Genomic DNA, 144179 nt, shown 5'->3' on the forward strand with positions numbered 1-144179 from the left:
AGTAAATGTTCCCCATTGCGTATCAATAGTTTTGCCTAGTAACAAATCCATGCCAATAATGTATTCTGGTACTTCAGTTATTAATACCTCTGCTGAGATCGGGGGACCTTTACCAATTGACAATTTGAGTTTAACGGGTTTAGCCTCTGTCTCAGCACCCCTGTAACCATCAATGATCACATCCTTTCCTGGCAGCCTCCTAGGGTTCCCATGTATTATAGTTACTTACGCACCTGTATCGAGCAGTGCCATAACATGTTGTGTTCCTTTTTGCCAAAAAATGATAAGAGGTACATATGGCCACCTGGCTTACCTCTTGCACTGCTCTGACTCCCGGGGTTTGGCCTGACCTTCATAATAAGGGGTCTGGGACTTCCCAGCTATCACTGGACAAGTCGTGATATAGAGTTGAGACAGGCACCTTCCTACTTTTCCCTGACTCTGTTTCTTCTTTCTCAGACTCTTCCATTGGTGGTGCTGAGGGCTGCTTTTCATCGAATGCCTGCTTTTCTTTTTGTCTACGCTACAATGCTTTCCATCTATTAAGCAGATAAGGGGTAGGCTTCCCGTCTATCTCCTCTTTCTTCACCCCAGCATTCAATAAATCTATCCACATCTGTCGTCTGGTCACTTTTATTGTAGACTCTCCTCCCTTGTACTTATTGTCTTTCCCCACGGCTCTTGCAGATTTTTGCCTGTCAAGCCCTTCCAATTGTGCCATTAATAATACCACATCCCCCACTGGTCTTCCCTGAGCAGGTCCTAGAAGAGCCAACAAGGCACCTTTCATATGCAGAGGGGCATTCCTGATCAGTCGTGCCCTGATCCCTGCTGTCACAGGTTCAACGTCAGGCCCTAAAAATTGCTGCGCTCTGCATCCCCATTTCACGTACTTGTTCATTTGCCTCTGAAATTGTATGCCAAGGGCCCCAACTCACTTCCACATCTATAGCAGTTGGATACAATTGCTTCAGTCCTTCCATCAACCAACCCATTAGAGAGAAAGCTTGTTGCCCCTGTGCACCTTGTAACCGTTGCCCTAACATGTCATGTGTAGTTACTCATCCCATTTTCAAAATTTCAGTTGGTGATAAATATGTACCATCTGCTCCAGTGTCCCACAATCTCACCAACCATTTAAACAAAGGCTCTGTAGGCATTTGCCTAAACATATGGGTTATATCCAACAACTCACTCTGGGCCTCATTATGACCCTGGCGGGCGGCGGAGGCCGCCCGCCAGGATGCCGCCCTCCAAAATACTGCGCCGCGGTCAAAAGACCGCGGCGGGTATTACAAGTTTTCCCCTGGGCTGGTGGGCGGTTGCTGAAAAACCGCCCGCCAGCCCAGGGGAAAACGACCTTCCCACGAGGATGCCGGCTCGTAATCGAGCCGGCGGAGTGGGAAGGTGCGACGGGTGCAGTGGCACCCGTCGCGTATTTCAGTGTCTGCAAGGCAGACACTGAAATACTTTGCGGGGCCCTCTTATGGGGGCCCCTGCCGTGCCCATGCCATTGGCATGGGCATGGCAGGGGCCCCCAGGGGCCCCACGACCCCCCCTACCGCCATCCTGTTCATGGCGGCTTTCCCGCCATGAACAGGATGGCGGTAGGGGGGGTCAGAATCCTCATGGCTGCGGAGCGCGCTCTGCAGCCATGGAGGATTCACACGAGCAGCGGAAAGTCAGCGGGAGACCGCTGACTTTCCGCTTCTGACCACGGCTGAACCGCCGCGGTCAGAATGCTCGTTGGAGCACCGCCAGCCTGTTGGCGGTGCTCCCGTGGTCGGTGGCCCTGGCGGCCACCGGCCGCCAGGGTCAGAATGACCCTCTCTGTGTATAATCTCTTACTAAACGAGAATTCTGTATTTGCCCACCATTCACTCCCTTTGATTTGTTTTGCACGAGTGGGCGAACCTCCATTACACTTCCCCTTCCACCTTCAACTTCACCTACACTTCCCTCTCCACTTTCAACTCCACCTAGTTCTGATACATGTACTTCCACCTCATCCTCCCAATTCCAGACATCATCATTATCTGAGACTGTTGCATCCCAAGTATAAGGATCCCAGTTTTCTTTGCGTACCAATACCCTCACTTGCACAGCTGAGGGTATTTTAGGTTTCTGCCTACTCTTCTCTTTTGCTACTCGTACTGCTAATGCGGTACACCTTGCCTCCATTTGATCACCCCAGGTCACTGCACTTTCTATAGTCTCTTTCATAAGTAACCGCTTTTTCTGCAAGGCTGCAACCTCATCCCGCAGCTTTCTTTTTTCTGCATCTTGGGTAATGTTTTCCTGTATACCGTACGGAGCGCAGACAGGAAAAGCCATCCCACTTGCCCTGCTGCTTTCAGCTCCAGCTTCACCCCTCTTTGTTTCACACTCTCGACCGCATCTTCCACTAAGAGAGGAGTCACTTTCTCATCTAGTGCTTCCTATAAAACCGGCGCTGCCCACCGGTTCAGGAGTCCTGCCACACCAGAGAATGGGTCAGTTGCTAAACACCCGGGAATGGACCTGGCTTCTGCCCCAAACTGCCTTCCGCTCTCTGCTCCACTTTTCTCATGTCCCCAAAGAGGCATTATTGACTTATACCCCACTCCTGGTACCAAATTGTCTTATCCAGGTGACTGATTGACACCTGATCTGTACGATATAAGTCAATAAGGAAGCTCAATGAAGGACCAATGAACACAATTTACTTTACTAGAATTTCAGAAACATTTATGCATTTGGCACATCAACGAAGTCGAATGAAAACCCGCAATAAAGAGCATCTATTTATATATGAGCAAAGAGTTCATTGACAGAATAAGCCTTGGTTAACTGTATACGAAACGCATATCTCAATTACTGCAGCATGCTCACATTAAGACGTTCAGGAAACAAAATATAAATGAGCAGAATACTTCATATTATAAACATAGTGCAAGCATAATAATAATCAATCATAATAGAGCAGAGAAACAAAGGCCTTTCATCCCTGGGTGGAACTTAACTTTATCCACAAATGATGGGAAGCCCTCTACCGCCTGCCTGGACCTCTCTCCCCCTAGAGCGTCACGGTCTCTGAACAGCAAAACCAAGGAGGCAGCTAGGTGGGCTGGGCGATGGCAGCTTACATAACCCCATCTGTGAGCTTCAATCCCCTCACCTGCGCTTCAGTGCTTAAATAACCTGAAGCTTGGATTCTATCCCTTTCTTGCATCTTCTAGCTATGTTATCAGCACATGTCCCTTGGCTGCTCTGCCATTCCCTAGCCATTGTTTTTTCCGTCCTTTTCCTGTACTCCCTTTCTCAGGGTTAGAACGACCTTCGTGTCTCTCTCCTACACATCCTGCTTCTTACACATGCATCTGTGGATAATTTTATCTATGGAATGTTGGAAAACAAGCTTGAAAAAGACATCATGGACTTTTCCACGTTGTTTCAGGTTTCGGAAGGCATCACGCTCATCTACACTGTTCAGACTAATTAACCCTTCGCGTCACAATGTCTTCTGCACCTTTCCCTATACTGATCACAAGGCAAGTCAATTCGGGCCTAATTTATCTACTCAACTACTTAGCAGGAAGAAGGAAGTAGAAACAAAGCATGGGAGTGGCAGTCCACAAGACCCCCCCCTTATTCTTTGAAAAAGGGAAAACGGATTATAAAAGAAGAACTGTCTAATGGAAGCCCTGGCCCAAATGGCTTTCCACAGGCCATTTTCAAAATAGACCCTCAGTGTTGGGCAAGTGTCCTGTCGCCTTTATTAAGAGAAGCCGCAGGGTCCATTCCAATGAGCTGGAGAGGATCAATAATACATCCAATCTATAAAGGTTGTGAATGATTATCTCCATCTAACTGTAACCTTATTGCACTAATAGATGTGGGAGCCAAACATTATGCCTCATTGATTTTACAATAAATAATGTAGTGGTTGAATACTAATAATTTGGTATCAGTCAATCAAACTGGATTTAGAAAGGGTTTGTGCACGATTGCAAATATCCTTGCACTTACAATGTTGGCTTACAAGTGCAAGCGACAGATGAAGAAGTTGTATCTGTGTTTTGTCGATTTTAAAGCAACATTTGACTGAGTTGATCAAGGGATCTTGTGGTGTAAGCTAAAAGAAATGAGTATTCCTGCCACTCTCCTGTGAGCCATTGAAGATCTCTGTCCCAACACATGGATCCAGGTCAAACTAGTTGATGGTTCTAGGTTACCAAGGAAAATCCCTACTGAAAAGGGGCTGAAAAAAGTGTGTGTTCTGGCTTCTCTTCTCTTTAGTATGTTTATGGCTGATCTATTCATCAGGCTAGATAGTTTAAACTCACACTCACCACGCTTGGGGCCGTTGACTTGTTCCCGCCTTGCCTATGGAGATGATGTATTGCTGAGTCACACCAAAATAGGCTTGCAGAGATCAATTATCAGGTTAAAAAATGATGTGGAAGTTAACAACTTAGAAATAAATCCCTCAAAAACTAAATCAATGTTAATTTTTAAAGATCCAGCTCAGTCATTAAAGTTATATCTGGATGCTGAACTCCTTAAAGACGTTAACTATTACAAATACCTGGGGCCTTATCTGGATAACAAGTTAAACTTTTTAGAGAACAACTGGTATGCAGCCAGAAAGGCACATGTGCTAATCTATGCATTCTGTACCTTCCACAAAAGACTGGATGGGCCCTCATTCAAGCCTTTATTGTCCATAATAGCTGCCAGATTTCTTCCGAGAGAGGCATATTCAAGTACTGCTTTGCACTGGTTGAATGCATCACTCTTGGATACCCTGCAAACTGAAATGTGAAAGGCAGTATTTGGTCTCCCAAAAAATGCTTCCCGGCACAAATTTGCCTGGAATTTAGTCTCATCGCTCAATCACTGGGAAGAAAGTATGCAGCAATAAAGGCTTAGTACAAAATTAGAGTAACACAGGGCAGTTTACCAAACAGTGCCTTATGGCCAGACTTATTAAACGATCCTACCTCCAGTCATCATAAATACCTTTTTTCTGCATTAAAACAGACAAACATGCGTGAGCTTGGGAAAAGAACATACCCTTACCATCCTTCAAGAAAGCACTTACCAGAGCAGCAAAATTGCATTTGGTCTTGCATGACAAGAATTTTTTCAACAAACATTCCCATGCATGGATAGTCATCACCAATTATGATACGATGAAACCTGCTCAATATTTATCTCTGACATTCTCCCCTTTTATCAGGCGAACACTGATAGCGCTACAGTTTGCCAAAATTCCAGCCCTAAAAAACTTGCCACATTGGAAGCATAACCCCTTCTGTGCTCAGGATTTAATGGTTACGTCCTGAGGCACAGTGCTTGTGTGCCCAGGAAGTAACCATTACGTCCTGGGCACAGAGCCCAGAGGGAGCGCTAGCGCTCCCTCTGTGGGGTTAAAAGGCAGGGATGGAAGGGGAAGCCCGAGCTTCCAGCGCGATTGGAAGAGAAATGCAAAAGCATTTCTCTTCTGATCACGTGGAGGAGGCCGAGAGACTTCAAAGGGAAGGAAAGTTATTTCCTTCCCTTTGAAGTCTCTCTCAGCATTTTAGTAGCCGGATTGCAAGCAATCCGGCTGCTAAAACGCCAACTAGACACCAGGGACTTTTTTTTTTTAAATGAAATTGGCATGAGGGAGCGGTCGCTTGGGCAAGGGTCGCTCACAGGGGGAGGGGGAATTTTTTTTAAAGGCCTTTTCTGCCCCACCTGGGGGCAGATCGGCCTATAATTATAATTATATTTATATTTTTAATTATATATTTTTTTTGTATTTTTAAAAAATATATTTTTTTGAGGTGGGGAGCGACCCCTTAGGCAAGGGTCGCTCCCCTAGGGGGCAAATTATATTTAGCCATTTCTGCCCCCCTTGGGGGCAGATTGGCCTATTTTTATGAGGCCAATATGCCTCCAAGGGGGACAGAAACCACTGGACACCAGGGAGTTTTTTGTTTTTGTTCGTGAATTTCACGCAAAGGGAGCGACCCCTTAGGCAAGGGTCGTTCCCCTGGGGGGCAAATTTATTTTAGGCCATTTCTGTCCCCCTGGAGGGCAGATCAGCCTATTTTAATTAGGTCGATCTGCCCCCAAAGGGGGCAGAAACCACTAGGCACAGGGTATTTTTTTTTGTTTTTTTTGTTTTACAGATGGGGAGCGACCCCTTAGGCAAAGGTCGCTCCCCTGGAGGGGCAAATTGTATTTAGGCCATTTCTGCCCCCTTTGGGGGCAGATCGCCCGATTCTAGGTCAATCTGCCCCCAAGGGGGGCAGAAACCACTAGGCACCAGGGATCTTTTTTTTGCGCCAACGTCACGTAAGGGTAGCGACCCCGTAGGCAAGGGTCGCTCCCCGGGGGAGTGGGGGACACATTTTTTTTTAGGCCATTTCTGCCCCCCCTGGAGGCAGATCGGCCTATTGTTATTAGGCCGATCTGCCCCCAGGGGGGGAAGAAACCACTAGGCGCCAGGGCAAAAAGAAATTTGAGTTTTTTTAGAGATGGGGAGCGACCCATTAGGCAAGGGTCGCTCCCCTGGGGGGTAAATTGTATTTAGACCATTTCTGACCCCCTTGGGGGCAAATCGGCAGATTTTAGGTCAATCTGCTCCCAAGAGAGGCAGAAACAACTAGGCACCGGGGATCTTTTTTTTTGCGTCAATGTCACGCAGGGGGAGTGACCCCGTAGGCAAGGGTCGCTCACCGGAGGTATTGGGGGGAAAATTTATTTTAGACCATTTCTGCCCCCCCTGGGGCCAGCTGAGCTAGAGGCCAAAATCCACAGGTAAACACTTCTGTTTTCTGTGAAAAAATGTGATGTGTCCACGTTGTGTTTTGGGCCATTTCCTTTCGTGGGCGCTAGGCCTACCCACACAAGTGAGGTACCATTTTTATCGGGAGACTTGGGGAAACACTGGGTGGAAGGAAATTTGTGGCTCCTCTCAGATTCCAGAACTTTCTGTCATCGAAATGAGAGGAAAAAGTGTTTTTTGGCCAAATTTTGAGGTTTGCAAAGGATTCTGGGTAGCAGAACCTGGTCAGAGCCCCACAAGTCACCCCATCTTGGATTCCCCCAGGTGTCTAGTTTTCAGAAATGCGCTGGTTTGCTAGGTTTCCCCAGGTGCCGGCTGAGCTAGAGGCCAAAATCCACAGGTAGGCACTTTGCAAAAAACACCTCTGTTTTCTGTGAAAAAATGTGATGAGTCCACGTTGTGTTTTGGGCCATTTCCTTTTGTGGGCGCTAGGCCTACCCCCACCAGTGAGGTACCATTTTTATCGGGACACTTGGGGGAACGCTGGGTGGAAGGAAATTTGTGGATCCTCTTAGATTCCAGAACTTTCTGTCACCGAAATGCGAGGAAAAGGTGTTTTCTTGGTCACATTTTGAGGTTTGCAAAGGATTCTGGGTAACAGAACCTGGTCAGAGCCCCACAAGTCACCCCATCTTGGATTCCCCTAGGTGTCTAGTTTTTAAAAATGCGCTGGTTTGCTAGGTTTCCCCAGGGGCCGGCTGAGCTAGAGGCCAAAATCCACAGGTAGGCACTTTGCAAAAAACACCTCTGTTTTCTGTGAAAAAATGTGATGTGTCCATGTTGTGTTTTGGGCCATTTCCTTTCATGGGCGCTAGGCTTACCTATACAAGCGAGGTACCATTTTTATCGGGAGACTTGGGGGAACACAGAATAGCAAAACAAGTGTTATTGCCCCTTGTCTTTCTCTACATTTTTTCCTTCCAAATATAAGGCAGTGTATAAAAAAGACGTCTATTTGTAATTCACATGCTAGTATGGGCACCCCGGAATTCAGAGATGTGCAAATAACCACTGCTTCTCAACACCTTATCTTGTGGCCATTTTGGAAATACAAGGTTTTCTCGATACCTATTTTTCACTTTTTATATTTCAGCAAATGAATTGCTGTATACCCAGTATAGAATAGAAACCAATTACAAGGTGCAGCTCATTTATTGGCTCTGGGTACCTAGAGTTCCTGATGAACCTACAAGCCCTATATATCCCCGCAACCGGAAGAGTCCAGCTGATGTAACGGTATATTGCTTTAAAAAATCTGACATCGCAGGAAAAAGTACACAGAGTAAAACGTGGAGAAAAATGGCTGTGTTTTTCACCTCAATTTCAATATTTTTTTATTTCAGCTGTTATTTTCTGGAGGAAACACTTGTAGGATGTACACAAATGACCCCTTGCTTAATTCAGGATTTTGTCTACTTTCTTTTCAGAAATGTTTAGCTTTCTGGGATCCAGCATTGGTTTCTAACCCATTTTTGTCAACTAACTGGAAGGAGGCTGAAAGCACAAAAAATAGTTAAAATGGGGTATTTCCCAGTAAAATGTCAAAATTGTATTGAAAAATTGGGTTTTCCAATTCAAGTCTGCCTGTTCCTGAAAGCTGGGAAGATGGTGATATTGCCACCACAAACCCTTTGTTGATGCCATTTTCAGGGAAAAAAACACGAGCTGCCTTCTGCAGCCCTTTTTTCCCATTTTTTTGAAAATAACTAAATTTTCACTGTATTTTGGCTAATTTCTTGGTCTCCTTCAGGGGAACCCACAAAGTCTGGGTATCTCTAGAATCCCTAGAATGTTGGAAAAAAAGGACGCAAATTTGGCGTGGGTAGCTTATGTGAACAAAAAGGTATGAGGGCCTAAGCGTGAACTGTCCCAAATAGCCTAAAAAAGGCTCGGCACAGGAGGGGGAAAGGCCTGGCAGCGAAGGGGTTAAGGGCCCAACAAATTGCAAACTATGCAGATCTGGAAAAGAGGATCTTAATACGCATGTGTCCCATGTTAATGCAAGATAAGGTCACTTTATTGAAAATAATGTTCTTGGATAGAGGTGTTAGTTTGTGCAGGTCAGCAATTATTTGCAGTCTTAATCCAGAACACACTAGACTGAATTGCAAACTGATGTAATTCCTCCTGCGGCACGCAATTACAGTGACCATGAAAATGAACCTGGATCAGCCAGCACCCTCAGCAGTGCAGAGCTAGTGGTCTTGCAACCCCAGGATGCCCAGCTAAGGATGATAACGTAGTAGCTAGGTATTATCATCCATCTGGGGAAAGGTCCAAGGTTTGGCAACTCCTCAAGATACCTAATACTATATGTGATCTTCACTTTAGAACCTGCTATTAGGGGGTAAATGAAGCATCAAGCATGACCCACTTGCAAGACTACGGGTATTCATATGACACTTGCATTTTATCCTTAAATTGAGCTATGTAAGGTACAAGATGGGCCTCTCAAATTGTGCAAACTGAAGCAGTAAGGATGGGCTTCTTGGTACAATAGTGGCTAATAAGCTGTGGTTAGGAATGAAACAAAGTGGTATGGACCAGTGACTTGTATGCACTTGCACTTTACCTGCAAACGGAGTGAGGTCAGGAGCTATATTGGGCCATGAAAGATCTAGGTCTAGCCACTTGTACTTGATTTTAGACAGCATCAACCGATTTACAGGACGAATTACATAATAATGAGGTTTATGGTGCTATAGTGGATTATTTGTAAGCTGAGGAAAAAGTAAAGTTTTTAGAACTGTATTCCTTTAGCAATTTAAACAAATGCATTAAATTTGATTTAATATTTATTAAAATTGTGTGCAACGGTTTTAATTAACTATGCAAATAAGATTTGACACTCACACACATACAAACACACATTCCTGCATACAACCATACATGCTCACACGTACGCACGCTATCACACCCAAACTCTTTCTCTCACCCATGAGCATGTACACTACATACATTTGAAAGCATTTTATTTTACTTAGCTACAATGCCAGTGAAGGTCCCATTCCAAATCCTGCTGCTCCACCTTTTGTTACAGTAATAATAAGGAATAGGCTGTTCTTAACTATTATTGGAACAAAAAAAACAAGGGTACTGGAGACTGATGCTGATAATGTGAGCTGCCCCTCTGGTCTTGGCAGTAATTTTGCTACCTCTGAGGCCTGGGGTTACAAAGGCAGTGCCAGGGGGTTTAAGGGACAAGCCAGGAATTGCAGGTGTGACCCCTGGCAACCCCTAAATGACATCCAGGATGAATTGTGTTTTGCAGTATCACGCAGCGATTTACATTAAAATTAAAAGTGCCTTTCTAAATTTGATAGTAAAAATTCCCTTTTCGGATTTTTAATTGGTTGTTGGTATTTGACAGGATCATGTTTGTTTTTTTGTTTTCCAAATTCACTCTTGCACTAAAGTTTTTGGGAACATGGAGGTGGATCTGACTAACATGGAGTATTGGCATGGCAGATCTGAGAAGCATGTGGAAGCAGCAAGGGCTGAAGCTGGACAAACAGTCTAAGAAGGAGAATTATCACATTCAGCCTGGGAGGAGGTCCATGACCTACAGTTCACCTCAGATGAGAATGTGGATCAACTTGAAGAACAAAATGAGGGTGACATTGAGGTGGCCCCAGTGCCAGGAGTTTCTTCTTCACATCATCTGCATTGTTCAGAGGTGTCTTCTATAGGTTTGCCTCAATTAGAGCTGCAGCGCAGGCAGGTAGACATGGCCTTGAAATAGATGGCTATCCTTGCCATTGAGGAGGGAATGTTGGCCTTGGCTCCTGGGTAGAAGGCAGCAGTAGACCTGGCAGATAAGGAGAAGAAGACAGCTTCAGCCCTTGCCACTAATGAGAGAAAGGCAGTACCAACCCTTGCACTGAAAGAGAAAAAGATAACAGTGACCTTAAAAGAGAAAAAAGGCCCTGCTAGCCTATGAGAAGAGTCAGTACAAGATGGACCTGAGGTCCCAAAGACTTTATTAGTCCTTTGATGATTGTGGCAGTGCCTTGGAGAGATAAACCAGGAGTCCACATCCTTATGTGGTGGCTCCAGAGTCCCATAGGTGGACTGTGGTTTAGCCTGTGGAAGGAGCACATCTTTAATTACTTTAATGAGTTATGACCATGCCTGATAGATTCTTAGCTCACTGTGCCCAGAGAGGTAGAGAAAGCAGCACATCTCTGGTTTAGCACCAGAGTGTATTCCAAATGGAACCTGAAGATTAACTTAAGAAAGGTCGTTCAGATCCCTAACCACAGAAGGGGGGGGGGGTGTGCAAGGATAACAAAGAGGCAAGGATAACACAAAGAAGTTCTCTAAGGGGCTCCAAATGAGTTTTAAGTTTCCAGTTCTGACCAAATGAAGTGGAATTCTACTGGTGGGAAGAATCCCAGGGTGCCATATCACCAGTTCCAGTGTGATATCTGTTTCAAGTGTGGGTATGATAGTATGTAGCAGTATATTCCAAGAAGCGTACCACAGGTGGGCAGACCTCATGGTAGTGCTGGGGAAGGAGGTTGCACAAGACAACATAGAGAAGTGAACAGAAGTTACCCTAGTGTCTCTGGGTGAAACACAGAAGCAACCCATGGCCTACATGCCTGACAATTTTAAGAAGAACAGGCAGTGACCTTCCATATATGGGAGGAGGGTAAAGGTTATGCAAAACACAGGAGCCTGCATGACTACTGTCAAGTATCATCTGGCCTGCAGAGCAGATCATTCCAAATGTACTTTACCAATGGTGAATGCTGACAACCAGGCCAGTCACCATCCCCTGGCAATTGTTTCCCTTGAGTGGGGTTGAGTCCCTGGTTCTGCTACAAACTGGGTTTCTGGTTGGCAAGAGTATGCACACTGACCAAGAAGGAACCACAATCTTAGTCAAGTTAAGTCAGCACAACCCCTAAACTAGCTTGTGCTCACCCTCTGGTTGCATGGCACACAGCAGTCTGGTTTAATTTAATAGGTATTGTGTAAAGTATTTGTGCAACACTTCAAACAGTAAAACAGTGAAAACGCCACCCCATAGAAAAAATACCACACTTGTTTAGAAAAATAGAAATTTAATTAATTAACAAAATAAGACCAAAATGATAAAAATCCAATAAGCAGAACTTGAGATATGACATCATAAAAAATAAACAGAAAAGTAGTGCTTAAAGCAGAAAGGGACTACCTGGTTGTGCTAGACTTGGTCAAATCTGAAAGTACAGGCTGACTGCGATGGAGCACGGGTTGGATGCAGCGACCGGTTTTGGCCCCCTGCAAAAGTAGCGTGTGTGCATTAATGGAGATTGCAAAGAGTAAGGGAGGCGATGCATTTTCATCTGTAAGACATAGGCAATGTGTGGGTTCCAAGCTGCACGAAGTTGGAGATGTGCCAGAATATGCCATGGATGTCAGCAATGTGATGTTCTCCACCCTTACAGAGATGTCTTAGCATCAACGGAAATGTGCTGGTTCTGAGTTGGAACAGTGTTGATGTGTTGATTTTTATCTGGAGGAGCACTTTATACCCACTTCCAGGGACCCAGGATTGGATTGACAAAACTTTACAGGGAGACTCACAGTTGGCAGAGTCCAAGTGCTGCAGTAAGTGAGTCGAACATCTTTTGTGTGCCTGAGACTTCAGAAAACAGAGGGCAAGCTTTAGTCCAATTGTGAAATGTTGGAGTGGATGCTAGTGACCGCAAAGTCCATTATGGGAGTTAAAAGGACCCTGGTGCTTGAAACAATAGCCCAGGTATCCACCAGGAAGAGGGTCGGCAGGAGGGCTGATAAAACAGCCCTAAAAAAAATCTCAAGATCTGGGAGATTTCAAACCCTGCGGCAAAGAACCCTGTACATCCTGGGGAGGTGAGATATTTCCTCTGGGAATCCTGCCTGAGTCAGGTTTGTGGAAAGCTGCAGGACAACCATCTGCATCAGTATAATTTTGCAAGGTGCAGAGAGAGCGTTCTACTCTCAAGGACTTTGTGGAACAGGCTGAAGCCCAGAAAAAAGGAGGCACCTCTAACAATCATCATATGTATGAAGAGGATGACCCCTTGTATAGTGAACCTAATATCCCCAAGCCTTAGTTAACCAGATTGTTGGTGGTCCTGTAGTGGTATCAGGCCTTCCTACTGAAGCTGTCTCATGACATCTTCTAGGCAGGACATGTTTGATCACCTGAGGATTAAGGTAGAGTCATTCTACCAGTCATGTGTCATTTGTTGGCCGATTGCAAGTCTGGAGGGAAACACAAGGCTCCCCGACAAGAATGTTCCTGTAGTAGCACCCCCCTTGAGAGGGTAGGGGTGGATATTGGTGGCACTAAGACAGTCTTAGGGAACAGATTTTTCCTGGTGTTGGTAGACAGTGCCACCCGGTACCCTGAGTTCCTAAGCCTCACATTATGGCCAAGGCACTGATGGAAATATCTACCTGAGTAGGGATTGTCAAGAAAGTATTGTTGAACCGGAGGACAGACTTTATGTCAGCATACATGAAGTCCCAGTGGGATGAGAGTGAGGTTACCTACGAGTTATCTACACTGTACTACCCCTAGAACAATGGGCCTGTTAAGAGAGCCAACAAAACTCTTGAAGGTATGATAATGTGCCTTTTCAAGCACTTGAGGCACAAGTGGGACATCTTACTGTCATGCCTCTTATTTGTCTACATGTCAAATAAACACATAATGGAGCTTCTCTGTTTCTGAAACCTCTTTAATCATTAGTAACACCTTGTTGTAATTAAAAATTCCTTCTTGGCAAGTAAGGGTCAGGTAGCCAGTTCATGAAGAGTAAAGGTGGTAGATGTATTTAAAAGGTTACAGGATAAGTTACAAGTTACTTAAAGAAATCCCACCGAGAGCAACATATTCTCTGCTCAGTCCAATCTCTCTAACTGGCACACTCCTCCAGTCACTCTCCAACATTCTATGACATTACACACAGGCTGAGCAGGACAGAGAGCAATGGAGGTGTGCACAGAATACATTATAAGCATAGCAGAATATAATACATCTCCTTCTTTTAGAAAATAATAAAATGCAAACAGGAAAATAAAGATAGGAAATAATAAGATACAAGCAGAAAACACAGAAGACTCTAGCTTTGATAATTCCTAAAAATGATTCAACCCTATAAGACTATTCACACTGTGGTCGCTTCTGACTCCATCCATACAAAACCAAAAGCACATCCATATAAAGGTCCCACTGGAACAATAACACGCCACCTATCACTCAACCAGGAAGAAACAATCAAAAGAAACATGAGTATCATTAAACCCTCACTCAGCCCAGGATGGGGTAAATTGTGCATAACACAATGGGTGTCTTAAAACCTTTACAATAGCAGTAGATAAAGGTGTCTTTTAACCCTCACTCTACAAGTTTTCAGTGAGTATCTTTCAACCCTCATCCAGTCCATGGCAACAGAGAACCTTGTGAATTTAGCAACTGGGTCTCTTTCAAGCCACATTAACAGTGGGTATCTCGTGAATTAGCAATGGGTCTCTTTCAACCCACACTCATCCAAAAAACAGGGCATCTTATTGATTTGGCAATGTGTCTCTTTCAACTCACACTTATCCTAAACAACAGGGAATATTGTGAATTTAACAACAGGTCTCTTTCACCCCCTACTCATCCCAAAACAACAGGACATCTTATACTGGACACTGTAGGGCCAAGGTCACATTATAAACACTCTCCCTCTACGGCATAACCATCCAAAGAGCCAGGAGCACAAAACACGAACTCAGCCATAGCCACTTCACTCACCAAAACTCCTGCACATTCTCAAAGGAGCACAAGCACAAAACAAAAATATTGTTTTTGCAACTGACATCATCAATAAAACGTCAGCATATCCTTGCACAAAGTTGTCACATTACGACTAGACATAATAATTAACCATTCAGCAGTACACTGCATGCAACACATATTTACAACAATCTCCTGACAACTTCACTGAAAGTGACACAAATGAAAACATACTGTGGCAGCAAAATCAGCATGACATTTGTTTTAGAAAAAAAAGGAAAAAAAATCCAAAGTCCTTAAAAAAAGGTGAGTGCTATATCACCAGAATTTGCCACACAGAACACATAAAAATATATCTGGCAGCAAAATCAGCATGACATTAAAAAAAACAGGGCCGATAACACAAAGTTCTCCATTCCAGTGAGTGACTTCTCACCCAAACTACACACAATACCCTGGGCATAGATCCAATACTTAAAGATACATTTTAGTTCCGAGTGCTCAGTTGAATGTCACAAATGTATACATCATCTAGCCCTATAAAACCAGTGAGGGTCTGCAAAATTGTTTGTTTCTTACATAGATCCTGCAGTGCGGGTCGGCTTCAAATAATGACGCTGCACGTCACTTTGATGTGTTTCCCAAAAATATGATGCTGACATCAATGACCTGCGTGTGCTTTCTTCTTCTTTGTCCTTCTTCTGTGTTCTTCATCTGTACTCTTCTTCTTTGTACTTCACCTGTGTTTCTTCCTTCTCTTCTGCACCGCGACCTGCGTGTGCTTTCTTCTTCTTTGTCCTTCTTCTGTGTTCTTCATCTGTACTCTTCTTCTTTGTACTTCATCTGTATTTCTTTCTTCTCTTCTGCACCGTGACCTGCGTGTGCTTTCTTCTTCTTTGTCCTTCTTCTGTGTTCTTCATCTGTACTCTTCTTCTGTGTACTTCATCTGTGTTCTTCTTCTGTGTACTTTGTATCCTCTGCTTCTCAGGGCTCTCCTCTTCTGCCGGACTCCTCTTCCTTGACTCTTCTCTCCTCCTCTTCTTTACCCTTCCTCTTGGATCTTCTCTCCTCTGTTCTTCTGCTCTGGACTCCTCATTCCTCTTCTTCTTTACCTTCTCCCTGGCTCTTCTCTCTTCTCTCTTCTGCTCCTCTTCTTCTTTACCTTCTTCTGGGCTCTTCTCTCTTCTGTTCTTTTGCTCCTCTTCTTCTTTACCTTCTTCTTGGCTCTTCTCTCTTCTGTTCTTCTGCTCCTCGCTCCTCTTCTTTTTTACCCTCTTCTGGGATCTTCTCTCTTCTGCTCTTCTGCTCCTGACTCTTCTCTCTGACCTTCCTCACTCCCGTCCACCTCTGTAACCCCCCCTCACCTATCTTCCTATCTTTTCTTCCTAACTCCCTGCCACCTTTAACCCCCCCTCCACTATCTTTTCTCCCCTCTACCTGACCCCCCCACCCTCCGCTTTCCCGCCGCCACCTCCTGCTCGCCCCGCCCCCCGCTCCCATTCGTCGCCCCACTCCCGCCCCCAGCTGACCCCCCCTCCTCCCCTCCTCCCTCTTATGGCGGCCACTGAGCGACAGAGTTAGCGACCCTTGACCCGAGGGTAGGTCGCTCCCCCTGCCGCTGCAGCTCCACCAGCCCAGGCTCCTGAAACCTCCAAGCAAGTCCTGCAAAAATACAGTAAGTACCCCCCCCGCCCAGCCCCTCGCCCTGCCCCGCGCTACTCACCTCCTCTCCTGCTTCTTTCTTCATCTTTGATCTTCTTCTGTTCTCTTCATCTGTATTCTTCATCCGTGTTCTTCTTTTCTTCCCTGCACCCCGTCCTGCGTGTTCTTTCTTCTGTCTTCATCTGTGTTCTTCTTCTGTATACTTCCTCTGTGTTTCTTCCTTCTCTTCTGCACCGCGACCTGCGTGTGCTTTCTTCTTCTTTGTCCTTCTTCTGTGTTCTTCATCTGTACTCTTCTTCTTTGTACTTCACCTGTGTTTCTTCCTTCTCTTCTGCACCACGACCTGCGTGTGCTTTCTTCTTCTTTGTCCTTCTTCTGTGTTCTTCATCTGTACTCTTCTTCTTTGTACTTCATCTGTGTTTCTTCCTTCTCTTCTGCACCGCGACCTGCATGTGCTTTCTTCTTCTTTGTCCTTCTTCTGTGTTCTTCATCTGTACTCTTCTTCTGTGTACTTCATCTGTGTTCTTCTTCTGTGTACTTTGTATCCTCTGCTTCTCAGGGCTCTCCTCTTCTGCCGGACTCCTCTTCCTTGACTCTTTTCTCCTCCTCTTCTTTACCCTTCCTCTTGGATCTTCTCTCCTCTGTTCTTCTGCTCTGGACTCCTCGCTCCTCCTCTTCTTTACCTTCTCCCTGGCTCTTCTCTCTTCTCTCTTATGCTCCTCTTCTTCTTTACCTTCTTCTGGGCTCTTCTCTCTTCTGTTCTTCTGCTCCTCTTCTTCTTTACCTTCTTCTTGGCTCTTCTCTCTTCTGTTCTTCTGCTCCTCGCTCCTCTTCTTCTTTACCCTCTTCTGGGCTCTTCTCTCTTCTGCTCTTCTGCTCCTGACTCTTCTCTCTGACCTTCCTCACTCCCCTCCTCCTCTGTAACCCCCCCTCCCCTATCTTCCTATCTTTTCTTCCTAACTCCTCGCCACCTTTAACCCCCCCTCCCCTATCTTTTCTCCCCTCTACCTGACCCCCCCACCCTCCGCTTTCCCGCTGCCACCTCCTGCTCGCCCCGCCCCCCCTGCTCCCATTCGTCGCCCCACTCCCGCCCCCAGCTGACCCCTCCTCCCTCTTATGGCGGCCGCTGCGCGACAGAGTTAGCGACCCTTGACCCGAGGGTAGGTTGGTCCCCCTGCCGCTGCAGCTCCACCAGCCCAGGCTCCTTAAACCTCCAAGCAAGTCCTGCGAAAATACAGTAAGTACCCCCCCCCGCCCAGCCCCTCGCCCTGCCCGCGCTACTCACCTCCTCTCCTGCTTCTTTCTTCATCTTTGATCTTCTTCTGTGCTCTTGATCTGTATTCTTCATCTGTGTTCTTCATTTCTTCTCTGCACCCCGTCCTGCGTGTTCTTTCTTCTGTCTTCAGCTGTGTTCTTCTTCTGTATACTTCATCTGTGTTTCTTCCTTCTCTTCTGCACCGCGACCTGCATGTGCTTTCTTCTTCTTTGTCCTTCTTCTGTGTTCTTCATCTGTACTCTTCTTCTGTATACTTCATCTGTGTTTCTTCCTTCTCTTTTGCACCGCGACCTGCGTGTGCTTTCTTCTTCTTTGTCCTTCTTCTGTGTTCTTCATCTGTACTCTTCTTCTTTGTACTTCACCTGTGTTTCTTCCTTCTCTTCTGCACTGCGACCTGCGTGTGCTTTCTTCTTCTTTGTCCTTCTTCTGTGTTCTTCATCTGTACTCTTCTTCTGTGTACTTTATCTGTGTTCTTCTTCTGTGTACTTTGTATCCTCTGCTTCTCAAGGCTCTCCTCTTCTGCCGGACTCCTCTTCCTTGACTCTTCTCTCCTCCTCTTCTTTACCCTTCCTCTTGGATCTTCTCTCCTATGTTCTTATGCTCTGGACTCCTCGCTCCTCTTTTTCTTTACCTTCTCCCTGGCTCTTCTCTCTTCTCTCTTCTGCTCCTCTTCTTCTTTACCTTCTTCTGGGCTCTTCTCTCTTCTGTTCTTCTGCTCCTCTTCTTCTTTACCTTCTTCTTGGCTCTTCTCTCTTCTGTTCTTCTGCTCCTTGCTCCTCTTCTTCTTTACCCTCTTCTAGGCTCTTCTCTCTTCTCTCTTCTGCTCTTCTGCTCTTGACTCTTCTCTCTGACCTTCCTCACTTCCCTCCACCTCTGTAACCCCCCTCCCCTATCTTCCTATCTTTTCTTCCTAACTCCTGCCACCCTTAACCCCCCTCCCCTATCTTTTCTCCCCTCTACCTGACCCCCCACCCTCTGCTTTCCCGCCGCCACCTCCTGCTCGCCCCGCCCCCCGCTCCCATTCGTCGCCCCACTCCCGCCCCCTGCCCCCAGCTGACCCCTCCCCCCCTCCTCCCTCTTATGGCGGCCACTGCGCGACAGAGTTAGCGACCCTTGACCCGAGGGTAGGTCGCTCCCCCTGCCGCTGCAGCTCCACCAGCCCAGGCTCCTGAAACCTCCAAGCAAGTCCTGCGAAAATACAGTAAGTACCCCCCCCGCCCAGCCCCTCGCCCTGCCCCGCGCTACTCACCTCCTCTCCCGCTTCTTTCTTCATCTTTGATCTTCTTCTGTGCTCTTCATCTGTATTCTTCATCTGTGTTCTTCTTTTCTTCCGTGCACCCCGTCCTGCGTGTTCTTTCTTCTGTCTTCATCTGTGTTCTTCTTCTGTATACTTCATCTGTGTTTCTTCCTTCTCTTCTGCACCGCGACCTGCATGTGCTTTCTTCTTCTTTGTCCTTCTTCTGTGTTCTTCATCTGTACTCTTCTTCTGTATACTTCATCTGTTTTTCTTCCTTCTCTTCTGCACCGCGACCTGCGTGTGCTTTCTTCTTCTTTGTCCTTCTTCTGTGTTCTTCATCTGTACTCTTCTTCTTTGTACTCCAACTGTGTTTCTTCCTTCTCTTCTGCACTGCGACCTGCGTGTGCTTTCTTCTTCTTTGTCCTTCTTCTGTGTTCTTCATCTGTACTCTTCTTTTGTGTACTTCATCTGTGTTCTTCTTCTGTGTACTTTGTATCCTCTGCTTCTCAGGGCTCTCCTCTTCTGCCGGACTCCTCATCCTTGACTCTTCTCTCCTCCTCTTCTTTACCCTTCCTCTTGGATCTTCTCTCCTCTGTTCTTCTGCTCTGGACTCCTCGCTCCTCTTCTTCTTTACCTTCTCCCTGGCTCTTCTCTCTTCTGCTCCTCTTCTTCTTTACCTTCTTCTGGGCTCTTCTCTCTTCTGTTCTACTGATCCTCTTCTTCTTTACCTTCTTCTTGGCTCTTCTCTCTTCTGTTCTTCTGCTCCTCCCTCCTCTTCTTCTTTACCCTCTTCTGGGCTCTTCTCTCTTCTCTCTTCAGCTCCTGACTCTTCTCTCTGACTTTCCTCACTCCCCTCCACCTCTGTAACCCCCCCTCCCCTATCTTCCTATCTTTTCTTCCTAACTCCCCGCCACCTTTAACCCCCTCTCCCCTATCTTTTCTCCCCTCTACCTGACCCCCCCACCCTCCGCTTTCCCGCCACCGCCTCCTGCTTGCCCCCACCACCCCTGCTCCTCAACCCGGGGCGCTCCAGTACCTGCTTCCAAGCCAACCCAAAACTTACCCACGGACCCTTCGTATGTCACACCTGCAAACTCACCTTCCACCGCGAAAACACCACGCCCGCCAGCCCATGCGCTAACAACCACCTCAAATGCATCCTCATCAACGCACGCTCGGTCCACAAGCACGCCGTTGAACTTTGGGACCTCCTGGACTCCACCGCACCGGACGTCGCCTTCATCACTGAGACCTGGATGAACGCCTCCTCGGCCCCCGACATCGCCATAGCCATCCCCGAAGGCTACAAGATTTCCAGGAAAGACTGCACCAACCAAGTAGGAGGAGGAATCGCCGTCGTCTTCAAGGACTCCATCAACGTCATCACCTCCACCGAAGACACCCCCCTCGCCGCCGAACACCTGCACTTCCAGATCCACACAGACCCCAGGACCACCCTCAGAAGAACTCTCATCTACCGACCCCCTGGACCCCGCGCCCTCTTCAGCGACTCTATCTCCGACTTCATCTCCCCGCACGCCCTTGCCTCGCCGAACTACATCCTCCTCGGGGACCTCAACTTCCACCTGGAACAGAACAACGACCCCAAAACCACCGCCCTGCTCGACAACCTCGCCAACCTCGGCCTCAAGCAACTGGTGAACACCCCCACCCACATCGCCGGACACACGCTCGACCCCATCTTCTCCGCCAGCAACCACGTATCCTTCAGCCACTCCTCCGCTATACACTGGACCGACCATAGATGTGTCCACTTGACCTTCCGACGTGAGACTCGCAACCTCCGCACACAACCCATCCCACGTCGACAGTGGAACAAAATCCCTGAGGAACAGCTTCTCTCCACTCTCAACGACAACCAACCCACCTTCCCCTCCGACTCCAACGACGCAGCCCTCAGCCTCACGAATTGGATCACCAACTGCGCAGACAACCTCGCTCCCCTCAGACGCCTCCCAAGACAGACCAACACCAAAAAACCTCTCTGGTTCACCGACACCCTTAAGGAATCAAAGAAAACCTGCTGCACCCTCGAGAAAGCCTGGCGCAAGGACCACACCGCAGAGAACATGACTGCCCTCAAGAACGTTACCCGCGAACACCACCAACTGATCCGCGCCGCCAAAAGAAATTTCTTCACAGACAGACTGGACAAAAACAGCCACAACAGCAGAGAACTCTTCAACGTCGTAAAAGAGCTCTCCAACCCTAACGCCAACGCCAACGCCATCACGCCCTCACAAGACCTCTGCAACTCCCTTGGCACCTTCTTCCATCGTAAGATCACCGACCTACACGACAGCTTCGGACACCAGACCCAGCCAACCACCACAGAACCTACAACCCCAGCCATCACCCTCAACGCCTGGAATCACATCAACACGGAAGAGACCAAAGCCACCATGAACTCCATCCACTCCGGTGCCCCCTCGGACCCCTGCCCACACTTCATCTTCAACAAGGCCGACGACATCATCGCCCCGCACCTCCAGACCATCATCAACAGCTCGTTTTTGTCTGCTACCTTCCCAGAGAGCTGGAAACACGCTGAAGTCAACGCCCTACTGAAAAAACCTACGGCGGACCCAAGCGACCTGAAGAACTTCCGCCCCATCTCGCTCCTCCCCTTCCCTGCCAAAGTCATAGAGAAGACCGTCAACAAGCAACTTACCAACTTCCTTGAAGACAACAGCCTACTTGACCCCTCTCAGTCCAGATTCCGAGCCAATCACAGCACAGAAACCGCCCTCATCTCAGTCAGAGACGACATCAGAACCCTGATGGACAACGGAGAAACAGTCGCCCTCATCCTCCTCGACCTCTCGGCTGCCTTCGACACCGTCTGTCACCGCACCCTAATAACCCGCCTCCGCTCCACCGGGATCCAAGGACAGGCCCTGGACTGGATCACCTCCTTCCTCTCCAACCGCTCCCAAAGAGTCTACCTCCCACCTTTCCGCTCAGACCCCCCCGAGATCATCTGCGGCATCCCACAAGGCTCCTCGCTCAGCCCGACTCTCTTCAATGTCTACATGAGCCCCCTCGCCGACATCGTACGCAAACACAACATCCTCATCACCTCCTACGCCGACGACACTCATCTGATACTTTCCCTCACCAAGGACCCCACCAGCGCCAAGACCAACCTGCAAGATGGAATGAAAGACGTCGCAGATTGGATGAACTCAGCCGTCTGAAGCTGAACTCAGACAAAACGGAAGTCCTCATCCTCGGAAACACCCCGACCGCCTGGGACGTCTCCTGGTGGCCCTTGGCACCGCACCGACCCCCTCAGACCACGCACGCAGCCTCGGTTTCATCCTGGACCCACTTCTCACCATGACCAAACATGTCAACGCCGTATCATCCTCCTGCTTCCTCACCCTCCGCATGCTCCGAAAGATCTTCCGTTGGATTCCTGCCGACACCAGAAAGACCGTGACCCACGCCCTCGTCACGAGCCGCCTGGACTACGGCAACACCCTATACGCAGGAACCACCACTAAACTCCAGAAACGTCTGCAACGAATTCAAAACGCCTCCGCCCGCCTCATCCTCAACATAGCCCGCAACAGCCACATCTCCGCCCACCTGAGACACCTGCACTGGCTTCCCGTCAACAAAAGGATCACCTTCCGACTCCTCACCCATGCACACAAAGCCCTCCACAACAAGGGACCCGAATACCTCAACCGCCGCCTCAGCTTCTACACACCCACCCGTCCTCGGCCCACGGCGGGTGGGAGGTCCTTCTCCTACCTGGCGGCCAAGACATGGAACTCCCTCCCCACCATCCTCAGGACCACCCAGGACCACTCCGCTTTCCGGAGACTACTCAAGACCTGGCTCTTCGAGCAGCAGTAACCTCCTCCCCCTAGTGCCTTGAGACCCGCACGGGTGAGTAGCGCCCTTTATAAATGTTTATGATTTTTGATTTTGATTTTTTCATGATTCTCACATCGTGTTGACTCACAGTTGAAATGTGGTCTAGTCTTTAGCTGCTATGTTGCACGTTGCTCTGATGTGTTTGAGACATGGCTTCAGCTTCAATAAATCACATGTTATGAGGAAGGAGGTTCCAGGACTTTCTGTCTCTAGATTTTACACAAAAAGGGCAAGGAAGCAAAACATTCTCAGAGGCTGACTTTATAACCCACTGGGGAACATATTGGGTAAACCGAACACTGTGGTATTTGGGGCCAATTTTTGTTAAGCTCTTTAAGGGAGCAAAATTATTTTAAACAAGATCCTCTTGTGAACTGAGAGCCAATGAAGGGAATATAGCGGACCTGAAGCAAAACTCAGGCTAGGACGAGAAAGCACCAGTCTTGCAGCTGCATTCTCTACCATCTGCAATTTATGGATAATATGTTTAGCACTGCCAGCACAGAGACTGTTACAATTATCTAGTCTTGAGGAAATCAAAGCAAAAGCCACCGTTGTCCTGGGCACTAGAGGGGAGAAATGAAATAATTTTCTCAAAGATTTTATAAGGCTGAAGCATCTCCCTACCACAGCTGCAGCTTGTGGGAGGAAGAAAAGATCAGAGTCAAATTTAACCCCTAAATATTTTAAAATGCTAGCCATGGCAGGAGGAGAAGGGGCAGTAGTTGGCCACCACTGTGATTGGGAAGAACTATTAGACTTCCCAAACAAGAGAATTTCTATTTTTCCAGAGTTACATTTGAGATGATTTTCTTGCATCCTTTGAAAGATATTGGCTAGACAGTTGCACAAGTTGGTTTCTGATTTTGATGAATTTTTGTCTAAGGACAAGATCAACTGAGTGTCAATGGCATAAGACTTACGCCCTGGCGGTGAATGATAAAGTGGCGGTAATACCACCAACAGGCTGGCGGTAAGTACCACCAAATTATGACCATGGACAGCCAATGTACCACACCAACCGCCAGGGCGGAAACAACTCCCACTACGGCAGTAACCGTCAACAGCCAGGTGGAAGACAAAGTACCGGCCACCATATTAAGACACACAAAACCTCCATCTTTTCTGGGGCGGTACCAATGCCATCAAAAGCCTGTTGGAAACAGAGCTCAGAAGTGAAAGATGTCACCATTGAACTGCAAGTCTTTCCAAGGATCTTCTATGTTATGCTCTACCTGGAACACCAACACCAACGAAGACGACGACGATGAGTACAGCTGCCTAGCACACAAGGGAGGGAGGGTTGAAAACGAGAGTGACTGTTGGAAAATGGGTTATTGGTAAGGGCAGGTAAGTACCCACTCTTAGCAATGGGCCACCAACCTCCACTTAGGTCCAGTTAGGTCTCAGTAAATTAAACCTAGCTCAACCCTTGGTAGCTTGGCAACGAGCGACAAGGCTTAACTTAGGAGACAAAGCATAAAGCATTAAAATATCACAAATCAGTAATTAAATAAAACACAGGAAACTGTTTAAAAATCCAAAATCAATTTATAAAAATAGATTATTTATTTATCTTTAAAATGACACCAAAACAAATAAAATCGGATAAGGGGAACCGGAGATATGAATTGTTAAATAATTAATGCTTTGTAGCGCATTGAAGCAACTAGCGCTCAAAGGGTTACAAAAAAGGTCACACTGGAAAGGAACAAAGTCCAGAGTTCAGGCTAACCATGAGGTAACACTGTCACACTCACTTTCAGAAGTGTTTGATTCAGGAAAGTGGTCCACAGCACCAGCCAAGGGTTCAGAGGCTCTGGTGTGCCTCTTGGGGTCTGGGACTACAACTCCCACAATGTACCTCTTCAACTTATGGAGTTGCTCCAAACGTTTCCAAACTTCTGGATCTTCTTCCAGAGGTCCTTTTTGTGTCCTTGAAGTGTCCACAACTTGATCCAAGGTTCCAGAAGCTCTGAGTTGCTCCTTGGGAGTTGGGACGACAATTCCCAGAATGCACCTGGTCAGAATCCTCAAATGGCCACTGGACGCTGGTCAGCTGGGCTCTGCTTGCAGGACTTGATGCAGGGGACTCTGGGCAGCTCCTTTGTACCTGTAGCAAACAGGGAGTCCCTTCTTGAAGCAGTAGAAGACAGGTAAAGTCATTTTAGTGGTGACGCCCAAGTGTGCAGCTGGTGCAGTCTTCCAGAGTGCAGTGTCCAGGTGCAGGTCAGGGGTCCAGCAGGGCAGTCCTTCTTCTCCTGTAGTTCTTCCTTGTTGGAATCTGATAGGGATCTGAGGTATGGGTGCAGGTCTGCCAGTTTTATCCTTGCTCCTGGGTGAACAACAGGGGGGTCCTGGTTCTCCAATCAGGGGCAGGGTCCTTCCCCCTGTGATGACCACTTCCTGGGAAGTGTGGCAAAAGTAATTCCCAGGGAGCAACATTCCTCAAAAATCCATCATGGCTGAAAGTGATTTTTGGAGGTTACATCTGGCTGAGCCCAGCCACTGCTGTGGCTAAAAATCCTAAACACACCCCTCTCCTGCCCTCTCCTAATCTAATCAAGGGGGCACCTAATTGTCTGGGTTTGCAGGATGTGGGGGTTTTGCTGGGTTACTCCAAATGTCCTTCTCTGCCTTTAAAGACCAGTTTGTCAGCCCTCCCTCTTCCTGCCTCACCATCTGCTGAGGGGAGATCTCCTCCCACAAGCACACCTCTTTGTGTGAAGCCAGGCCACTTCACACCTCATCAAGGCAGCCTGGCCAGGCTGCCAGAGGCTGGCCAATCTGAACACAGCAGCAAAACCACTGCAGGGCTGAAGTTGGCAACTTTTCAGGTAAAGTTTAAAACTCTTTACCTGAACAAGTTATATTAAATCCAACAACTGGAACTTGTGGGATTTATTATAACAATTAAGCTGATACCAAACTTCTGGTATCTGTTACTTAAGGGGACTTTTAAAATTAAGATAAAGTCTTCCCATTCTAGCCTATGGAGGCCATTCACTACAATGAGGGAAAAATGAATATGGCTGTTTTACCTCACCAGGGCTTATAAAACTATTTTATAAGGTCCCTGCTTATAGTTACATGGCACCCAGCCCTAGGGGCACATAGGGCACACCTTAGGGGTGACTTATATGTAAAAATAAGGTAGTATAAGACTTGAAACTACTTTTAATTCCAAAGTCGAATTTGCATATGACTTTAATTTAAAAGCAGCCAGCATGGCAGGCCTGCCTTTAAAATGACACTGAGCACCTCAGCATTGCACCTATGGGGGCACTACCTATGCTGGGGTCCCTAAACCTCCATGCCCTACCATATACTAGGGACTTATAGGTAGGCTAACTTAGCCAATTATAATTAGCTTAATCTGCATACTGATTTTACACAGAGCACAGGCCCTGGGACTGGTTAGCAGTACCCAGGGCACCATCAGAGTCAGGACAACACCAGCAAACAGTGGAAAATGGGGGCAAAAAGTTAGGGGGCCTCTGCAATCAGCCGTGTTCGATCACAGTGACATACACACACGCACAACACACACCAGACACACACACACCATACACACAACCAGTTGCAGAGGAAAAACAATGGCACAATACACACAGCATAATAAAACAAGGACCAGATTTCGGAAGTACTGACAATGTATTAGCATGGCAAAACCCACCACACAAATGTTCATAAAGGGCCAATGCCCATTCCAAAGTCATAAGGGCACACAAGGCCACAGTCCAAGGCCCAACTTGTATCCTGATATCATCCGGAGAGAACACTGCAGGGGCATCAGTTTGCAAGTGGGCAGGCACCTCAGGGGGATGGGGAAGGCACCTCTGCCGAATGTAGGAACTTCCCCACTGGTTCTGGAGGGGTCTCCATGTCCATTATCCTTTGCTGGGGAGTGCAAGGCCACAGTCTCTCAGGTGGGGAACATGTCCACTGGTTCTGGAGGGGGCTCCATGCCCATTTCTTAGTGTTGGGGAGTGCAAGGTCACAGTCTCTGAGGTGCGGAACATGCCCACTGGTTCTGGAGTGGATCCATGCCCATTTCTCTTTGCTGGGGAGTGCAAGGTCACAGTCTCTGAGCTAGGGAACATGCCCACTGGTTCTGGAGGGGGCCACTTTTGCAGCAGTCCCAGGCAGGTGGCCTACATGTCCTCTGCTGCAAGTGGTAGCTGCACTGCCTCAGCTGGAAGGAATTGCTGCTCTGTGGCAACAGGTGATGGTGCCTCCTGGCCTGCCTCTGCTGATGGTGATAGCTGCACTGCCTCAGCTGGTGGGGAGTGCTGCTCTGTGGCAAAAGGTGATGATGAAGTGTACTCCCCTGTTGGTCTGGAGGCCCATACAGCTATCCGTACTGGGGTAGGATCCCATCCACCAGTCCTACCAACCCCTCCCAGCCTCTGATGGAGTTGAGGCCTTCATTCCCTCCATGACAGGAGGTGTGGGCACCTTCCCCTTCCTGACTGTAGGTGTTGTGGGCTCCTTCCCCTTGCTGGCTGTAGTTGTTGTGGGCTCCTTCCCATCCTGGCTGTAGGCGTTGTGGGCTCCTTTCCTTCCTGGCTGTAGGTGTTGTGGGCTCCTTCCCCTTTCTGGGTGTTGGAGTGGAATCCCTCACAATCTTGCCTCCATGACTATGAGGTGCCTCCATGGTCACCATGGACTGATTGGCTGAGGTGCTGGGCTGGCTGGTTGGCACCCTGGTCCTATGGGCAGGACGAGGGGGGAAGGGGAGGGAAGAGGTCAAGTTGGGCAAGTAAAAGCTTCTTAGGGACGGTGAGCCAGAACAAGGGAGGAGGGATGGGAGTGGAGGTTGAGGGAGTGGTTGTTGGAGGTGTGCAACTGCTGGTGCATGCAGGTGTGAGCATGGATGTGACTGGGAGAGAGGTGGAGGAGGGGGAGGAGGAAGGGGAGACAGTGGAGGTAGTGGATGTGGTTGTGTCTGAAACTGCATGGTGTTTGTGTTAGTGCTTGTGGTATGAAGTGTGGTGCTTGTGTCTGCCTGTGCCACTCTTGGGTGTTGTCTTGTGTGCATGCTCATCTGTATGTGTGCCTGGGTTGGGGTTGAAGAGAATGGGACTCAGAAATGGTAATTGGAGGGGGGATGCTAAAAAAAGGGACAATGGCTGCCATCAGAGAGGAGGCCAGAGCCTGAATGGATCTCTGTTGGGCCGCCAATCCACCATGAATGCCCTGCAGGAATGCATTGTATTGCTACATCTGGGATGCCAGCCCATGGATGGCATTCACAATGGTTGATTGCCGTACAGAGATGGATCTCAGGAGGTTAATAGCCTCCTCACTCAGGCAGCAGGGCTCACTTGAACAGGGCCAGCGGTGCCTGGGCCGAAGGAGATGCCCACCCTCCTAGGTGAGCCGGCATGGGCAACTCGCTGAGGGGCTACTGAGAGGGCAGTGCAAGTACGGGGTGTGGTGGCTGTACCTGCAGCTGGGGTGGTCACAGAGGTGTCCGCCACCACCAGGGTGCTCGCACCGGAGGAGGTATCTGAGTCTGTGTTGTTTCCTCCAGTCTCTCCAGTCTCCATCATGGTGCTCCCCTCGCTCTCCATACCACTGGTTCCCTCGGTGTCAGTGGACTCTGCCTCGTGGCTCCTGTGGGATACAGCTACCTCTATCGCCGGTGCCCTTGCTCCTCTGCCAGATGATGCTAATGCACACAAGAACAGGATGACAAAACAGCAAAGGAGGGGGAGACAAAGGATACACTTGGTCAATGACTGCACCAACAGCACTATTGGCATACACATCACCGTCACACACAAGGAGCAGGCTTAAGCACTATGCATAGCACTACCAGTAATATGGCTAGTCACTAAGGCAAGATGAGGCCCACACACCGCCAACTGTAGCACTCTTGGGACCCATGATGCCCTGGCTGAAATGGACTGCTAACAAGCTAGGTTACCTGTATTTGCCATGCACACATTGACCTTCAGTTGACCCACACTGCAATGTCTGGCCTGACCTTAGGAACACCCACTAATACATATCCACCACCTGGATACCACCCCACCAGCCAAAATATGTATTGATACCCACTTTACTCACCCCCCTATACTGCTGTGATGCCCTCAAGGCCCATCCAACCACCAGTATGCAGGTCATCAGAGGGCTCAGGGTCCGACGGGCACCCCTTCCTCGTTGGGAGGCCATCCCCAGCTGGGCCTCCTGGGACTTCCGTGCCCAGCGTCACAGGTCCTCCCACCGTTTCCGACAGTGGGTGCTCCACCTGCCATAGACCCCCAGGGTCTGCACGTCCTTGGCGATGTCATGCCCTATTCCCTTCTTTTGATGGGAGCTGACCTGCAGAGGCAATACAGACAGGAGAACACCATTAGACAAACTGTCCAGCCTGTCATGCAAATGACCCACCACACCCGTTTCCATAATCATTGGCACACATATAGCCCAGCGCATGTATCCCGCCACTAGACATTCCCCCCACCCATCCTTCCCCTTACATGATGCTTGCACACACATCTCCATGCATACTTCCAACATGCATCATGCCTGAAGTGTACTCCCCTGTTGGTCTGGAGGCCCATACAGCTATCCGTACTGGGGTAGGATCCCATCCACCAGTCCTACCAACCCCTCGGAAGTGAAGGCTGGGGCCCTTTCCCCGGTCACACCGTCCATGGTAGGTTCCAGGCACAGGTCACAGCAGTACACGCAGTGTAGGTGTTCTCCTGTTGAAGGTCAGGAAACAAGTGAGGAATCAGTTAGAAAATGGTGGTCACGTCCGTGGCGGTGTACACCGTCACTACCAGCGTAGATCCCCATTGGCCACTGTACTCCATAGAGGCCCATATTCTCCAATGAGGAATAGCACAGCAGTGCAAGACCGCCTTCCGCCATGATGCCCAACGTCGATGGAATTACCGCACTTCCATTTGTCCCTCCAGACAGGCGGTCGCCATTTCGGGGGGGAACAGGTCTATTGACAATTACTGCATCACAGATTAGATTGCCACATACTTCGCCATGTACACTGTCCCAATACATCAGTGCACCATGTGTGCTGCAGTTGTGGTTTCGTTGTTCCAATTGTGACACCCTACTCACCCTTGTGTCCCTTAGATGCCTATGGCTGCGGATGAATGGGAGGTGGCGATATACCCCCGTATACAGACCTCTGGTGGACTTGGCTACACTGGAGGACATGCACATAAAACTGACCTATAGACTGGATAGGGCCACAATCACAGAGCTGTGTGCCCAGTTGGAGCCTGACTTGATGTCAGCTATCTGTCATCCCGCTGGGATCCCCCCTCTTGTGCAAGTTCTATCGGTGCTCCATTTCCTGGAAACTGGTTCTTTCCAAGTGACAGTGGGCTTGGCAACCGGAATTTTTTCTATCGTGCTGGCAAGAGTTTTGTTTGCCCTGGTGAAACTCATGTGCAGCCATAGCTTTCCCTCAGGTGGAAGATTTGGGCACTGTGAAGGCTGGATTCTATGCGATGGGATATATCCCCAATATTATTGGTGCGATTGAAAAGACACATATTGGGTTTGTCCCCCCCCACCAGAATGAACTGGTGTTGAGGAATCGTAAGAGTTTCCACTCAATGAATGTGCAAATGGTGTGCCTAGCAGAACAGTATATCTCCCACGTCAATACTAAGTATCCTGGGTTGGTGCATGATGCCTTTGTTCTGAGGAATAGCAGCATCCCAAATGTGGTGGCCCAACTACAGAGGCACAGGGTATGGTTAATAGGTGAGCCTTGGTCCCGAAACCACTGTATGTTAGTGTATGCCTCTGGTGTCAACCCCATAGGATTGTGTGTGTCTAAATATTGTCCCTCAATACTTGCAGATGACTCTAGCTACCCAAACCTATTGTGGCTGCTAATCTCCTGTGAGGAATGCCAGGACAAGGGCTGAAGAACGTTATAATGAGGCACATGGGCAAACCAGATGGATCATCGAGAGGACCTTCGGCCTCACATCTGACAGGTGAACCCTCTGCTACTCACCCGAGAAGGTCTGCCAGATAGTAGTGGCATGATGCATGTACCACAACCTGGCCCTCAGACGACATGTACCTTTTCTGCAGGAGAAGGAGACTGGAGATGCCCCTGTTGCAGCAGTGGACCCTGAGGACAGTGAGGATGAAGAGGCTGGGGATGAGGACAACAGAACATCAGTAATCCGTCAGTATTTCCAATGACACACAGGTGAGACAGTTCAGATTCACATTTATATGAATAATGGTGTATTCCGCGTGGCTGTGGCAAGATGACGTTAACTTCCTTCTACCTCTACTTACTGTCATCTATGGTTTGTCATTTTGCAGACGCTGGTGACATAACAACTGTGTACTGATATGCTGACAACAGCCAGCTACAGATCATTATTTCTATGCTCTCACAATGTACAGTACATTTGCAATGGATTTAACTGTTTCCAAGAATACACATTTTCAACACATGACATACAAGTAGTTGAGCTGAGTCCAAGGGTCTTTATTGTAGTGCTAAGAAATTGAAGGGAAGTGCAATGGAATGGGGTGATGATGAAGGAAAGTCCAGGGTATTGTTCCAGTCTGTTTGTAGCACAGGTCCAGTGTCCAAGGGGCCATAGGAAGGGGAGCAAAGACAGTTCAGATTGGACAAGGTGACAGTGTGGGACACAAGGGGAACAATCAGGAGAGTCTCATTTCCTGGTGGTGGTCTTGGCAAGTGTATCTGGCTTCTGTCTGGGTCGCAGGGAACCTTTGTGGGGTGGTTCATCCTCTGCAGGGGGAGGGATGCTGGAGGCCTTTAGGTCCTGTGGTGGGGCCTCCAGCCGAATAGCGGCAGCAGAAGTGGAGGGCTGGTCGATGGACTGGCTAGTGGTAGGGGCCCACTGGTGTGCTGATGCCTTCCTCATGATGTTAGCCATGTCTGCCAGCAACACTTCTATGGAGGTCTGGGTGGTGTTGATGGCCTGCAAGTCCTCCCTGATCCCCTGATACTGTTCCTCCTGCAGCCGCCTGTTCTCCTGCACTTTGTCCAGGATCTGGCCCATCGTGTCCTGGGAATGTTGGTAGGCTCACAGGATCTCAGAGAGTGCTTCCTGGAGAGTCAGTTCCCTGGTCTCTTCCTCCACTTGGCGCACAGCAGTCCTCCCAGTGTTCCTGTTGGCCTGTGCCTGTATCTCCTGAACGGTGTGCCCACTGCCACTCACTTCAATTCCCTGATTATCTTGGGGGTGAGGTATGGCATGGGGCGCTGTACAGGTGGGCACACTGCTGAATAATGTGTCCTGGGGACAGAGGTGTGGGTAGGCTGGGTGGGTTCTGTGATGTTGGATTCTGATGGGGGAGGCTCTGTGGTGGTCTGAGAGTGGGCTTGGGTGACCGGCCGTCCAGTGTACCTGATAGGCCAGGTTGGTCATCCATATACAGAAGTCCAGAGTTACTGTCATCACCGGGGGCATCTTCTGTTGGGGGACTGGATAATCGCGGCATCTCCTCTCCACTGACATTGGCTGTGGTGATGTAATTGATGTATTATGCTTCATGTGTATGATATATTGTACATCCCTGGTTTAACCTCTATGGTTGCTGTTGACCTTTTGTTTGTGTATGGTGATGTATTGTGGGATGTATTGTTATTTTCCCTATGCTGTGCATGCTTTTGTGATGGGTGTCCATGCAGGGCTGGGAGGGCTGTTCATGCAGTGGTATAGCATGCAGGGCTTGGCATTAGGGTTAGTCATATGTGTAAGTGCAGTGCGTGGGATGGGGTGGAGTGATGGGAGTGAGGGTGAGGGTGTGAGATGGCATGCAGGTAGGTGGGGGTGATAGGTAGTAAATGTTGCTTACCAGTGTCTAGTCCTCCGGCTACTCCAGCGAGTCCCTCATGATGCAGTAATTCCAGTACTTGCTCCTCCCATGCTGTGAGCTGTGGGGGAGGATGTGGGGTCCACCATCAGTCCTCTGGATGGCGAGCTGGTGCCTTGCTGCAAAGGAACGTACCTTCCCCCTTAGGTCATTCTACCGCTTCCTGATGGCGTACCCTGTTCTTGGGTGCTGTCCCACAGCATTCACCCTGTCCACTATTTTCCGCTATGGCTCCATCTTCCTTGCAATGGATATCTGCTGTACCTGTGCTCCAAACAGCTGTGGCTCTAACCTGGCAATTTCCTCCACCATGACCCTTAACTCCTCCTCAGTAAAACGGGGGTGCCTTTGTGGTGCCATAGGTGCTGTATGTTGTGTGTTGGTGAGAGCGTGTTGGGTGATGTGGTGGAGTGTGTGATGTGGGGTGCATGATGGATGTAAGGGTGTAGTGGTGTGTGTGTAGTTGTCTCTGTGATGTCGATAGCTAACTCTTGCAGTATTTACGTTTTGGCAAAGGGTTGTGGGTACCGTGGGTGTGTGTTTTATAGTGCTGTTGGTGTGTGGGTGTGGTGTATGTCTAAACATCAGGTGTATGTCTTTAGTATTGGCCAATGTGCTGTTGTTTTGCTTGTGGGTGACCATTCTGAGCGCAGCGGTATGAATCGCCAATGGTTTAGCGCCATTGAATGTCCCCCTTGGTGATTCGTGTGTCATAATGTGGTCGGCATAGTTTTGTTGGCATAATGGTATGCGTGTTGGTACCGACACTTTAGCACTGACCTTTGGGTTGGCGGATTTGTGTATGTGGCAGTATTCTGTCAGATTGGTGTGTGTGTGTCATAATATGGAGAACAGATATCTGCAACCTCAGCGGTATGTTGGCAGGCATAGCGGGATTTACCACCACTGTCATAGGGAGGGCCTTAGTGTCAATTCCATAGGAGGCCATTAAAGACATGAGAGGTGCCATTTAGATGTTAAACAGGGCCGAACTTAGAGAAGAACCCTGAGGCACACCTATCATGACCAAATTTGGATTAATTGTAAAAACCAAGTCTTTGCTATAAAGGCAACACACTGCGTGAGTCATCCTCCACGTTTGGTGACACACACTGCCCTGCTATTATACTGTTATGATCCCTACCAGTTTACTCACCACCGGGAATGCTGACTGCAAACCACTCCATTGCTCAGATTAGATCAATTCTGCATTTAGTCCAACTGTGTGTATGCAAAGTTCAGTAGGTCACTTCTTCGATATTTATAATATCAAACCAATTAAATTTGCATAGTAGGTTCAGCAGGCCTGGCTCAAGAACAGTGTCTGCTTGACAGCATCTTTGCTCATCTGTATACAGTTAAGTAGTCCACCCACTCATTGTGCAAGCTGTCTGATGAGTTAGGACATTGGTGGGGTTGAGGGCATCTATTTTTCCTCTTAGTGCACCTCTTTTCTTCTCCTGCGTCTTCAATGTTCCTTCAATTTTTGGTTTTATGAGTTTCCTTATGTATAGGTTAATGTCCAGATCTTCACCAGTGTTGCAATCAAAGATTAGGAAACCCCACCAGGAGCACCATCCTTTCTGCTCAACCCACTCTCTCTATCACATTCCTCCAGTCACTCACTAACATTCCATGACATCACACAATGGCTGAGCAGAGCAAAGAACAATGGAGGTGTGCACAGAATGTATTTCAAGCATAGCAGCAAATCTCGTTCCAATAATATTGAACTTGTACACTTTCCCACAAAATATGATAAAAATCTACCCTGAGCTGCACATATCTAGGGTAATCATCAAAAGCTCCTACATATATTTTGGCTAATCTGTTTGGTGACAAATACGTTTCAGGAACATAATTTAACTTGTAAAATAAAATCAAGATTTTCTAGAGACCTTCTTGACTAAGGCATTGTCTAAATATCCCATTGGTGTGTTCTGCATCCAGTGAGCTCTTCCATACAACATTGACCCTTGTGGTATCTGTGTGAAATGCAGGTGATAAAGCATGATTCATCAATCTGATTGCATGATAGCAGCTCTTCAGCGTCAAAATGTATGTTAATACTTTGGTCTTCCCAGGCTTCTCTGCCTCATTTATCCACATTGCCCTGGCTGCTACCACCAAGGCTGCATGAGTAAGGACATGTTCGGAATTAAGATCAGTTCCAGCACAAATTACATCAAAAGGTCTAAAGAACCAACCACACAAATAAACCATCCACTGCACACATTCCAGCCTTACCTTCTGTCCATAGGCTCTTGTTGTAACGGCAACCTACTTCCTTAGATTACGGAAGATCCCACAATGGTATCCCAGGGTCATAAACATTTTAAACTCCCAGATTATGAGCATAACTATGCCAGCAATATTGAATTACCCTGAGTGCTGCAGGTTGCCCCCTGATTATTTTATCTTGTTTAGACAATGCATTAATAGCTGGCATCTTCCATGCATCTGCTTCCGTATTCCTAGCATCCTTTCCTTATGGATTGTCCAACCACTGCATGGGCCATAACAACTGTGCTCTCAAATAGTATTTTTCTGGGTTAGGGTTAGACCTAAGAGCCGTTGGTATGCTCTTGCCCCAGACATTTTGCCTTCTTGCTTTCTATTGGCTGAAAATCATAGTTTTTGGCTTTAGGGCTCTGTGCACTTTACTACAGTTAACCACTGCTAAAGTGCATGCTCTCACTCCTTAAAACATAACAATATGGGCTTAATAGCAATTGGCATAAATCCCTAGTAAAGTGGTACAACATGTACCCAGGGCCTGTAAATTAAATGCTACTTGTAGGCGGTAGCACTTATTGTGCCACCCACTAAAGTAGAAAACATGTCTCAGGCTTGCCATTGCAGCCTGTGTGCAGTTTCAAACTGTCAATATGGCATGGAAAATGAACTTGTTGCCACCCCTATTCCTTCCTTTAATATATGTATTTTCCCTGTAAGGTAGAACCTAAACAGCCCATAGGACGGGTGCATTACATTTAAAACAGTGGAACATTAATGTTCAAGTTTCACTGTGCATGGCCTATCTCTCCTACAGTATTGCATTTAATGGCTGCTGTCTTTTGATTAGGAACAGGTAGAAATCTAATGTTTGGCCTCAAAAGGATTGTAATGTGAAGTCCTCATTAATTGCAAGGTTATATTTTAGGTCGCAATTCTGAAACAACCCTATTGTCTTGTCCTAATCATGTGTTGCCTGTGTCCTGGGTCTCCTAATAGGGTATAGTTGGCAGTTGGCCTTTCTCTATTCATCCCAGACAGTGAGACAAAGAGGGGCTAAGTGTTGCAGGATGGTCTTTCCTGCCGGGTTGGGAGAGGCATAGTTGTTCCATGTCCCACTTAACTTTCAAAGAGTGGCTCCATAGCACTCACAAAGAACTTAAGACTAGAAAATTATCACCCCAGTCTCATTGAAGTCTGTGTAGGGGAAGCAGGGAAATGTCCAGAACCAGATGTAGTGGGACGTCTAAAAATTCCTCCCTCTTCAAAGGCTGGCACTCGGTATAAATAATCTTCAGTACACTCCTTGAACTGTGGAAGACCTCAGAAGGCCCGCCTTGTGATTCAGGGTACTGACCTGCTCCTTCATGTCTGCCTTGTTTCTCTGTGATTTACCCTGCTGCTACCAGAGGACTACACTGCAGCCTGTGGTCTGCCTGATGCTTGAAGGAGAGAGGACCATCTCCTTGAAAACAGTGACACATTATCTCTAATTTAGGCCCAAATGCTCTTGTGCCAAGTGCCATGGGTATTAAGCACAAATTAATTTAGTGACTTTTTAGTGGTTCACCCTGACAGTTGTTGTTTAAGAAGGGTTTACACTCCCCTCAAACAATAAGCCAGTTTCTCTCATGTAGACACTCCTTCTCTGACAACAGTATCATTTTATCTAAGGATAATCTTTTCTATTTACTACAGCCAGGTAAATCCAAGAACATCTGTTCGTCTCCTTAAAAAATCCTTTGGTAACATCATTGGCATTTCCTGGAAAAAATACTGTAATGTCGGCAAGAACTCAATCTTTATTTTTGTTACCCTGCTCAGTGGTGACCAGGGCAACCACCTCCAAGATAAGACCAATCATCTCACTGACATCACTACCCACCCTAGGATATTGCTGAGTCTCTCAATAAACCCAGAGCCTAAATATTTGAGCATTTAGGAGCATTCTACAATGGCAGCAGTAATTCTCTTAGCCAGTCAACATTCTCAGTTATAGGAACAAGTAGAACTCTAATTTTCCCAATTGACTCTGAGACCAGATCCCACCACAAAACTGGACAGGAGAGTCAACAGAGCAGAAAGGCTGCCTCTTAAATCCGTTAAATACAAAGGCACCTCATTTGCATTTAATGAAACCATATGGGCTGTCTGAGCCAACCAAATCCTCCATTTAGGCCCCCTATCTCGTACTAGACATGCCAGTAGTTCAACTGTAAAAGCAAATAACAGAGGCAATAAATGGGCAATCTGGCCTCAAGGTTCTGGACACTCCCCATCTGTCCGAAATTCCACCCTACTCACCATTGTAACTGCCTCAGAGTAGAGCAAGCACACCCATTTCAGAATGGTAGCCAATATTTACCTAGGCACCAGATAATTGTTTCTGCTATTTATACAGCTGCTGGCTAAATAGTAGGAATTATTTACTATTTGGATGGCAGCCTTGGAATTAGCAGATAAACTTCACTATTTACCTACTGCCTGGCTAAATAATAGAGATTCTGAACTGTTTGGCTGTCAGACATGCAAATAGCAAAAACAAAAATCTGTTTACCTAGTCAATGTCTTAGTAGAAGAGATACTGCACTGATTGGGTGGTGGCCATGCAAATAGCAGAAAAACGTCATAATATGACCAACTGCTGGCTAAATAGTAGAGATTCTCCACTATTTGGCCAGCAGCCGGCAAAATAGCAGAACAAATGCACTATTTACCCTGTTGCTAGCTAAACAGTAGATATTCTGAACTTTTCGGCAGGTGGCCATGCAAATAATAGAAAATCTTCACTATTTACCCCGGACACTGGTTCAATAGTAGAGATTTTGCACTGTCCGACTGACAGTTGTACAAATATCAAGAAAATGTAAATGTTTACCAGGCTGCTGACTAAACAGTAGAGATTTTGTGCTATCCAACTGGCAACCATGCAAATAGCAGGAAAAAGTCAGAATTTACCCACCACTGGATAAATAGTAGATATACTGCGCTGTTCAAACGGCAGCTGTGCAAATAGCAGGGGAACCTAAATATTTACCCAGCTGCTGTCTGAAAAGTAGAGATTCTGCGCTGTTCAGTTGGTGGCTGTGCAAATAGCATGAAAACTTCACTATTTACCTGACTTCAGGTCAAACAGTAGAAATTCAGCACTGTTTCACTGGCAACTATGCACATATGTCAGAAAAATGTCCCTATCTACCCGACTGCTAGTTAAATATTGGAGATTCTGCACTGTTTATCAAGTAGCTGTGCACACAGCCAGAATACTTAAATATTCACCTGGTTGCTGACTAAATAGTCGAGATTTTCTGCTGTTTGACTGGCAAATATCAGAAAAACGTCACTATTTATGCAGATGCTGGCTAAACAGTAGATATTCTGAACTGTTAGGCTAGCGGCCATGCAACTATTAGAAAAACTTCAGTATTTATCCAGTCACTCACTATATAGCACAGATTATGCACTCTTTGGCTGGCAGTTTTTTAGAAAACGTTTCCCCACTGAGGCTGCCAACATCCTGTGCAAATTAGTTACCACTCCACTCCAACTTGAGGATTGTAACCTCATCAATGGTTTGCAACAGCAACTGGAGTCACACACTGCCAATACATTCCTTTCTGAATTGGAAAGGTGAGAGTGGAAACCCCTTCATTAACCTTCCTATTCACAATTCAGAAACAACCACAGAAGTCCTTTACTATCCTAAAAATATTTCCAACTTATAAAAAGGGTTTTGTACATATTGATAAGTAGTTTTGTGATCACAAAGCTACCAAACATCCACCCATGGATGTTGACACAATTCCACATATACTACGGTGAGTAAACCTGGGATTACATCAAAATTGTACGCCTTCTCAAGTGTGGTGTAATGAGGAGAAATATCTGTATTGCTTTTTGTTACTTCCTATTTCTGTACATGCTTTATTCTGCATGCTGGTTTTAGCATATACTTACCAGTTCCTTACATAGGCTTTAGAGGTAGGAGTTTATAGAGGTGTCCAGTATAAGATGCATGACTAAGGACCATTTACAAAAGGGACATCCTAATACATGTGGCCAAAACTCAAATAGGTGCCCGTTGCTCCTGATGTTCTTCCTTCACTTCCAGGTCCTTCTGTGCATTTAGAAATTGGTCCTCCCTGCAGTCTTGCTGCAAGGCCCCCTTTTCTGGGTTGTTTTGGTTCTTGTGGTCCAATCTAACTCTTTCTGGTCACCCTGATACTGGTTTTCTGAATCTGGGGGTACTGATTGTAGTAATTAGTCACCCTGGTATTCCACGCCCTGCTCCTGGCTCATCCTTGTATTACCCTGTCCTGGGCCTCCTGATTCTGGTACTACTGATCCTGATCCTACTGGTCTGTTGGGTCCTTATCTACCTAGCTCTGTTGTCCTGGTTGTTCTAGGGCTGACACTCCAAGTCTTCTTGGTTTCGGGCATCCTCATCTTGCTCTGCTCCTTGTCCTTGTTATCTATCTGGGTCTAGGTACACTGGTCCAGGTCCTCCTCATTAGGTCATCTTGGGCTGGGCCTGGTCATTTAGGTCCTGGTCTGGTTGTCCTGGTTCCCCTGATCCCCGCCAGATGAGTCCTAATACCCCAGTTCCTAGTCTTCCTGCTCCACTTGGAACTTCAGGTCCTGGACCATTGGTTCTGATCTCTCCGGTACTCCGAGCCCTGTTCCTGGTCCTGCTTATTCTATTCCTTCTAGCTCACCCAATCTCCCTAACTGGTCACTTAGTGGCCATAATCCACCTACTCCTGACCTGACTAGTTCTCACGGTCTTCCTCCAACTTCTCATGATACTCTTGGCCCTTGTCCTCCTACTCATTCTCATCTTGGACTAACTTGTCCCCTTTATCCCGATCCTCCTTTTTCAGGTCATTCTGTTCTTAGATGTTCTTAGCCACCCAGCTTGGTCATCACAGCTCCTGTCATTCTGGCCTACCTTTCCTTTTCCTTCTCACCTTAGTCCAGCTTATCCTGGTATTCTAGGTCCTAAGCCTCTGTGAATTGAGCTTTCTTTTCCCCTTAGTCATGGTGCCCCTGGCCCTCATTGCCCTTGTCCTCTTAGAGCCTGTCCTGCTGGTTCTGGTTTCCTGGCCATCTCCTCCTCATTCTGCATGTCCTGTTCATCTAGTCCTCTCCACTTAGTCTTCCTATCTATGGAGGTTCTGGTGATCCATGTCTTCCTCACCTTTGTCCTGGTCTTTCTGCTCCACCTGGTACTTTTGGCCCTGGTCCTAAGGTCAAGGACCCCTTGACACTACTAGGCCTGTTCCTGGTCCTACTGGTACTTGTTTTTCATAGAGCTTGTCCTTCTCGGGATTTGGCACCCATTGTCTCTGATCATCCTCTGTCCTCTTTTAGTTTATGCTCTTCTGGACTTGGTTCTCCTGGATCTCACCTACCTTTTATTTTAGTCTTGGTCTTATTGATCCTTCCCATTCTGGTCCTTCTTGTCCTATTGTGTTTGTTTTTATAAACTCTGCATTTTGGCAGTCTTGGACCTTTCTGGTTTCCCCAATCTTGGCCATCTGACCCTGTTCCTTTGTGGTCCTCTTGGTCCACATGTCCTGGTCCATCGTGCTTCTTGTGTCCTGGAATGCTTAGGCGGTCATTATGAACACGCATTTTGCACCGCCGTGTTTATGCTGGCAGTCTTTCCAGTGACCGCCAGCCCCCCTGGAATCCTGCCGGCCATATTATAAACATTCTGCTGGGCCGGCGGGCACAAACAGCAGAATGCCTGGCCGGGCCATGTGGAGCTGCAGTCAATGCCTCTGTGCGTCGGGTGCAGCTGCACCCGTTGCGACCTGTGCGATGGGGCACTGCACAGGGGCCCCTGCACGGGCAGTGCAGGGCCCCCCAGGGGGGGACTCCAGAGCACCCCTTCCGCCAGCCTTTCCCTGCCAGGGAAACCGACCAGGGAAAGGCTGGTGGAAATGGGATCATTATCCGAGGGACAGCAGCGCTGCCCTGACGGATAATTATGCCATCCACCGCCAGGCTGCCTGTCGAAGGCAGCCTGGCAATGGGTGAGGCCTCCCTGTCATCATTATGTGGTCTCCTGTGCCTGGTCATTTGTTCCTGGTCTTCCTGCCCACCAAGATTTATTCCACTTGGCCTTCCAGATGCTGGTTGGTCGTCTTACTTCGGGTCCTCTTCACCCTGCTTCTGCTACTTGTAATGTTTACTCTCCCCAACTTGTAATACAAGTCCTTGTCCCCATGAGCTTCATGGCCATTTTAGTCCTGTTTCTGGTCATCATGGGCATGATCCTCTTAGTTTACCTAGTTCTCTTGCTCGGGTCCTCTGGTGCCCTAAGTACTGCCTTCTTCAGTCGTACTAATCCCTTCCCTGCTTATTCTAGTTTCCTGTGCGTACTGGCCACTGACCTTCAGATCCTGATCTTTTTAATTCTCTTCTGTCTGGTCCTGGTCTTCCTAGCCCTTGCCCTCCTGTTACTTGACCCCATGGCTCTGCAATAACTTGTCCTGTCATAGATTATCTTAGGCTTCCCTAGTTCTGATGTTCCTTAACCTCAGGTTCAAGCTAGTCTAAGAACTTCCTAGCCCTGTACTTCCTGGTCCTGGTTTGACTGGTCATCATTTCCTTGAACTCCTGTCTGTGGTCTTTTGGATCATGGGTCTTCTGTTTCACGGGGTCCCTGTGCTGGACCTTTTCATCCTCCTCATCCTAATTCTTGATTATCAGCCCTCCTTTTTGTCTTCCCTGATTTATCTAGTTCCCTTCTTTGCCTGTCGCTAATCCCTGTGATCATACACAACTTGGTCCATGGAGTGCTGGCCTTAGTTCTGGTACTTGTTTATCAGAGCCTCATGTATTGGTTCTTCTTATGCTAGATCCACTAGCATTGGGTTCCTGGCCCTACTAGACCCTAGTCCTCCTGCCACATCCTACTGCTACTAGTCCTTCTTGTTTGTTTATTTGCCTCATTCTTGTCCATCTGACCATGGGCACCTCTATCATGGTCCTCCTAGCAATGGTCATATTGAGTCTGGGCTTCCGCATCCCTCTGGATCTGGCACTCTGTAATGATTTTGTTGTTTTGACCACTGACTCCACGTTGCACTTAGGCTAGCAGCGCACCATCGCATTAGCAACCAACAGCTTCATTTTGCCTATTGACTTTATTTTAGCAAGAGCCACCACCACTTTAAAATCTGCAAGTCGTTTTCCATGTTGTACAATGTGCTCATGTTTTTATTTTTCCTGTTCTTTCCCACCAAGGGCTTAGGCTGATAAGAATGTACTAGGACGGCAGGGAACTGTCTTGTTTTGCAGGGGCCCCTTGGGATTGTGGCCAAGTCCTGACGTGTTCTTTTCAAAGCTGGCCTAAAGCAATCAGCATTTTTTGAATAATAAGCTTCTGCAGTGAGAGGGAGGTTCTAGAATTTCCCTCTCTTGTTTGTTCAAAGTATAAGGCCGAGACCAGATGGACCGGGGACCGAGAGTGATTCAGTTCTCAGAAATGCCCAGGATGCTGGTGTGTGTCATCCTTCCCATGAGGATAATTGATCTCTCTCTCTCCCCGATTGATTCTGGGATCTGGCGATCTGATGCTGATGAGAGGGACATGAAGCAAGTGTGCCTGTGCCTCATGGTAATGCATATTTTTTTAATTCATTATTTGCTTTATATTATAATATAGATACATATATTTACTGTGTATATTGCAGTGGAGAATCATTTGTACATGTTTTCATTTCAGTGCTGTGACCATTTTTAAACATGTACTTTCAGCATGCTAATCTCCTTTACGAACCTTGTGAAGTGAAATAATAAAAGTCTTCTTTAGACTAAGTAGCGCATTCCAGAGATTTTTGTCAGTGCATGAGTGTTTCAGCTCGGTCATTAGTGAAGCAAAGCACCCTCCAAGTTCCTTTGTTGTGGGTCACCCTGGTTCATGTAATTCTTGTCACCCTGGTTTAGGACTCTCCTCAGTCTGATACTCCTGCACCTTATGATCTGGGTTCACATCCTTTATAACCCCCCGTTGATTCTAATCATGGGGAGTCCAGATCCTGCTAGCTCTGGGCCTTTCTGATTACAGTCCTTCTGGCCCTGGTCCTTTTTCATCTGGCCCCTTGGTCCTTGTAGGTCTGATGCCTGTGGCCTAGGCCCTCCTGTCCCAGGCCCTTCTCTCCATTGGTCTCCTGGTACTGGTCCTCTTTGGTCTGTCTGCTGTGGTCTGGTACTCCTGGCCCTGGTTGTCTTTGTTCCTCTGGTCCTGGTTGGTGTGCACAGGCACTCCTAGCCCTTCTTGTTATTATGGTCCAAGGACTTCTGTTCCTTCTACCTCCTGTCCTTCTGTTCCTTTGGGTGTCTGTCCATTGAGTCCAGAATCCCCTGTTCTGTACCCTTATAACCCTCCTGATCCTTCTCACCCCGTTTGTGTTACTGTTATTACTGTTTTTTTGTTGTCCTGTTGCTCATCATCTATTTGTTCCTGGCAACCTCTTGCAATGGTAACCCTGGTCCTCATAGATGAGGTTTCTCTGAACATGATATGTCTTGTCCTTGTCCTCATGGCTCTGGTTGTTCTAGCCCTTCTACTGGGCTACCTCTTGGCCCTTATTCTCCTACTTTTCATCCCCCTCCTTCTATAGCTTTCTTCCTCCACAATGGCTTTAGTCAGTTACAGCCTCCAAGCCTATCACACCTATTTTAATTTTTTAGTTATGTATTTATTTATTTTGGCTTTCAGATTTCTTTTGCTGAGACCGCACTGTCTAGTACAGACATGCGGGCCTGGGGAGAAACTGCTTTACATACTAAACATTAAAATTACTATTGTCAAGATGCATTGTGCAGGCAATTAAAATGTCAGTGTGCCTGAAGGGGCCACTTGTGATATGGGACCAAGAAGCATCAATTCCCAAACCTACTCTGCTGGGTGAACCTTATGAAAAAGTGTGTGTATTCACAGACAACAAAGAGAACATCTCCTGTTAATTACCCAGATGCATTACTTACTTGTTTCCTGATTTCACTTCCCCATTCAACAGACGCCCCCTTACAGTGTCTCACTCTAAGTATCCCCTTCAAGTGCCATAAAGCACATTGCTCTAAACACCAATTACCTACTGTACATGTCCCTCCTTCTGTTTACAGCTGCTTGTTGACTGCTGCTGTGTTGCCAGATTTGAAATATGAAGCATGCATTATACCCTTTAAAAAGAAGCCTAAAATTAGCATAAGGCTTTCTATCAGAAGTCCAAAAGGAGTCCAACCCTAACAAAACATCAAAACGAGCATCATGAAAATAAAAAAAACAGTGTATTCTCATTATGTAACATGTTTTCAAATCATACTCAGTATTCTTTGCTAACAGCCACATACTTCCTGACTAAAGCACAAAGGGCCAGATGTAAGAAACAGTTTGCACGTCGCAAACAGCGAACTTCGCTGTTTGCAACGTGCAAACTGCACGTCGCAATACACAAAACCCCTTTTGCAATTCGGTAACCTGGTTACCGAATCGCAAATGGGTTTGCGAGTCGCAATTAGGAAGGGGAGTCCCCATCCTAATTGCGAGTCGCAGTGCAATGCCAGATTGCTTTGCGACCGCGTAAGCAATCGCAGTTTGCACCCATTTGAAATGGGTGGTAGCCCATTCGAAAAAGGGAAGAGGTCCTCATGGGACCCCTTCCCCTTTGTGAATGGAACTGCAAGCATTTTTTCAGAGCAGGCAGTGGTCCATAAGACCACTGCCTGCTCTGAAAAAATGAAACAAAAACGTTTCATTTTTCTTTTTTGTAATGCATCTTGTTTTCCTTTAAGGAAAACAGGCTGCATTACAAAAAAAACACAAAAATAGCTGCTTTATTAAACACCATCCTACATTCCAATTTGCGACTTGCAAATTGCGAGTCGCTCTGACTCGCAATTTGCAAGTCGCAAACTGGAATCTACCTACATCTGGCCCAAAATAACTCTGTGCCACATCTTGAAGCCTCTGTTTGATTTATACATGTCTTTTTTTATGCTAAAATAACATAAATGTTTTTATTCAAAACTGATTTTACATGTTTTTTTCACCTGTAAACAGCTCAACTTAATTCATGCACTTTCCTTTTTTACAATTTGATGTATGTGTATCAACTTTCAAATGCTTCACACATGCTGTATCCCCATTACAAGATGGCCACCAAACTACCTTTTCCTGGAGTCTCGGTTAAAAAAAGACCTCCTTCACACAATTTATCCGACTGCTGGTCAGATTGTAATCATCCCTACTATTTATTCTATGGCAGGCTAAACAGTATACATTACTTGCCTGGCTGCTGGATATACTACAGATATGTTGTATATCTGGCTGGAAGCCGGGTAAATAATCATTTCCTTTCAGAAAATAGGGCCCAAATCCTAGCTTCTCCAAGACTGCAAGTATAAAAGACCATAAAAGAGAGCTGAGGCCTCTTCAATTTCAAGAGAAGCCACCAAAGGCACCCTCTGCTCTGACTTTTAACAGTGCAACCATGTCATTGAGTTAATTCACTTGGGTGTGGGGTTCATTCACTGTGGGGCACAGCACTACAAGTGTTGTTGGGCTGCGATGCAATAAAATGTCTTTTCACCGTGGACTAAGCTGGAGTGGTGTATGGATGCATTCTACTCCGTCATGCTCTTAGCCATGCTGCTAATTGATTGGCACAACCCTTTACTTCAAAACAGTGACATGGGACTTTTAATTGTTTTTAGAACTGTCTGATTTAGAGACTATCCAGTGGACCAATCCACTTATTATACTCCGCCTGGGTCCATCTCAGTTTTCCTCAATTTGTGCCTAGGTCCTAGCCTACTGCTGCGTAGACTATCATTGACCCATTGTGCCTTTTAGTGGTATTTGTCCTTAATTAAAACATCATATCTCTGTTTTTCCTAATTGGATTTTTGCCGGTATGGTGTAATTTGTTTATTACATTTTACTCTATTTTTCTAATTTCGTTTGCGGTTTATATTGCTTGGTGGTTTGATTGTGTTACTGTATTCGTATTGCATAGACAGACCGCACATTCTCTGCCTGCTCAGTGACATAGGTACTGGCGGAATTAAATCTTTGAGCTCATGTTCATTTAGTGACATTGAGGTTTCACCATGACATTAAGTATTAGTATTCCTTGAGGTGGGTAGTCGCCTACCCCAAGTAATAATCTAATTTCCCCAAGTAGTAATCTAATTTCTTTTAGTAGGTGATATGACTAGAGATAATATTGTTAAAGGAAAATGTTGCCTACGTCTTCGTGCCTTGTCTTTGAAGCCAATTTTTCACCGTGTGACCGTGTCTAACGTGCAATGCACAGCGTGCAGGGCAGATGGCTGCTGGTTGATTCTTTTCTAAAATGCCTTTGACAAATTGCTGTTGCCAAATAAAACTGATTCCTGGACTTTCTGTTTCAATGTGTTGAATACAAAGTGAACCGGTCTTCAGCAAACAGATGCCTGATCATTATATGAGTTCTAAAGTGCCTGAAGCAAACTGAACTGATCCTCTTAAGACCGATGTTGCACTATTTAAACAGATCACGATGCTTGAATATATTTGTGCTTATATTTACCTAATTGGAACAATCTCTCACGAGCTTGTGAGATATTCAACAGTAAAACTATAGTCCAGTCAATGATGAAGCACGCCTTCTCTTTTATATATAAAAATGCTTCAAAAATGCAAATCGCAGAGTAAGCAATACCATTACACAGTCATCAACAGCTATCACTTTGTTTTAATCAGAGTTAATGATTGTACAAGACGTATAGTCCTCGGCGAGGTTAATACTATCATTATGTCTGAGCAGTACAGATGTCACCAAAATCATTTATGTTAATTCAGATGCTTCCAAAGCTGTCCTTATGTTAGGCCAACCCACCTACATTTCTACAAAGCAGAGCTTGACTAATATTACCCTTGTTTAGCTTTGAACTGTGCAGTACTAATTTTCAGCCTATTCCTTTTAAAATGTTTTGTATTCCCATCATTGCCGCATCTTAACGTGTATATAGCTGTAGTGAGGGGCATATTTATACTCTGTTTTCACCGAATGTGCGTCAAACATTTTGATGCACATTCGGCGCAAACCGTGCACCATATTTAAACTGTGACGCCCGAGCCCACGGACGTCGAAATTCCTCCGTGTGCATAACATTTTTTGGATGCCGGAAACTGCCTTGCGTTAATGACATACAACGTAGATGTTCCCAAAAAATGACTTTAAGGCCTGTGCACCTTATTTATACTCCTGCATCATTTTGACGCACAGGAGGGGGTGGTCCTTAATAAACGGCGCACAGCCTGATGTGCGCCATTTTTTAACGTCTGGGTGAGGGCAGGCATTAAGGGACCTGTTGGCTCACTTCCATGGTCTCTGACCATGGAAGGAGTCCAGAGGTGCCCTTCCCTGCCCTCAGGGACACCCCCTGCCACCCTCTCCCTCCCCAGGAGGACACCCATGGATGGGGGGACCCATCCCAGGTAAGTACAGGTAAGTTGAGGTAAGTATTTTAAAAAATATATTTTTAAAGTGGCATGGGGGGCATAATTTGGGCCCCCCTACATGCCACTGTGCCCATTGGCCATGCTCAGGGGACATAAAAGTCCCCTGGGCATTGCATTGGGCAAGGGGGCATGACTCCTGTCTTTGCTAAGACAGGAGTCATTTCAATGGGGGGTTGTGCGTCAAAAAATGATGCAAGTCCGGTTTCAGGCACTATTTTTGCGTTGGCCGGCTGTAACATTTTTGACACAAACCAGCGCCAGCGCTGGTTTGCGTCAAAAAGTATAAATATGTGCCTGCGTTTTCATTAGAGACATAATGCAACTAAATAGAATAGACCCTTTTAAACCATGTTTTCATCATTGTATTTGAAATTTGGAAAAAGTGTAAGAAAACTGCATCCAATTCGACAGTGAAATGTGTAAAACATTGCCTATATTTATAAGAATTAAATGTTATCTGAGGTAGCCGTCGGCAATGAGCTCTTTAGGTGGTTGTGTAGCAAGGGCATCATGAGTCCCAATGAAAGCACGAAAATATGGCTCCTTTTCCATGGTTTGGTAGTAAAAAAACAGCCACTACTTCTAATGAAATGGGCCCCTGTCACCTCTGTTCCCTAATGCCACTGCACCTGCTGCACTTATGATGGCTGCGCCCATGGCTTAAGGGACGTGATGCTCCTCCTCTTTCGATCCATTGTGAAGTATGAATTGCTCTGCTTATCTTATCCCACTGTGGGGCTTCGTTTGTTGCTGTTCCTCGACTGCAATAATAAATAATAAATGACGCCAAGGGCCATACTATTAAGGCGTCCGTTCCGGCATGGTAGCCCGGTGTGCCTGTCTTTGTATGATTTCGCTTTCTGAAGTGCATATGTCTGACGTCTCTAAGTTAATACATGCGCTGAAGAGAGCGCAGATCAGAAGGAGTTGCAGAGAAATTCTAAATGAAGTATATATAATTTAGAATGTATACTGGCATAAAAATGCGCACAAATGTGCTTGTTCAACGACACAATTTATACATTTGCCCCACGAATTATGTTGCTTTGTTTTAGGACAAAATGCTTTGTGGAGCAGTGATCTGGAAGGTGCACCTGTGGGAGCTGGATGTACAATACATCAGTGCGATGGATTGGAGAATGGCATTATGGGGGTCATTCTGAGTCTGGCGGGCGGCGGAGGCCGCCCGCCAGACTTCCCCCCTCCAAAATACCGCTCCGCGGTCGCAAGACCGCTGAGGGTATTTTGGCTTTTGCACTGGGCTGGCGGGCGACCGCCAAAAGGCCGCCCGCCAGCCCAGTGCAAAAACCCTTCCCACGAGGACACCGGCTCAGAATTGAGCCGGCGGAGTGGGAAGGTGCGACGGGTGCAGTTGCACCCGTCGCGAATTTCACTGTCTGCAAAGCAGACAGTGAAATTCCTTTTGGGGCCCTCTTACGGGGGCCCCTGCAGTGCCCATGCCATTGGCATGGGCACTGCAGGGGCCCCCAGGGGCCCCACGACAACCCATACCGCCATCCTGTTCCTGGCGGGAGAACAGCCAGGAACAGGATGGCGGTATGGGCTGTCAGAATCCCCATGGCGGCGCAGCGAGCTGCGCCGCCATGTAGGATTCCAATGGGCAGCGGAAAACCGGCGGGAGACCGCCGGTTTTCCGCATCTGACCGCGGCCAAACCGCCGCTGTCAGAATGCCCTGCGGGGCACCGCCAGCCTGTTGGCGGTGCTCCCGCCAACCCTGGCCCCGGCGGTTCCTTACCGCCGGGGTCAGAATCAGGCCCTATGTCTGCACATTGGTTATAATGTTTAGGATTCCTAATAATTTAATGATTGTTGGGTGTGCTACAGCGATGAGGGAATGACCCAAGGTTCTTCCAAAGCACCCAAGATTCTTAAGGGCATAATTACAAGGCGCTTGTAATGTTGGTACGTCACTTGTTTTGATGCACCAGCGGCGCTTTCTTTGCTCCATATTTATAAAGTGGCGCATCTAGGCAGATGCGTCACTTTTTGGCGTGATTCACTGCTTTTTTTCCTTTTGCGGGATCTGCTGCATCCGTTAGAATTAAAATATGTAAGGTAGGCATTACTTTGTAAAACCCCCCATAAAACTGATGCAGTGGTATTTATGGCTTTTTCCAAAAGTCATGCATCGTCAGTAAGTGGGCCGTTCCTACACCTCTAAAATCCAGGAATAGTGATGATGCATTGGCTGCTGCAGAAGAATTTGACCAGCTGAAGTGACTTGAAACAGTGTAACCTGCAATCAAGTCACATCCCCTCAACAGGTAAGTGCATACCTATAGTAAATAACACAGTAAATCACACGTTGCACATCATCAATGACTTATGTCACACATACATAGGCATAGTGGTACACATAAGTACACCATGCCCACTTGCATGCATGACATCCAGGACCAATGTAACTGAGTTGAAAGTGAGTTTTTCACCGTTTGACACTCTATTTATTGGTCCTCATACAGTTGGCTATGTGTGTCAGTCAAAACTGATGCATTGCCTCTTTTTTGACACATTGCTATAGTTGCATTAGTTTTATGACCAACTACAGCAATGCGCCACTTTTGGGCCAGATGCCTTGTGGCATCCTTCCCATGAATATGTCAGAACTTCTGATGCATCTTTAAGACCTTGTGCCATGGAGCCTCATACTGTAAATATAGCACATCTATGGTGTCTTAAGGATTTTTCTCATGGGCACAAGAAATTTGATGCATCACTCGCTCAGCAATGTGTAATGTCTTGTAAATATGGCGTTTCAGAGTGTTTAACCCAGTGTGACACTTCACAGTGAACATATATCAATTTACAACCACAAAGGTACTAAGATGAGTTGCTTATGCATAGCAAAACCAGACTGCCCTAAGTTTTATGCTATAAAGTCTAGCGACAGTACATCACAGAACAATAGTGAAAGTTTGGGATATAAGTTAGTGTCTCGGGCATACAATAATATTTCAATCACAGCTTTCCCGGAATCATGCACCAGAGGGAGTTTTGCCTTTCCGAGAACACACATTTTAATATGCGATCTCTTTAGCTTTCCTTCTGTACCACCGCCCTGCTCTATGTGAAAACATAATTAACCACCTTAAAAGCTTTGATCCAATGATAATTGCTGCCAATAATATACAAAAAATACACAGCTAACAAATAAACATTTGAGCTGTTGTAACCTTGAATCTTCGTTTTTAAATTTTTTGTTTGTTTAAATAATTCTTTATTGCATTTTCCTATAACAACATACTTTAGCAACAACCCATAGTTACACAGTGCAAACCACATCCCCCATCCCAACCTTTCACTCCTCTGAAGATATTGAAATGCAGTAGCCTGCTTATCCACCTTGGGCATTTGTTCTCATTGGGAGTCAGTAAATCCTTCTAGATATAACAAACACAACCAAACTAGAACATAACTCGGTCCAATGGAGTGACATCTGAACAGTAAATAATTTTTTTGATATCTATACTTAAGTGATGGCTTGGGGAGAGCGGGGAAGGGACTTGTTGGACATACATCAGAGCCAGCCGAGGTCGGAGCTTCGCCCTCCTATCTTGGGTCCTGATCATCAGGGTCACTCACTTTGCCCGCCAGCTGAGCACATAAGTGTTCCACAGAGTGACTATTCCTGCCCCTCCCTACCAATGCTCATCTCATGCTACGGCGTCAGCCCCTGATTCTGCCCACTTGTGCACCACTTGCACGTAGCCCACCTCCGAAGGGGTCGGTCACCTTCAAGACATCACGATCTGGCACTTAAAACTTGCCAGCGTGAGGGTCCACAATTTCATAACACACTTTGGCCCTCATTACAACCCTGGCGGTCAGTGTTAAAGCGGCAGTAACACCGTCAACAGGCCGGTGGTAAAAAAAAAAGGGATTACAACCACGGCGGAAATCGCCAACATAGACAGCCACTTTAACACTCCGACCACCAGGGCGGTAGCAACAAACACTGCGGCGGTCACCGCCAACAGACAGGCGGAAGACAATGTACCGCCCACCCTATTATGAGAGGCCAATCCGGCAGATTTTCCGGGGCGGTACCAACGACATCAAAAGCATGGCGGAAACAGTACACTGAAGGGGAACCACTCACCTTCCGACACTCCACGAAGAACCAGGACGGCATGGAGCCTGAACTGCAGGTCCTCCCCATGTTGGTGTATCTACTAATACACCAGGAAGTAGCAAGAAGGCGGCGGCGACGACGACAGTGAGTACTGCACCTAGCACACAGGGGAGGGGGGGAGGTAAAAGAGAGTTACACACACATGCAGCACTCAACACCCCCACCCTCACCCACAACACCATACACACTAACGCATCCAACAACATGACAGATACACCCCGTCAGCCCCTGGAAGAACGCAAAGACAAAAGCAAATGAGTTTAACCAGTGATATTTTGGAACATTCAGATATAGCAATTGTATAAAAATAAATCAGTATATACAAATATTAACATTATGTACAGAAGGACATACACTGTCCCTTGTAAATGTCCGTGGACCAGTAGGCCCAAAAATCATGGGCGAAGCCCACACATGACACTGACCTCAAAACGGAGAGAACACTGCAGGGGCAGCAGGTTGAAAAAACACAGGCACCTCAGGGGGAAGGGGAGGGGGGCACCTCAGCCGGAAGATGGTACAATGCCACTGCTCCTCGGGGGGCTCCATGCCCACTGCTTGGTCCTGGGGAGTGCAAAGGCACAGTCTCTCAAGTGGGGGTTTGCCCACTGCTTGGTCCTGGGGAGTGCAAAGGCACAGCCTCTCAAGTGGGTGGTTTGCCCACTGCTTGGTCCTGAGGAGTGCAAAGGCACAGTCTCTCAAGTGGGTGGTTTGCCCACTGCTTGGTCCTGGGGAGTGCAAAGCCACATTCTCTAAAGTGTGTGGTTTGCCCATAGCTTGGTCCTGGGGAGTGCAAAGCCACAGTCTCTCAAGTGGGTGGTTTGCCCACTGCTTGGTCCTGGGGAGTGCAAAGCCACAGTCTCTTAAGTGGATGTTTTCTTCCACTGGTTCTGGAGGGGGCATTGTGCCCAGTGTGCTTCTTCCTGCCAAGGAGGGGGTGAGTCGATGCCTTTTTCCACTGGTTTTGGAGGAGGCATTGTGCCCAGTGTGCTTCATCCTGCCAAGGATTGGGGGAGTGGATGCATCTCTCCACTGGTTCTGGAGGGGGCATTGTGCCCAGTGATGCCTCACCTGGGGTGTGGCACTTCTCATTCCCTCACCTGGGTGTCTGAGCTACGAGATGTGCAGGGAACAGGTAGCATGATACTCCATGGAGGCAGAGCCACACTCCATCCTGTGGCGACTTAGGCTGGAAACTGCTGGTAGTGCAAGTGCTGGTGCCTCATGTGGTGTGTGCAGGGTCCAGGACATCACCTGCAGCCTCGGACGGCTGCCCACTGGGGGTGCTGCTGATGTCTGATGTAGTGGCACCGGCTGGGCACGTGGCAGTGCAGATGGCGGTCCAGGTGGCGGTGGCTGCGGCGGTGGCTGCGGCGGAGATGCTGCCAGTGCTGCCTGTGGTGCAAGTGTCTGTAGTAGTGGAGGGAGACACCAGACTGTCTCCGGCAGCCTCGGATGGCTGATCACGGAGGAGGATGCTGGTGACTGACGTTGTGGCAGCAGCGGTGCAGGGGATGGTGCAGATGGCAGGGCAGGTGGAGGTGCAGGTGGAGGTGCAGCGGTGCTGACCGAGGTACAGGTTGCTGGCCTGTCTGGGGAAATGGTGGTCACTAGCCCCTCACCAGGAGTCTTCGTGCCCTGAGGTGACTTGCCCTTGCTTTTGTGTCCCTTCCCCACCTTGGTAGTTGCTGCTTGGATCTTGGCACTGTCCTCTTTGGGTTTGGATGAGGCCTTGCTGGGTGGGAGAAGAAAAGCCAATCATTGACATGTGAACAATGGTTTAGTAAATTCTTAGATTTGAGGCTCTACTTTAATTGGACTAAATGCAAACGTACGATTTTTTGGCCAATAGCAACATGGGAAGTAGTTTTAGGGAATCTGACTTAGCCAGACGGCTCCGAGAGGAGATACACCATTCCACATTATCCTTCTTGACCGTCCTGAGAGGGGATGTGCTTAATTTTCCTCAACTTTGTTGCCTAGAAGCGACATCCTATTATGTTGGTTCTTGAGACAGCTCTATCTTGAACTTTATTGCTGAATTCCGGTGCTTTGCTGACCGAACAAAATGTCCAATTGACGAGGACTGTTACCGCTTGCTGAACCATACTGAGGTAAGATATAAGATGATGTTACTAATTATTATATCTATTTGCTTTTGCCCTTAGGTACCAACCGCTAATTTTGATAGAGCAATAGTTGGATGTTTTCCAAGTTTGTGTTGACTAAATTGTTTTGCATGAAGCCCAAACATGCTATTCTGATCAGAAGGTTAGTTAGGATACTCACTGATGATGCTTGCTAAATATTAGCATCAGTTGATGCCTTTTCTTTGCTGAATCTAAATGTATGCCATTTTGTTTGTACAGTTATTCTTGCTATTGGTTTGTACTGTAACTTTAGAAAGTGTAGTGGTCCAAGCTTTAATTACATTGCGGTACTTTAGGAGATTTGGTCAACCAGTATTGTTTCTGTTTGTTTAGCATTTGATTTTGATTTGAGACTAAGTTATGTGATATTAGCATTGTTAATATAGGGAAATAAACATTCTAATTTTCACATAAAGGTGTGGTTACACATGGCCAAGGGGTCATGGTGTGTGGAAATTATTGACTCCCAACTTTATTGATGTTATTGATTGGTATTGCTATTGATTTGCTTTTGAACTGGGTCTTATGGAAGGAACTACTATAAGCGCAGTCAAAAGGTCTATCGAACATCTAACGTGTCTCCTTATAATCTAACGATAAGAAACCAAATAAGGTCAGAAGAACTAACAGTAGCCATACACTGCCACATAGCATAACGAAACACAGTGTGAAAGGAAATAACTTTTCTTACCACTTCCAAAATGTTATTTAGTAAAGAACACTAAAGTATTTTTGTGAGTTGAAAAAAGCCTTTATGACTCTGAAAATCGGTTTGCACATTGGAAATAGCTAATCTGCTGTCACAAGTCCTGTTATGTTTCTAATCAAAGAGTTAGAAAATTGCCAAAATTTCTTCATACATCTGTCTCCTTGTACATATGGCTTTCTATGTGTTTTAGGTTTCATGTTTGATTCCAAGAGATTCTTGCATGTAGCTTATTTATTTAATCTCCGGCATTGCTCTGCCCCAGACACTTAGTATTTTGCTTGCATGTATTTACATTAGACTTTAGATGCTCAGGAATCATGATAGAAGTATCAGGTAGTCAAGAGCTCAATATAGAGTGAAATCCCTTAAGAAGCAGGATACACAGCTCCAGGTGGGTAGTAAAAAACCACATTATATACAGAAACGGTAGCAAAAACTTCCCTGAGGGAATAGTTTTTTCATTGGCTTCATGACGTCAGATACATTTTGATTGTAACCAGTTAGTTCTGGGCTTTCCCAACCCTCTGCCAGTTCTGAGCTCTTTAATGGCTATTTGGGGTAACTTGCACTTAGGGGTCTGTAATATTTTTTCCAGTGTTAGACTTGGCATCCTTGGCATGGCCTCCCCTAACTTTTTTACACTGTTTCCCAGGTTTTTGATGTGTGCTGGACTCTGCTTTTGCTATTTTTGATACTCTGGGTACTTTACCACTGCCAACCAATGCTAAAGTGCAAGTGCTCCTATGTAGAATATATGTGAAATTGGCTATCCATGATTGGCATATTTGGTTTAAAAGTAAGGCCCATATTTATACTTTTTTAGTGCCGCATTTGCACCGCTTTTTGACGCCAAAGTGAAGCAAATTACAAAATACAATTGTATTTTGTAAGTTTGCGCCACTTTTGCATCAAAAAACGATGCAAATGCGGTGCTAAAAAAGTATAAATATGGACCTAAGTCACTAGTTCAGTGCACTAAAGGTGCCCAGGGCCTGTAAATCAAATGCTACTAGTGGGCCTGCAGCACTGGTTGTGACACCCACATGAGTAGCCCTGTAAAATTGTTCCGACCTGCAGTGTCTGTGTGTGCAGTTTAAACTGCTGATTCGACTTGGCAAGTGTACCCACTTGCCAGTCCTAAGCCTTCCCTTTTTGTACATGTAAGGCACGCCTAAGGTAAAAACCTAGGTAGCCCTATGGGAAGGGGGCAGTGTATTTGTAAGGTAGGACATATACTAATGTGTTTTATATGTCCTAACAGTGAAATACTGCCAAATTCTGTTTTCCCTGAGCAAGGCCTATCTCTCTCATGGGTTAACATGGGGGCTGCCTTTAAATATTATTAAAGTGCAGATTCCCTTTGGGAGCAGATAGAAATTTGGAGTTTAGGGTCTTTGAACCTACAATTTAAAAATACATCTTTGGTAAAGGTTGTTTTTAGATTGTGTGTTTGAAAATGCCACTTTTAGAAAGTAGGCATATTCTGGCTTAAACCATTCTGTGTTTCTGCATGTTTGGGGACTCCCTGTCTGGGTCTGTTTGACAGTTGGGCTATTCGCACCACTCCTCTAGTCAGTGACACAAAGGAAGCTGAGATGTAGCCTGCATATCCTGATGAGCCATCTGTGCTGGCAAGTAGTGGTCACTCACACTTGAAAGGGCTGTGCCTGTCCTCACCCAATGCAGTCTACAACCCCCTGGTGTGTAGACCTGGCAAGGCAGGATCTTACAAACAAGAGAGACTTCCCTTTGAAGTTTGGCTATTTTAAAGGCAGAAAGGGGCATAAGTAGTGGACCCAAAATCCCTGAAAATTCGGTCACTTCTGGAATCAAGAGGAACCTCTGCCAAGGAGAAGGGCTGAAGAGCTGAGGAGAAGTGCTGCCCCTGCTTGTGACTGTGCTTTGTGGGCTATCCTGCAGTTGCTGCTTTTGCCTATGAAAGTTGACAAAGACTGGACTTTGTTGTGCCTTCCTGCTTGAGAAGAATTTCCAAGAGCTTGAATTAAGCTTGCCTCCTGTTGAAGTCTCAGGGCCATCAAAGAGTTCCCCTGGATTCTCTGCTGAGACTCCTGCCCTGCCAAGTGGTGCCCTGTCCAGTCTCTGGGCCCTTGAAAGGTGAAGTTGGCAGACAAGAACTGAAAATCCACACACAGAACACTGTGAGGGGAACTTTTTGATGCACCTTCTGCAACACAGCAAATAAAAGACACGCCGCTGGCTTTGCGGCTGAAATCGTGACTGGTAGATCGATGCATCACAGCTGGAAAAACTATGCCCAACATCCACTCACAGAGGCTGATAATGACGCAAACCCCATGCTGTGCGGTTTTCTGATACCGTGCAACCGGATTTTCCACGTATCCTCTCTGGGCGCCTAAGTCAACCTGACTCTGTGTGGACCCGAGGTGCCCCATCCAGAAATCGACGCATCGCTCTCTTGCTAGGTAGAAAAATGAGGCATCGGCGACCTGACCGGAGAAGGAAATGACGCGCAGCCTCTCTTGCGAGTAAGGTATCGACGCATTGCTACCTTTTTCAGAAGCACGCTCGCCCGTGCGGCTGTATTTTTGATGCTATTCAGGTACTTTGAGTAACAACAACATTCTCACTGTTTTCTAAGGATTAAGGCCCTCATTATCACATTGGCGGTAAATGCCGCTTACTGCCACACTGATGGCAGCCAATATACTGCTGCAGTGGCGAATATCCGTTTGCCATATTGTGACACAGAAAAAAAAAATGAGACAGAATACAGCCACATACACAAATCCACCAGCTCAAAGGTCAGTTCAAAAGTGGCGTACACAACACCCATACTGTTATGCCAACAAAACAATGGCCATCACATTATGACCCATGAATCACCACAGCGGACATTCAATGGCGGTAAACCATTGGTGGTATATACCGCCGTGCTCAGAATGGACACCCACATACAAAACAACACCACATTGGCCAATACTAAACATACGTACCTGACACACATACACACACTACACCTACACACCCACACCACTATAAAACACCCACCCACATTACCCACAACCCTTTATGAATACAAATCATTGACACCAGACTGACACCAAGACCACTGCGAGAACTAGACATGCACACCACTTACACCCATATATCCCTCACACACCCCACATGACACAACCCACCACATTACTCAACACACTCTCACCAACACACACCACATAACACCCATGTTCCCACAAAGGCATCCCCGTTTCACTGATGAGGAGCTAAGGGTCATGGTAGAGGAAATTGTCAGGGTAGAGCCACAGCTCTTTGGAGCACAAGTACATCAGATATCCATTGCAAGGAAGATGGAGCTATGGTGGAGAATCGTGGACAGGGTGCACATCGTGGGACAGCACCTAAGAACAAGGGATGACATCAGGAAGAGGTGGAACGACCTACGGCAGAAGGTACGTTCCATAGCAGCAAGGCACCAGCTCGCCATACAGGACTGGCGGTGGACCCCCACCTCCTCCTCCACAGGAGCAAGTCTTGGCAATGCTGCATCCTGAGGGGCTCGCTGGAGTAGCCAGAGGACTGGACACTGGTAAGTCTACATTTACTACTTTTCACCCCCAATACCTGCATGCCATCACACACCCTCACTCCACTCCATCCCACATACTGCACCTACACATATGACTAACCCCAATGCCAGGCCCCTCATGCGATACCAATGCATGGACAGCCCTCTCAGCCCTGCATGGACACCCATCACAAAAGCATGCACAGTATAGGGAAACTAACAATCCCACAGTACATTACCATACACAAGCAAAAGGTGGCAGGGCAACACCAACGATAGAGTGGAAGCCAGAGATGTACAAATGTCATACACATGAAGCATAATACATCAATCACATCCCTACAGGTACCCCAGCCAAAGTCAGTGGAGAGGAGGTGCCACGAGTATCCAGTCCCTGAACAGAGGATTACCCCAGTGATGACAGTAACCCTGGACTTCTGGATCATGATGACCTACCTGGCCCATCAGGGACCACTGGACAGACAGTCACCCAAGCCCAGTCACAGACCACCATAGAGCCTCCCCCTTCAGTATCCCACACCACAGCACCCATCAAGCGTACCCACACCTCTGTTCCCAGGACACGTCAATCAGCAGTTTGCCCACCTGTACAGGGACACCAGACCACACCTCATAGCAAAGACAATCAGGGTTCTGAGGTCAGTGACAGTGGGCACACCATTCAGGGGACAGGGGCGACTGCCAATAGGGACAATGGGAGGACTGCTGTGTACCAGGGAAGGACAGGACCAGGGAACCAACTCTCCAGGAGGCACTCTCAGAGATCCTTGGAACCTACAAACATTCCCAGGACACTATCGGCCAGATCCTTGACAATGTGCAGGAGAACAGGTGGCTGCAGGAGGAACAGTATCAGGGGATCAGGGAGGACTTGCAGGCCATTAACACCATCCTGATTTCCATAGCAGGGGTGCTGACAGACATGGCCAATATCATGAGGGAGGCAACAGCACACCAGTGGGCCTCTACCACTAGCCAGTCCATTGACCAGCCCTCTACTTCCGCTGCCGCTAGTGAGCAGGAGGCCCCGCCACAGGACCCACAGGCCACCAGCATCTCTCCTCCTGCAAAAGGTGAACCACTCCACAAACGTTCCCTGCAACCAAGACAGAAGCTAGAGGCACTTGCAAAGACCACTACCAGGAAATGAGACTCTCCTGATTGTCCCCCTTGTGTCCCACTCAGTCACCCTGTCCACTTTGAACTGCCTTTGCTCCCCTTCCAATGGCCCCATGGACACTGTACCTGTGCTACAAACAGACTGGAACAATACCCTGGGCTTTCCTCCATCACCACTCCATTTCATTGCACTTTTCCCTCAATTTCTTAGCACTACAATAAACACCCTTGAACACAGCTCGACTACTAGTATTTTATGTTTTGAAAATTTATATTTAACCCCTTCGCTGCCAGGCCTCTTCCCCCTGCTGTGCCGAGCCTTTTTTTGGCAATTTGGGGCAGTTCGCGCTTAGGCCCTCATAACTTTTTGTTGACATAAGCTACCCACGCCAAATTTGAGTCCTTTTTTTCCAACATCCTAGGGACTCTAGAGGTACCCAGACTTTGTGGGTTCCCCTGAAGGAGATCAAGGATATTAGCCACAATACAGTGAAAACATTTTTTTTTTCAAAGAAATGGGAAAAAAGGGCTGCAGAAAGCAGCTTGTGGTTTTTTCCCTGAAGAAGGCATCAACAAAGGGTTTGCAGTGGCAAGATCACCATCTTCCCAGCTTTCAGGAACAAGCAGACTTGAACTGGAAAACCCAATTTTTCAATACAATTTTGACATTTTACTGGGACATACCCCATTTTTACTATTTTTTGTGCTTTCAGCCTCCTTCCAGTTAGTGACCAAAATGGGTGAGAAACCAATGCTGGATTCCAGAAAGTAAACACAATTCTGAATTCAGCAAGGGGTCATTTGTGTAGATCCTACAAGTGTTTCCTACAGAAAATAACAGCTGAAATAAAAAATATTGAAATTGAGGTAAAAAAACAGCCATTTTTCTCCACGTTTTACTCTGTAACTTTTTCCTGCGATGTCAGATTTTTTAAAGCAATATACCATTACATCAGCTTGACTCTTCTGGTTGCGGGGATATATAGGGCTTGTAGGTTCATCAAGAACTCTAGGTACCCAGAGCCAATAAATGAGCTGCGCCTTGCAATGGGTTTTTATTCCATACCGGGTATACAGCAATTCATTTCCTGAAATATAAAAAGTGAAAAATAGGTATCAAGAAAACCTTTGTATTTCCAAAATGGCCACAAGATAAGGTGTTGAGAAGCAGTGGTTATTCGCACATCTCTGAATTCCGGGGTGCCCACACTAGCATGTGAATTACAGGGCATTTCTCAAATAGATGTCTTTTTTACACACTGCCTTACATTTGGAAGGAAACAATGTAGAGAAAGACAAGGGGCAATAACACTTGTTTTGCTATTCTGTGTTCCCACACATCTCCCGATAAAAATGGTACCTCACTTGTGTGGGTAGGCCTAGTGCCCATGAAATGAAATAGCCCAAAACACAATGTGGACACATCACATTTTTCCACAGAAAACAGCGGTGTTTTTTACAAAGTGCCTACCTGTAGATTTTGGCCTCTAGCTCAGCCGGCACCTGGGGAAACCTAGCAAACCAGTGCATTTTTTAAAACTGGACACCTAGGGGAATCCAAGAAGGGGTGACTTGTGGGACTCTGACCAGGTTCTGTTACCCAGACTCCTTTGCAAACCTCTAAATTTGGCCAAAAAAACACTTTTTCCTCACATTTCGGTGACAGAAAGTTCTGGAATCTGAGAGGAGCCACAAATTTCCTTCCACCCAGCGATCCCCCAAGTCTCCCGATGAAAATGGAACCTCACTTGTGTGGGTAGACCTAGCGCCCATGAAAGGAAATGGCCCAAAACACAATGTGGACACATCACATTTTTTCACAGAAAACAGAGGTGTTTTTTACAAAGTGCCTACCTGTGGATTTTGGCCTCTAGCTCAGCCGGCACCTGGGGAAACCTAGCAAACCAGTGCAGTTTTCAAAACTAGACACCTACGGGAATCCAAAATGGGGTGACTTGTGGGGCTCTGACCAGGTTCTGTTACCCAGAATCCTTTGCAAACCTCAAAATTTGGCCAAAAAAACACTTTATCCTCTCATTTCGGTGACAGAAAGTTCTGGAATCTGAGAGGAGCCACAAATTTCCTTCCACCCAGCGTTCCCCCAAGTCTCCCGATAAAAATGGTACCTCACTTGTGTGGGTCGACCTAGCGCCTACGAAAGGAAATGGCCCAAAACACAACGTGGACACATCACATTTTTTCACAGAAAACAGACGTGTTTTTTACAAAGTTCCTACCTGTGGATTTTGGCCTTTAGCTCAGCCGGCACCTGGGGAAACCTAGCAAACCAGTGCAGTTTTCAAAACTAGACACCTAGGGGAATCCAAAATGGGGAGACTTGTGGGGCTCTGACAAGGTTCTGTTACCCTGAATCCTTTGCAAACCTCAAAATTTGGCCAAAAAAACACTTTTTCCTCACATTTCGGTGACAGAAAGTTCTGGAATCTGACAGGAGCCACAAATTTCCTTCCACCCAGCGTTCCCCTAAGTCTCCTGATAAAAATGGTACCTCACTTGTGTGGGTAGGCCTAGCGCCCATGAAAGGAAATGGCCCAAAACACAATGTGGACACATCACATTTTTTCACAGAAAACATAGGTGTTTTTTATAAAGTGCTTACCTGTGGATTTTGGCCTCTAGCTCAGCCGGCACCTGGGGAAACCTAGCAAACCAGCGCATTTTTGAAAACTTGACACCTAGGGGAATCCAAGATGGGGTGACTTGTGGGACTCTGACCAGGTTCTGTTACCCAGAATCCTTTGCAAACCTCTAAATTTAGCCTAAAAATCACTTTTTCCTCACATTTCGGTGACAGAAAGTTCTGGAATCTGAGAGGAGCCACAAATTTCCTTCCACCCAGCGATCCCCCAAGTCTCCCGATGAAAATGGAACCTCACTTGTGTGGGTAGACCTAGCGCCCACGAAAGGAAATGGCCCAAAACACAATGTGGACACATCACATTTTTTCAAAGAAAACAGAGGTGTTTTTTACAAAGTGCCTACCTGTGTATTTTGGCCTCTAGCTCAGCCGGCACCTGGGGAAACCTAGCAAACCAGTGCAGTTTTTAAAACTAGACACCTAGGGGAATCCAAAATGGGGTGACTTGTGGGTCTCTGACAAGGTTCTGTTACCCTGAATCCTTTGCAAACCTCAAAATTTGGCCAAAAAAACACTTTTTCCTCACATTTCGGTGACAGAAAGTTCTGGAATCTGACAGGAGCCACTAATTTCCTTCCACCCAGCGTTCCCCTAAGTCTCCCGATAAAAATGGTACCTCACTTGTGTGGGTAGGCCTAGCGCGAATGAAAGGAAATGGCCCAAAACACAACGTGGACACATCACATTTTTTCACAGAAAACAGTGGTGTTTTTTATAAAGTGCTTACCTGTGGATTTTGGCCTCTAGCTCAGCCGGCACCTGGGGAAACCTAGCAAACCAGCGCATTTTTGAAAACTAGACACCTAGGGGAATCCAAGATGGGGTGACTTGTGGGACTCTGACCAGGTTCTGTTACCCAGAATCCTTTGCAAACCTCTAAATTTGGCCAAAAAAACACTTTTTCCTCACATTTCGGTGACAGAAAGTTCTGGAACCTGAGAGGAGCCACACATTTCCTTCCACCCAGCGTTTCCCCAAGTCTCCCGATAAAAATGGTACCTCACTTGTGTGGTTAGGCCTAGGGTCCACGAAAGGAAATGGCCCAAAACACAACATGGACACATCACATTTTTTCACAGAAAACAGAGGCGTTTTTTACAAAGTGCCTACCTGTGGATTTTTGGCCTCTATCTCAGCCAGCACCTGGGGAAACCTAGCAAACCAGCGCATTTTTGAAAGCTAGACACCTGGGGGAATCCAAGATGGGGTGACTTGTGGGGCTCTCACCAGGTTCTGTTACCCAGAATCCTTTGCAAACCTCAAAATTTGGCCAAAAAAACACTTTTTCCTCACATTTCGGTGACAGAAAGTTCTGGAATATGACAGGAGCCACAAATTTCCTTACGCCCAGCGTTCCCCCAAGTCTCCGGATAAGAATGGTACCTCACTTGTGTGGGTGGGCCAGGTGCCTGCAACAGAAAAAGGCCAAAAACTTGTAGAGATTGAGGGGATAGCACAGCGAGTTGATAAGCACATATTTTTCTTTTATACATCTTTTAGGCTGACTCTGCTTTGGGGTCCCATGCAAGTGAGGTATTATTTTACTTGGGGGACTGAGGGGAAGGCTGTGTGGTAGGAATTTGTGCAGCAGCGGTGATCCTACAAAGAAAAGTGAGGAAAATATGATTTTTTAATGCAAATTTTGAGGTTTGCCGAGGAGTCTGGGTAAGAAAATGTTGGGGGATCCAGGCAAGCCACAACTTCTTGGACTCCTTGGGGTGTCTATTTTTTAAACATGTCTGGGTTTGGTAGGTTTCCCTTGACGAATGCCGCACCTGGGACCAAAACCATAGGTGCCACCCCCCCCCCCCAAACACAGGTAGTTTTACAATAGATCATTTTGGTGTGGTTATGTGATGTTCCAAACACTAAAATTGTGAAAAGAAACGCACTTAGGTTATGTTAAAAAGACCCCTCACCCACCAACTAAGTTGGTGGCATACTTCATCATCGGTTTCCCACCCCAGGCACCTAGCGTGTAACAGGTGTGCTGCGACGCCTGATTACAGCAGAGCAGGTTTTGTCATTTTTACCACACATACTGGTTGGATTTGGCACAAGGGTGATGGTTCAGTGGATCAAATTTTATTAACAAGAGATTTCACAAAAATGAAATGCACTGTTAATAATTGAAAGGCCAATAAACTGAACCAATGACTCACAGCTCGTGAGCTGTAAAGCCACGGCAAGGGACTAACCGCTTTACAGTCCATTCACACACCTTTCATACATGACATGCACAAGACCATTCACGCCGCCAGCCACAGGCCCAGCACATTACAACACTCGTATCGACAGACAGCGCCACTCAAGGGCCCATGACTTACATAAGCCCACATGCCTGATAGAGCAATCACACCAGCTGATGGGAGTGTGTGGACTGGTGTTTGTCTGGCAGTGTGTTGCAGTAGCCAACAGCAAGTCAATATGTACACCGTCAGCCAAGCCCCACTCCACACACAATGGCATCACTTTTTTTTTTTTAAACAAAGAAACCACTAACTAAGTAGAAATAATTACAAAACTACAAACACAAAAGCTCTAACTAAGTACATGACAGAAATGCCAACCATGAAACTGAACACATGAAAATACAAAACAGGCATTTTACACTCATGGTTGTTCCCAGTAATTCTTCTAGGTGTGGTAATTCTTGAAACAACCACATACACACAGCCCAGGCTTTGAAGGACAATCTGGGCAGTATATCCGAGTCTCCCTCTGGATACCGCTTCGAAAACACACTCTACATTTCTTAGCTGGAAAGTCTTTTTTGGGTGTGGGAGGAATGTGCTCAGCAAAGTGGCAATCTTTCTTGGCTGGGTCGTGCTATTTCCCAAGGGGGCCCCCCGAATGAAGAGGGATGGTAAGCAAATGATTCTACTTGCTTTTAATACTAGGGTTTACCACCTCGTTGCTCACTGGTTTATCACGGGTGTTGTGGTAATTTAACCGTGTATATTGATTTTATATTTTGTACTTATCATTTTCTAGGGCAACCTTTTTTGTTTCACTTTTTTGACAGACAGTTTACTCAAATGTAAGTGACTGCAATATGTTTTCATACATACACTAAGTAGTTTCTCCTTCACTTATTATACAGTCAGGAGAAGTTTATTTGATTGTAGGTCCTGAAGAAGCATTATAGGATCTTTATAGACTACAATACGCAACACATTTTGACCAGACCTCAGGGGTCAGGTGACAATTTCCCAGATCTCCAGGCTTTGTTATAAAGTGGTTGAGCATGAATCCTCATTCTCCACTTTCTCTATGTTTTTAATCTTGGTCTTAACCTCTTCTTCTTGATACATTCAATAAAACAGACTGCTGTGGAGTTACAAACCAATTTTAATTCGTTCACTCTCCTGCCACAATTAGTGTCTGACCAGTACGATCATGATGGCAGCCACTTTCGAAAAGATCTCCGGCAAAGAGCCCCCGAACGGGGAGCCCATCAGATATTGCACTGCCAGTCTGATGAGGAGCATCCCGATGATGAAGCATGACATCCATTTGGATGTGTGAGGGCTCTTGCTCCTGAACATTAATGTTCCCCTAGATATATGGAACAGTGTACTTATTTATTGTGTGATTAGTCATTTTGGGAGACCGTACACTGGACCAACTATCTCCTGATCCCTTTCTTTGTTGAAATCTTTCAATCTAGCCACATCCTCCACCACTGCTTCTCTAGGAACTCTGGCCTGTTCCACCACAATAAGGCTCTCTATCATTGACTCCTGAAATTTCACAAATGTCACCTTTGACTCTGGAGACCTATCCTTAAACACAATAAAAGCATTAAAAGTTGCTAAGTGGAAGAGGTGAATTGCTAACTTCTTATACCAAACGTAAGACTTACGAATAGCAGTATAAGGTTCCAACCTTTGATCAACTCTATCTACACCTCCCATGTGCTTATTATAATCTAAAATGCACACAGGTTTACGCACTTCAGCAACCTGGCCCCAAACAGTCACGGGGGAAGTACTCTCATCATGGATGGTACTTAGCATGTAGACATCCTTCCTGTCTGAAAACTTCAAAGCTAGCAGCTCATCATTCCGCAAGGCACTGCACTGTCCCCTCTCAAGTTTTTTACAGACAAGCTCCCTTGGATAACCTTTCCGGTTACAACGAATTGTGCCACAAGCAACAGTGTCCACTCTAAACAATTCCTTGAACTACTGCACTCCAGTGTAAAGCTATCTACATACAAATGGTGACCTTTGTTGAACAGTCGTCTACCAAGTTCCCACACAATTTTCTCAGTAACTCCAAAAGTGGGAGGACAACCAGGGGGGTCAATACTGGAATCCCTACCAGTGTAGACACAGAAATTATACACATATTCTGTACTACTTTCAGACAGCATATACAATTTAATTCCACATCGTGCCCTCTTGCTAGGAATGTACTGCCTAAAAATCAAACGACCCTTGAAGAGGACCAAAGACTCGTCCACAGCTATTTCTTTGCCTGGAACATAGACCTCTGAAAACCGATCTACAAAAGTATCAAGGACAGGCCTAATCTTAAAAAGACGGTCAGAATCAGGGTGATCTCGTGGCAAGGCTAATGCATTGTCAATAAAATGCAGCATCCTAAGTAGAAGCAAATACCGATTACGACTCATGGTTGCAGGAAATATAGCTGTTGCCATCAAGGGACTAGTAGACCAATAAGAAGCCAGTGATGGTTTCCTTATCAACCCCATCAAAAGACTCAAACCCAAAAACCTTTTCATCTCCTCCAAATTTGTGGGAATCCACTGGGTAGCTCTAGAGTGTGGCCTAAGTCTAGCAGCATTGTCCCTCAAATACTGCTCCGCATACAAATTAGTCTGCTCAATAATCTCTTCCAAAAACACATCATCAACAAATAACTCAAAGAAATTGACAGGCAAAAAGTTCTCTGTATTGACTCTACACCACGGGTAAAGGCAGGCAACTCTGGCTGCTCCATGTTTGGGGCAACCCAGAGTTCAGGTCTTCTAACGGGAAACCTTTCAGCCCCAGGTTGCTGCACTAATGGCACATCAGTGTCCTCATCTAAAACAGGCCCTTCATCTGCACTGAGTGTGGCTTCCTCATCAGACGATTCCTCTCCGACAGAAACTTCACTTCCAGAATCTCTCACTTCCTCCTCTGCCTCAGATGCAGAGTCCGTCTCATAATCATGATCAGACAATGACTCAAAAAGCATACCAACCACCTGCTGAGCGGTCATCCTGCTGGTAGCCATGATCTTTCCTACGAAAATTAACTGGAAAAATGCATCACCAACAACCAGCCCTGTGTAAGATAAGTAATAAAGTGTAGCTTTATCGGTAAGAGTTATAAACTAAAAAACTATACTGCTCACTTGCCTGAAAAAGCTTGACTCACCAGCTACTACTCTGCACAGACACAGCAATCACCAATGATATCCCACTAAAAAGAAAGAAAGAAAATCAAATTAGAAATAAGACAACACAAATATTATTGTGCACAAATCTAAGGACAATTTCACACATAAACCTGCATTTAGTACACCACCTACAAACATGTCATTCATGCATGGCAACAATACTCCTTCGGAGTAAATTGTTTTTACTTACCTAAAACATGCAACTATGCAAACCACAGGTCAACCACCGCCAAAACTGCAAGGAGCCACAGCAAAAAAAGCAAAAGCTTTGAACTAGAACAAAAAAGAGAATTCTTTTTAATCACAAATACTAATACTTTGTCAATTGACAAACACCCAACCATCAAGCATTTAGAAATTGGTGCCTAAGTGGATTCTGCCATAAGGGCAGATGGGCCTACTAAAAAATAGGCCTATCTGCCCCAAGGAGGGCAGAAAATACATTTAGTAGTGTGTCCCCATGGGGAGCGACCCCTGCCAAAGGGGCCACCCCCCAAACAAAACAAAAAACACACAAACATAAACACTATCCCTGGTCCCTAAGTGGCTTCTGCCCCCCCTTGGGGGCAGATGGGCCTAAAAAAAAATAATTCCATCTGCCCCCTGAGGGGGTAAAAAATGGGCAACAGCTCAATGCCCCCCTTGCCCAAGGGGACGCCTCCCCACATAAATAAACATTAAAATAATCTCTGGCGTTCTAGTGGTTTCTGCCCCCCTGGGGGGCAGATCATCCTAAAAATAATAGGCTGATCTGCCTCTGGGGGCAGAAATGCCCTTGATACACGTGCCCCCAAAGGGAGGGCAACCCTTGCCCAAGGGGCTGCCCCCCATCCCCTAACACACACACACACTATCCCTGGTGTCTAAGCGGCTTCTGCCCCCCTTGGGGGCAGATGGGCCTAAACAAATAGGCCCATCTGCCCCTTAGGGGGGCAGAAATGGCCAACAGTTCAATGCCCCCTTTGGGGGGCGCCCCTTGCCCAAGGGGACACCCCCCACATAAATAAACATACACAAAAAAATCCCTGGCGTTCTAGTGGTTTAGATCAGCCTAAAAATAATAGGCTGATCTGCCCCCAAGGGGGCAGAAATGGCCACAGGTAACATGCCCCCAAAATGGGAGCGACCGTTGCCCAAGGGGCCGCTCCCCGACGCAAAATATTAGAAATATACACACAAAAATAAATCCCTGGCGCCTAGTGGATTGGCCTAAAAATAATTGGCCTATCTGCCCCCAAGGGGGGCAGAAATGGCCACAAGAAACATGCCCCCAAATGGGAGCGACCCTTGCCCAAGGGGCCGCTCCCCAACGCAAAACATTGAGAACATGAAAAAAAAAAAAATCCCTGGCGTCTAGTGGATTCTGCCCCCCTTGGGGGCAGATCGGCCTAAAAATATTAGGCCAATCTGCCCCCAAGGGGGGCAGAAATGGCCACAAGAAACATGCCCCCAAATGGGAGCAACCCTTGCCCAAGGGGCCGCTCCCCAACGCAAAACATTGCAAACATACAAAAAAAATAATCCCTGGCGTCTAGTGGATTCTGCCCCCCCTTGGGGACAGATCGGCCTGAAAATAATAAGTCGATCTGCCCCCAAGGGAGGAAGAAATGGCCACAAGAAACATGCCCCCAAATGGGAGTGACCCTTGCCCAAAGGGCCGCTCCCAAACGCGTAAACATTGCAAAAATAACCAAGAAAATAAAATCCCTGGCGTCTAGTGGATTCTGCCCCCTCTGGGGGCAGATCAGCCTAAAAATAATAGGCCCTAAATAGCCACAAGAAACATGCCCCCAAATGGGAGCGACCCTTGCCCAAGGGGCCGCTCCCAAACGCAAAAACATTGTAAACATCACAAAAAAGAAATCCCTGGCGTCTAGTGGGCATTCCTGCTGCCCGATCGCAATGCGATCGGGCAGCAGGAATGCTCAAAGAGACACCGGGGGAACGGAAAAGCCTTTCCTTTCCCTCGGTGTCTCTTTGTCCCAAACTCCCCACCCGCCGGAAGTGAAACTGACCTGTTTCTCTGCACTCGCACTGGAAGCAAATGGCTTCCAGTGCGACCGGCACCCTGTAATGGTCTCAGCGCGTGATCGCGTGCTGATGTCATTACAGGGGGGTGAGGGGGTGGAAGGGGAAGGGCTTCCCCTTCCATCCCTGCCTTTGGGGGGTGGGAGGGGAACCCCACAGAGGGAGCGCTAGCGCTCCCTCTGGGCTCTGTGCCCAGGACGCAATGGTTACGTCCTGGGCACACGAGCACTGTGCCTCATAACGTAACCATTACATCCTGGACACAGAAGGGGTTATGGAAACAGTCACATCCATTGCAAATGAACTGTACACTGTGAGAGCATAGAAGTAATGACCTGTAGCTGGCTACAGTCAGTACATCAGTACACAGTTGTTATATCTCCAACATCTGTAAAATGACAAACTATAGGTGACAGTAGGTAGAGATAAAAGGATGTTAATGCCATCATGCTGCACCAACACAAAATACACCAATAGTCATAGGAATGTGCAGATGCACTGTCTCATCTGTGTCATTGGAAGTACTGACGGATAACTGATGTTCTGTTGTTCTCATCCTCATCCTCAGCCTCTTCATCCACACTGTCATCAGGGACTACTGCTGCCACAGTGGCATCTCCAGTCTCCTCCTCCTGCAGAAAGGGTACATGGCGTCCGAGGGCCAGGTTGTGTAACATGTAGCATGCCACTGCTATCTGGCAGACCTTCTCAGTGAGTAGCAGAGGGATCCACCTGTCAGATGGAGGTACCTGAACCTGGCCTTCAGGAGGCCGAAGGTCCTTTCGATGATCTGTCTGGTTCGCCTATGTGCCTCATTATAACGTTCCTCTGCCCTTGTCCTGGCATTCCTCACAGGAGTTAGCAGCCACGAGAGGTTTTGGTAGCCAGAGTCACCTGCAAGTATTGAGGGACCACATTTAGCCACACACAATCTTATGGGGTTAACACCAGAGGCATACACTAACATACAGTGGGTGGGGACCAAGGCTCACCTATCAGCCACATCCTGTGCTGCTGTAGTTGGGCCATTACATTTGGGATGCTGCTATTCCTCAGAAAAAAGGCATTATGCACTGACCTAGGATACTTAGCATTGACATGGGATATGTACTGGTCCGCCAGGCACACCATCTGCACATTCAGTGACTGGAAGCTCTTACGATTCCTGAATACCTGTTCATTCTGGCAGGGGGGGACAAACACTCTATGTGTACCATCAATCACCCCAAATATTGGGGATATGTCCCATTGCATAGAATCCGGCCTTCACAGTGGCCAAATCCTCCACCTGGGGGAAAGAAATGTAGCTGCACATGTGTTTCCCCAGGGCAGACAACACTCTTGCCAGCATGATTGAGAACATTGGCTGTGACATTCCTGCTGCCAAGCCCACAGTCACTTGGAAAATACCTGTTGCCAGGAAATGGAGCACTGATAGCATTTGCACAAGAGTGGGGATCCCAGTTGGATGACAGATAGATGAGATCAGGTCAGGCTCCAATTGGGCACACAGCTATGTGATTGTGGACCTCTGCAGTCTATACGTGAGGATAATGTGCCTGTCCCCCAGTGTAACTAAGTCCACCCGAGGTCTGTACACGGGGGTATGTCTCTACCTCCTATTCATCTGCAGTGGTAGGTATTTAAGGGACACAAGAGTGAGCAGACTGTCACAATTGGAACAATGCAACCACAACTGCAGTCCACATGGTGCACTTATGTATTGGGACAGTGTTAATGGTGAAGTATGTGCCAATGTAATCTGTGACCCAGTAATTGTTGATATGACTTTCTTTCTCCCCTGAAATGGTGACCGCCTGTCCTGTATTTTGGGACAGGTGTAAGTGAGGTAATTCTGCCGACGTTGGGCGTCGTGGTGGAAGGTGGTCTTGCACCGCTGTGCAAATCCTCATTGGATAATATGGGGCTCTATGGAGTGCAGTGGCCAATGGTTATCTACGCCGGCCGTGACGGTGTACGCCGGCCGTGACGGTGTACGCCGCCGCAGACATGACTGCCATTTTCTATTTGATTCCACACTTGTTTCCTGACCTTCAATAGGAGAAGATCTATGGAGGAGTTGGAGCGACTGGTGGATGGGGTCCACCCCAGTACGGACAGCTGTGTGGGCCTCCAGGCCAACAGGTGAGTACACTTTAAGCACAATGCATGTGTGAAGGATACATGGAGATGTGTGTGCAAGCATCGTGTAATGGGGGTGAGGTGTGGGGGGAATGTTTTGTGGCAGTATACATGGTGTGCGCTGGGCTATGTGTGTGCCAATGGTGATGGAAACGGTATGGTGGGCCATTTGTGTGACAGGCTGGACTGTTTGTTTAATGGTGTTCGCACGTCTGTATTGCCTCTGCAGGTCAGCAACCATCGAAAGAAGGGAATATTGCGTGCCATCGCCAAGGACGTGCGCACCCTGGGGGTCTATGTCAGGCAGAGCACCCACTGTTGGAAACGGTGGGAGGACCTGAGATGCTGGGCACGGAAGACTGCGGAGGCCCATCTGGGGATGGCTTACAATGAGGAAGGGGTGCCCGTTGGACCCTGACCCCACTGATGGCCCACATAGTGGCGGGGGCCTACCCTGAGCTGGATGGGCGCTTGAGGAAATCACAGCAGCCACAAGGGGGTGAGTACAGTGGGCATCATTAAATATTTTGGCAGGTGGGGTGGTATCCGGGTGGTGGATGTGTGTTTGTGGGTGCCCCTAAGGCCAGGCCAGACATTGCAGCATAGGTCCTTTCAAGGGTAATGGGTATCTGGCAAATACAGGTAACCTAGCTTGTTAGCAGTCCATTTCAACTAGGGCATTGTGGGTCCCAGGAGTGCTGCAGTTGGCGGTGTGTGGTCCTCATCTTGCCTTAGTGACTAGCCATATCACTGGTAGTGTGATGCATAGTGCTTAAGCCTGTTCCCTGAGTGTGATGGTGATGTGTATGCCATCAGTGGTGTTGGTGCAGTCATTGACCCAGTGTATCCATTGTCTCTCTACCCCCTTTCTTGTTTTTTCATCCTGTCCTTGTGTGCATTAGCATCATCTGGTGGAGGAGCAAGGACACTGGTGACAGAGGGAGCTGCATCCCACAGGACCCAGGAGACAGAGTCCACTGATGCCGAGGGAACCAGTAAGACAGAGGGCAGGGGGAGCAACACAGCGGAGACTGGAGGAGACAACACAGACTCAGATACCTCCTCCGATGGGAGCTCTCTGGTCATGACGGACACTTCTGTGACCACCCCAGCTTCAGGTACCGCTGCCACCCCCGTACCAGCACCATCCTCCCAGCAGCCCCTCAGCGAGTTGTCCGTGCCCGCTCACCCAGGAGAGTGGGTATTTCCTTTGCCCCAGGCACCTCAGGCCCTGACCCAGTGAGCCCTGCTGCCCTTAGTGAGGAGGCTATTAACCTCATGAGATCCATATTTGTAGGGCAATCAACCATTCTGAATGCCATCCAGGGGCTGGCAGCCCAGATGCAGCAATCTAATGCATTCCTGGAGGGTATTCACAGTGGATTGGCGACCAAGCAGAGATCAATCTAGGCTCTGGCCTCCTCTCTGATGGCAGCCATTGTCCCTGTTTATACCGTCCCCCTTCCAACTTCCACTTCCCAGTCCCATTCTCCTCAACCCCAAACCATCCCAAGCACACATAAAGACCATGCACAGAAGACAACACCCAAGAGTGGCATAGGCAAACACAAGCACCACACTTCATCACGCAACCACTCATGCAAACACCATACAGTTGCAGACACAACAACATCCACTGCCTCCACTGTCTCCCCTTCCTCCTCCTCCTCATCTCCCTGCCAGTCATGTCTACACTCACACCTGCATGCACTACATCAACATCCTCCACCAGCATCACCACACCAAGCAGCACACACAACTCACTAGCAGACACCTCCACAACAGAAATGCACGCCTCCCCTCTGTCCTCTCCCACCCTGTCTGTCCCCCTCCTAAAGGACACAAACGCAAACACTCACTTACCCAACAGCCATTCACCTCACATCAGCATACAGCCCATACACCTGCACTGAAATCAAGCAGACATACACCTCCTACAACCACTCCATCTACCTCCACTCCCATCACTCCTACCTCCTCCCGCCCCACCGTCCCTAAGAAGATTTTCCTTGCCCAACTTGACCTCTTCCCTCCGCCTCCCCCCGCACTGCCCACCTCGACCCACCCCAGCACCTCAGCCAAACAGTCTATTGGGACAGTGGTGGCACCACCTACTCGTGGTGGTAAGCATACCACTCCTCCAGGCAAAAAGGGGAAGGAGCCTACATCGAAGAAGGGGAAGGAGTCTGCAGCTCCATCGAAGATGGGGAAGGAGTCTGTACCTCCATCAAAGAAGAGGAAGGAGACTGCACCTCCAGGCAAGAAGAGGAAGGAGCCTGCACCTCCATCCAAGAAGGGGAAGAAGCTATCCACCCCTGCCAGGAGGGTTAAGGAATCAGCGCCCAATGTAATGGAGGAGACAAAGCCCTTTACTCCAGTGGAGGCTGTCAGGGTGACACCTGCACCACCACAGGCTGTCACAGGCCCCCACTGCCAGCAGAGGAAGTGCAGCCATCACCAACTGCACGGGCTGCCCAGGAGATACCTCCATCCACCACCACACTACAGCCTTCAGCAACTGCAGAGGCTGTCCAGGAGGTACCTCCATCCACCACCACACTGCGGCCATCAGCAACTGCAGAGGCTGCCCAGGAGGCCCCTCCATCCACCACCACACTGCAGCCATCACCAACTGCAGAGGCTGCCCCGGAGACACCTCCATCCGCCAACACACTGCAGCCGTCGACGCCAGTGGACACCATGTAGGCCACCCTCCAGGAGCTACTGAACAACAGGCCCCCTCCAGAACCAGTGGCCAAGTCACCCACCTTAGAGATTGTGGCCTTGCATTCCCCAGGACAGAGAAATGGGCATGGAGCCCCCTCCAGCACTAGTGGGAAAGTCACCCACCTGAGAGACTGTTGCCTTGCACTCCCCAGGACAGAACAATGGGCATAGAGCCCCCTCCAGAACCAGTGGGCTTGTTCCCGCATCCGGCTGAGGTCTAAACTGGTGTGGTGTCCGTTTTGTAATGGTTTCAGTGTATTACTGTGTGTGTTGGTACAAATACTTAACACATTGCTTCTGAAGTCAAGCCTGCCTGCTCGTGCCAAGCTACCAAAGGGGTGAGAGGGGGGTTAACTGAGTGTGATTCTCCTTTTATCCTGGCTAGAGTGAGGGTCCTTGCTTGGACAGGGAGTAACCTGACTGCCAACCAAAGACCCCATTTCTAACATTGGTGATCAGCGGATGGGATTGTACTTGTATTTGTACTTGACATACAGTAATTAAGTGTACACTACTGTTTGAGTTCAGACCACTACGTGACTACATATTACTTGTCTTGTGATTTTTGCTTTTCTCTGTGGGACTTCTTTTTTCAACTTCTTGCTGATCCCTGGATTGACATCTTTTTAAACTTCATTTGGGAACTTGTACGAGGGGTATGAGTCTGCTCTCCATATGAATCTGGTCCCTGCAGCTCATTGGAGGGCGGATCTGTGGAAGCACTTAGAGGTAGAGGGGAGGGATACTCTGACATCCTTAGGGGATCCTCAGGGGCTCATTTACTCTATCATGAAGGACGCCCTTCTAACAAGGTATGGTCTCACCCCTGAGCAGTATAATGACAAATTTCTGTCCTATAAGAAAAAGGAATCCCAAACATGGTTGGAATGTGTTGATTCTTTTTGAAGGTCATTGTATGGTTGGGTGAAAGTCAGTAAGGTGACAATATAGGAGGGGCTTTACAATTTAATTGCTTGGTTTTCCGGAGCTGCACCAGCACCTAACTGAAAGCAAGTTGACTGATCCCACAAAGCTTATGCAGGAAGCGGAGCATGGGGCAAGCACCAAGGTCCAGAAGAGGTGTAGGGGAGAAAACTCCAATGGTGGTCAGGGTCCTTCTCAGAAGAAAGGAGGGATAAGGATAAACAGCATGAGTTCTCTAAAGGGACCCAACCTAGTTCTCAGGGTAAGGATTACCATCACCCCTGTGAAAGGAAACCATGGTTCTCCAAAGGGAATCCTGTGGAGGGGGATCCCCCCATAAGTGTTAAGCATATGACCAAGTGGGTCATGTGAGAGGGGATCCCAAATGTCCCAGGGGTACACCAGCACCCACTGGTGCTGAGTCACAGGGTTTGGCCAGTATAGCACTTGGGGAGGCGTGGTTCCAGTTGGGTGGGAGCCAGCTGAGATGACCCTTGTCTCACTAGGGGACAGTGAGCTGGTCCAGAGAACCCTAGTGCCTGAGAACACTAAAAAGTAGAGGCAGTGTGTAACCATTAATGGGCAGAGGGTGAAGGCTCTGAGAAACATAGGGGCCAATGTGACTACAGTGAGGATTCACCTGGTGTCTGAAAAGCAGATAGATCACAGTGTACTTCACCAAGTAGTTGCAGTGGACAACTTAGAGCACATGTGCAGAGTAACACAGGTTCCCTTTGATTGGGGCAGGGGTCTCAGGTTCCTTGAAGGTAGCTCTGACTCCAACCAAGCCTGTGGATTGTTTGCTTGGCATGAACCTGGAGGATTCCCCTTGGAAGGAGGTGGAACACAGGTCTCACTTGGAGCCTGAAACAGTGGCCCAGGGGACAGCTAAGAAGAGGAAAGCAAGGAGTGCGAAAAACAAGCTCCAGAATTTCCCACGGTCCAGGAAGAGGCTGAACCTGAGGGTGACGCCCCAGAGCCTACAGGGAAACAGGTGGCTGAGCTGTCACAGTGGCAGCAGGGGGGTGGACCCACCAGGGAGGTATTCTTTGAGGCACAGAAGGTATGCCCTACTCTTGAGGGTTTGCGGAACCAGGCTGTAGCTCAGGCGGCTGGCAAGGAGCCTGGATCTCACCTGATTTATTGGGAGGACGGCCTCCTGTATAGTGAGCCGAAGGCTGCTGAGCCTGGGTCAGCCTGTGTTTTGGGGGTACCCCAGTGCTTAAGATCCTCCTGCTGGGTCTGGCTCACCTTTAGCTGGACATTTGGGGCAAGACAAGACCTTTGACAGGCTTGTCACCCACTTTGCTGGGCCCTAATGTACAGGCACTCAGATGCATGTTGTAGGTCTTGCTAGACTTATCAGGCAAGTGGCAAGAGTAGGGGGAAATGCAAGGTACCCCTCCAACCTTTTTCAGTGGTTAGTGCCCCCTTTGAAAGGGTTGGTATTGACACTGTGGGGCCTCTGGATCCCAAGACAACCATGGACAACAGGTTCATCTTGGTCTTGGTGTACCATGCCACCCAGAACCATTTCTCTGAGGTCAATCACTTCTCCTGTGGTGGGTCATGCATTGATGGGGGTCTTTACCTATATGGGGTTCCCCTAGGAAGTGGTATCTGATAGGGGTACCAGCTTCATATCTACGTACAAAAAGTCTCTGTGGCAGGTGTGTGGGGTAACATATAAGTTCACCACTCCTCACCACCCTCAAAGCAATGGTCTGGTTGAAAAATTCAACCGCACCTTAAAAGGCATGATCACGTGCCTGTCAGAGCTCTTGAGGCGGAAGTGGGACGTCCTCTGGCCATGCCTTCTGTTCACCTACAGGGAGGTGCCTCAAAAAGGGCTTGGATTTAGTCCTTTTGAGTTACTGTATGGTCACCCTGTCAGGGTACCTTTGAGTCTGGTGAATGAGGGCTTAGAGAAAGCCCCCAGTAAACCTCCCCAGGACGTATTTAGTTACATGCTGGCCTTCAGAAGCCAGACTGCCTGATTCAGAGCTCTCACACAAGAGAACCTAGAAGTAAGCCAGGAAGAGATGAAACGGTGGTATGACCAGAATGCCACTCTGGTCGAGTTTCAGCCTGGGCAAAAAGTGTGGGTAATGGTGCCAATGTAGCCTAGGGTGCTCCAGGACAAGTGGACTGGGCCATTTGAGGTGGTGGAGTGCAAGAGCGAAGACACCTACCTGGTGGACTTGCGGACTCCCAGGAACCCCTTGAGGGTCCTGCATGTGAAGAGAGTGAGCCTCTTCCTGACTTCCTGTCTGCTGGGGAGAAAGATCGGTCTGTGGAGGGAGTGAACCTCTCCCCCTCCTTGACCTCAGAACAACAGAGGGACTGACGCCAGGTATTGGGTCAGTTTGTCTCCCTGTTCTCCTTGATCTCAGGTGTCACACATGATGTGGACACTGGGGACAGTCCACCTATTAAACAGAAGGGTTACTGGGTGACTGATGAGGTCAAGGCAAGCATCAAAGATGAGGGCACTAAGATGTTAATCGTAGGGGTAATTGAGTTTTCTAGCAGTCCTTGGGCCAGACCCGTGGTCTTGGTCCTAAAGGCTGTTGCTCCTGGTGCCATCTACGAACTCCGATTCTGAGTGGACTACCAGGGGTCTCATGGTGGTCACTAAAACTAACATGCACCCATCCCCTGAGCTGATGAGCTTACCGATCGGTTGGGAGCTGCCAAATAACTCAACACATTTGATTTGACGTCTGGCTATTGGCAGATTGCCCTAACTGAGGGGGCCAAGGAGAGGTCAGCATTTTCTACCCCAGATGGGCACTTCCAGTTGAAATGCCATTTCGGATGAAAAATGCACCTGTCACATTTCAGAGGTAGGTCAACCAGGTGTTATCTGGATTAGATGACTTTCAGCGCAGCCTACCTGGATGACATTGCAGTGTTCAGTTCCACCTGGGATGAGCACTTGCAGCACCACTGCAGTGTGTTGGAGGCCCTGCAAACGGCAGGCCTCACTATTAAGGCCAGTAAAGTACCAAATAGGGCAGGGTGCAGTGGTGTATTTTGGACACCAGGTAGGAAGTGGCCAGGTGGCACCCCTACAGCCATATATTGACACCGTTCTGGCTTGAGAGCTTCCCAAGACCCAGACTGAGGTGGGGGCCTTTTTAGGCCTCACTGACTATTGCAGGAGGTTTGTCAAGGGGTATGACATCATTGTTGTCCCCTTGAATGAGTTTACTTCCAAGAAGCAACCAAGGAAGGCTTTTGATGCCCTGAAGGCTGCCATGTGCACAGCACCTGTGCTGAAGGCACCTGACTACTCCAAGGAGTTTGTAGTGCAAACAGATGCCTTAGAACATGGTATAGGAGCAGTACTCTCACATCTTAATGAAGAGGGCCTAGATCAACTTGGAGCATTCATTAGCAGGAGGTTACTTCCCAGGGAACGTAGGTGGAGTGCAATAGATCGTGAAGCTTTTGCAGTGGTCTAAGTGCTGAAGAAGCTAAGACGCTACTTGTTTGGGACTCACTTCCAGGTTTAGATCAACCACAGACCCCTTAGATGGTTAATGCAGATGAGGGGTGAGAATTCAAAACTGTTGCGGTGGTCCATTTCCCTGCAGGGAATTGATTTTACGGTGAAACACCACCCTGGTACAGAACACGCCAATGCTGATGGTCTGTCCAGATTCTTCTGCAGTAGTGCTGAGAACTCCCTTGAGGTTGCATAGTTGCTCCCCACTTTCAGATGGGGGACACGTGTTAGACTTGGCATCCTTGGCGTGGTCTCCCGTAAATTTTTGCCTCTGTTTCCCAGATTGTTGATGTGTGCTGGAGTCTGATACTCTGGGCACGTTATCACTGCTAAGCAGTGCTAAAGTGCAAGTTCTCCTATGTAAAATGTATGGGTAATCGGCTTTCCATGATTGGCATATTTGATTTACTAGTAAGTCCCTAGTACAATGAACTAGGGATACCCAGGGACTGTAAATCAAATGCTACTAGTGGGCCTGCAGCACTGGACGTGCCACTCACATGAGTAGCCCTGTAAACGTGGCTCAGACCTGCCACTGCAGTGTCTGTGTGTACAGTTAAAACTGCCAATTCGACTTCCCAGGCTCAAACCTTCCCTTTTCATACATGCACGGCACCCCTAAAGTAGGCCCTAGGTAGCTTCATGGGCAGGGTGCAGTGTATTTTTAAGGTTGGACATATACTAATGTGTTTTCTATGTCCTAACAGTGAAATACTGCCAAATTCTGTTTTCACTGTGCAAGGCCTATCTCTCTCATAGGTTAACATTGGGGCTGCCTTTAAATATTATTGAAGTGCATATTCCCTTTGGGAGCCAATAGAAATGTGGAGTTTAGGGTCTCTGAACTCACAATTTAAAAATACATCTTTTGGTAAAGGTTGTTTTTAGATTGTGTGTTTGTGTGTTTGAAAATGCCACTTTTAGAAAGAAGGCATGTTCTGGCTTACACCATTCTGTATATCTGCCTGTTTGTGGATTCCCTGTCTGGGTCCGTTTGACAGTTGGGCTGTTTGCACCTCTCCTCTAGTCAGTGACACAAAGGGAGCTGAGGTGTAGCCTGCATATCCTGATGAGCCATTTGTGCTGGGAGGAAGGGGAGGAGTGGTCACTCACACCTGAAAGGGCTGTGCCTGCCCTCACACAATGCAGTCTACAACCCCCTGGTGTGTCTGGGGCCTGGCCTGGGCAAGGCAGGATCTTTCACAAACAAGAGAGACTTCCCTTTGAAGTTTGCCTACTTCAAAGGCAGAAAGAGTTATAAGTAGTAGACACAAAATACCTGAAAATTAAATCACTTCTGGAATCAAGAGGAACCTCTGCCAAGGAGAAGAGCTGAACAGCTAAGGAGAAGTGCTGCCCCTGCTTGTGACTGTGCTTTGTTGGGCATTCCTACAGTTGCTGCTTCTGCCCATGAAAGTGGACAAACATTGGACTTTGTTGTGCATTCCTGATTGAGAAGAATCTCCAAGGGCTTGAATTGAGCTTGCCTCCTGTTGTTGAAGTCTCAGGACCATCAATGAGTTCCCCTGGATTCTCTGCTGAGACTCCTGCCCTGCCAAGTGGTGCCCTGTCCAGTTAGTGGGCCCTTGAAAGGTGAAGTTGGCAAACAAAAACTGAAACTCTATGCGGAGAACGCTGTGCGGGGAAATTTTCAATGCACCTTCCGCAATGCAGTTAATAGACGACGTGCCGTCGGCTTCACTGCTGAAATCAATGCTCCACCTGGATCGAGGCTAGAAGACCCATGCATCGCGGCTGGAGAAACAACTTGCCACACCCACTTATGGATGCTGATAAGGACTCAAACCCCATGCAGCACAGTTTTCTGACACTGTGCGACAGGATTTTCCACACATCATCCCTGGGCGTTCAAGTCAACCTGACTGTGCGCTGATCCGAGGTGCCCCATCTGGAAGTCGACGCATCAATCTCTTGCGAGGGAGAAAAACAACACATCACCGACCCGACCGGAGAAGTAAACAGGGCACGGCCTCACCTGCGAGTAAGGAATCACCGCATCACCTGCCTTTTCTGACACAAGCTCGCCCGTGCGGCTGTTTTTTTTACGCTCACCAGGTACTTTGTGTAACAGCAGCATTCTCACTGTTTTCTAAGGATTGAGACTCTAATTCTTTTGAAAATTTATATCTTGACTTGTTTATGTTGGACTTTTGTTGGTTTGGTCTTGTTTGATTAAGATAAATATTATCTATGTTTCTAAATTGGTGTGGTGTCCATTTTATAGTGTTTTCACTATATTACTGTCTGTGTTGGTACAAATACTTTACACATTGCTTCTGAAGTTAAGCCTGCATGCTCATGCCAAGTACCAAGGGGGTGAGCGGGGGTTAACTGAGTGTGATTCTCCTTTTACCCTAGCAAGAGCAAGGGTCCTTGCTTAGACAGGGGGTAACCTTACTGCCAACCAAAGACCCCATTTCTAACATCCATATAAGGTATCAACACCTCATCCGTAGCTTGCACTTGGTGCTCCAATTTTTTATTTTTTTTGCAGATAATGTATCCAGGCAAAAATTGTGTCCTTTTTTCCCAACATCCTGGCTATTGTAAAGGTACCAAGGGTTTGTGGATTACCTTCGAGGGGATTGAGAAAATAGACAAAGTAGGGCAAAATTATTAGTGATGGTAGTGCTCCAGATAAAAAGTGTCTATTTTTTTGGCCTAAACATTACATCCATGAACAGTTTGCTGTACTAATGTCAACAACTTCCCTGTGTTCAGGAACATGCAGAGCTGAATCAGAAACATTAATTTTGTGCCACAGTTTGGGTATTTTTCTAAGAGGTAGCCTATTTTCCCTATTTTTGCCCTCTTGTTCTTCTTCCGGTTTGTGGTGGAAACCATTGTGAATTCCATGGTTGATCCCCCAAACAAGTTAGCTAGAGATTTCTGAAAAGGAGACAACATTCCAAATTGAAGAAGGGGTCATATATGTACATCCCTCAAGATTTTCTCAATGAAAATAAATGTTGAAATAAACAAATATTGAAAATTAAAAAGAAAAAAGTGCATTTGTGACAACATTGTCATCTATAACTTTTTGTCACTATAGCTGATTTACAATGGCAGTATACTAATACATCTGCTAGTCCCTTCTGGTTGCTGAGATATATAGGGTTTGTAGAATCTCCAAGAACCCAAGGTACCCGGAGAACTGAGCTGCACCGTTCAATAGTTTTTCATTGAGTACAGAGTATGGAACAACTCAGATAGCGAAAAATGGGTTTCTAGTAACCCTGTATTTCTGAAATGGGTATAAGATATGCAGCTTAGGAGCACCGGTTATTTGTGCATTTATAAATTTGTGGCTATTCCACTAGCATATGATAAAGAGGCTATTTTTCTAAATATCATCTTTTTTATACACTGGCCTACACCTGAAAGTCACAAATGTGAAAGGGCAGAAATGCATTGTATTCCTGAAATATGGCATGTTCCTATCATTTCTCCCTGTACTGGCACACAATTGACTGCCTAGTACCAATGCAGGCACCCTTGCACTGTGTAGCCAGGGTGCCTGCATTGCAAGAGAATGTTTTGTGCATTAAGGGACACCTTCATGCAAAAAAAAACAAAGGCACATTCCTTTGCCATGTGTGCTGTACAATGCAGCACACATGGAAAATTGAAAAAAGAGGAAAAAGGAAAAAAAAAAGGCCAATTAGGAGTGCAAAGTCAACACCAGAGAAAATAATGAAGTGAGTATCCCCTTAATGGCGTAGCAACAGCTGGTACAAGCCACAGGTCAACAAGCTCAGTGGTGTCCAAAAAGTACTGTGTAAATCAGCAAATGTGTTATACATGCCAGTAAACATCTATATTGATCAAAGTTTAATGAGCAACACAGAAAAAAGTAAGTGTGAAGCCCATGTGTGGCATGCTATTTCAGTGTAGGACCTATCCAAGTGAAAATGTTGATCCTAGACGACATTGTGACACCAACAGAAGAAAACCCACATATGTTTTGGCAATACTGACGGTCTATGTACACACAGAGGCAGCCAACTGCATTGACGGATGCAACCAATGTGATGGTTCACCTGTTCTGTGGTATTAAGTTCCCCAAATGAAAAGGAAAGTGAAAACCAAAAGACCAACACAATGCTGGCAAACATGTTGTAGGAATCTTATCCTTTATGGGATATTCAAATACATGTTGTAGGAAGCTGGCCCTTTATGTGGTATGTAAATACTGTGTAAAAAGTCCAGGGGTTCCCCAGTGAGTGGATAGGGCTTGTTATGCAATCCCAAAGTGCTCTATTTAGGGGTTGTTTGGCCGAGCAGCCTTCGGTTTAATAGAGAGGAGTGCAAGACATCTACAAATACACACAATCGTCAATAAATGAGACACACGACTCAAAAAGAAGATCCACACCAATTTATTGAAATAGTAAGTATCTATCATTCAGGTAAGTACGTTTTTAAATAGGAATTCTTTTCACTGTAAAAAGTAGACACAGCACAATTTTTGAGTTCTTCAATGTTATCCTACCAGAGGAAAAGCAAATTCTGTAAACAGGTTAGAGTACAGCGACTTACAAGACCAATCTCTGGGAGTTAAGGTGAGTAGTGGGCAAGGTCCAAGGCAGCACCAGCAGCACACCCTCAGCAGCACAGGGGCAGCTGGTTGTAGGATTCAAAACAGCGTTGGGAACCCAACGTGTTGAAATGGCGTTTCGTCACTGTGAGAAGAGGCTGCAGGTTCTGGCCAGGAGGACAGTCAGGCTGAACCAACATTGGACCTCAAGCCCAGTGATGCTCAGGCACAAGTAGGCACCTTTGGTCCTCTTCCCCACTGCTCAGGGGTGACAGGTGCAGAGATGTCTTTAGGTGTCATGTTTTCTTTACTGGAGCAGTCGTGGTGGAGGGGGCTGCGTGCAGAGGCTGCAGGCATTGTCGGGGAGTCAAACCACGATGGACTCAGACTCTGGAGTTCTGAGGAGCCTTTTTGGCACTGGTGGTCCATTTCAGCTCGGGCGAAGACAGCAGATGAGTTGGTGACTTCAGGTGTCCGGTTTTGGTGGTTGCAGAGGCTTTAGAGTCCCTTTGTTTGGAGTTTGGTGAAAAACAGGTCCGCTGTACATGGCAGGTCCTCCCAGGTTTCTGGAGTCACATATGCAGAATGGGTCGACTTTGGTGCAGATTTAGACAAGGGATGCAAACAGGCCTGCAGGGTTGGTTTTGGGTCAGATACTTCTTTTCTCATCTTCTGCTTTTGCGACTCTTCGGCATCCTTGTTCTTCTTAAGTTGTCAGGATCTGCTTATCTAGCACCAGGGGCTCTCCTAAATTAAGTGTTTAGGGCTGTTAGAGGTGGGTAGGGTAGTAGCCAATGGGCTACTGACCCTTGGGGTCACTATGCCCCCTATATGACACTTTGGCCCTCATTAGAACCCTGGCGGTCGGTGTTAAAGTGGCGGTAAAAAAAATGGGATCATGACCACTGCAGAAACCGCCAACACATACAGCCACTTTAACACTTCGACCTGCACAGCGGTAGCAACAAACACCGCGGCGGTAACCGCCAACAGACAGGTGGAAGACAATGTACCGCCCACCCCATTACAACACGCCCATCCGCCAGCTTTTCCAGGGTGGTACCAATGCCAACAAAAGCACGGCGGAAACAACACTTGGAAGGGAAACTACTCACCTCTTGACACTCAAAGAAGAACCAGGATGCCATGGAGCCCGAGCTGCACGTTCTGCCCATGCTGGTGTATCTTCTCATATATCAGGAGCACCAACAGCGACGACGATGACCACAGTGAGTACAGCACCTAGTAGACGGGGATGAAAAAGAGAGTGACACACACACGCAACATGCAACATTCCCACCCTCACCCCCAACACCATACACACAAACAGATGCAACAACATTACATATACACCCCGTAACCCCCAGGAATAATGCAAGGACAAAAGGAATGGATTAAAATGCGTGTAATAGTACAATTTTAGATAAATCCGTCCTTAAATCAATAAACAATATGTACAATAAATACAAAAGGAGAGACAATGCCCACTCCAAAATGTCTGTGGCCCATGGGGCCATAACACATAGGCCAAGGCCACACTTGACTCATGCCTCAATATGGAGAGAACACTGCAGGGGCATCAGGTTGAAAACACACAGCTACCTCAGGGGGACGGGAAATGGGGGGGCACCTCAGCCAGAAGATGGTACAAAGCCACTGGCCTGGAGGGTTCTCCATGCCCACTTCTGGCTCCTGGGGAGTGCAAAGCCACAGTCTCTCAAGTGGGTGGCTTGCCCACTGCTTGGTCCTGGGGAGTGCAAAGCCACAGTCTGTCAAGTGGGTGGTTTGCCCACTGCTTGGTCCTGGGGAGTGCAAAGCCACTGTCTCTCAAGTAGATGGCTTCTCCACTGGTTATGGAGGGGGCTTTATGCCCAGTGTGCTTCATCCTGCCCAGGAGGGGGTGAGTGGATGGCTTCTTCCACTGGTTCTGAAGAAGGCTTCATGCCTAGTGTGCTTCATCCTGCCAAGGAGGGGGTGAGTGGATGCCTTCTTCCACTGGTTCTGGAGGGGGCTTCGTGCCCAGTGTGCTTCATCCTGCCAAGGAGGGGGTGAGTGGATGCCTTCTTCCACTGGTTCTGGAGGGGGCTTTGTTCCCAGAGTGCTTTATCCTGGAGGGTGCAAGGTCACAGTCTCTCACCTGGGTGTCACACCGATAGGTGTTGCATGGGCCAGGACGCACTGCAGACCATGTAGTCACTACTACAACCTGCTCGCCGGCGGTGAGGGCTGCTCAGTGGATGGCAGTTGCGCTGCAGGTGGCGGTGCTGGGAGCGGTGGTGGAAGGCTCCCTTCCCGCCCCTGCAGCCTCATACGGCTGCTAACTGGGGCTTCTGCTGCTGGCAGTGGTGCTGCTGGCGGTGGGGCAGGTGGCGGTGCTTGCCACGGTGCAGGTGGTGGTACTGGCCGCAGTGCAGTTGGCGGTGCTGGCAGTGGTGGGGGGAGGTTCCAGCCCTTCCCCTGCAGCCTCAGACGGCTGCACACTGGGGCTGCTGCTGCTGGCAGTGGTGCTGCTGGCAGCGGGGCAGGTGGCAGTGCTGGCCACAGTGCAGATGGCGGTGTTGGCAGTGGTGGGGGGAGGCTCCAGCCCTTCCCCTGCAGCCTCAGATGGCTGCCCACTGGGGCTGCTGCTGCTGGCAGTGGTGCTGCTGGCGGCGGGGAAGGTGGCGGTGCTGGCCGCGGTGCAGGTGGCTGTGCTGGCAGTGGTAGGGTGAGGCTCCAGTCCCTCCGGTGCAGCTTCGGATGGCTGAAGTGCCATGGCTGGTGTTGTGTGACCCTTCCTGCCCTTGGCAGATGGTGGTGCCTCCTTGCTTCTGCCAGATGGTGTTCTTTTCTTGCCCTTGCTGGCTGGTGGTGTCTCCTTCCCCTTGCTGGCTGGTGGTGCCTTCTTCCCCTTGCTGGCTGGTGTCCCCTTCTTGTCCTTGGTAGGTGGCGGCCCCTTCTAGGCCTTGACAGGTGGTGCTGGCACTCTGGCTGTGCTGACGGGTGCCTCCTTGGAGCCTCTCACACCTCCAGTAGCTGCAGAAACCACAGTGGCCGTGGACTGGGTGGCTGCGGTGCTGGGCTGGGTTCTGTCGACCCTGGCCCGAAGTGAAGGACAGGGGAGGGGTATGGAATAGGTCAATGGTGGCAAGGAAAAGCTTCTTAGGGACACTGGGGCGGGAAGAGGGTGAAGGTTTGGGAGTGGATAAAGAGGGAGTGGTTGTAGGAGGTCTCAGACTGCTGTGTTTGTGTGCAGGTGCAATGGCTGGATGCCGTTGTGAGGTGGATGGCTGCTGGGTGTCTGTGTGCTTGCGTTTGTGTACTTTGGGAGGAGGAGTCACAGACACAGTGAGAGAGGACACAGGGAACGTGTGCATGGATGTGGGAATGGTGACTGCCAGTGAGGGGCGTGTAGTGATAGGCATGCTGGTGATGGAGGTAGTGGAGGAGGATGTGATGCATGCAGGTGTGAGTGGAGACACTACTGGGAGGGAGTTGGAGGAGGAGGGGGTCACAGTGGAGGTAATGAATGTTGGTATGTCTGCATCTGGATGGTGCTTGTATGAGTGCCTGTGGGATGAAGTGTGGAGCTTGTGTTTGCCTGAGCCACTTCTGTGTGTTGATTTGGGTGTATGCTGGTCTGAAGGTGTGCTTGGGATAGGCTGGGGTTGAGGGGATTGGGACTGGGAAGAGGAAGTTGGAGGGGGGAGGCTGGAGACAAGGACAATGGAGTCCATCAGTGAGTTGGCCAGAGCCTGGAATGCTCTTTGTTGGGCCGCCACACCAGAGTGAATGCCCCCCAAGTATGCATTTGTTTGTTGCAAATGCCCTGCTAGGCACTGGATGGCATTCAGTATGGTTGACTGCCCAACAGAGAGGGATCGCCAGCCTCCTCACTGAGGGCATCAGGGCTGACTGGGGCAGGGCCTGAGGTGTCTGGGGCGAAGGAGATGCCCACCCTCCTGAGTGAGCGGGCACGGGAAACACGCTGAGGGGCTGCTGGGATGACGGTGCTGGAAAAGTGGGTGGTGGCTGTTCCTGTAGTTGGGGTGGACACAGAGGTGTCTGCCACTGCCAGGGAGCTTCCATCAGAGGAGGAGTCGCTGTCGGTACTGTCCCCTCGCCCTCTGTCCCACTGGTGTCCTCACCGTCGGTGGATTCAGCCTCAAGGCCCATGTTGGATCCAGTTCCCTCTGTCGCCAGTGCCTTTGCTCCTTCACCAGTGCTAATGCACAAAACAACAAGGTGACAAAACAAAAAGCGGGGGGAGAGACAGAGGATATACTTGGTCAATACCAGCAACAACACTACCGTTGGCGTACACAACTCACAAGGAACAGCCCTATGCACTAGGCCATGCACTACCAGTTACAATGCTAGTCACCAGCCCATGTGGTACAATGCCTAACGCCATTAGCTGCACACCTGAAACCCACAGGACCCTGCCCAGTAGTAGATGCCAACCAACATTATTGTGGTTGGAGTGCATCTGAGCTTGCCCATCATGGAACCTACCCTGCCACTTCGCCCTGGCCTAGAGGCATCCACAGCTCACATCCCCCACCCAGGTACAACCTTAACATGCGCAAAGTAATGAATCTGATTCTGTACTTACCCCCTTGTGGCTGCTGTGATACCTTCAAGTGCCCATCCAACTCCGGATAGGCCACCGCCAGGATGCGTCACATTAGGGGGGGTCAGGGTACTACAGGCACCCCTTCCTCATTGTCTTCCCTGCCCAGTGGCGCAGGTCCTCCGACCATTTGTGGCAGTGGGTGCTCTGCCTGTCAAAGACCCCCAGGGTCCTCACCTCCAAATACCCTTACACCAAATACCCTTTTTCTGATGGGCGCTGATCTGCAGGAAAAATACATCAGAAAAGGGAATAGTCATACTGTCCGGACAGTTATACTCGTGGCCCACCATAGCCCTCCCATCCCCTTACGCACAGACATTGACCACCATACATGCAGCACTCTGCCCAGAACCTCTCATCCCCCCACACGAGGCTTACACACACACAGTACTCCATATATTCATGCCCCACGCATCATGCTCACAGTGTACTGACCTGTTGGTCTGGAGGACCATAAAGTAAACGGTACTGAGGTAGGACCCCATCCACCAGTCTCTCCAACTCCTCCGAAGTGAAGTCAGGGGCCCTTTCCCCAGACACTCGAGCCATGGTCGCTTCCAGACACAGGTCACAGCAACACTTGCAGTGTAGGTCCTCTCCTGTTGAAGGTCAGGTAGCAAGTGAGTGAACAGATAGAAAATGGCAGTCACGTCCGTGGCGGTGCGTACCATCACCACCAGCGCACATCGCCATTGGCTCATGAAAACTGTAGGCCACAATGATAACCAATGCGGTGTTGCACAGCGGTTGTCGACTGTCGACCGCAACGGCGCACAACGCCAGCGGAATTACCTCATTTCTACTTGTCCCTCCTCACAGGTCAGACAGCTGCCATTTCAGGGGGCACAGGCCATGGCCCCTACTTGTGTCACAGAAGACATAGGCACATCAACTGACTTACAAGTTAACATACTGTTTCTGTAAAACAAAAAATGCATATAAATCTGAGTATATGTTTGATTATGACCTTCTGCTTACAGTTTTTCAACCTAGAGAGCAACCACTGAGGATGAATAGGAGATGGAGACATCCCCCCGTGTACAGACCCCTGGTGGACATGGCGACAATGGAGGACAGGCACATTATCCTAACCTACAGACTTGATAGGGCCACAATCGAAGAGCTGTGTGCCCAATTGGAGCCAGATCTGTTTTCAGCTATCCGCCACCCTACAGGTGTCCCCCTCTAGTGCAGGTCCTGTCAAGGGTCCATTTCTCTGCAAGTGGTTCCTTCCAAGCGACAGTGGCCATGGCATCAGGGATGTCCCAGCCTATGTTCTGAAACATGCTGACCAGAGGGTTGTCTGTCCTAATTAAACACATGCGCAGCTATATCATATTCCCGCAGGTGGAGGATTTTGCCACAGTGATATACATTGGGACACATCCCCAACATCATTGGAGCCATTGATGGTACACATATTGCCTTTGTTCCCCCCCCCCCGGAGAAATGAACAGGTGTTCAGAAATCGAAAGAACTTTCACTCTCTGAATGTGCAGATGGTGTGTTTGGTGGACCAGTACATAACCCATGTCAACGCAAAGTATCCTGGCTCTGTGCATGATGCCTTTATTTTGAGGAATAGCAGCATCCCATATGTGATGTCTCAACTCCAGAGGCACTGGGTGTGGCTAATAGATGAGCCCATGGTCCCCACCCAGTTGATGTAGGTATATGGGTGTGGGGTTGGCCCTAAGGGTGAGTGTGTGGCTAACAGGTATCCCTTTATATTTAGAGGTGACTCTGGTTACCCCAACCTCTCATGGCTACTGAACCCCGTGAGGAATACCAGGACAAGGGCAGAGGAAAGTTACAATGAGGCACATGGGCGAACAAGGAGGATCATTGAGCGTACCTTTGGCCTCTTAAAGGACAGATTCCGGTGCCTCCATCTGACAGGTGGATCCCTGTACTACTCACTCAAGAAGGTGTGCCAGATCATTGTTGCATGTTGCATGTTGCACAACCTGGCCTTGAGACACCAGGTGCCTTTTCTGCAGGAGGATGAGCCTCAGGATGGTCTTGTGGCAGCGGTGGAACCTGTGGACAGTGGCGAAGAGGAGGCACAGGAAGAGGACGTGGACAACAGAATTACAATAATATAACAGTACTTCTAGTGACACACAGGCAAGACACTGTGACTTCACCTTCCATTGCAGTTTTGTGTTGGACATTGTACATGGCAGCCTGATTTCTCTATTTCTATGGCCACTTACTGTACCCTTTGGCATCTCTATTTTCAGATATCTGTGCCCCGCTCTGGCTCCTGGTGTGTTTACTGCTGCCCACTACAGGTCATACCTATATGAATATAACTGTACATTTGAATTGCAATGTTTACAGCTTGTTCAACAATTACATATTTCAATCAAATGACAGACTCCATACTTGAATTTATTCCAAGGGTGTTTATTTCGGTGATAATATGTGTAGGGGGTATTGTAATTGGTTGGGTTGATGGTGGAGAAATGTCAAGGATCGAGTATAGTCTATTGGTATCACAGGTGCATTGTCCATGGGGGCATAGGAAGTGGAGCAATGTCAGTTAAAGGAGGACAGGGTGACAGAGTGGGACACAAGGGTGACAATCAGGGGAGTCCTATTTCCTGGCGGGGGTCTTGGCAATGTTCTCTGGCTTCTGCCTGGATTGCAGGGACCTTTTGTGTGTAGGTTCTACTTCTGCAGGGGGGGGGGCTGACGGCCTGTTGTTTCAGTGGCGGGGCCTCCTGTCTACTAGCGTTGGCGGAGGTGGAGGGCTGTTCTTTGGTGTGGCTAGTGTCAGGGGCCCGTTGGTGTGCCACTGCCTCCCTCATGGTGTTGGCCTCTTCTAAGGGGGGGGACTGGATGTTGCTGGCACCTCCTCTCCGGTGACGTTGTGTGAGGGTCATGTGGGTATATAAATGCAGTGTTGCTGCGTGTGACATCTTGTGCATGGATGTGTTCCCTCTCTGGTTGTTATTACCCAGGCAGCTTTGGCTTTTGTGAGTTGTAATTTGGTTGGCTAAGTGATTGCTACTACTGTGCATGCTGTGGTGATGGGTGTCCATGCAGGGCTATGAGTAGTGTCCATGCATTGTTGTTGCATGCAGTGCTGGGTACCGGGATGGGTGGGTTGTGATGGTGGGGTGTATGTGAGGTGGTGTGGTGATGGGGTGAGGGTAGGGGTGGGGGTATGTGATGGCATGCAGGTAGGAGGGGGAGTAGTAGTATAGAGTTGACTTACCAGAGTCCAGTCCTCCTGCTACTCCAGCCAGGCCGTCAGGATGCATGATTGCCAAGACTTGCTCCTCCCATGTTGTTAGTTGTGGGGGAGGAGGTGGGGGTCCTCTGCCAGTCCTCTGTACTTCTATCTGGTGACTTGCAGCCACGGAACGTACATTCCCCCATAGGTCATTCCACTTCTTCCTGATGTCATCCCTTGTTCTTGGGTGCTGTCCCATGGCGTTGACCCTGTCCACGACTCTCCGCCATAGCTCCATATTCCTAGCAATGGACGCCTGCTGCACCTGTGATCCGAATAGCTGTGGCTCTACCCGGATGATTTCCTCCCCCAGGGTTTGGACTTCCTTGGCAATGGCACGCCAGATGTCCTTCTTCTGGTGGGCGCTGACCTACTGGAATTGTACAGGTGAAAAAGAGTAGTAATTACCAACTGCACCGTCACAGTCAGTGGCCCGCATCCCTACCCTTGTCATGACGCACATGCACTCACCGTCGTTTCATGCACGCCTCCTTCTCACCCCCCCATCTTTCATCCACACCTCTCCACACAGGCATTGCCCATATAGCATGCTCACAGTGTACTTACCTGTTTGTCTGGAGGACCGTAGAGTAGCGTGTACTGGGGGAGGACCCCATCCACTAGTTTCTCCAACTCCTCCGTGCTGAAAGCAGGGGCCCTTTCCCCAGACACATGAGCCATTGTCTCTTCCAGACTGAGGTCACAGCAGCACTTGCAGTGTAGGTCCTCTCTTGTCGAAGATCAGGTATCGAGTGATTGAACAGAGAGAAAATGGCAGTCACGTCCGCGGCGGTGCGCACCGTCACCGCCGGCGTACATCGTCATTGGCTCCTGGGACCCATAGGGTCCAATGTTAACCAATGCAGGATTGCGCCGCAGTCTTCGACCGCCTACCGCGACGGTGTACAACGCCAGCACAGTTACCTCATATCCCCTTGTCCCACCTTACAGGTCAGGCAGCCGCCATTTCAGGGGCCCACATGGCTTTATTTTTTACTGCATCACACATACCTAGGCCTTGCCTTACCACTCATACACACAAATTTCAATTTATGAATATGTTCAGAGTAAGCTGTGTTTCCGTACCTCTGATTTGGTTGACTCTGTGCTCGCTGTTCTCCTCCATAGGCACCGTCCGCTGGGGTATGTGAGGAGATGGCTGCATCCTCTGGTGTACAGACCGCTGGTGGACCTATTGACAATGGAGGAAAGACATGTGATCATCACCTACAGGCTTGATTGTGCCACAATCCAGGAACTGTGTGCCCAGCTGCAGCCAGACCTGATGTCACCTATCCGCCATCCCACAGGAATCCTCCCTCAAGTGCAGGTGCTGTCAGTACTCCATTTCCTAGCAAGTGGGTCTTTTCAACCAACAGTGGCCATAGCATCAGGGATGTCCCAGCCTATGTTCTCAAACGTGTTGTCCAGAGTGTTGTCTGCCCTGCTGAAACACATGTGGAGCTACATCGTTTTCCCTCAGGTGGAGGAATTGCCTACAGTGAAAGGTGACTTTTATGCCCTGGGACATATCCACAACATCATAGATGCAATTGATGGGACACATGTGGCCTTGGTAACCCCCCGCAGGAGTGAACAGGTGTACAGAACTAGGAAGAGTTACCATTCGATGGTATGTTGGCATGTATGTTGCTGTGTGTGCGGGTATGTGTGTTGGTGGTGCCTGCTTGCGTCTCAGGTGTGTATGTGAAATGTAATGTTGGGGGTAGGGGTGTGGAGGGGGGTCCTGCCACCTTTGGGGGTGGCAGGGGTGGTGGGGGGTGTAGGGGAAGGACTCGTGAGGGGTGGGGCAGACCCCTATCAGTGCCAGGGAAGGAATTCCCTGGCACTGATAGTGCTCACCGCCATGGATTTCATGGCGGTTCCAAACCCCATGAAATCCATGGCAGTCAGCCGGGTCATGATACCGCCGGCGGTATTGTGACGACCGCCGGGCTGGAAACCCAGGTCTCCAGCCCAGCGGTCATAATTAAAAAACAATTACCGCCAGCCTGTTGGCGGTAAGACCGCCGCTTCTCCGCCAACCGCCAGGGTTGTAATGAGGGCCTTAGGGCCATATTTATACTCCGTTTGAGCCAAATGTGCGTCAAAAATTTTGACGCACAATCAGCGCAAACGTTGCCCCATATTTAAACTCTGACGCTCGAGCCCGCGGATGACAAAAATCAGCAATGTGCGTCATTTTCTGGATGCGGCAACCCGCCCTGCATTAATGATATGCAGGGTAGGCGTTCCCGTCCAAAAAACGACGCACACACCTGTGCGCCGTATTTATGCTTCCGGGCAAAAATGACTCTGGGCCGGGAGGCAGAGCAAAAAAATTACGCAAAGCCCGATGTGCGTCAAAATTTAACGCCTGGGTCAGGGCAGGCGTTAAAATGGGGCAAACACACCTGTATTTAATCAGAACACACAGAACAAACAGCAGAGCAGCAGAGCAGCACAGCAGCAACAGGGAGACATGGAGATGATTTTTCTTCAGCGTGCACGTAGACGCAGAGCCCTGCAGTAACAACAGCAGCTACAACAACAACAGCAGGGACCCCAAAGGCAGCGCAGAAGGCAGGAGAGGATATTCCGCCCCAGAACAACCCTGCATGGCCTCAGGGAACACAACATCATACAGAGGTACCGGTTGAACTGGCAGGCCATTCAGCAGCTGCTGAGAAATATTGAACAGCAGTTGGCCCCCACTTTGGTGACACCCCACACCATACCAACAGAAACAAAGCTGCTTGCCGTACTTCACCTGCTGGCAAGTGGCTCGTTTCAGACAACTGGTGCCCTGGTTGGTGGAATATCACAACCATCATTCTCCGCATTCCTGCCAAAAGTACTGGATACCATCATTCGCCTGACACCCCTCCACATCTGCTTCCCTAACACACTGCAGAAGCAGCAGGAAACAAAACAGGGGTTCTACGCCATCAGTGGCTTCCCACACATCCTTGGTGCAATCGACTGCACACACGTACGCCTTGTGCCACCTGCTGCAACAGAACACCTCTACCACAACAGGAAGCACACACATTCAATCAATGTGCAGGCCATAGTCGATCACCAAGGATTGATCAGCAACATTGTGGCTAAATATCCTGGGAGTGTACATGACAAATTCATCTTCCGTCACTCTACCATCAACCAACACTTCCAGGATGGACGGTATGGCAATGGACTACTTGTTGGTAAGTACAAAAATCCAACTTATATACACACTGCACAGCAACCCTCTAGGACAAACAACACATACACCACAATAGCAACACCTAGCCAGGAACACACTGAGGTCCTCACATCACTAGCCATGTTTCTGAAGTCACCATTGAACCTGTCACACATTGGAATTTACTCTACAGCTTAATGTGAAGACATTAATGAGTGTGGTTGCCTAAATGTCACCTTGCAAATTGTAAGTGTCACAATAACCTGTACATTAATACATTGCATAAGTCTTAAGGTATGGGATGTCCAGGGTACTTTCATATGAACGTGTTAACTACACTTTCATGTTTTAACTCTGCATGGAACTATCATCTCACCCCCAGTGAAGACACACGGACACGTGTATCACAAGTCACAATGCTAGGGAGGGCACACTGTACTGAAAATCCAAATACACACTGCTGACAAACGGTTAGCTAACAAACACTTGCTCAGCCAAGGGAAAAACTCAATGCAAAAGTTTTCTCCTACAAGTATAGGTTGTCACATTAGTACACAAAAGAGTCACAGACAACACAAGACAACTACTGCCATCAAAGGTCTGTACAAGAGTGCCTCCTACATCTAATTGATCCAATTCTGTGTTTCTCTTTCAGCTGATCAGGGGTATGGCATCCAGCCTTGGCTAATGACACCATTTGGGAACCCGACTACTGCTGCAGAGCGGGCATACAACGACGCCCATAAGAGGACACGCAGCATTGTTGAGCAGACCTTTGGGGTCCTAAAGTCAAGGTTCTGCTGCCTTGACATCACTGGCGGTAGCCTACTATATTCCCCAGAGATGGTCTGTAGGATCATACTCACTTGTGCCATATTGCACAATATTTGTGTAAAAAGGAACATTCCCCTCCTTGAACCAGACCCAGACATGCCTGAAGACGACGAAGAGGAGGATGCTGGCCTGCAACAGGAGGGGGAACAACCAAACACGGCAGCTGGAGTGCGTAGGTGCCAACAGCTTGTAAATAATTTATTTTCATAATTTCTTATATCAATACTTATTGCACAATTGTAAATAAACACAGATAACAAACACCACATCATGCTTTGGCCTATTCATTTCTGCCCACCTTTAGTTTGAATTTGCTGAAGAAGAATGTCGTCTCATTGAGCAATAATGACATAACACTCATCACACAAAAAATATACACCACAAATGTCTGCACAGAGGCTAGGATGTTTCATGATACATTACCATCCACAGAGGCCAACAGGAGTACAAATGTGGCAATGACACATGCCTGATCCAGACACCTGAGACATTCTCTCACTCAGCACAAAAATGTAGCTCATTTGAAAGTCTCATTACACGTGTTCAGTGACAGGGTGGGACCATCCATGTGTACGTGACCATGTCCTCAATGGCTTCTCTCTATTTTTGCTACAAACAATGCCCAATTGGAACAAGATTAGCTGCCACTAACTTATGAGGAGACCTTGAAGTTACAGTGACAACATACACCCAGACAGTTGATAGTGGATCTACATTCGCCCACACATATAAACATATGTCATCCAATCAACCAATTATTTACAAGCAGCCGATCACAGTAGTGTCCCAGTTCGAACCTAGCAGGAAGAATGTAACATGCCACTAAACCAGGTAATGCATAAAGGGCCACATACATCAACAACCTATTTGTCATCAGAACATGAGGAACGCCAAGATTTTGCAAAAAAATTCTGTGCAAAATGGTATGTCAGATTGCTCCTAATAATCAATAGGGCAAACGTCAAATGGGCTAATGGGATTATTGAATGGCTAACAGTGATTCATACCCTATGGCCTTCCATGAGCCTGCTGCTGCAGGTTTAGCATAACAGAATAAATGTCAGCCATGGATAAATTAGCAAATCTGGAAGGGCAAACCCTAGGGTGCTGGGGGCCTAAGTCCACCTCTACCGCCCCCCAAATATACAATAATTGTGTACATGTGAAGTAAACACATGCATAAGGCGCATGTGTGGCCTACATGTCAAAAGTAAAACACATATAAGATACACAAAATCATTATTAGGACATGGTTAGCCCCATAAAAAGTGTAAGTGACAATTGCACTACCTGTTTGGACTATAGATAAATGCATTACCGTGATAAATGTGGGCACATTTTTGAGAAGGAATAAATCCTGGTATCCCATTCATCATTTCAAAATAGCCATCAGCAATTACCCAAAATATGTGTACAAAAATGGTTAATAACCATTTTGAGCAATCATTAATATTATAGTGTGAATGCCTTCTATACATCCAATAAGGGACATGTGTCATAGCTAACCACAAATGTGTATCACATAGCACCGTTTGCTCGTGACAAAGTTCCTTTCACAACTTGAAAAAATGAAGACATTTTTGTCAAAATGCGTCAGATTTCCACGCATACAGCATGGGCGTCATATTTTTTGGACGTACAGGAGTGCACAGGATGCAGAGTCAAAAAAAATCAAATTAAAACTAATAGATTAATACACTGCATTACATGTCCATCATATTTTCTATGATGCGTCATATTTCCACGCATACAACATGGGCGTCATATTTTATTGACGTAAAGGAGTGCACAGAATGCGGAGTCAAAAAAAATCCTATTAAAAATAATAGATTAATATACTGCATTACATGTCCATCATATTTTCTATGATGCGTCATATTTCCACGCATACAGCATGGGCGTCATATTTTTTTGACGTACAGGAGTGCACAGAATGCAGAGTCAAAAAAAATCCTATTAAAACTAATAGATTAATACACTGCATTACATGTCCATCATATTTTCTATGATGCGTCATATTTCCATGCATACACCATGGGCGTCATATTTTATTGACGTACAGGAGTACATAGAATGCAGAGTCAAAAAAAATCCTATTAAAAATAATAGATTAATATACTGCATTACATGTCCATCATATTTTCTATGATGCGTCATATTTCCACGCATACAGCATGGGCGTCATATTTTTTTGAATTACAGGAGTGCACAGAATGCAGAGTCAAAAAAAATCCAATTAAAACTAATAGATTAATACACTGCATTACATGTCCATCATATTTTCTATGATGCGTCATATTTCCACGCATACAGCATGGGCGTCATATTTTATTGACGTACAGGAGTGCACAGAATGCAGAGTAAAAAAAAATCCTATTAAAAATAATATATAATACACTGCATTACATGTCCATCATATTTTCGATGATGCGTCATATTTCCACGCATACAGCATGGGCGTCATATTTTTTTGACGTACAGGAGTGCACAGAATGCAGAGTCAAAAATAATTTTCATATTTGGTTCTCATATTTGCCAGCAAATTACATTTCTACTGTAGAACTGTAAACTCAGCCTCACTCAAATGTAAGGGAACAATGAAGAAATTAGTTTTGACTCTGCATTATGTGCACTGTTATGCGTAAAAAAATATGACGCATAACGGAAAAATAAAAACGGCGGCCATTTTATGCAGGAAGTGATGTAATAGGATATCCTGTTTACATAATCTGTACTGTGAGTTTACTTTCACTTTCACTTTGCAGTCTCAGATTCTTCTAGACTGTGTGAAAAGTGTTGTCCTGTGTTTTACTGCTTTTGTGTCCTGTGTACCTTGTATATTGTGCTTTTGTGATCATAGTCTTGTTGTCTAATATTGTCTTAGTCTGTTTTGTATACTTTAGTCAAATCCAGTGTTTCTTTTTTTTGTCTGTGGGAGTCTGTTGTGGGTAGTTTAAATTTGGGGTTAGTTGGGCTATTTTTCTTAAGTTTCCTCTTTCCTTCACTACTCTACCTTTCCCCATTTCCCCCTTTTACTTTTTTTTCTAATTTTTTACCCTTTCTAATAGTAAAGATGTCAGGTAGGCCACGGCTTGCCAGGATGGGTGAGGAGGAATTGGGGGGATTCATTTGGCTTGTTTGCCATTTCCTCCCACTCATGCTGGAGGCTGGGGGCCGTGTGATACAGGGGTATCACACGGAGGCACGTAAAGTCCGGTGGGGGAAGGTGCGCCATCACTTGGTCCGGGTGTATGGTAGCATGGGGAATGACCATCAACTCAAGCACCGCTGGGCTGATCTGATATCCAGGGAGCAGGATCTGTTGGACCACCTGGGAATCAGGATTGGTGGCCATGTTGGTGAGTACAAATCAATTACATGTGAATAATTGAAAGCTGTGTGGGGACATGTGATCATTATTACCAAATCTGCTAGATAAGTAGCTGACTGTGTGTAATGCTAGGGAAACCTATTGTGTATTTGTTTCACAATGTGTAGGAAGACCAATGCTAGCAGTCAGATGGCTCATGTTTACAACACATACCGGATGCCTGTAGCTGTATGTAATGTAGTGTTGCCTTTGTTTCAGACAAGCGACACGTTAATGCCTCAATTTGAACTTTACAGGTCAGAATTGCCAGTGAAAAAGGGATGTTGAAACATCATACCTACATATGTAGACGCCATAGCTAGACAGAAATTTGTAAACCCAATATGATGCTATAAATGAGTGGTGCCTTCACGTCACATGGAGTTAGCTATGTTGTCCACACATATGTCACATGTGTGTCTGGTTGGTGTGTGTTGAAAATGACCACCTAGCCTGTTTGAGTTTGAGGGGTCATGCAATCCTCAAGTAAACAGCTTTTGGATGTCTCTCTGGGATGCACATGAAGAGATGAATGCAACCCAATATTGTTGGGGCATACTAATGGAGGTGTATCTTTGACACCACATGACTGTCCTGGCCACTGCATGTGTGTGTAACTGTAGCAGGAGACTCATCCAATGTAAATGTTGATTAAGAATTCTTCCATGCAGTATGAGCATGTGTGAAAGTGTATCATTACGCATGTCATATTCACACAGTGTCATTGTAACTGCAATTGTTTGTCAGTGCACGGAGTCTGAGTATATTCTTCCTTCCATGCTTTACAGGTGGACCTGCACCGTACACCGTGGGAGAGGTGGCTCATTTTGAGGACCCCGACACCTACAGTGAGTGTGGCCTGAGTGCTATTTTTATTGTTTGCTAGTGATGCATGATGGACTACTGTGTGTTCAACAGAATTCAAGGTTTGATGCGCTGCCCGTTCATTGGTATTGTTGCATTAGTGGGATTTCAAATATCACTTCAGTTTCTGTAGATCAATGCTTAGCCATCTCTCAGATTTAGGGGCTGTAGGTGATTCCAGTCGGCCCGCTACGGGGAGTGGGATGAGTCATGTGGAATACACTGGTTAATGTAAGAGTTGCTCTGGGACTTTGCTTGGACTGAGTCTGCATATCAGACTGACATTCTCCCAGATAGCTTCTGCAAAAGGCTTGTATTAAATATGCAGCTTCCGAGTTGAGGATGGACTGAGTACACTGTAGGTTGGATCTTCCGGGGCCATGTACTTCCACAAGTTGAACTAGAAGTGTGTGGGACTAGAGTGCAATGGCCTAGGTGTTCATTCGACTCATGATCATGGGTGTTCTTGCTCCTCTGTGTGTGTGGTAAAATATGCCTCACTGGTAGTATGTGATGTTGGCCTGAGTCAGTGCATTTTGACATGTGTGGACCTTGGATAGGACAATGTTTGGCTGACTCCAAAGTGTTGCTAGCCCTTCATTGGTGTTGTGTGTGGAGGCAAATACTTGTTGAGATTTCTATACACTCCTGGGTGTGCATTGAATCTGGGATTGTTGGTTGTTCTTCCCACCCCACCCTCAAAGACTGCCATGTGATTGGGAATAGGGTACCTAGGACTGTAGCAACCAGTATGTTACACATACTTGTGGCCTTTTGCAACTTAGTTTAGAACCTAGTGTACACATTCGGTTAGGGCACATGGGTTCAATATTTGCAAACAACAATTTACAAATGGCATTGAGTGAGGGTTGTGATAGTTATCACATAGAGTGACATATGTAGTGAAGTCAGTATGCGGAAGAGGTTCAGCCATAATGTCAGCTGCATTAGCCATTATTTGGATGAGAAGTTTAGGCTGATGTCACCCATCATGTAGAGACATGGATATGCTAGGTGTAAGATGTCCTTTTGTATGCAGGCTTCACATGTACTTCCTCTGAGACTTTCAATGAACTATGTTGTGACAATTGCTGTAACAAATACAGTACAAGTAATGTGCAAATGACCCATTGTGCAATTCCACCCAATGCATTTCCTATGGTAAATAGTTGCCATTTCTCTTCACAGCTGCAAACATGAGTGCCGCAGAGAGACACCAGTTTGAAAGGCGTGCCATGCGATACCGGCACATCCTGCAGGTGCAGTCGGGGTACAGGAGGATGGCCCGAAAATACCAAGCAGATCGGGCCTCCGGGGCATGGTGGGCCTCACCACAGGGTGGCCCTACATTGCCCACAACAGCCACCACCACCACATCCACCAGGTCTCCCCAAGTGGCCCCAGCAACGGCGGGGACAGTTGACCCTGCCTCGTCAGCAAGACCTGGACCCAGCCATTTTCAACACCCAGGACAGTCCAGTGTGCATACAACTACTGCCACACCGTCCACCTCGGCCAGCACACAGACTGCAGCAGCCCCTCCTGTAGACCCAGCCGCATTCCTCGCATTAAGCCGTAAAGTGGAAAAGTTTTTTCAAAGGTGGACAAGCTAAGCCAGGATGTGGCATATATTAAGAAAAGGTTTCGGTCCATCAGGCGGACCCTACGGAGGACCAACCTCTAGGACTTTTGCCATGTTTTACTTTTACCCCTCCCCTCTCTCCTCTTTCCTATTTTGTACTGATAGTTGGGTTTTGGGGATTAGTGTTAGGTTAGTGTAGGTTGTTAGCTTAGTTAGTGTTAGGGAGGAGGGTGGGGGGTCCTTATTCTTTCTATTTTTCTTTTTTGGTAGGGTGGGTGGGGGTCAATGTTGGGATTCATGTTTGTTAAAAAAAAAAAAAAAAAAAAAAAATATATAAAAAATCACCAAAAAAATATATGATTGTTTAGGATAGTATAGTATGTGTGTAGGTTAGTATGTGTTGTCCTGCATGTGTCCTGTCTCATAATGGTGGGTGGGGGGTTGATGTTTAGATCGTTTTGTTATATGTGTAGAGTAAGTGTAGCTTAGGTTAGTTAGGGACAGTTGTGGGTTAGTAGTAGTCAGGTTAGATTAGTGTAGGTATGACTTTTCCCTTAGTTGCCTCTTGTGTGAATAAATAGGAATAAACATATAGTTAACCCTTTGCATGATGCGTTAAGTGCTACTTTATCATGGACTTGACATCAGTGTAGGTGAATGTTTTTCTATGACATTAGTGTCCTATGCTACCCACCACAGAAAATGGAGGTTTAACATGCCAGCTACCCGTGTGCTAACTTGGTAAGTATCCACCATTTGGGAGACCCACCATTGGTAGTTTACATCGATCACCAAGGATTTGTGTTGATGAGTAGGTATTCTACATCACAAAGTGTGCTTCCAGACTTGTTATTGTGGATAATTGAATAGGTCGGACTGCAGTGTGATGTTCAGGGAGATCTTTGTAGATGAGGTGTTGTTAACACTCTTGTCTTGTTGCCTTCATTGCTGACCTAGAACATGTGTGTAATAATTCAGCATTACTTTCCTTCATGGAAGTATACTTAGAAAGGGTGATTGATGCAGTGTTTTCTTTTTTTGTTTGCTTAGATTTTGCTGCATAATTTCATGTTTTAGTATTGCATGGTGCCTACATTTATCAGCCACCATTAGTTGACTTGAATTGCTATAGATGGAGCATTATTCTGTCCAACACAGCATGATTGTGTGTGGTTTGTCCCTTCATCAGTTAATCTCCTCAGGATGGTAAGGCTATGATGCAATCCTGGCCACTGCACAGATGTATCAGACTACATGATGTCAGGACAGTTGTATTGACAAGCTACATGGTTGCCACACAGGCACTTTTGAGTTATCTACTGCACAGTTGATGTGTCAAATAACACAGAGACATATTAGGTGTTCAAGTGCTATTTATTGATAGGTGCTGTAGTGCAAAATGTCCATTGTCCATGTTTGCTGAGTCCGTTCTGGTGCATTCTTACATTCTGATCCTACAGAAGGGGTGTGGATGATGCTCCTGACATGCTGGGGTGATGTCACAGACAGTGCAGAGGGACAGGATTTGGCAAATAGTAGGAGAGAGACATTCACTGGCAATGGTGACAAGTCATACAGTGGATAGCAGAACAGTCATTTAGTGTAGTTGTAGTGAGACTGGCATTTGACAAAACGTAGGACCTTGGTCAAAGTAGGCCATGGTGCAGGGACTAGTGCTTCCGGGTACTCTTCCGTGAGAATGTGATCTGTTCCATGTCTTCTTCTTCTGATGTGTGTGTTGCCTGGTTTGTCCTTGTTGTTGTTGGCTGGGAAGGGGCAACACACACCTCAGTGTTAGAAGACGTGGAGTCAGACATCCCGGGGGCTGCTCCCTGTGAAGTTCTTAAGGGCAGTACTGCTGCAAGGAGGGCCTGCTGGTTTTTGAGAATAGCAGCCACATCACGATGGTAGGCAGCCAGGTCGGCCCTGAGGGGTTCAATGTTGCATTCGTGCACACGTTGACTGGATTGCAGTTGTAGGTGTTGTGTCAACTGGATGACAGCTGTGCTGATTTCCTTCTGTGTTTTTGCAAGTTCCTGCAAGAGAGATGTTAGGGCTTGCATTGCAGCTGCCTGATCTGCAAATGACGTCATGCACGAACGCACCCCCTCAAGGCTGGCTGCCATGTTTTGCATCCCCACCCGCACCTCCTTGGCCAGCTCCCGCTGTACACCAACTACAGTTCTTTCAAAGCTGGTGCCAGTGTCGTCAGAGTCCTCAGCTGTGTTGGAGCTGGCAGGTCTTACAATTGGGGTGGTGGGTGGGTCTTCTGTGAATGCTGCTTGTTCTCTGCTCCTCCTTGTGACTGAAGGTGGGGTCTGGAGGGTTTCAAGGACCTTTTGGATGGTCTCCTGGGAAATGTTTATGGGCTCGTCATCCATGTCATCAGGGAAATCAGGGACAGGCATATCAGCAGGAGATCCATGTTCCTCTGCAATGAAACAGGGTACAATTAGTGTGTCTGTGTAGTGACAATTTTGCCGTAACATGCAAGCCTTTTGATGACTTTACTTTGTGCTCTGGTTTGGTATTGGTATCTGCTGTCCTTCATATGGGCATTGTTATAGGCTGAGGGCCCACCTGTGTGTCACATGTATGATATAGAGTTATCAGACTTGTCTGCCTAATCGCCTCTAGGTGTTGCTTTGTACCAATTAGGGAATAGCCATCTTTTTGTCCTACTTGACCCTCCGTGTATATCTATTCGTATGGAGAGACATTTTGTCGCGTGGGCTCTCATTATCCTAAATGAGACTACTGGATTTCTAGGCAGCAGGATAGCTAACGGTGTGGGGGACTGAGTCTGACCCACTTGTAAAGAACTCTGTCACACTAATTTTTTTTTTGTGCTCTGGCTAACTAGCAGTACCTCATGTCTCCCACGGCAAAGAAATGATTAGGCAGCCGAGCGCATGACATCTTTGGAACTTCTCAGGGAAGTCGTGGTCACTCAGATCCAAACCAACTCTCTCATTTCCAGTATGATCTCATATACAAATGACAAAGACTGTATTTGTTTTATATGATGATTTCATAAAACAACTGAATTTTAGATAATAAGGCGTGAGCCGCAATAACCCAAACAATACGACATGGTAGAATTGAAATAGTCACCAGGAGAGAAAAACATTAGAACAAAGCTATCATGGTGCCTAACAGTTTGTACTCTCCCTCTGCTTGTTCTATTTAGAGCACAGCATGTTAAGCTTCTAGCTTGCCTTTCCGAATCACTGGGGAGACATCAGCCCTCATACCTGAGCAAAGGCCTGTGATCTGGTTCAGCATCTGCAACAAGGCAGGCAGCGTCTAGTTGTGGTTCTCTGTTCGGAAACTCCCTCTTGCGTGTATTGGGACAAGGAAGTGATTTTATAAATAACATGTCAGCGTGATCACAAAATGTCCCTACGCAGGAATGCCAAATCGAAACTCCAACCACGTCTATCGACAATGTACCAGACTGTATCCTTGACTGAAGCACAGAGTGAATATGTTATGGAGAACTCTGGTGCTGAAGTAGGCAAAACAGTGTGAAATGTATAAAAAACAACACTGTAGAACTGGCTATTTGAAAAATAACAGTACGAAGCCTAATAAGAAGCCTTTAGTGCAAAGTGCACAGAGGCTCTAAGCTGTCAGCAAATGAATAAATACATTCAGGGCAAAGTGCACAAAGGCCTAAAGCCTGAAGCTAATGCGCAAAGGATACGTAAAACTTACCACACTACACTTTCACTGGCTGTGGGTGTTGTGATTGCCCTGGCAGCACACTTGCCTCTCAGGACCTGCCCCAAAAACTTTTTATTCACATTGACCTACATGTTATTGTTATGTTGCATATCCTATGCATGGCAATGTTAGGATGTGATATGGATGTAAACATTGTTGATGTTTCTAGATGATGTTGGGTAATGTGTGTTTAATTGGATTGCCCTGTTTATCGTATCAATGTCCTATTTGGTTCTCAGACTATGCAGGTGTGTTTCAGTTGCATGTGTCCCCTCCTCAATGTTGTTGTCTGAGCAGTATGACATTAGTGATGTTGCCTTGTTAGCCAGGCACGTGAGGGACCCTGACGTATGCAGCATGTGTGTGTCCTTAGTGCTGTGTGGCTCCTATTGCTGTTTACTTTGGCTGATGTATGTGTCTACTATGGGCATTGGCATTTGAGTGTACTGGTGCCTTTGTCTTATTTCGAGAACTAGTTGCAGATGTCATCCTCACCCCCTAATTTAGGTAGGTATGTTCCATGGGAAGGTTCCTGCCATTTGCTACTATAGCTGCACAGAGATCAGAGGTGTTATTGTCAACTGTTGTCGCAGTTACATTGCAGTTGTTGTTTTGGCTACTGGATTACTGATAGGGACATAGTTGATGTAGGATACATTTTGACTGACGAGTGCCTGGATGTAAGTTTGACGTAGTGGCCTTCCCACCTGTCGCTGCTTTCCCTTAGCTCCATTGTTGTCATGGCAGGATGCCCCCATGGGACTGTTGTTGGTGCTGTATTTTGTCGTGCCCCAGCTTCTGTCTGTGCTGGCCATGCCCCCCTGCCGTGCACCTTTACCCATGCCACTTCATATATATGCTGACTTACATACATTGTGTAGTAGGTATTCCCTCCCCCCGGTTGCAGTTATCATTATTGCATTATAATTCCCCATGTGACTTACCCTGCATGTGCGTTGTCTCCTGGTAGTCTGCGCTGTCCTGTCCTTGAATCCCTGTGACGATCTCCTCAGGGATGACGGCTGCGACCATCTCCTCCATGTGGTCCAGGGCCTCCTGGTGTGCTGGACTCCCCCCTCCAGTCTGCAGTGCTGCCTTCCTGTTCCTGGCCATTTTTTCCTTTGTCCTACGTTTGCAGTCATGCCAGCGTTTCTTACACTCTGTGACTGTTCTGCGTTCTTCAGCCACACTGTTGATCTTGTCCACAATTTGTTTCCATATGGCCTCTCTCCTGCTGATTGGCAACTTAGAGGTGATGAACAGTTGGTGCTGGTGTTCCGTCACCTCTTTAACCAGGATTTCCTGCTCCTCTGCACTGAAGCGACACTTTCTTTTTTTTCTATAAATGTCCTGGTTCCTGTATGGATCATCCTGGCTGGTTCCTGGTCTGCTGTCATCGTCCTGGGGTCTGCTGTGGCATCTGGGATCCATTTTGGCTCTCCTCTACTGAAAGGGCAGTGTTCGCGGGTGAATTTGACGCTATTGCGTAAAAAAAACCAGCGCTTTTCGGGTTGCGCTGTCGTAAATCGACCCACAGTCATTTGCGTCGCGTTAACGTTGGTTTCCTTTACGACTTGATGCCGCTGTGTGCGTCACAAAATAATGACTCCCACCTGTTGGTTGCGCCGCCGTGCGTCAAAGTATAAATTTGACGCCCGCACGGCGCATCGAAATGGCGTTAGCCGGTGGTAATTTTTTTGACGCAAAACTGCGACGGCGCAGCTTTGCGTCAAAAAGTATAAATATGGCCCTTAGTCTTTTTAGCTTAGGTTAGAATAGGTTTTAGCAAGTATAGGCTAGGGTAGCATTAGCTAGTTTCATATTTTATTAGTGAGTAGTTTTTAGGTGAGGATATGGTTGGGAGTGATTTTTAATGTGTGGTGGTTGATGTATAGTGTGTTTTAAAACAATAATAGAAAAAAACAAATACAAAATATAAAAAATATTTATTTGTTTTTTATCTACATCTGTTTAGGTAGTATATTTACGATGTTTTTATATTTTGTGTTGTGCAGAGATTTGTGTAGTAAGTGGGTGGGCCATTGATATTTAACATGTGTGTTGTGCTACATGTGTAGCTTAGATTAGGCTATGTTTAGGTACTTTAAGGTGTTGTTAAGATAAGGTAGTATAGAATAGTTAGTTTAGGTAGTGACATTAAAGATTTTCATATATAAACATTTTTCTACCTTCACAAATACATAAGTACTTAGGGGCATATTTATACACCGTTTGCGCCAAATTTGCGTCGTTTTTTTCGACGCAAATTCGGCGCAAAACTAACGCCATATTTATACTTTGGCGTTAGACGCGTCTAGCGCCAAAGTATGAGTAAAGAGCGTAATTTTTTTGCGTGAACGCCTTCCTTGCGTTAATGAGATGCAAGGTAGGCGTTCCCGTCCAAAAAAATGACTGCGACGCAAATGCGTCGTATTTATACTCCCGGGCAAAAATCACGCCCGGGAGTGGGCGGGGCAAAAAACCCCGCATTTGCGCCTCTTTTTAACGCCTGGGTCAGGGCAGGCGTTAAGGGACCTGTGGGCTCAAAATGAGCCAACAGCTGCCCTCCCATGCCCCCAGGGACCCCCCCTGCCACCCTTGCCCACCCCAGGAGGACACCCAAGGATGGAGGGACCCACCCCAGGGACATTCAGGTAAGTTCAGGTAAGTTCAGGTAAGTATAATTATTATAAATAATAAGTATATAAAATACATGCCACAATGCCCAATGACCATGCCCAGGGGACATAAGTCCCCTGGGCATGGCCATTGGGCAAGGGGGCATGACTCCTGTCTTTACTAAGACAGGAGTCATGTAAATGGCGTCTGGGCGTCGTTAAAAATGGCGCAAATCGGGTGGAGGCGATTTTTTTGCGTCAACCTGACTTGCACCATTTTTAAGACGCCCTAACGCCATTTTTCCCTACGCCGGCGCTGCCTGGTGTACGTGGTTTTTTTCCACGCACACCAGGCAGCGCCGGTCTGCTAGCGCCGGCTAACGCCATTCAATAAATACGGCGCCCGCATGGTGCTTCAGAATGGCGTTAGCCGGCGCAAACTATTTGGACGCTAAACTGCGTTAGCGCAGTTTAGCGTCAAAAAGTATAAATACGGGCCTTACTACTTGAGTTCGCGAATGCCTAAGTACTTACTGCTTGAGTTGTTATGATTTCTAGTGTTGGTTTGAGTATGTGATGTAGGATTTCCCAGAAGTGTTTGCAGATGTGGGTAACTCAGTGAGAGGTCTATGGACAAGATTCAGTCAAAATTGCAATGGAGTCACTTAGGGAATCTTCAACATTCTTTGGGTACTGGAAGTGGTCCTCTTTGTGTGCCTGAACACAAAGCCCAACACAGATAGTCACTTACTGTAGCACTGTGTGTAAGTTGAGATACAAGTCCTGGATACATTTATCTGTCAGCCCGTGGTATTTAATCATGCCTGTGTTGGTACACACAGTGGTGCCTGGCACTTACACACTCACACTTGCAGCATTATAGTAGCACGTCATTGTGGTTTGCTGGTTTGTATCCAGAACAGTGGCCCCCAACTGACTGGAAACCACTATTATCCTTGGCAATTTGTACTTGCTAATTGTGGCACTTCTTGCATGGGAATTAGTACAAGTGCTTGTTAATTTAAGATACACAACTGTATGATGTTTTCTTTCAGCCTAGAAATGTGTGGCTTGTTTCCAAGGTCCATGATCTGGCTCCTCTATGTTGACATGTGTGTGTATATAATACAATTGATGCCGTATGTGTTTACACTCACAATCAATGCATGTGAGGGCTCTCAGTGCCAAAGGAACACATTGTCCCTATGTATCCCATTGTGCCTTGGTACAGCATTTTTAATTTGACACAGGTCCACATACACTTAGTAGTTGCTGTTTGTTGGAAAATGGGTTATTGGTAAGGGCAGGTAGGTACCTACACCTAGCAACAAGCCACCAACCTCCACTTAGGTACAGTTAGGTCTCAGTAAATTAATCCCAGCTCAACCCTTGGTAGCGTGGCAACGAGCGTCAAGGCTTAACTTAGGAGACAGTGTGTAAAGCATTCAAATATCACAAAACAGTAATTAAATAAAACACAGGAAACAGTTTAAATATCCAAAACCAATTTATAAAAAATAGTTTATATTTTTATCTTTAAAATGACACAAAAACGAATAAAATCGGATAAAGGGAACCGGAGATATGAATTTTTAAAGAATTATTATTTTTCTAGCGCTTAGAAATAAAAAGCGCCAATCGGGTCATCTGGTTGCACCAGGACCGGGGCAAAGTCAAAGTTTCAGGCCGACCGCAATGGAGCCCTGCTCGGCTACAAGTCGCGGGAGGCCTCGGTTAAAAAGTTACCTTCTGACTTAGTCTTTATTTTGAAGATTTTCTTCAGCGGGACGAACCTGCCAGTCGAATCCGACCTCCTGGAGCCCTTGTTCGGATACGCGATGCTGGATTCCTCGGTGGAGATTTTTACCTTCGGACTTAGTCGTTTTTTCGAGGTGAAAATCCTTCGACCGGGGTAAACCTGGATCTTGATCCGACGTCCGTGGAGCCCTTCTCGGATACGATGGCTGGGAGGTCCCGGTCAACTTTTTACCTTCGGACTTAGTCTCTTTTTCAGAGATTTTTCTTTACCGGGACGAACCACCAAATCAGGCCGGGTCGCGGTTGAGGCAAGCCGGCTAGAATTTCCGCGGCGGGTCGGTCCCTCTCTGGAGCTTTTTTTCAAAAATTCTCAAATCTTCTCCAAACTTCTGGGGCTTCACCCAGATGTTCTTTTAAGGTTCTTTTGGGGTCCACAACTCACCCCAAGGGTCCAGAAGTTCTGAGATGGTCCTTGGGGGGTGCGGACTTCAACTCCCAGAATGCACCTGGCGCAAACTCCTTTTTGGCCACTGGACAGTGGTCAGCTGGTCACTTTTCAGGAGTTGGTGCAGGGGGACTCTGGATAGCAGTTTTTCACCTGTAGAAAACAGGGAGTCCCTCCTTGAACCAGTTGAAGCCAGGCAAAGTCCTTCTTGTGGTGAAGCCCAAGTGTGCAGCTGGTGCAGTCCTTCTGAGTGCAGGTTCCAGGTGCAGGCCAGGGGTCCAGCAGGGCAGTCCTTCTTCTCCTTTAGTTCTTTTCTTCTTGAAATCTGGCGGGGATCTGAGGTGTGGGGGCAGGTCTGCCAGTTTTATCCTTGCTCCTGGGTGAAAAGCAGGGGGGTCCTGGTTCTCCAATCAGGTACAGGGTCGTCCCCCTGTGATGACTACTTCCTGGGAAGTGTGGCAAAAATCCATCCCAAAAGGCAACATTCTCTAAAAATCCAACATGGCTGAATCTGATTTTTGGAGGTTACATCTGGCTGAGCCCACCCACTGGTGTGGCTAAAAATCATAAACACACCCCTCTCCTGCCCTCTCCTAATCTAATCAAGGGGGCACCTAGCTGTCTGGGGTTGCAGGATGTGGGGGTGTTGCTGGTTGCTCCAAATGTCCTTCTCTGCCTTTGAAGACCAGTTTGGCAGCCCTCCCCCTTCCTGCCTCAGCATCTGCTGAGGGGAGATTCTCTCCCCCAAGCACAGTCTTTTGTGTGAAGCCAGGCCACTTCACACCTCATCAAAGCAGCTTGACTAAGCTGCTGCAGGCTGGCCAATCAGAGCACAGCAGCAAAAACAATGCAGGGCTGAAATTGGCAACTTTTTAGGTAAAGTCTAAAACTCTTTACCTGAACAAGTTATATTAAATCCAACAACAATTAATTTGATACCAAATTCTTGGTATGCAACATTTAAGGAGACTTTAAAATTTAAAATAAAGTCTCCCCATTCTAGCCTATGAAGGCCATTTACTTCAATGAGGGAAAAACGAATTTGGCTGTTTTTACTTCACCAGGGTTTATAAATCTATTTTTATAAAGTCCCTGCTTATAGTTACATGGCACCCAGCCCTAGGGGCACATAGGGCACACCTTAGGGGTGACTTCTATGTAAAAATAAGGTAGTTTAAGACTTTGGAACTACTTTTAATTCCAAAGTCGAATTTGCATATAACTTTAATTTAAAAGCAGCCAGCAAGGCAGGCCTGCCTTTAAAATGACACTGGGCACCTCAGCAGTGCACCTAGGTGTGCACCACCTATGCTGTGGTCCCTAAACCTACATGCCCTACCATATACTAGGGACTTATAGGTAGGTTAACTTAGCCAATTATAATTAGCCTAATTTGCATATCCATTTTACACAGAGCACTGGCCCTGGGACTGGTAAGCAGTACCCAAGGCACAGCCAAGAGTCAGTAACCACCAGTACCTGTCCAAAAAGTGTGGGGGTGATCAGGGCAAAAAAGGAGGACTTTCCTACACTGCCCCCCCCAGATGAAAGGTGATGGGTACTAACCTACACCCTGGTAGTCCTCATCAGCTAAGTGGAAAAACCTGGAAAGGCCATCTGCATTGGCATGGGCAGTCCCAGGTCTGTGCTCCACTGTGAAGTCCATCCCCTGTAGGGAAATGGACCACCTTAACAGTTTTGGGTTCTCCCCCCTCATCTGCATCAACCATCTGAGAGGTCTGTGGTCAGTTTGTACACGGAAGTGAGTGCCAAACAAGTAAGGCCTCAACTTCTTCAGGGACCAGACCACAGCAAAGGCCTCCCTCTCAATGGCACTCCATTTTTTCTCTCTGGGGAGTAGTCGCCTGCTGATGAAGGCAACTGGGTGATCTTGGCCCTCTTCATTAACTTGTGCTAACACTGCCCCAATCCCTTCCTCTGAAGCATCTGTTTGCACTATAAACTCCTTGCTATAGTCAGTGGCCAGTAACACTGGTGCTGAATACATAGCCTGTTTTAGGGTGTCAAAAGCTTTCTGACACTCTGGGGTCCAAATTACCTTCTTGGGCTGTTTCTTGGAGGTAAGCTCAGTCAGAGGGGCCACTATGGTCCCAAAATTCTGAACAAACCTCCGGTAGTACCCAGTCAGGCCAAGAAAGGCCCTGACCTGAGTCTGGGTTTTAGGAGCCTCCCAATCCAGGATAGTCTGGATCTTGGGCTGGAGAGGTTGTACATGGCCTCCACCAACAAGGTGGCCCAGGTACACAACTGAGCTTTGCCCTATCTGGCACTTGCTTGCCTTGATAGTCAGGCCTGCTTGAAGCAGGGCCTGAAGCACTTACTTCAGGTGGACCAGGTGGTCCTTCCAGGTGGAACTAAATACAGCTATATCATCCAGATAAGCTGCACTGAAAGATTCCAACCCAGACAGGACTCTATTCACCAACTGTTGGAAGGTGGCAGGAGCATTTTTCATACCAAAGGGCATCACCTTGAACTGAAAGTGGCCCTCTGGTGTGGAAAATGCTGACCTCTCCTTAGCTCCTGGACTTAAGGCAATCTGCCAATATCCTGAGGTCAGATCAAATGTGCCCAGGATTTTGGCAGCACCCAACCTGTCAATGAGCTCATCAGCTCTAGGTATGGGGTGAGCATCAGTCCTAGTGACTGCGTTTAGACCTCTGTAGTCCACACAAAATCTCAATTCTTTCTTCCCACCTTGGGGATTAGGTTTGGGCACCAGTACCACTGGACTGGACCAAGGACTATCAGAGGGCTCAATTACCTTGAGTTCCAACATCTTAGCCACTTCAGCTTTGATGTTGGCCTTGACCTGGTCAGACAGCCTGTACAGCTTGTTCTTGACAGGCAAGCTGTCACCAGTGTCAACATCATGGACACACCAATTGGTGAGTCCAGGGGTCAGGGAGAACAGACTAGCAAACTGTTTCAAAACTTGTTTGCAATCTTTTTGTTGCTGATCTGTCAATTTGGGAGAGAGTACCACTCCCTCCACTGACCCATCTTGTGCCTTTGAGGACAGGAGGTCTGGCAGAGGTTCACCCTCCTCCTCCTTCCCTTCATCAGTGACCATCAGCATGGTCATGTCTGCCCTGTCCTGGTGGGGTTTCATCCTGTTCACATGCAGGATCCGGTGAGGATTCCTGGGGGTGCCAAGGTCCACCAAGTAGGTGACCTCACCTTTTTTCTCCAGAATTGGATAGGGCTCAGTCCATTTGGCCTGAAGTGCCCTAGGAGCCATGGGCTCCAAAACCCACACCAGCTGTCCTGGGTGATACTCAGGCATGGTAGCCTTTTGATCATGCCAGAGCTTCATGAGCTCCTGGCTGGCCTCCAGGTTTCTGCTTGCCTTCTTCATGTACTCAGCCATGCGTGACCGCAGGCTCAGCACATAATCTAGCACATTCTCCTTGGACTCTTTGAGAGGCTTTTCCCAAGACTCTCTCACCAAGCACAATGGGCCTCTTACAGGGTGCCCAAACAGTAACTCAAAGGGGCTGAATCCAACCCCCTTCTGTGGCACCTCTCTGTAGGCAAACAGCAGGCATGGGAGGAGGACATCCCATCTCCTCCTGAGTTTGTCAGACAAACCCATGATCATGCCCTTCAGGGTCTTATTAAATCTTTCCACCAGACCATTGGTCTGTGGATGATAGGGGGTGGTGAACTTATAAGTAACACCGCACTCATCCCACATGGCTTTCAGATAGGCTGACATAAAGTTTGTGCCCCTATCTGAGACCACCTTCTTTGGGAACCCCACTCTGGTGAACACACCAAGTAGGGCCCTAGCCACTGTGGGAGCAGTGACTGTCCGGAGGGGTATTGCCTCAGGGTACCTGGTGGCATGGTCCACAACCACCACAATGTACCTGTTACCTGAGGCAATTGGTGGGTCTAGGGGACCAACAATGTCAATCCCCACCCTCTCAAAGGGAGTCCCAACCACTGGCAGTGGTATCAAGGGAGCCTTTGGCTTGCCCCCTGTCTTGCCACTGGCTTGGCAGGTGACACAGGAGCTGCAAAACTCCTTGACTTTTTCTGACATTTGGGGCCAATAAAAATGGTTGACCAGCCTGTTCCAGATCTTGGTCTGTCCCAAATGTCCAGCTAAGGGGATATCATGGCTTAAGGTAAGGAGGAATTCTCTATACTTCTGGGGGACCACTACTCTCCTAGTAGCCCCTGGTTTGAGGGCCCTTGCCTCAGTGTAGAGAACTCCATCCTCCGAGTAAACCTTGTGGGTCCCACTGGTATCCCCTTGTTCTTGCCTGGCAGCAATCTGCCTCAGGCCCTCAAGAGGGGGACACTCTCTTTGTACCTGGCACAAATCTTCTCTGGTGGGCCCACCTGCCCCTTGCAGTTCTGCCAAGTCAGGCAGAGCTTACAGGGGAGGTGTCCCTCCCTCAGAGGTCAGATCCTCCCCCTCAGGGTTGGATTCCTGCTGACCCTCTGTACTTGTAGGGGCTGGCAAGCCAGACCCAGTGCCCTTTCTCTTCTTCTTGGAGGCTTGGCCCATTGTTCCAGGGTCCAAGTGTCCAGCACTTCCCTGTTGTGCTGCCTGTGACCTTGTCACAGCACACACCCATTCAGGGAGGTCCAGCATCTGTGCATGGACCCTTCTCTCCACCTCTGACCATTCAGATGCTTCAAGATCATTTCCCAGCAGACACTCTACTGGGAGGGCAGGAGCTACAGCTACCTTCTTAGGGCCAGTCACACCTCCCCATTCCAGACTCACCATGGCCATGGGATGGAGTTTGGTTCTGCTATCTGCATAAGTCACCTGGTGGAAGACACCAGGTAAGACCTGCTCTGGAGAAACCAGCTTCTCTGTGACCATTGTCACACTGGCTCCTGTATCTCTTAGAGCTTCCACCTCAGTCCCATTGACTTTAGGCCTCTGCCTATACCTCTCCATGATGGGAGGCAAGGTGGCCATAGTTGCAATGTCCACCCCACCCACCGGATACTAAGGTGACCTCTGAGTACCCTGATTCCAGCCCTGGGCCAACTTCCACCCCCAACCCTACACTAGCAATCCCCTGGGATTGCCCACCAGTGGGGGGCTTCTTGGAGCAGATAGCATCTCCTCTTTTATGTCCAGGTTGATGACAGTCAAAACACTTGCCGGCCTTAGCAAGCTCCTGAAACCTTCCTGCTTTAGCAGGATCATAATTCTTTCCCTGATACCCTTTCCCCTTAAAAGTGGAATGGCTCGGGGCTCCCCCACCCTGAGAAGTTTTTGGGGACTCTTGTGAGGACTCTTTGGGCTTTTTATCATCTTTCCCTTGGTTCTTCCCCTGAGAAGAACCATATCCTCCCTTTTTCTGATCACCCCCTGGGGGTTTCTGGTTAACCCTAGTTCTTAACCAGTCATCTGCTGCCTCCCCCAGCTCTCTGGGGTTGGTCAACCTAGAGTCAACTAGATACTGGCGGAGCTTCTCTTGGACACAATTGGTTAGAAGGTGCTCCCTCATAATCAAATTGTACAGCCCCTCAAAGGTACTTACTTTGTTGCCCTGTATCCAGCCCTCCTGTGCTTTTACTGAAATGTCCTCAAAGTCCACCCAGGACTGGGTGCTTGTCTTTTGGGTGTCCCTAAACTTGAGCCTATACTGCTCTGGGGTCAGACCAAACTTTTTAGTCAAGCAACTCTTCATACTGGGGTATGAGTCTGCATCCTCCCCACTCATGGTTAGGAGCCTATCCCTCCCAGAGTTGGGAACTAACTCCCAAAGAAGTGAACCCCAGTACTGAGGCTTGACTCTCCTCATCTGGAGGGCCCTCTCAAAGGCCCCCAGCCACTTATCTATGTCATCCCCCTCTACATAGGCAGGAACCACCCCTTTGGGTAATCTGGGGGAAAAAACGCCACCCAGGGACACCTCAGCTTCTTTATCGCTGCCACCATCTCTTTTCTCCTTGTTTGCCCACTTTTTCTTTTCTAGGGCCAGCTTGTCTGCTTCCAAAGCTATGTATGCTAGCTGGGCCTCCAGCTCTCTTTCTCTGATGGATGGGTTCTCTCCTCCTGAAAGGACCCCCTTCCCACCACTAGCTTTGGGTCTGCCCCTAGTGACTGTATTTACTGAGGACCGTTCTTCCTCGTCCTCACTTAGGCTCAGATGCCTTCCCTCCCCTGAGTGGTTAGAGCTAGCATCCTCCCCTTTTTCTCCCTCCTCTGGAGCTTCCTCTGAGTCTACCTCTTGGGCCTCAGCCCATGCTGTCAGGGATTTGATCAGGATTTGCTTCCTGAGATCAGTGGTTGCAGGCAACCCTCTTTCAATACACAACCCCCTAAGCTGGACTACTGTCAGTGTGGGTAGGCTAGCCAGATCAAGCTCCATGGTTTCCTGGTTTTGTGTCAACAAAAATTGGAAACAAGAATTTAGAAAAATTACAAAAATTCAATAATTGAAATTAATCCAAATTAATAAAAATAAAAAAAAATTGCACTAGGACAATTTAAAGGATTTTTAATTCGTTTTACTTAAAACTGTAACGTGATACTGAACACAAGTACAGGATCCCACCGCTGCCACCAAAAATGTTGGAAAATGGGTTATTGGTAAGGGCAGGTAGGTACCTACACCTAGCAACAAGCCACCAACCTCCACGTAGGTACAGTTAGGTCTCAGTAAATTAATCCCAGCTCAACCCTTGGTAGCTTGGCAACGAGCGTCAAGGCTTAACTTAGGAGACAGTGTGTAAAGCATTCAAATATCACAAAACAGTAATTAAATAAAACACAGGAAACAGTTTAAAAATCCAAAACCAATTTATAAAAATAGTTTATATTTTTATCTTTAAAATGACACAAAAACGAATAAAATCGGATAAAGGGAACCGGAGATATGAATTTTTAAAGAATTATTATTTTTCAAGCGCTTAGAAATAAAAAGCGCCAATCGGGTCATCTGGTTGCACCAGGGCCGGGGCAAAGTCAAAGTTTCAGGCCGACCGCGATGGAGCCCTGCTCGGCTACAAGTTGCGGGAGGCCTCGGTTAAAAAGTTACCTTCTGACTTAGTCTTTATTTTGAAGATTTTCTTCAGCGGGACGAACCTGCCAGTCGAATCCGACCTCCTGGAGCCCTTGTCCGGATACGCGATGCTGGATTCCTCGGTGGAGATTTTTACCTTCGGACTTAGTCGTTTTTTCGAGGTGAAAATCCTTCGACCGGGGTAAACCTGGATCTTGATCCGACGTCCGTGGAGGCCTTCTCGGATACGATGGCTGGGAGGTCCCGGTCAACTTTTTACCTTCGGACTTAGTCTCTTTTTCAGGGAGTTTTCTTTACCGGGACGAACCACCAAATCAGGCCGGGTCGCGGTTGAGGCAAGCCGGCTAGAATTTCCACGGCGGGTCGGTCCCTCTCTGGAGCTTTTTTTCAAAAATTCTCAAATCTTCTCCAAACTTCTGGGGCTTCACCCAGATGTTCTTTTAAGGTTCTTTTGGGGTCCAAAACTCACCCCAAGGGTCCAGAAGTTCTGAGATGGTCCTTGGGGGGTGCAGACTTCAACTCCCAGAATGCACCTGGCGCAAACTCCTTTTTGGCCACTGGACAGTGGTCAGCTGGTCACTTTTCAGGAGTTGGTGCAGGGGGACTCTGGATAGCAATTTTTCACCTGTAGCAAACAGGGAGTCCCTCCTTGAACCAGTTGAAGCCAGGCAAAGTCCTTCTTGTGGTGAAGCCCAAGTGTGCAGCTGGTGCAGTCCTTCTGAGTGCAGGTTCCAGGTGCAGGCCAGGGGTCCAGCAGGGCAGTCCTTCTCCTTTAGTTCTTTTCTTCTTGAAATCTGGCAGGGATCTGAGGTGTGGGGGCAGGTCTGCCAGTTTTATCCTTCCTCCTGGGTGAAAAGTAGGGGGGTCCTGGTTCTCCAATCAGGTACAGGGTCGTCCCCCTGTGATGACTACTTCCTGGGAAATGTGGCAAAAATCCATCCCAAAAGGCAACATTCTCTAAAAATCCAACATGGCTGAATCTGATTTTTGGAGGTTACATCTGGCTGAGCCCACCCACTGGTGTGGCTAAAAATCATAAACACACCCCTCTCCTGCCCTCTCCTAATCTAATCAAGGGGGCACCTAGCTGTCTGGGGTTGCAGGATGTGGGGGTGTTGCTGGTTGCTCCAAATGTCCTTCTTTGCCTTTGAAGACCAGTTTGGCAGCCCTCCCCCTTCCTGCCTCAGCATCTGCTGAGGGGAGATTCTCTCCCCCAAGCACATTCCTTTGTGTGAAGCCAGGCCACTTCACACCTCATCAAGGCAACTTGACTAAGCTGCTGCAGGCTGGCCAATCAGAGCACAGCAGCAAAAACAATGCACGGCTGAAATTGGCAGCTTTTTAGGTAAAGTCTAAAACTCTTTACCTGAACAAGTTATATTAAATCCAACAACTGGAAGTTGTGGGATTTATTACAACAATTAATATGATACCAAATTCTTGGTATGCAACATTTAAGGAGACTTTAAAATTTAAAATAAAGTCTACCCATTCTAGCCTATGAAGGCCATTTACTTCAATGAGGGAAAAACGAATTTGGCTGTTTTTACTTCACCAGGGTTTATAAATCTATTTTTATAAAGTCCCTGCTTATAGTTACATGGCACCCAGCCCTAGGGGCACATAGGGCACACCTTAGGGGTGACTTATATGTAAAAATAAGGTAGTTTAACCCCTTAGCTGCTGGGCCTTTTCCCCCCAGTGCTGAGCCCTTTTTTGGCTATTTGGGGTAGTTCGCGCTTAGGGCTTCATAACTTTTTGTCCACATAAGCTAACCACGCCGAATTTGCGTCCTTTTTTTCCAACATCCTAGGGATTCTAATGGTACCCATAGTGAAAATTGTGTTTTTTCCAAAAAAATGGGAAAAAAGGGCTGCCGAAGAAGGCTTGTGGTTTTTTCCCTGAAAATGCCATCAACAAAGGGTTTCTGGTGCTGAAATCACTATCTTCCCACCTTTCAGGAACGGACAGACTTGAATCAGAAAACCAAATTTTCCAACACAAATTTGGCATTTTACTGGGACATACCCCATTTCTACTACATTTGGTGCTTTCAGCCTCCTTCCAGTTAGTGACAGGAATGGGTGTGAAACCAATGCTGGATCCCGGAATGCTAAACATTTCTGAAAACTAGACAACATTCTGAATTCAGCAAGGGGTCATTTGTGTAGATCCTACAAGGTTTTCCTACAGAAAATAATAGCTGAAATAAAAAAATATTGAAATTGAGCTGAAAACAACAGCCATTTTTCTTTATGTTTTACTCTGTAACTTTTTCCTGCGATGTCAGATTTCTGAAAGCAATATACTGTTTTGTCTGCTGGACTCTTCTGGTTGCGGGGATATAAAGGGCTTGTAGGTTCATCAAGAACCCTAGGTACCCAGAGCCAATAAATGAGCTGCACCCTGCAGTTGGTTTTCATTCTATACTGGGTATACAGCAATTCATTTGCTGAAATATGAAGAGTGAAAAAGAGGTATCAAGAAAACCTTTGCATTTCCAAAATGGGATCAAGATAAGGTTTTGAGGAGCAGTGGTTATTTGCACATCGCTGAATTCCGAGGTGCCCATACTAGCATGTGAATTGCAGGGCATTTCTCAAATAGACGTCTTTTTTACACACTCGCTTATATTTGGAAGGAAAAAATTTAGAGAAAGATAAGGGGCAATAACACTTGTTTTGCTATTCTATGTTCCCCCAAGTCTCCCAATAAAAATGATACCTCACTTGTGTGGGTAGGCCTAGTGCCCGCGACAGGAAATGCCCCAAAACACAACATGGACACATCCTATTTTTTTTATAGAAAACACAGCTGTTTTTTCCAAAGTGCCTACCTGTAGATTTTGGCCTCTAGCTCAGCCGGCACCTAGGGAAACCTACCAAACCTGTGCACTTCTGAAAACTAGAGACCTAGGGGAATCCAAGGAGGGGTGACTTGCGGGGCTCGGACCAGGTTCTGTTACCCAGAATCCTTTGCAAACCTCAAAAAGTGGCTAAAAAAAACAAGTTTTCCTAACATTTCGGTGACAGAAAGTTCTGGAATCTGAGAGGAGCCTCAAATTTCCTTCCACCCAGCGTTCCCCCAAGTCTCCCGATAAAAATGATACCTCACTTGTGTGGGTAGGCCTAGCACCCGCGACAGGAAACGCCCCAAAGCGCAACGTGGACACATCCAAATTTTTGGAAGAAAATAGAGGTGGTTTTTGAGAAGTGCCTACCTGTAGATTTTGGCCTCTAGCTCAGCCGGCACCTAGGGAAACCTACCAAACCTGTGCATTTCTGAAAACTAGAGACCTAGGGGAATCCAAGGAGGGGTGATTTGCGGGGCTCGGACCAGGTTCTGTTACCCAGAATCCTTTGCAAACCTCAAAAAGTGGCTAAAAAAACAAGTTTTCCTAACATTTCGGTGACAGAAAGTTCTGGAATCTGAGAGGAGCCTCAAATTTCCTTCCACCCAGCGTTCCCCCAAGTCTCCCGATAAAAATGATACCTCACTTGTGTGGGTAAGCCTAGCGCCAGCGACAGGAAACGCCCCAAAGCGCAACGTGGACACATCCAAATTTTTGGAAGAAAACAGAGGTGTTTTTTGCGAAGTGCCTACCTGTAGATTTTGGCCTCTAGCTCAGCCAGCACCTAGGGAAACCTACCAAACCTGTGCATTTCTGAAAACTAGAGACCCAGGGGAATCCAAGGAGGGGTGACTTGCGGGGCTCGGACCAGGTTCTGTTACCCAGAATCCTTTGCAAACCTCAAAAAGTGGCTAAAAAAACAAGTTTTCCTAAAATTTCGGTAACAGAAAGTTCTGGAATCTGAGAGGAGCCTCAAATTTCCTTCCACCCAGCGTTCCCCCAAGTCTCCCGATAAAAATGATACCTCACTTGTGTGGGTAGGCCTAGCACCCGCGACAGGAAACGCCCCAAAGCGCAACGTGGACACATCCAAATTTTTGGAAGAAAATAGAGGTGGTTTTTGAGAAGTGCCTACCTGTAGATTTTGGCCTCTAGCTCAGCCGGCACCTAGGGAAACCTACCAAACCTGTGCATTTCTGAAAACTAGAGACCTAGGGGAATCCAAGGAGGGGTGATTTGCGGGGCTCGGACCAGGTTCTGTTACCCAGAATCCTTTGCAAACCTCAAAAAGTGGCTAAAAAAACAAGTTTTCCTAACATTTCGGTGACAGAAAGTTCTGGAATCTGAGAGGAGCCTCAAATTTCCTTCCACCCAGCGTTCCCCCAAGTCTCCCGATAAAAATGATACCTCACTTGTGTGGGTAGGCCTAGCACCCGCGAGAGGAAACGCCCCAAAGCGCAACGTGGACACATCCAAGTTTTTGGAAGAAAATAGAGGTGGTTTTTGAGAAGTGCCTACCTGTAGATTTTGGCCTCTAGCTCAGCCGGCACCTAGGGAAACCTACCAAACCTGTGCATTTCTGAAAACTAGAAGATACTACATCTACCATGATGCAATGGGGCAGATTAATTGCTGGGATGTCAGGCAGGTGCGCTCCTAACTGTTTGTGACTTTAAAGGCTCCCTTGAGCTACTGGGCTGACGAGCTCTGGAGCAGGCACCAGCAGGCCAGGAAAGAGGTACTGAAACCGGGGGATTTATGGCAGCATTCCCAGCACCCCGCAAATATGTTCTCTGCTGAAGAAGGGACTAACCCAGAAACACATGTGTCCAGAGATGCACAGTAAAGGCTGTACCTACTTAAAGGTGAAATATTTAAAAATTAATGGAGTTCGTTTTTTGAAGTTACTACATCTACCATGATGCAATGGGGCAGATTAATTGCTGGGATGTCAGGCAGGTGCGCTCCTAACTGTTTGTGACTTTAAAGGCTCCCTTGAGCTACTGGGCTGACGAGCTCTGGAGCAGGCACCAGCAGGCCAGGAAAGAGGTACTGAAACCGGGGGATTTATGGCAGCATTCCCAGCACCCCGCAAATATGTTCTCTGCTGAAGAAGGGACTAACCCAGAAACACATGTGTCCAGAGATGCACAGTAAAGGCTGTACCTACTTAAAGGTGAAATATTTAAAAATTAATGGAGTTCGTTTTTTGAAGATACTACATCTACCATGATGCAATGGGGCAGATTAATTGCTGGGATGTCAGGCAGGTGCGCTCCTAACTGTTTGTGACTTTAAAGGCTCCCTTGAGCTACTGGGCTGACGAGCTCTGGAGCAGGCACCAGCAGGCCAGGAAAGAGGTACTGAAACCGGGGGATTTATGGCAGCATTCCCAGCACCCTGCAAATATGTTCTCTGCTGAAGAAGGGACTAACCCAGAAACACATGTGTCCAGAGATGCACAGTAAAGGCTGTACCTACTTAAAGGTGAAATATTTAAAAATTAATGGGGTTCGTTTTTTGAAGATACTACATCTACCATGATGCAATGGGGCAGATTAATTGCTGGGATGTCAGGCAGGTGCGCTCCTAACTGTTTGTGCATTTCTGAAAACTAGAGACCTAGGGGAATCCAAGGAGGGGTGACTTGCGGGGCTCGGACCAGGTTCTGTTACCCAGAATCCTTTGCATACCTCAAAAAGTGGCTAAAAAAACAAGTTTTCCTCACATTTCGGTGACAGAAAGTTCTGGAATCTGAGAGGAGCCACAAATTTCCTTCCACCCAGCGTTCCCCCAAGTCTCCTGATAAAAATGATACCTCACTTGTGTGGTAGGCCTAGCACGCGCGACAGGAAACGCCTCAAAGCGCAACGTGGACACATCCAAATTTTTGGAAGAAAATAGAGGTGGTTTTTGAGAAGTGCCTACCTGTAGATTTTGGCCTCTAGCTCAGCCGGCACCTAGGGAAACCTACCAAACCTGTGCATTTCTGAAAACTAGAGACCTAGGGGAATCCAAGGAGGGGTGATTTGCGGGGCTCGGACCAGGTTCTGTTACCCAGAATCCTTTGCAAACCTCAAAAAGTGGCTAAAAAAACAAGTTTTCCTAACATTTCGGTGACAGAAAGTTCTGGAATCTGAGAGGAGCCTCAAATTTCCTTCCACTCAGCGTTCCCCCAAGTCTCCCGATAAAAATGATACCTCACTTGTGTGGGTAGGCCTAGCACCCGCGACAGGAAACGCCCCAAAGCGCAACGTGGACACATCCAAATTTTTGGAAGAAAATAGAGGTGATTTTTGAGAAGTGCCTACCTGTAGATTTTGGCCTCTAGCTCAGCCGGCACCTAGGGAAACCTACCAAACCTGTGCATTTCTGAAAACTAGAGACCTAGGGGAATCCAAGGAGGGGTGATTTGCGGGGCTCGGACCAGGTTCTGTTACCCAGAATCCTTTGCAAACCTCAAAAAGTGGCTAAAAAAACAAGTTTTCCTAACATTTCGGTGACAGAAAGTTCTGGAATCTGAGAGGAGCCTCAAATTTCCTTCCACCCAGCGTTCCCCCAAGTCTCCCGATAAAAATGATACCTCACTTGTGTGGGTAAGCCTAGCGCCCGCGACAGGAAACGCCCCAAAGCGCAACGTGGACACATCCAAATTTTTGGAAGAAAACAGAGGTGTTTTTTGCGAAGTGCCTACCTGTAGATTTTGGCCTCTAGCTCAGCCAGCACCTAGGGAAACCTACCAAACCTGTGCATTTCTGAAAACTAGAGACCTAGGGGAATCCAAGGAGGGGTGACTTGCGGGGCTCGGACCAGGTTCTGTTACCCAGAATCCTTTGCAAACCTCAAAAAGTGGCTAAAAAAACAAGTTTTCCTCACATTTCGGTGACAGAAAGTTCTGGAATCTGAGAGGAGCCACAAATTTCCTTCCACCCAGCGTTCCCCCAAGTCTCCTGATAAAAATGATACCTCACTTGTGTGGTAGGCCTAGCACCCGCGACAGGAAACGCCTCAAAGCGCAACGTGGACACATCCAAATTTTTGGAAGAAAACAGAGGTGTTTTTTGAGAAGTGCCTACCTGTAGATTTTGGCCTCTAGCTCAGCCGGCACCTAGGGAAACCTACCAAACCTGTGCATTTCTGAAAACTAGAGACCTAGGGGAATCCAAGGAGGGGTGATTTGCGGGGCTCGGACCAGGTTCTGTTACCCAGAATCCTTTGCAAACCTCAAAAAGTGGCTAAAAAAACAAGTTTTCCTAACATTTCGGTGACAGAAAGTTCTGGAATCTGAGAGGAGCCTCAAATTTCCTTCCACCCAGCGTTCCCCCAAGTCTCCCGATAAAAATGATACCTCACTTGTGTGGGTAAGCCTAGCGCCCGCCACAGGAAACGCCCCAAAGCGCAACGTGGACACATCCAAATTTTTGGAAGAAAACAGAGGTGTTTTTTGCGAAGTGCCTACCTGTAGATTTTGGCCTCTAGCTCAGCCAGCACCTAGGGAAACCTACCAAACCTGTGCATTTCTGAAAACTAGAGACCTAGGGGAATCCAAGGAGGGGTGACTTGCGGGGCTCGGACCAGGTTCTGTTACCCAGAATCCTTTGCAAACCTCAAAAAGTGGCTAAAAAAACAAGTTTTCCTCACATTTCGGTGACAGAAAGTTCTGGAATCTGAGAGGAGCCACAAATTTCCTTCCACCCAGCGTTCCCCCAAGTCTCCTGATACAAATGATACCTCACTTGTGTGGTAGGCCTAGCACCCGCGACAGGAAACGCCTCAAAGCGCAACGTGGACACATCCAAATTTTTGGAAGAAAATAGAGGTGGTTTTTGAGAAGTGCCTACCTGTAGATTTTGGCCTCTAGCTCAGCCGGCACCTAGGGAAACCTACCAAACCTGTGCATTTCTGAAAACTAGAGACCTAGGGGAATCCAAGGAGGGGTGATTTGCGGGGCTCGGACCAGGTTCTGTTACCCAGAATCCTTTGCAAACCTCAAAAAGTGACTAAAAAAACAAGTTTTCCTCACATTTCGGTGACAGAAAGTTCTGGAATCTGAGAGGAGCCACAAATTTCCTTCCACCCGGCGTTCCCCCAAGTCTCCCGATAAAAATGATACCTCACTTGTGTGGGTAAGCCTAGCGCCCGCGACAGGAAACGCCCCAAAGCGCAACGTGGACACATCCAAATTTTTGGAAGAAAACAGAGGTGTTTTTTGAGAAGTGCCTACCTGTAGATTTTGGCCTCTAGCTCAGCCGGCACCTAGGGAAACCTACCAAACCTGTGCATTTCTGAAAACTAGAGACCTAGGGGAATCCAAGGAGAGGTGACTTGCGGGGCTCGGACCAGGTTCTGTTACCCAGAATCCTTTCCAAACCTCAAAAAGTGGCTAAAAAAACAAGTTTTCCTAAAATTTCGGTGACAGAAAGTTCTGGAATCTGAGAGGAGCCTCAAATTTCCTTCCACCCAGCGTTCCCCCAAGTCTCCCGATAAAAATGATACCTCACTTGTGTGGGTAGGCCTAGCACCCGCGACAGGAAACGCCCCAAAGCGCAACGTGGACACATCCAAATTTTTGGAAGAAAATAGAGGTGGTTTTTGAGAAGTGCCTACCTGTAGATTTTGGCCTCTAGCTCAGCCGGCACCTAGGGAAACCTACCAAACCTGTGCATTTCTGAAAACTAGAGACCTAGGGGAATCCAAGGAGGGGTGATTTGCGGGGCTCGGACCAGGTTCTGTTACCCAGAATCCTTTGCAAACCTCAAAAAGTGGCTAAAAAAACAAGTTTTCCTAACATTTCGGTGACAGAAAGTTCTGGAATCTGAGAGGAGCCTCAAATTTCCTTCCACCCAGCGTTCCCCCAAGTCTCCCGATAAAAATGATACCTCACTTGTGTGGGTAGGCCTAGCACCCGCGAGAGGAAACGCCCCAAAGCGCAACGTGGACACATCCAAGTTTTTGGAAGAAAATAGAGGTGGTTTTTGAGAAGTGCCTACCTGTAGATTTTGGCCTCTAGCTCAGCCGGCACCTAGGGAAACCTACCAAACCTGTGCATTTCTGAAAACTAGAAGATACTACATCTACCATGATGCAATGGGGCAGATTAATTGCTGGGATGTCAGGCAGGTGCGCTCCTAACTGTTTGTGACTTTAAAGGCTCCCTTGAGCTACTGGGCTGACGAGCTCTGGAGCAGGCACCAGCAGGCCAGGAAAGAGGTACTGAAACCGGGGGATTTATGGCAGCATTCCCAGCACCCCGCAAATATGTTCTCTGCTGAAGAAGGGACTAACCCAGAAACACATGTGTCCAGAGATGCACAGTAAAGGCTGTACCTACTTAAAGGTGAAATATTTAAAAATTAATGGAGTTCGTTTTTTGAAGATACTACATCTACCATGATGCAATGGGGCAGATTAATTGCTGGGATGTCAGGCAGGTGCGCTCCTAACTGTTTGTGACTTTAAAGGCTCCCTTGAGCTACTGGGCTGACGAGCTCTGGAGCAGGCACCAGCAGGCCAGGAAAGAGGTACTGAAACCGGGGGATTTATGGCAGCATTCCCAGCACCCCGCAAATATGTTCTCTGCTGAAGAAGGGACTAACCCAGAAACACATGTGTCCAGAGATGCACAGTAAAGGCTGTACCTACTTAAAGGTGAAATATTTAAAAATTAATGGAGTTCGTTTTTTGAAGATACTACATCTACCATGATGCAATGGGGCAGATTAATTGCTGGGATGTCAGGCAGGTGCGCTCCTAACTGTTTGTGACTTTAAAGGCTCCCTTGAGCTACTGGGCTGACGAGCTCTGGAGCAGGCACCAGCAGGCCAGGAAAGAGGTACTGAAACCGGGGGATTTATGGCAGCATTCCCAGCACCCCGCAAATATGTTCTCTGCTGAAGAAGGGACTAACCCAGAAACACATGTGTCCAGAGATGCACAGTAAAGGCTGTACCTACTTAAAGGTGAAATATTTAAAAATTAATGGAGTTCGTTTTTTGAAGATACTACATCTACCATGATGCAATGGGGCAGATTAATTGCTGGGATGTCAGGCAGGTGCGCTCCTAACTGTTTGTGCATTTCTGAAAACTAGAGACCTAGGGGAATCCAAGGAGGGGTGACTTGCAGGGCTCGAACCAGGTTCTGTTACCCAGAATCCTTTGCAAACCTCAAAAAGTGGCTAAAAAAACAAGTTTTCCTCACATTTCGGTGACAGAAAGTTCTGGAATCTGAGAGGAGCCACAAATTTCCTTCCACCCAGCGTTCCCCCAAGTCTCCTGATAAAAATGATACCTCACTTGTGTGGTAGGCCTAGCACGCGCGACAGGAAACGCCTCAAAGCGCAACGTGGACACATCCAAATTTTTGGAAGAAAATAGAGGTGGTTTTTGAGAAGTGCCTACCTGTAGATTTTGGCCTCTAGCTCAGCCGGCACCTAGGGAAACCTACCAAACCTGTGCATTTCTGAAAACTAGAGACCTAGGGGAATCCAAGGAGGGGTGATTTGCGGGGCTCGGACCAGGTTCTGTTACCCAGAATCCTTTGCAAACCTCAAAAAGTGGCTAAAAAAACAAGTTTTCCTAACATTTCGGTGACAGAAAGTTCTGGAATCTGAGAGGAGCCTCAAATTTCCTTCCACTCAGCGTTCCCCCAAGTCTCCCGATAAAAATGATACCTCACTTGTGTGGGTAGGCCTAGCACCCGCGACAGGAAACGTCCCAAAGCGCAACGTGGACACATCCAAATTTTTGGAAGAAAATAGAGGTGGTTTTTGAGAAGTGCCTACCTGTAGATTTTGGCCTCTAGCTCAGCCGGCACCTAGGGAAACCTACCAAACCTGTGCATTTCTGAAAACTAGAGACCTAGGGGAATCCAAGGAGGGGTGGTTTGCGGGGCTCGGACCAGGTTCTGTTACCCAGAATCCTTTGCAAACCTCAAAAAGTGGCTAAAAAAACAAGTTTTCCTAACATTTCGGTGACAGAAAGTTCTGGAATCTGAGAGGAGCCTCAAATTTCCTTCCACCCAGCATTCCCCCAAGTCTCCCGATAAAAATGATACCTCACTTGTGTGGGTAAGCCTAGCGCCCGCGACAGGAAACGCCCCAAAGCGCAACGTGGACACATCCAAATTTTTGGAAGAAAACAGAGGTGTTTTTTGCGAAGTGCCTACCTGTAGATTTTGGCCTCTAGCTCAGCCAGCACCTAGGGAAACCTACCAAACCTGTGCATTTCTGAAAACTAGAGACCTAGGGGAATCCAAGGAGGGGTGACTTGCGGGGCTCGGACCAGGTTCTGTTACCCAGAATCCTTTGCAAACCTCAAAAAGTGGCTAAAAAAACAAGTTTTCCTCACATTTCGGTGACAGAAAGTTCTGGAATCTGAGAGGAGCCACAAATTTCCTTCCACCCAGCGTTCCCCCAAGTCTCCTGATAAAAATGATACCTCACTTGTGTGGTAGGCCTAGCACCCGCGACAGGAAACGCCTCAAAGCGCAACGTGGACACATCCAAATTTTTGGAAGAAAACAGAGGTGTTTTTTGAGAAGTGCCTACCTGTAGATTTTGGCCTCTAGCTCAGCCGGCACCTAGGGAAACCTACCAAACCTGTGCATTTCTGAAAACTAGAGACCTAGGGGAATCCAAGGAGGGGTGATTTGCGGGGCTCGGACCAGGTTCTGTTACCCAGAATCCTTTGCAAACCTCAAAAAGTGGCTAAAAAAACTAGTTTTCCTCACATTTCGGTGACAGAAAGTTCTGGAATCTGAGAGGAGCCACAAATTTCCTCCAACCAGCGTTCCCCCAAGTCTCCTGATAAAAATGATACCTCACTTGTGTGGTAGGCCTAGCACCCGTGACAGGAAACGCCAAAAAGCGCAACGTGGACACATCCAAATTTTTGGAAGAAAACAGAGGTGTTTTTTGAGAAGTGCCTACCTGTAGATTTTGGCCTCTAGCTCAGCCGGCACCTAGGGAAACCTACCAAACCTGTGCATTTCTGAAAACTAGAGACCTAGGGGAATCCAAGGAGGGGTGATTTGCGGGGTTCGGACCAGGTTCTGTTACCCAGAATCCTTTGCAAACCTCAAAAATTGGCTAAAAAAACAAGTTTTCCTAACATTTCGGTGACAGAAAGTTCTGGAATCTGAGAGGAGCCTCAAATTTCCTTCCACCCAGCGTTCCCCCAAGTCTCCCGATAAAAATGATACCTCACTTGTGTGGGTAAGCCTAGCGCCCGCGACAGGAAACGCCCCAAAGCGCAACGTGGACACATCCAAATTTTTTGAAGAAAACAGAGGTGTTTTTTGAGAAGTGCCTACCTGTAGATTTTGGCCTCTAGCACAGCCGGCACCTAGGGAAACCTACCAAACCTGTGCATTTCTGAAAACTAGAGACCTAGGGGAATCCAAGGAGGGGTGACTTGCGATGCTCGGACCAGGTTCTGTTACCCAGAATCCTTTGCAAACCTCAAAAAGTGGCTAAAAAAACAAGTTTTCATAACATTTCGGTGACAGAAAGTTCTGGAATCTGAGAGGAGCCTCCAATTTCCTTCCACCCAGCGTTCCCCCAAGCCTCCCGATAAAAATGATACCTCACTTGTGTGGGTAGGCCTAGCACCCGCGACAGGAAACGCCCCAAAGCGCAACGTGGACACATCCAAATTTTTGGAAGAAAATAGAGGTGGTTTTTGAGAAGTGCCTACCTGTAGATTTTGGCCTCTAGCTCAGCCGGCACCTAGGGAAACCTACCAAACCTGTGCATTTCTGAAAACTAGAGACCTAGGGGAATCCAAGGAGGGGTGATTTGCGGGGCTCGGACCAGGTTCTGTTACCCAGAATCCTTTGCAAACCTCAAAAAGTGGCTAAAAAAACACATTTTCCTAACATTTCGGTGACAGAAAGTTCTGGAATCTGAGAGGAGCCTCAAATTTCCTTCCACCCAGCGTTCCCCCAAGTCTCCCGATAAAAATGATACCTCACTTGTGTGGGTAGGCCTAGCACCCGCGACAGGAAACGCCCCAAAGCGCAACGTGGACACATCCAAATTTTTTGAAGAAAATAGAGGTGGTTTTTGAGAAGTGCCTACCTGTAGATTTTGGCGTCTAGCTCAGCCGGCACCTAGGGAAACCTACCAAACCTGTGCATTTCTGAAAACTAGAGACCTAGGGGAATCCAAGGAGGGATGATTTGCGGGGCTCGGACCAGGTTCTGTTACCCAGAATCCTTTGCAAACCTCAAAAAGTGGCTAAAAAAACAAGTTTTCCGTACATTTCGGTGACAGAAAGTTCTGGAATCTGAGAGGAGCCTCAAATTTCCTTCCACCCAGCGTTTCCCCAAGTCTCCCGATAAAAATGATACCTCACTTGTGTGGGTAGGCCTAGCACCCGCGAGAGGAAACGCCCCAAAGCGCAACGTGGACACATCCAAATTTTTGGAAGAAAATAGAGGTGGTTTTTGAGAAGTGCCTACCTGTAGATTTTGGCCTCTAGCTCAGCCGGCACCTAGGGAAACCTACCAAACCTGTGCATTTCTGAAAACTAGAAGATACTACATCTACCATGATGCAATGGGGCAGATTAATTGCTGGGATGTCAGGCAGGTGCGCTCCTAACTGTTTGTGACTTTAAAGGCTCCCTTGAGCTACTGGGCTGACGAGCTCTGGAGCAGGCACCAGCAGGCCAGGAAAGAGGTACTGAAACCGGGGGATTTATGGCAGCATTCCCTGCACCCCGCAAATATGTTCTCTGCTGAAGAAGGGACTAACCCAGAAACACATGTGTCCAGAGATGCACAGTAAAGGCTGTACCTACTTAAAGGTGAAATATTTAAAAATTAATGGAGTTCGTTTTTTGAAGATACTACATCTACCATGATGCAATGGGGCAGATTAATTGCTGGGATGTCAGGCAGGTGCGCTCCTAACTGCTTGTGACTTTAAAGGCTCCCTTGAGCTACTGGGCTGACGAGCTCTGGAGCAGGCACCAGCAGGCCAGGAAAGAGGTACTGAAACCGGGGGATTTATGGCAGCATTCCCTGCACCCCGCAAATATGTTCTCTGCTGAAGAAGGGACTAACCCAGAAACACATGTGTCCAGAGATGCACAGTAAAGGCTGTACCTACTTAAAGGTGAAATATTTAAAAATTAATGGAGTTAGTTTTTTGAAGATACTACATCTACCATGATGCAATGGGGCAGATTAATTGCTGGGATGTCAGGCAGGTGCGCTCCTAACTGTTTGTGCATTTCTGAAAACTAGAGACCTAGGGGAATCCAAGGAGGGGTGACTTGCGGGGCTCGGACCAGGTTCTGTTACCCAGAATCCTTTGCAAACCTCAAAAAGTGGCTAAAAAAACAAGTTTTCCTCACATTTCGGTGACAGAAAGTTCTGGAATCTGAGAGGAGCCACAAATTTCCTTCCACCCAGCGTTCCCCCAAGTCTCCTGATAAAAATGATACCTCACTTGTGTGGTAGGCCTAGCACGCGCGACATGAAACGCCTCAAAGCGCAACGTGGACACATCCAAATTTTTGGAAGAAAATAGAGGTGGTTTTTGAGAAGTGCCTACCTGTAGATTTTGGCCTCTAGCTCAGCCGGCACCTAGGGAAACCTACCAAACCTGTGCATTTCTGAAAACTAGAGACCTAGGGGAATCCAAGGAGGGGTGACTTGCGGGGCTCGGACCAGGTTCTGTTACCCAGAATCCTTTGCAAACCTCAAAAAGTGGCTAAAAAAACAAGTTTTCCTAACATTTCGGTGACAGAAAGTTCTGGAATCTGAGAGGAGCCTCAAATTTCCTTCCACTCAGCGTTCCCCCAAGTCTCCCGATAAAAATGATACCTCACTTGTGTGGGTAGGCCTAGCACCCGCGACAGGAAACGCCCCAAAGCGCAACGTGGACACATCCAAATTTTTGGAAGAAAATAGAGGTGGTTTTTAAGAAGTGCCTACCTGTAGATTTTGGCCTCTAGCTCAGCCGGCACCTAGGGAAACCTACCAAACCTGTGCATTTCTGAAAACTAGAGACCTAGGGGAATCCAAGGAGGGGTGATTTGCGGGGCTCGGACCAGGTTCTGTTACCCAGAATCCTTTGCAAACCTCAAAAAGTGGCTAAAAAAACAAGTTTTCCTAACATTTCGGTGACAGAAAGTTCTGGAATCTGAGAGGAGCCTCAAATTTCCTTCCACCCAGCGTTCCCCCAAGTCTCCCGATAAAAATGATACCTCACTTGTGTGGGTAAGCCTAGCGCCCGCGACAGGAAACGGCCCAAAGCGCAACGTGGACATATCCAAATTTTTGGAAGAAAACAGAGGTGTTTTTTGCGAAGTGCCTACCTGTAGATTTTGGCCTCTAGCTCAGCCAGCACCTAGGGAAACCTACCAAACCTGTGCATTTCTGAAAACTAGAGACCTAGGGGAATCCAAGGAGGGGTGACTTGCGGGGCTCGGACCAGGTTCTGTTACCCAGAATCCTTTGCAAACCTCAAAAAGTGGCTAAAAAAACACGTTTTCCTCACATTTCGGTGACAGAAAGTTCTGGAATCTGAGAGGAGCCACAAATTTCCTTCCACCCAGCGTTCCCCCAAGTCTCCTGATAAAAATGATACCTCACTTGTGTGGTAGGCCTAGCACCCGCGACAGGAAACGCCTCAAAGCGCAACGTGGACACATCCAAATTTTTGGAAGAAAACAGAGGTGTTTTTTGAGAAGTGCCTACCTGTAGATTTTGGCCTCTAGCTCAGCCGGCACCTAGGGAAACCTACCAAACCTGTGCATTTCTGAAAACTAGAGACCTAGGGGAATCCAAGGAGGGGTGATTTGCGGGGCTCGGACCAGGTTCTGTTACCCAGAATCCTTTGCAAACCTCAAAAAGTGGCTAAAAAAACAAGTTTTCCTAACATTTCGGTGACAGAAAGTTCTGGAATCTGAGAGGAGCCTCAAATTTCCTTCCACCCAGCGTTCCCCCAAGTCTCCCGATAAAAATGATACCTCACTTGTGTGGGTAAGCCTAGCGCCCGCAACAGGAAACGCCCCAAAGCGCAACGTGGACACATCCAAATTTTTGGAAGAAAACAGAGGTGTTTTTTGAGAAGTGCCTACCTGTAGATTTTGGCCTCTAGCTCAGCCGGCACCTAGGGAAACCTACCAAACCTGTGCATTTCTGAAAACTAGAGACCTAGGGGAATCCAAGGAGGGGTGATTTGCGGGGCTCGGACCAGGTTCTGTTACCCAGAATCCTTTGCAAACCTCAAAAAGTGGCTAAAAAAACACATTTTCCTAACATTTCGGTGACAGAAAGTTCTGGAATCTGAGAGGAGCCTCAAATTTCCTTCCACCCAGCGTTCCCCCAAGTCTCCCGATAAAAATGATACCTCACTTGTGTGGGTAGGCCTAGCACCCGCGACAGGAAACGCCCCAAAGCGCAACGTGGACACATCCAAATTTTTTGAAGAAAATAGAGGTGGTTTTTGAGAAGTGCCTACCTGTAGATTTTGGCCTCTAGCTCAGCCGGCACCTAGGGAAACCTACCAAACCTGTGCATTTCTGAAAACTAGAGACCTAGGGGAATCAAAGGAGGGGTGATTTGCGGGGCTCGGACCAGGTTCTGTTACCCAGAATCCTTTGCAAACCTCAAAAAGTGGCTAAAAAAACAAGTTTTCCTAACATTTCGGTGACCGAAAGTTCTGGAATCTGAGAGGAGCCTCAAATTTCCTTCCACCCAGCGTTCCCCCAAGTCTCCCGATAAAAATGATACCTCACTTGTGTGGGTAGGCCTAGCACCCGCGAGAGGAAACGCCCCAAAGCGCAATGTGGACACATCCAAATTTTTGGAAGAAAATAGAGGTGGTTTTTGAGAAGTGCCTACCTGTAGATTTTGGCCTCTAGCTCAGCCGGCACCTAGGGAAACCTACCAAACCTGTGCATTTCTGAAAACTAGAAGATACTACATCTACCATGATGCAATGGGGCAGATTAATTGCTGGGATGTCAGGCAGGTGTGCTCCTAACTGTTTGTGACTTTAAAGGCTCCCTTGAGCTACTGGGCTGACGAGCTCTGGAGCAGGCACCAGCAGGCCAGGAAAGAGGTACTGAAACCGGGGGATTTATGGCAGCATTCCCAGCACCCCGCAAATATGTTCTCTGCTGAAGAAGGGACTAACCCAGAAACACATGTGTCCAGAGATGCACAGTAAAGGCTGTACCTACTTAAAGGTGAAATATTTAAAAATTAATGGAGTTCGTTTTTTGAAGATACTACATCTACCATGATGCAATGGGGCAGATTAATTGCTGGGATGTCAGGCAGGTGCGCTCCTAACTGCTTGTGACTTTAAAGGCTCCCTTGAGCTACTGGGCTGACGAGCTCTGGAGCAGGCACCAGCAGGCCAGGAAAGAGGTACTGAAACCGGGGGATTTATGGCAGCATTCCCAGCACCCCGCAAATATGTTCTCTGCTGAAGAAGGGACTAACCCAGAAACACATGTGTCCAGAGATGCACAGTAAAGGCTGTACCTACTTAAAGGTGAAATATTTAAAAATTAATGGAGTTAGTTTTTTGAAGATACTACATCTACCATGATGCAATGGGGCAGATTAATTGCTGGGATGTCAGGCAGGTGCGCTCCTAACTGTTTGTGACTTTAAAGGCTCCCTTGAGCTACTGGGCTGACGAGCTCTGGAGCAGACACCAGCAGGCCAGGAAAGAGGTACTGAAACCGGGGGATTTATGGCAGCATTCCCAGCACCCCGCAAATATGTTCTCTGCTGAAGAAGGGACTAACCCAGAAACTCATGTGTCCAGAGATGCACAGTAAAGGCTGTACCTACTTAAAGGTGAAATATTTAAAAATTAATGGAGTTCGTTTTTTGAAGATACTACATCTACCATGATGCAATGGGGCAGAGTAATTGCTGGGATGTCAGGCAGGTGCGCTCCTAACTGTTTGTGCATTTCTGAAAACTAGAGACCTAGGGGAATCCAAGGAGGGGTGACTTGCGGGGCTCGGACCAGGTTCTGTTACCCAGAATCCTTTGCAAACCTCAAAAAGTGGCTAAAAAAACAAGTTTTCCTCACATTTCGGTGACAGAAAGTTCTGGAATCTGAGAGGAGCCACAAATTTCCTTCCACCCAGCGTTCCCCCAAGTCTCCTGATAAAAATGATACCTCACTTGTGTGGTAGGCCTAGCACGCGCGACATGAAACGCCTCAAAGCGCAACGTGGACACATCCAAATTTTTGGAAGAAAATAGAGGTGGTTTTTGAGAAGTGCCTACCTGTAGATTTTGGCCTCTAGCTCAGCCGGCACCTAGGGAAACCTACCAAACCTGTGCATTTCTGAAAACTAGAGACCTAGGGGAATCCAAGGAGGGGTGACTTGCGGGGCTCGGACCAGGTTCTGTTACCCAGAATCCTTTGCAAACCTCAAAAAGTGGCTAAAAAAACAAGTTTTCCTAACATTTCGGTGACAGAAAGTTCTGGAATCTGAGAGGAGCATCAAATTTCCTTCCACTCAGCGTTCCCCCAAGTCTCCCGATAAAAATGATACCTCACTTGTGTGGGTAGGCCTAGCACCCGCGACAGGAAACGCCCCAAAGCGCAACGTGGACACATCCAAATTTTTGGAAGAAAATAGAGGTGGTTTTTAAGAAGTGCCTACCTGTAGATTTTGGCCTCTAGCTCAGCCGGCACCTAGGGAAACCTACCAAACCTGTGCATTTCTGAAAACTAGAGACCTTGGGGAATCCAAGGAGGGGTGATTTGCGGGGCTCGGACCAGGTTCTGTTACCCAGAATCCTTTGCAAACCTCAAAAAGTGGCTAAAAAAACAAGTTTTCCTAACATTTCGGTGACAGAAAGTTCTGGAATCTGAGAGGAGCCTCAAATTTCCTTCCACCCAGCGTTCCCCCAAGTCTCCCGATAAAAATGATACCTCACTTGTGTGGGTAAGCCTAGCGCCCGCGACAGGAAACGGCCCAAAGCGCAACGTGGACACATCCAAATTTTTGGAAGAAAACAGAGGTGTTTTTTGCGAAGTGCCTACCTGTAGATTTTGGCCTCTAGCTCAGCCAGCACCTAGGGAAACCTACCAAACCTGTGCATTTCTGAAAACTAGAGACCTAGGGGAATCCAAGGAGGGGTGACTTGCGGGGCTCGGACCAGGTTCTGTTACCCAGAATCCTTTGCAAACCTCAAAAAGTGGCTAAAAAAACAAGTTTTCCTCACATTTCGGTGACAGAAAGTTCTGGAATCTGAGAGGAGCCACAAATTTCCTTCCACCCAGCGTTCCCCCAAGTCTCCTGATAAAAATGATACCTCACTTGTGTGGTAGGCCTAGCACCCGCGACAGGAAACGCCTCAAAGCGCAACGTGGACACATCCAAATTTTTGGAAGAAAACAGAGGTGTTTTTTGAGAAGTGCCTACCTGTAGATTTTGGCCTCTAGCTCAGCCGGCACCTAGGGAAACCTACCAAACCTGTGCATTTCTGAAAACTAGAGACCTAGGGGAATCCAAGGAGGGGTGATTTGCGGGGCTCGGACCAGGTTCTGTTACCCAGAATCCTTTGCAAACCTCAAAAAGTGGCTAAAAAAACAAGTTTTCCTAACATTTCGGTGACAGAAAGTTCTGGAATCTGAGAGGAGCCTCAAATTTCCTTCCACCCAGTGTTCCCCCAAGTCTCCCGATAAAAATGATACCTCACTTGTGTGGGTAAGCCTAGCGCCCGCAACAGGAAACGCCCCAAAGCGCAACGTGGACACATCCAAATTTTTGGAAGAAAACAGAGGTGTTTTTTGAGAAGTGCCTACCTGTAGATTTTGGCCTCTAGCTCAGCCGGCACCTAGGGAAACCTACCAAACCTGTGCATTTCTGAAAACTAGAGACCTAGGGGAATCCAAGGAGGGGTGATTTGCGGGGCTCGGACTAGGTTCTGTTACCCAGAATCCTTTGCAAACCTCAAAAAGTGGCTAAAAAAACAAGTTTTCCTAATATTTCGGTGACAGAAAGTTCTGGAATCTGAGAGGAGCCACAAATTTCCTTCCACCCGGCGTTCCCCCAGTTCTCCCAATAAAAATGATACCTCACTTGTGTGGGTAGGCCTAGCGCCTGCGACAGGAAACGCCCCAAAGCGCAACGTGGACACATCCAAATTTTTGGAAGAAAAAAGAGGTGTTTTTTGCGAAGTGCCTACCTGTAGATTTTGTCCTCTAGCTCAGCCGGCACCTAGGGAAACCTACCAAACCTGTGCATTTCTGAAAACTAGAGACTTAGGGTAATCCAAGGAGGGGTGACTTGCGGGGCTCAGACCAGGTTCTGTTACCCAGAATCCTTTGCAAACCTCAAAAAGTGGCTAAAAAAACAAGTTTTCCTAATATTTCGGTGACAGAAAGTTCTGGAATCTGAGAGGAGCCTCAAATTTCCTTCTACCCAGCGTTCCCCCAAGTCTCCCGATAAAAATGATACCTCACTTGTGTGGGTAAGCCTAGCGCCCGCGACAGGAAACGCCCCAAAGCGCAAAGTGGACACATCCAAATTTTTGGAAGAAAACAGAGGTGTTTTTTGCGAAGTGCCTACCTGTAGATTTTGGCCTCTAGCTCAGCCAGCACCTAGGGAAACCTACCAAACCTGTGCATTTCTGAAAACTAGAGACCTAGGGGAATCCAAGGAGGGGTGACTTGCGGGGCTCGGACCAGGTTCTGTTACCCAGAATACTTTGCAAACCTCAAAAAGTGGCTAAAAAAACAAGTTTTCCTCACATTTCGGTGACAGAAAGTTCTGGAATCTGAGAGGAGCCACAAATTTCCTTCCACCCAGCGTTCCCCCAAGTCTCCTGATAAAAATGATACCTCACTTGTGTGGTAGGCCTAGCACCCCCGTCAGGAAACGCCTCAAAGCGCAACGTGGACACATCCAAATTTTTGGAAGAAAACAGAGGTGTTTTTTGAGAAGTGCCTACCTGTAGATTTTGGCCTCTAGCTCAGCCGGCACCTAGGGAAACCTACCAAACCTGTGCATTTCTGAAAACTAGAGACCTAGGGGAATCCAAGGAGGGGTGATTTGCGGGGCTCGGACCAGGTTCTGTTACCCAGAATCCTTTGCAAACCTCAAAAAGTGGCTAAAAAAACAAGTTTTCCTAACATTTCGGTGACAGAAAGTTCTGGAATCTGAGAGGAGCCTCAAATTTCCTTCCACCCAGCGTTCCCCCAAGTCTCCCGATAAAAATGATACCTCACTTGTGTGGGTAAGCCTAGCGCCCGCGACAGGAAACGCCCCAAAGCGCAACGTGGACACATCCAAATTTTTGGAAGAAAATAGAGGTGTTTTTTGAGAAGTGCCTACCTGTAGATTTTGGCCTCTAGCTCAGCCGGCACCTAGGGAAACCTACCAAACCTGTGCATTTCTGAAAACTAGAGACCTAGGGGAATCCAAGGAGGGGTGATTTGCGGGGCTCGGACCAGGTTCTGTTACCCAGAATCCTTTGCAAACCTCAAAAAGTGGCTAAAAAAAAAAGTTTTCCTAACATTTCGGTGACAGAAAGTTCTGGAATCTGAGAGGAGCCTCAAATTTCCTTCCACCCAGCGTTCCCCCAAGTCTCCCGATACAAATGATACCTCACTTGTGTGGGTAAGCCTAGCGCCCGCGACAGGAAACGCCCCAAAGCGCAACGTGGACACATCCAAATTTTTGGAAGAAAACAGAGGTGTTTTTTGCGAAGTGCCTACCTGTAGATTTTGGCCTCTAGCTCAGCCAGCATCTAGGGAAACCTACCAAACCTGTGCATTTCTGAAAACTAGAGACCTAGGGGAATCCAAGGAGGGGTGACTTGCGGGGATCGGACCAGGTTCTGTTACCCAGAATCCTTTGCAAACCTCAGAAAGTGGCTAAAAAAACAAGTTTTCCTCACATTTCGGTGACAGAAAGTTCTGGAATCTGAGAGGAGCCACAAATTTCCTTCCACCCAGCGTTCCCCCAAGTCTCCTGATAAAAATGATACCTCACTTGTGTGGTAGGCCTAGCACCCGCGACAGGAAACGCCTCAAAGCGCAACGTGGACACATCCAAATTTTTGGAAGAAAACAGAGGTGTTTTTTGAGAAGTGCCTACCTGTAGATTTTGGCCTCTAGCTCAGCCGGCACCTAGGGAAACCTACCAAACCTGTGCATTTCTGAAAACTAGAGACCTAGGGGAATCCAAGGAGGGGTGATTTGCGGGGCTCGGACCAGGTTCTGTTACCCAGAATCCTTTGCAAACCTCAAAAAGTGGCTAAAAAAACAAGTTTTCCTAACATTTCGGTGACATAAAGTTCTGGAATCTGAGAGGAGCCTCAAATTTCCTTCCACCCAGCGTTCCCCCAAGTCTCCCGATAAAAATGATACCTCACTTGTGTGGGTAAGCCTAGCGCCCGCGACAGGAAACGCCCCAAAGCGCAACGTGGACACATCCAAATTTTTGGAAGAAAACAGAGGTGTTTTTTTAGAAGTGCCTACCTGTAGATTTTGGCCTCTAGCTCAGCCGGCACCTAGGGAAACCTACCAAACCTGTGCATTTCTGAAAACTAGAGACCTCGGGGAATCCAAGGAGGGGTGATTTGCGGGGCTCGGACCAGGTTCTGTTACCCAGAATCCTTTGCAAACCTCAAAAAGTGGCTAAAAAAACAAGTTTTCCTAACATTTCGGTGACAGAAAGTTCTGGAATCTGAGAGGAGCCTCAAATTTCCTTCCACCCAGCGTTCCCCCAAGTCTCCCGATAAAAATGATACCTCACTTGTGTGGGTAAGCCTAGCGCCCGCGACAGGAAACGCCCCAAAGCGCAACGTGGACACATCCAAATTTTTGGAAGAAAATAGAGGTGTTTTTTGAGAAGTGCCTACCTGTAGATTTTGGCCTCTAGCTCAGCCGGCACCTAGGGAAACCTACCAAACCTGTGCATTTCTGAAAACTAGAGACCTAGGGGAATCCAAGGAGGGGTGACTTGCGGGGCTCGGACCAGGTTCTGTTACCCAGAATCCTTTGCAAACCTCAAAAAGTGGCTAAAAAAACAAGTTTTCCTAAAATTTCGGTGACAGAAAGTTCTGGAATCTGAGAGGAGCCTCAAATTTCCTTCCACCCAGCGTTCCCCCAAGTCTCCCGATAATAATGATACCTCACTTGTGTGGGTAGGCCTAGCACCCGCGACAGGAAACGCCCCAAAGCGCAACGTGGACACATCCAAATTTTTGGAAGAAAATAGAGGTGGTTTTTGAGAAGTGCCTACCTGTAGATTTTGGCCTCTAGCTCAGCCGGCACCTAGGGAAACCTACCAAACCTGTGCATTTCTGAAAACTAGAGACCTAGGGGAATCCAAGGAGGGGTGATTTGCGGGGCTCGGACCAGGTTCTGTTACCCAGAATCCTTTGCAAACCTCAAAAAGTGGCTAGAAAAACAAGTTTTCCTAACATTTCGGTGACAGAAAGTTCTGGAATCTGAGAGGAGCCTCAAATTTCCTTCCACCCAGCGTTCCCCCAAGTCTCCCGATAAAAATGATACCTCACTTGTGTGGGTAAGCCTAGCGCCCGCGACAGGAAACGCCCCAAAGCGCAACGTGGACACATCCAAATTTTTGGAAGAAAACAGAGGTGTTTTTTGCGAAGTGCCTACCTGTAGATTTTGGCCTCTAGCTCAGCCAGCATCTAGGGAAACCTACCAAACCTGTGCATTTCTGAAAACTAGAGACCTAGGGGAATCCAAGGAGGGGTGACTTGCGGGGCTCGGACCAGGTTCTGTTACCCAGAATCCTTTGCAAACCTCAAAAAGTGGCTAAAAAAACAAGTTTTCCTCACATTTCGGTGACAGAAAGTTCTGGAATCTGAGAGGAGCCACAAATTTCCTTCCACCCAGCGTTCCCCCAAGTCTCCTGATAAAAATGATACCTCACTTGTGTGGTAGGCCTAGCACCCGTGACAGGAAACGCCTCAAAGCGCAACGTGGACACATCCAAATTTTTGGAAGAAAACAGAGGTGTTTTTTGAGAAGTGCCTACCTGTAGATTTTGGCCTCTAGCTCAGCCGGCACCTAGGGAAACCTACCAAACCTGTGCATTTCTGAAAACTAGAGACCTAGGGGAATCCAAGGAGGGGTGATTTGCGGGGCTCGGACCAGGTTCTGTTACCCAGAATCCTTTGCAAACCTCAAAAAGTGGCTAAAAAAACAAGTTTTCCTAACATTTCGGTGACAGAAAGTTCTGGAATCTGAGAGGAGCCTCAAATTTCCTTCCACCCAGCGTTCCCCCAAGTCTCCCGATAAAAATGATACCTCACTTGTGTGGGTAAGCCTAGCGCCCGCGACAGGAAACGCCCCAAAGCGCAACGTGGACACATCCAAATTTTTGGAAGAAAACAGAGGTGTTTTTTGAGAAGTGCCTACCTGTAGATTTTGGCCTCTAGCTCAGCCGGCACCTAGGGAAACCTACCAAACCTGTGCCTTTCTGAAAACTAGAGACCTAGGGGAATCCAAGGAGGGGTGATTTGCGGGGCTCGGACCAGTTTCTGTTACCCAGAATCCTTTGCAAACCTCAAAAAGTGGCTAAAAAAACAAGTTTTCCTAATATTTCGGTGACAGAAAGTTCTGGAATCTGAGAAGAGCCTCAAATTTCCTTCCACCCAGCGTTCCCCCAAGTCTCCCAATAAAAATGATACCTCACTTGTGTGGGTAAGCCTAGCGCCCGCGACAGGAAACGCCCCAAAGCGCAACGTGGACTCATCCAAATTTTTGGAAGAAAACAGAGGTGTTTTTTGCGAAGTGCCTACCTGTAGATTTTGGCCTCTAGCTCAGCCGGCACCTAGGGAAACCTACGAAACCTGTGCATTTCTGAAAACTAGAGACCTAGGGGAATCCAAGGAGGGGTGACTTGCGGGGCTCCGACCAGGTTCTGTTACCCAGAATCCTTTGCAAACCTCAAAAAGTGGCTAAAAAAACAAGTTTTCCTCACATTTCGGTGACAGAAAGTTCTGGAATCTGAGAGGAGCCACAAATTTCCTTCCACCCGGCGTTCCCCCAAGTCTCCCGATAAAAATGATACCTCACTTGTGTGGGTAGGCCTAGCGCCTGCGACAGGAAACGCCCCAAAGCGCAACGTGGACACATCCAAATTTTTGGAAGAAAACAGAGGTGTTTTTTGCGAAGTGCCTACCTGTAGATTTTGTCCTCTAGCTCAGCCGGCACCTAGGGAAACCTACCAAACCTGTGCATTTCTGAAAACTAGAGACTTAGGGTAATCCAAGGAGGGGTGACTTGCGGGGCTCCGACCAGGTTCTGTTACCCAGAATCCTTTGCAAACCTCAAAAAGTGGCTAAAAAAACAAGTTTTCCTCACATTTCGGTGACAGAAAGTTCTGGAATCTGAGAGGAGCCACAAATTTCCTTCCACCCGGCGTTCCCCCAAGTCTCCCGATAAAAATGATACCTCACTTGTGTGGGTAGGCCTAGCGCCTGCGACAGGAAATGCCCCAAAGCGCAACGTGGACACATCCAAATTTTTGGAAGAAAACAGAGGTGTTTTTTGCGAAGTGCCTACCTGTAGATTTTGGCCTCTAGCTCAGCCGGCACCTAGGGAAACCTACCAAACCTGTGCATTTCTGAAAACTAGAGACTTAGGGTAATCCAAGGAGGGGTGACTTGCGGGGCTCAGACCAGGTTCTGTTACCCAGAATCCTTTGCAAACCTCAAAAAGTGGCTAAAAAAAACACATTTTCCTCACATTTCGGTGACAGAAAGTTCTGGAATCTGAGAGGAGCCACAAATTTCCTTCCACCCAGCTTTCCTCAAAGTCTCCCGATAAAAATTATACCTCACTTGTGTGGGTAGGCCTAGCGCCCGTGACAGGAAATGGCCCAAAACACAACGTGGACACATCACATTTTTTCATAGAAAACAGTGCCTACCTGTGGATTTTGGCCTCTAGCTCAGCCGGCATCTGGGGAAACCTAGCAATCCAGCGCATTTTTGAAAACTAGAAACCCAGGGGAATGCAAGATGAGGTGACTTGTGGGGCCCGGACCAGGTTCTGTTACCCAGAATCCTTTGCAAACCTCAAAATGTGGCTAAAATAACATGTTTTCCTCACATTTCGGTGACAGAAAGTTCTGGAATCTGAGAGGAGCCACACATTTCCTTCCACCCAGCGTTCCCCCAAGTCTCCCGATAAATATGATACCTCACTTGTGTGGGTAGGCCTAGCACCCGCGACAGGAAACGCCCCAAAGCGCAACGTGGACACATCCAAATTTTTGGAAGAAAATAGAGGTGGTTTTTGAGAAGTGCCTACCTGTAGATTTTGGCCTCTAGCTCAGCCGGCACCTAGGGAAACCTACCAAACCTGTGCATTTCTGAAAACTAGAGACCTAGGGGAATCCAAGGAGGGGTGATTTGCGGGGCTCGGACCAGGTTCTGTTACCCAGAATCCTTTGCAAACCTCAAAAAGTGGCTAAAAAAACAAGTTTTCCTCACATTTCGGTGACAGAAAGTTCTGGAATCTGAGAGGAGCCACAAATTTCCTTCCACCCAGCGTTCCCCCAAGTCTCCTGATAAAAATTATACCTCACTTGTGTGGTAGGCCTAGCACCCGTGACAGGAAACGCCTCAAAGCGCAACGTGGACACATCCAAATTTTTGGAAGAAAACAGAGGTGTTTTTTGAGAAGTGCCTACCTGTAGATTTTGGCCTCTAGCTCAGCCGGCACCTAGGGAAACCTACCAAACCTGTGCATTTCTGAAAACTAGAGACCTAGGGGAATCCAAGGAGGGGTGATTTGCGGGGCTCGGACCAGGTTCTGTTACCCAGAATCCTTTGCAAACCTCAAAAAGTGGCTAAAAAAACAAGTTTTCCTAACATTTCGGTGACAGAAAGTTCTGGAATCTGAGAGGAGCCTCAAATTTCCTTCCACCCAGCGTTCCCCCAAGTCTCCCGATAAAAATGATACCTCACTTGTGTGGGTAAGCCTAGCGCCCGCGACAGGAAACGCCCCAAAGCGCAACGTGGACACATCCAAATTTTTGGAAGAAAACAGAGGTGTTTTTTGAGAAGTGCCTACCTGTAGATTTTGGCCTCTAGCTCAGCCGGCACCTAGGGAAACCTACCAAACCTGTGCCTTTCTGAAAACTAGAGACCTAGGGGAATCCAAGGAGGGGTGATTTGCGGGGCTCGGACCAGTTTCTGTTACCCAGAATCCTTTGCAAACCTCAAAAAGTGGCTAAAAAAACAAGTTTTCCTAATATTTCGGTGACAGAAAGTTCTGGAATCTGAGAAGAGCCTCAAATTTCCTTCCACCCAGCGTTCCCCCAAGTCTCCCAATAAAAATGATACCTCACTTGTGTGGGTAAGCCTAGCGCCCGCGACAGGAAACGCCCCAAAGCGCAACGTGGACTCATCCAAATTTTTGGAAGAAAACAGAGGTGTTTTTTGCGAAGTGCCTACCTGTAGATTTTGGCCTCTAGCTCAGCCGGCACCTAGGGAAACCTACGAAACCTGTGCATTTCTGAAAACTAGAGACCTAGGGGAATCCAAGGAGGGGTGACTTGCGGGGCTCCGACCAGGTTCTGTTACCCAGAATCCTTTGCAAACCTCAAAAAGTGGCTAAAAAAACAAGTTTTCCTCACATTTCGGTGACAGAAAGTTCTGGAATCTGAGAGGAGCCACAAATTTCCTTCCACCCGGCGTTCCCCCAAGTCTCCCGATAAAAATGATACCTCACTTGTGTGGGTAGGCCTAGCGCCTGCGACAGGAAACGCCCCAAAGCGCAACGTGGACACATCCAAATTTTTGGAAGAAAACAGAGGTGTTTTTTGCGAAGTGCCTACCTGTAGATTTTGTCCTCTAGCTCAGCCGGCACCTAGGGAAACCTACCAAACCTGTGCATTTCTGAAAACTAGAGACTTAGGGTAATCCAAGGAGGGGTGACTTGCGGGGCTCCGACCAGGTTCTGTTACCCAGAATCCTTTGCAAACCTCAAAAAGTGGCTAAAAAAACAAGTTTTCCTCACATTTCGGTGACAGAAAGTTCTGGAATCTGAGAGGAGCCACAAATTTCCTTCCACCCGGCGTTCCCCCAAGTCTCCCGATAAAAATGATACCTCACTTGTGTGGGTAGGCCTAGCGCCTGCGACAGGAAATGCCCCAAA

This window comes from Pleurodeles waltl, chromosome 3_1, assembly GCF_031143425.1.
Source record: "Pleurodeles waltl isolate 20211129_DDA chromosome 3_1, aPleWal1.hap1.20221129, whole genome shotgun sequence".
In the NCBI taxonomy this organism is placed as follows: Eukaryota; Metazoa; Chordata; class Amphibia; order Caudata; family Salamandridae; genus Pleurodeles; species Pleurodeles waltl.